A 144,179-nucleotide genomic window follows, 5' to 3' on the forward strand; every position below is an offset into this window, starting at 1 on the left:
AAAAAAATGCACTGACTTTTTTTACATTAGACAGACTTTTAATCAAGAATGTCTAACTCTCACTATTTTATTTTTCTCATTTTTCAAGATGGTAGAGAAGATGAATTTTAAAATGAATATATAAAGTCAGAAGCAAATTGTCTGGCACATAGTATGTGTTCCATAATGTAAATTTCTGCACTGTACCAATACCTCTTCATCAAAAAGTGTTAGTTTTATTTTTATTATTATTACCATTATTTTAAGTAAAAATGCCAACAACTCATTGCAAAGTAACAATAGGTGATTGATTCATTGAGAAAATTAATTTTATTTAAATCTACAACTCTACTGTATATATTTATTATAATAATCTGCATTAAACATATAATTACTACTGGGAGGGAAGCAATACGTTTCTCCATGGAGAGTACAAATTTTTAATGTAGGTAATCAATATTCTTGGAACATCCTCAAAAGAAAAGGCTAAAAGGAAAAGAAATCAAATAACCTACCACTGGCAGCATATGCTGCTGTATACTTAAAAGAATCTTATGTTGAATCTGGCAGTCTCTATGTCATTTACCAGATAAATCTCTTTACCAGACCTCTCAGGTCAGGTAAAATGCACACCAGACACATTTAAGCCAGACTGCTTCAGTGGAGGAAACACTGTTGGTGGTCACAGACACCAAAGATCCAGGTATAGGAAATTCTGCATTAGGCAGTCTCCAATTTATTTCTCCCCTACAGCACCCTCCTCACTCTGCCCCCGTCTTTTGAATTCATGGCTAACATTTTGGATTGCAGACTGATTAGACTGTACCTATCCACTCATAAATTTTAAAATAACCACAGATTAAGTGTGTGTTTATAAGCTAGATGTGTTCTTACCTTTCAGACAGATGGCCATGAATTCAAATAATTTGCTTTGGGGAAATGTAAACATATTTTATCTGTTTGCATCCCAGTCAATGTGAAGCAGCACATACAGCTGGAGTCAGTGCCTACATTGCAAGCCATGAAATACCCTATGGTTCTTGTTAAAAGAAATTATTTCCAAGTATGTGCCATGTGGCTCATCCCCAAAAACCATTAGATGGTTGAAGTGATGTGCGAATAGAGGAGTTTGTATATATATAACAATACATACATGTACAAATAAAATCTTAAATGTGTATTAGAAATAAAAACATCCTAAAAAACTTTAAGAAGGAACAAAAAGAAGTATTAAGTGAAACATACATGAATGTCTCAACATTTTATCTTTAGTCCTGATTTTGTATCAAAATTTTTAATAATATAATTTATTTTTACAATTTACTTTCCAAAGCCAGTAAAGGATTTCTATATTATCCAACGTGACTTACTTCAAGCCAGTTATTTTTAAAATTTTGATGAATATTTCTTATAAGAGTAATATTAAGCATTCTCAGCTTAGTATTAATATCTATCTCTATACTTAAATGCATATCTCATCAATTTATATTTCTTTCCATTGGCATATAAATGTAAACAACTGATATAATAATATATTAAGTCATAAGACACTTTCCATTACATGAGACACATTAATGGCCACTAACGCATTTACTTATCTTCACAATTCTGTGAAATAATTGAAAACAGCCATCACCCTTTGCACTTCATAACCAATAATAACATACTTCTAGAGTTCTTAAGATGTTCTAAAAACTCTTTTAAGTATTTTAAAAATATTAAATATTTTAATCCTCATACAACCCCATAAGGTAGTATATTATCTTAGTTTTACGAATAGAAAAATTGAGGCACAGAGAATTGACATATTTTGTGCAAGTTCATGCAGAGAACAAACACAAGATCTGATGTTCAGATACAGGCAGTGTGGCTCCAAAGTTTGGGTCTGGAAATTATGTTATATTGTCTTTATAGGATAAAGTACAAAAACAATCAACAATGAAACAAACAAACACACAAAAAATGGTATTGAATAAACAGCTTAAACTCACAGCGCCAATTACTGATGTGTTTGGGGTTTTGTGCAATTCAACATTAGGGGTTTTTTTTTTTAATTAAAACAAATTTTGGGTTTAAATTCAGGTCCTATCATTTGAGAGCTGTGTGTATACTTGCGGAAGTTGCTTATTTCCTCCAATCTTATCCCCTATTTTCAAAATAAGGAGGACAATACCTATTTCATTAATTTCCATAATTAAATGTGTTAGCCTATGTAAAACACTTGGTACATAATAAATTGCCAAGAAATAATAGCTAAGTACACTCTTCTGGATTGGAAAAGCAGATTTAAGAAAATTTAATTGAGAATTAAAATATTTCACAGCAAGTCTTAATTTAGTTTTAGCTTTTTAACAAATAATATGCTTTCCCAATATATCTAAAGGTTCCAAGGTTGAATAAGTCCACAAATGTAGTGATATTGTTAGATATAATCACCTATATATAGTCACAATATTTTCACCATTAATAATTAAACACAGACTGGGAGGCAGAGCAAGATGGTGGAAGACAAAACTCCACCAATTATTCCCCCTGCAAGGACCCCAAGTTAGTAACTATCTACACAGATAAAACTCCTTCATAAGAACCAAAAATCAGGTGAGCATTCATGGTACCTTGTTTTAGCTTCATATTGCTGACAAAGATACTGAAGAGATAGAAAAAACTGTTCTGAATCGCTGACACCACCTTTCCATTACCCTGGCAGCAGATGGATTGTGCTGAGAGCATCTCTGAGCACTGGGAGAAGGAGAACACAGCAACTGTGAGGCATTGAACTCAGTGCTGTCCTGCTACAGCAGAAAGGAAACCAGAACCAAACTCAGCTGACTCTACCCACAGATGGGGCATTTAAACCAGCCATAGCCAGGGAGAATCACTGATCCAGCTGTCTGAAATTGAGTGACCACAATCCTTGCCACCAAGGGCCAAAGTGCTCTTGGTCTCTAAGTAAACTTGAAGGGCAGTCCAAGCCATAAGGACTACAACCCCTAGGCAAATCCTAGTGGTGAACTAGGCCCAGGGACAGTGGACTGGAGGGGCATGTGACATACTGAGACACCAGCCAGGGCAGCCAGGGAAGTACTAGCATCATGCCTCCCAGCTCATGGCTCCAAAAGAGACCCCTTCCTTTGGCTTGAGGAAAGGGAAGAGTGAGGAGGACTTTGTCTTGCATTTTGGATACCAACTCAGCCATAGCAGAATAGGGCACTGGTCAAAGTTGTGAAGCCTCTGTTTCAGGGCCTGGCTTCCAGATGACATTTCTAGACACACCCTGGAACAGAAGGAAAGCTGCTGTCTTGAAGGAAAGGACCCAGTCCTGCTGGTATTCATCACCTGCTAACTGAAGAGCACTTGAGCCCTGAATAACCAGCAGCGATACCCAGGTACTACATTGAGGGCCTTGGGAAGCTTCTGAGATTTGCTGGCTTCAGGTGAGACTCAGAACATTACCACCTATGGTGTCTACATGTCAAAACTCCTTCTGCCTGAGAAAAGCATAGAGAAAATTAAAGGGACTTTGTCTTGTACCTTAAGTACCAACACTGCCACAGGGGGCTAGAGCACCAAGTGGGCTCTTTGGGTTACTGATTTTAGGATTTGACTCTTGGACAGCATTTCTGGACCTGGCCTAGGCCAGAGGGAAGCCCACTGCCAGGGTGAGTCCCAGGCTGTGCAGCATTCACCACAAGCTGATTTAAGAGATCTTGGGCCTTAAAGAGACATCGATGGTATCCAGGCAGTGCCCTCCCTAGCCAGAGGTGGCAGTGGCTAGAGGGTGAGGATCCTCTGCCTTTGGAAAGGGAAAGAAAGAGTGGGAAGGACTGAGTCTTGTGGTATGAGTGTCAGCTCAGCCACAGCACAATAGAATACCAGGTAGGTTTCTAAGGTTTTTGACTCTAGTTCCTGAATCCCAGATGGAACTTATGAACCCATCCAGGGCCTGAGGACCTCATCGCCCTAAAGGCAGAAACACAGTGGCTTTGTCACCTGCTGATTGTAGAGCCGCAGGGTCTTGAGCAAACAAAGGCAGTAGCCAGGGAGTGTTTACAGCAGGCCTTGGGCAAGACCCAGCACTGTGCTGGTTTCAGGTCTTCTGACCCAAGGCATTCATAGTGGTGGTGGCACAAGGGTGCTTGTGTTACTCCAACCCCAGGTTTAGGTGGCCCAGAAAGGAGTCATACACAGATTCTGTATGTTTGGGAGAAAGTAAAGGAAGAGAACAAAAGAACTCTTCTGGATGTTGTCCAAGACCATCAAGGTGGTACCTCTATGGGTCTGCAAGAACCACAGCATCACTTGGCTTGGGGTACCCCATAAAACAGAAACAGCTTATATCACAACAACCAAGTCCTTGCAAATGTCTGGAAAGCCATCCCGAAAAGGACAGCTACAAAAAGCCCCCAAAATAAAGACTACAATAAGTATCTAACTCTTTAATGCCCAGACACTGAATAACATTTATAAGGATCAACACCATCCAGGAAAACATGACCTCACCAAATGAACAAAATAATCATGCTGCTATAAAGACACATGCACACGTATGTTTATTGTGGCATTATTCACAATAGCAAAGACTTGGAACCAACCCAAATGTCCAACAATGATAGACTGGATTCAGAAAATGTGGCACATATACACCATGGAATACTATGCAGCCATAAAAAATGATGAGTTCGTGTCCTTTGTAGGGACATGGATGAAATTGGAAATCATCATTCTCAGTAAACTATCACAAGAACAAAAAACCAAACACGGCATATTCTCACTCATAGGTGGGAATTGAACAATGAGATCACATGGACACAGGAAGGGGAATATCACACTCTGGGGACTGTGGTGGGGTGGGGGGAGGGGGGAGGAATAGCATTGGGAGATATACCTAATGCTAGATGACACATTAGTGGGTGCAGCGCACCAGCATGGCACATGTATACATATGTAACTAACATGCACAATGTGCACATGTACCCTAAAACTTAAAGTATAATAAAAAAAAATAAATAAATAAAAAATAAAAAAATAAAACAAGAGGACCAAGAAAAAAAAAAAAAGAAAGAAACCAAGGACCAATCCTGGAGAAACAGAGATATGTGACCTTTCAGATAGGGAATTCAAAATAGCTATGTTGAAGAAACTCAGAGAAATTCAAGATAAGACAGAGAAGGAGTTTAGAATTCTGTCAGATACATTTAACAAAGAGATTGAAATAACTTAAAAGAATTAAGCAAAAATTCTGGAGCTGAAAAATGTAACTGGCATACTAAAGAAAATGCATCAGAGTCATTTAATAGCAGAATGGACCAAACAGAAGACAGAATTAGTGAGCTTGAAGATAGGCTATTTAAAAATATGCAGTCAGAGAAGACAAAAGAAAAAAGAATATAAAGCAATGAAGCACACCTACAAGAACTAGAAAATAGCTTTAAAGGGGCAAATCTAAGAGTTGTTGGCGTTAAAAAGGATATAGACAAGGAAATAGGAGTAGAAAGTTTATTCAAAGTGTTAATAACAAAGAACATTACAAAACTAGAGAAAAATATCAATATCCAAGTACAAGAAGGTTATAGAACAACAAGCAGATTTAACCGAAAGAAAACTACCTCAAGGCATTTTATAATCAGACTCCCAAAGGTCAAGGATAAAGAATAGATCCTAAAAGCAGCAGGAGAAAATAAACAAATATCATACAATGAAGCTCTAATACATCTGGCATCAGACTTTTCAGTGGATACCTTATGGGCCAGGAGAAAGTGGCATGACACATATAAAATGCTGAAAGAAAAAAAAAAAAAGACTTTTACCCTAGAATAGAATATCCAGCAAAAATATCCCTCACACATGAAAGAGAAATGAAGACTTCCAGGCAAACAAAAGCTGAGGGACTTCAGTATCAGGCATGTCCTACAAGAAATGCTAAAGGGGTACTTAGAAAGCAAATAAAATTAATGAACAATAAATACTCACCTGAAGGTACAAAACTTACTAGTAATAGCAACTACATAGAAAAACACAGGCTATTATAACACTGTAACTGTGGTGTTTAAACTGCTCTGATCTTAAGTAGGATGGCTAAACAATAAACAAATAAAAATAATAACTACAACTTTTCAAGACATAGTACAAAGAGATATGAATAGATAAGATAAAAAGTTAAAAAGCGAGGGTAGTGAGGGGATAAAATCACCCCCCTGCCCCCATGGGAAGAGCCAAAAAATATTTGACTGATAGCCCTAGTGATTTACCATAAAAGTTCTTAAGTTAAACAATCACATTCTTATCATGGTCACATTTTACCACTATTTTCATTCATAAGTTATTTTTTTACATGGATGTGATCTTTAAACCTAGCTAAAATGTCACTATACTGAATGATATTATTTGGAAACTTATGATTATTTTCATAGATTTAAGGTTTTATTTTTAAATAATACTGCATCTGTGTTTATCTTTTATTTCCAATGATCATGTTCACTTTATTTCTTTAATCTTTATTTTAGGTTTGGGGGTACATGTGTAGGTTTGTTACATAGGTAAGCATGTGTCATGGGGGTCTGTTGTACAGATTATTTCATCACCCACGTATTAAGCTCAGTACCCAATAGTTCCTCCCCTTCCTCCTACCCTTCACCCTCAAGTAGACCACAGGGTCTGTTGTTTCCTTCATTGTGGTTATAATTTCTTATTATTTAGTTCTCACTTATAAGTGAGAACATGTAATATTTGATTTTCTCTTCCTGACTTAGTTTGCTAAGGATGATAGCCTCCAGCGCAATCCATATTCCTACAAAAGACATGATCTCATTCTTTTTTAGTATTCCATGGTGCATATATACTACATTTTCTTTATCCAGCCTGTCACTGATGGGCATTTAGATTGATTCCATGTCTTTGTTATAGTGAATAGTGCTGCAATGAATATTTTTATGCACGTGCCTTTATGGTAAAATGATTTATATTTCTCTGAGTATATACCTAGTAATGGGATTGCTGAGCCAAATGGTATTTCTGCTTTTAGCTCTGAGCGATCACAATACTGTTTTCCACAATGGTTGAATTAATTTGCACTCCCATCAACAGTGAATAAATGTTCTCTTTTCTCCACAGCCTTGCCAGCATCTGTTATTTTCTGACTTTTTAAGAATAGCCATTCTGACTGGTGCGAGATGGTATCTCATTGTGGTTTTGATTTTCATTTCTCTAATAATCAGTGTTGTTGAATTTTTTATCATATGCTTGGTGGCCACATGTATGTCTTCAAAGGGAGTTTTTATTAATTTTATTTTTGCTTGTTTGTTTATGAAAATAGTGTTATATTGTTATCAGGCTAAAATAATAAATTAAAAGAATATTTGCAGGCCTCATGGTGACCTCAAATAAAAAAAATACAATGGATACACAAAAAATGAAAAGCAAGAAACTAAATTATATCACCAGAAAATATCATCTTCACTAGAGGAAGACAAGAATAAAAGAAAGAAGCAAGAGAATACCACAAAACAACCAGAAAACAAATAACAAAATATCAAGAATAAGTTCTTACTCATCCATAATAACACTGAACGTGAATGAACTACACTCACCAATCAAAAGACATAGACTGGCTGAAAGAATGGAACAACAAGAACCACTGATCTGTTGCCTACAAGAAACACGCTTCACATATGAAGACCCATATAGACTGAAAATAAAGGGATGGAAAAAGATACTCCATGCCAATAGAAACCAAAAAAGAGGAATAATAGCCATGCTTATATCAGACAAAATAGGTTTCAAGAAAAAAAAATTATAAGAGGAGATAAAGGTCGCTATATAGTAATAAAGGTGCCAATTCAGAAAGAGGATATAAGAATTTTAAATATATATGCACCCAATATGGGAGCACCCAGATATATAAAGAAAATATTATTAGAGTTAAAGAGAGAACCCCAATACAATAACAGTTGGAGACTTCAACATCCCACTTTCATCATTGGACAGATATTTCAGACAGAAAATCAACAAAGAAATATCAGACTTAATCTGCACTATAGACCAAATGGATCTAATGGATATGTGTAGATCATTCCATCCAAAAGCTGCAGAATACACATTATTTCCCTCAGCACGTGGATCATTCTCAAAAATGGAACATATGTTGGATCACAAAACAAGTCTTAAAACATTCAAAAAATTGAAACAGTTTCAAGCATCTTCTGTGACCACAATGGAATAAAACTAGAAAGTAATAACAAGAGGAATCTTGGAAACTATACAAATACCTAAAAATAAACAATATACTCCTGATGACCAGGGGTCAGTGAAGAAATTAAGAGGAAAATTGAAAAACTTCTTGAAACAAATGGTAATGGAAACACAGCATACCAAAACCTATAAGATACAGCAAAGGCAGTATTAAGAAGGAAGTTTATAGCTATAAGTGGCCTACATCAAAAAAGGAAAAACTTCAAATAAACAATTAGAAAAGCAAGAATAAACTAAACCCACAATTTTTAGAAGAAAGTAAATAATAAAGATCAGAGCAGAAATAAATGAAATTGAAATAAAAAAATACAAAAGGTCAAAGGAAAAAAATGTGTTTTTTTTTTATTTTTTGTAAAGTTAAACAAAATTGACAAATCTGTAGCCAGGCTAAGAAGAAAAGAGAGAAGATCCAAATAAATAAAGCTAGAAATGGAAAAATAGACAAGTGTTACTACAGAAATTCAAAAAAATCATTAATGCCTACTCTAAGAAACTATATGCCAATAAATTTAAAGTCTAGAAGAAATTGATAAATTCCTAGATACATAAAACATACCAAGATTGAATCACAAAGAAATCGAAAACCTAAACAGGCCAATTAAAAGTAACAAGATCAAAGACATAATAAAAAGTCTCTGGTAAAGAAAAGCCTGGAATCTGATGGCTTCACTGCTGAATTTTACCAGACATTTAAAGAAGAACTAATATCAAGCCTACTCAATCCATTCCAAAATATACAGAAGGGGAAAATACTTCCAAACTCATTCTACAAGGCCAGTATTACCCTGATACCAAAAGCAGACAAAGACACACTAAAAAAAAAGAAAACTATAGGCCAACATCTCTGAAGAGCTTTCATGCAGAAATCCTTAACAAAATACTAGCAAACGGAATTCAACAATACATTAGAAAGATCATTCATCATGACCAACTGGGATTTATTCCTAGAATGCAAGGATGGTTCAACATATACAAATCAATTAATGTGATACATCATATTAAAGAATGAAGAATAAACACCATATAATCATTTCAATTGATGCTAAGAAAGCATTTGATAAAATTTAACATCCCTTCAAGTTTAAAAAAAAAAACCCTCAAAAACTGGGTATAGAAGGAACAAATCTCAACATAATAAAAACCATATATGAAAGACCCACAGCTAGTATCATATTGAATGAAGAAAAACTGAAAGCCTTTCTGCTACGATCTGGAAAACTACAAGGATGCCCACTGTCACCACTCTTTTTCAAGATAGTACTGGAAGTACTATCTAGAGCAATCAGGTAAAAGAAAGATATAAATTGGAAAAGAAGAAATCAAATTATTCTTGTTTGCCGAAGCTATAACCTCATATTTAAAAAAAAAAAAAAAACAAAAAAAACTCAAGCCTCCAGAAGAAAACTATTAGAACTGCCAGGCATTGTGGCTCACGCCTGTAATCCCAGCATTTTTGGAGGTTAAGGCAGGCAGATCACGAGGTCAGGAATTCAAGATCAGCCTGATCAACATGGTGAAACCCCATCTCTACTAAAACTACAAAAATTAGCCAGGTGATGTGGCACATGCCTGTAATCCCTGCTACTCAAGAGGCTGAGGCAGGAGAATTGCTTGAATATGGGAGGCGGAGGTTGCAGTGAGCCAAGATCATGCCACTGCACTCCAGCCTGGGCAACAGAGTGCAACTATGTCTCAGAAAAAAAAAAAAGAAAGAAAGAAAACTATTAGAGCTAATAAACAAATTCACTAAGGTTACAGGATAAAAAAAACATCAAAATAAAAAATCAGTAGCATTTCCATATGCCAATGGTGAACAAGAAAAAACGAAATTTTAAAAGTAATCCCATTTATGATAGCCACACATAAAATTAAATACCTAGGAATTAAGTTAACCAAATTAGTGAAAGATCTCTCTAATGAAAACTGTAATATATTGATGAAAGAAATTGAAGAGAACACAAAAAAATGGAAAAACATTTCATATTCATGGATTTGAAGAATCAATATTATTAAAATATTCATTCTACCCCAAGCAATATACAGATTAAACACAATACCTATCAAAATATCAATGATATTCTTCACAGAAATACAAAACACCACCCTAAAATTTATGTGGAATCACACAAGACCCAGAATAGCCAAAGCTATTCTAAGCAAACATAACAAAACTGGAAGAATCACATTACCTGACTTACACTATAAAGTTATACTATACTCCACTATGTTATCCTACATACACTATATTTATTCTATACAGATCTATAGTATACTATACTATAGAGCTAGAGTATCCAAAACATCATGGTACTGGCATAAGATTACACTATAGAACTATAGTATCCAAAACATTATGATACTAGCATAAAAACAGACACATAGACCAATGGAACAGAACAAAGAACCCAGAAACAAATACACACAACTACAGTAAATTCATTTTTGACAAAATGCCAAGAACATACACTGGGGAAAAAAGAGTCTCTTCAAAAAATCGTGCTGGGAAAACTGAATATCCATGTGCAAAAGAATGAAACGAGAACACTATCTCTGGCCATATACAAAAATTAAATCAAAATGGATTAAAGACTTAAATCTAAGACCTCAAACTATAAAACTTCTAGAAGAAAACATTGGGGTAAATCTCCAGAACATCTGTATGGGTAAAGATTTCTTAAACAATACCCCACAAACACAGGCAACCAAATCAAAAATAGACAAATAGGGCTTCATCAAGTTAAAAAGATTCTGCACAGCAAAGAATACAATCAACAAAGGGAAGTGGCAATCCACAGAATGAGAGAAAATATTTGCAAACTACCTCTCTGACAAGTGATTAATAACGAGAATATATAAGGAACTCAAACAACTCTATAGGAAAAAAATTCATAATCTGATGAAAAATGGGCAAAATTTTGAATAGACATTTCTCAAAAGAAGACAAATGGCAAACATGCATAGGAAAAGGCGTTCAACATCATTGATCATCAGAGAAATGCAAATCAAAACTATAATGAGATATCATCTCACCGCAGTTAAAACAGCTTATATCCAAAAGACAGGCAATATCAAACGCTGGCGAGGATGTGGAGAAAAAGGAACCCTTGTACACTGTTGGTGGGAACGTAAATTAGTACAACTACTGCGGAGAACAATTTGGAGGTTCCTCAGAAAACTAAAAATTGAGTTACCATATGATCCAGCAATCCCACTGCTAGGTATACCCCAAAGAAAGGAAATCAGTATATGGAAGAGATACCTGCACTCCTATGTTTGTTGCAGCACTGTTTACAATTGCTAAAATTTGGAAGTAACCTAAGTGTCCAGAAAAAGTTTAATGGATAAAGAAACTGTGGTACATTTAGACATTGAAGTGCTATTCAGCCATTAAAAACAATGAGATCCAATCATTTGCAACAACATGGATGGAACTGGTAATCATTGCATTAAGTGAAATAAACCAGGAACAGAAAGACAAACATTGCATGTTTTCACTTATTTGTGGGATTTAAAAAATCAAAACAATTGAATTCATGGACATAGAGAGTAGAGGGATGGTTACCTGAGGCTGGGAAGAGTAGAAGGATGGTTACCAAAGGCTGGGGGTTAGGAAGGAGGTGGAGATGTTTAATGGGTACAAAAAAATAGAAAGAATAAATAAGACACATTATTTGATAGCACAATAGGATCACTATAGTCAATAATAACTTAATTGTATATTTTAAAATAACTTAAGGAATGTAATTGGATGTTTTTTTGCAACTGAAAGGATAAATGCTTGAGGGGATAGACACCTCATTCTCCATGATGTGTGTATTTCACATTGCATGCCTGTATTGAAACATTTCACATGCTTCATAAATATATACACCTACTATGTACCCACAAAGATTTTTTAAAAATACAAAATTTTTTTAAAATAATTCAAATCATCTCTCATTTGTATACAACACATATTCACATTTTCCTGAAATGTCACTGGTTTTCCTATTAAAGATATGAACATTCTAATTATTTTTAAAAAGCATATGTAAAAACAAATTTTACATTACAAAATGTGAACATTTATGATTGCATGTATAATGCTTCATAGCCTTTAGCTCACATTCCACATTCTTGAATGTGAATTGGAGGTGGAAGTTTTAAATTATACATAGAGAATTGAGACATAATTAACTTGGCCCCACTTTTCCTGACTTGTATTTGGTTTACCTTCCCAATAGAGTCATCTTCATATTTTTCCTTCTTGGAAATGGTGTCATGGGAAAGAAGAAAATCAAAATACCATTGCTCAGAGGGTATAAAAATGCTTTTTCATTTCTTTTTACCAGGATCATTAAACATGTCTTTTTCTCCATCTGTACTATTCCAAAGACAAATGTGATATGTCAACAACAAAACTAAAATATAGGTTGATCTTATTGCAACAGCTTTTATAATTTTCTACTTACTTCCATTAGTTATTTTATATGATTATTTCTTGAACAATCATATTGGTTTACGATTCCCAGTCCAATTTTCAGGTTCAGCATTTATGAAGCCTATTAGCATTTGTCTAGCACTTCTTATAAATTTAGCTGTAATAGAAATAGAAGTACAAACCATGAATTCTGTACTCCAGATTTTATAATATAGTTGGAAATATAACAACAATGCACATTAAACACTCATCAACAAAGCAATGCAATGTGCACATAATTTTTATAATAAAAGGGTTCAGAGAAGAGTAACAATGTAGTTAGTGATAATAAAATAACTACTAGCCTTTATTGTTTACTATTTGCCACATGCTTAATATGTTCTATCTCACCTAATACTTTCAACAACCATAAGTGGGTATGATTAGCAGCCTCATTTCATAATTTAAACAACTGAGTGAGAAACGCTAAGTAGTTGCCCATGATTACACAGATATTAAGTGGTGCAGTTAGGACTGCAAGTCAGGCAGGGGGACTCCAGAGTTAACATGGGAAGTTCCAATGCTGACTCTGTAGCTGCTTCATGACCAGATGACAGGACTAAGAAAATAGAAGAGAATAGGCTTTGTAATGCAGTAAAGGAAGGTAGGAAAAAGTATAGCAGAAGACAGGAGAAAGAAGGAAGAGTTTGGAAGTCTTGAAAATATAAAATATTTTTAAAATGGAATAATGGGACAAAACCCAGAAAACCAAACAGAGGCCATTTTATTTCATGAAGCTTTAGGAGATTTTGTGGAAATAAATCATTTAACAAAATAAATACTAAACAGGAGTCATTTTGGAAGGTAGTTAAAAATGTACCCAAAAGGAAAGAACTCAGGATTAGGAAAGCCTTGTGGGAGATGCTTTCAGGAATATGTGGGATGCAATTTAGAGCTGAACTTGCATAATGACTGTGGAAATAAGATGGGAGGGAAGCAAGAGCTCTTTGGAATAAAGTCAAGAATTTTTATAAACATCTGTTTATGACATAGCTTGGGCAACCACCTTCACCTCAATTCAAAATGTAATGATCTGTTTCTCATCTCCCCCAACCCACACTGATTTTCCTTCCAAAACCCCTTACCTCAGTCAATGGAGTGATTAAGAAGTTTTTTCATTGGCTCGTATATACAATCAGGGAGACCATGTCTTCTTAAACTTATTTAAAATAATCTCTCCATGTCCATAACTTTTCCTCCTTGAGCCCTTCAATGCCTTTGAAGAGCAATAATTGCAGTAATAATCCTGTATTATTTTCCTTTCCTTTCCAAATTTATAATCAACTTTTGAACTATTCCTAAATATATCCACATAAATATTACATTTACAATTTCATTTGTGTTCATTTATATCCAACAGTTCATCCATCTACCACTGGCATCCATAGAACTTCATCAAAAGTGTTCAATTCTTATACTTAAAACTGCAATAATGTGAATGGGGCCACAATTTGTCATATATGAGGCACTATGTTGAATCAGAAAGACAGATTTAGTTTAGTTAGTAAGCATTAAGCTGTGTACAATAGGAGATACACAAATGATAGAAAAGTTGGCCTTCAAAGGTTTTAAGATCTAAAGCATTATATATAACGCAAATATATTATATATATGTATATGTGTACCCATATATGTGTATATATACTTCCAAATGACCATAATAAATAGAAGTGCAAAAGCAGCAGACTGAAACAGTAGTAATACTTCAAGGTTGAGAAAAAATCAAACTCTTTAGGAAATAGAAATCTTTATGGCGAAAAGAGCATTTGGGTGGACTTTAAATCACAGGTAAGAGTTACACACTGAAATGAGGAAAGATATATAGTGGGATTTCAGGGTCATATTCAGGATGTTTGTACACTGTGTAGGAAATGCAAGGAGGAAAGATGTAAAAGAGTAATAGCTAGCATTTTATAAGATACATTCTATGTCCAAGACATCTTGTAAAGCACTCCACTTGAAATATCTCAAGGACTGGTTTACTATCTTAGTGAGGCAATTCCTATTATTAATCATAATTTACAACTAAGGAAACTGGGATTAGACAAGTAAAAGCAAGTGCTAAATCACTGAAGCGGGCTCTGCCAATGTCTCACTCACATAATCTCTGCTTACTTGGAGGAAGCCAAGATAATTCCCATACTCATGGAAATCTTTCCGTGTTTCTCTGCATTAGGCTGCTTTCTGGCTATAAAAGGTGCTTGGCTCACGCTGGAGCAATGCTCAATCCATCAGGGACAAGTGCTGGCACAATTCTGGGGCATATTCCTACACAGGTCTCCAGTGGGATTAAACTCCAGTTACCCACAAGTATAACCCACCTATTATCACACCCATTATGACTTTCTTCCCTCCTGTGTTTCATTCTCCCACTCCCTTCCATTGCTTCCTGGATTTACCTTCCAAAGCAACTTCCTCAGATACTGACTTCAGGCTCTGCTTTTAGCGTAGCTCCTCTTAAGTCATTTGGCATATGGAATGTGCCCAGAGGTCATAGCCTGAGAATAGAATTCTGGAATTGGACTACTTATCAGTCATTTATCAATGAGTATTATCATGCCAGTGGTATGCAGGATTCAAATACTTCTGGTATCACAATAATGTTTAGATTGTCACCTATGGTGGATTGGACTGATACACAGAGACATGCAATGTTTTATGCAAGAGCATAAGCTCTTGAATATTATTGAGGAGAAGTAATTATAGTAATTGTGGAGTTGTTTGGCTTGTGTTAAGTCCTGTAGAAACGATTAACAGAGAAAGAGAAAGAGAAACTCAGGTCAGCTAACTTCTATTCAAGACACTCTGTGAAAACTAGAGAGTCTCCATGGCAGCATTTAAAGATGTTATTATCTCATAATCAGAGGGCAGACTGGGCTGAAACTCTGGGGTAAGACTGATGCGAACAGTGAAAGATATACAAAGAAAAATTAATTCACAGTCTCAGTAAGCTATTATGTTAAAATCAGAGACCATGTAGGGAAAGAGAGACCCTGAGAGCTGGGATGGTACCATTTGAATGAATGTGCGTGAACAACTTGATTCCCCAGATTCCCCTGTCCTTTGCTAATGGAGAACAGCTTCCCATTTCCTTAAACAGGGCAGAACAATCACATATGACATTTGTCCTCATTAATATCTGCCACTACCTCCCCTTATTTCTTCTAGAGTCAGAAGAAATAAGGGGAGGTAGTGGCAGATACTAATTTCTCCGCATGAGCAGATAAAAGAGGTGTTATCCTGTTTGGGTGAAGAAGTGACTTCTGAAAGAGTTGCAGAAGGCTGCGAATATATACCAGCAGTAACTAGAAATGCATATGTGGAGATGAAATGTTAGAGTGCTGGGTCAGGTAAGGGACAGAAGTTAAGGTCAGAGAGGGAACAGTTTATTGACATGGTGGCATTTTGTCATGAATCCGTACTTAACATCATGACAAAGATGCCTGAACTTAGTACCTTTAAGGAAATATTTATTTCACTTTGTAGACGACTTAGAGTTAATGAGAGAGCAATGCTGAAATGCCTTGGCAAAATATTAAAGAAGAATACAGAAGGTTCACAAAGATAGTTCTATAATAGATTAATAATATAAGGCTAGATAGCCACCAGCTGTTTATGTTTCCCAAGAGAATACAGAAGCCAATCCCTTCCCTAAAATGTTGAGAAAGGGGGCAATGAAATCATTGAGAAGCTCAGTGGTAGCTGTCTACTGCAGTCCAACATAAATGGTAGGAGGTATTGTTGCTGATCTGGAGTTCCTATTCTGAATAGGGATGCTATGATTTTGAAAAATGAGAAGGCAAATGGTAGCATTTAATCACCAGCAGCAAAGTTTTATGATTGCCATAATGAACAGCAAGGCAAAAATGGGAATTAGGAAACTGATCTTTCGCATCCCTGGCAATGGTCATGATATTCACAAAGCTAGATGATGTTAATGCTTGGCTAACATAATAAAAAGTAATTGAGATCTGGAAAGCAGAAGAGTGAAATCAGCCACAGTTATAAAAAACCATTGTCCCTCATTCACTTTACTAAACTAAGCCAGTTCTCAGATCCAGAGGTTATATTGAAGTGGAGATCAGGGCCACTTGAGGGAGAACTCTGCAATTCTATAACAGGAGTATGAAATATATATTTTCCCTATCCTTTCACCAAAGCTCCCCTGACATTTACCTTAGTAACGGTACACTGGAGTAAAAGGTATATACATATTTCAAGGGCTCTTAGACATATAATCTCAACTGACATTTAATGCCAAGGGTGCCAAAACACCATTATCTCCTCTTTGTTAGAGTAGGGATATTCAGTCAGATGATAAATGGAATCCTGAACCATATTTATCTTGCAGTGAATTCAGTGGGTCCACCAGACCCATAGCTCACATTGTGGTTAATTTCCATAGTTCCTCAGTGCATGATTGGTATTGACGTAATTGGTTGTAGATAGAACTCTCATATTGTTTCCATGATATGTTACAGTCATGATTTTTTTTGGTTTGTTTTTATTGAGACCAGGTCTTGCTCTGTCACCCAGGCTGGAGTGCAGTGGCAGGATCACTGCTCGTTGCAGCCTCAACATCCTGGGCTCCAAGCGATCCTCTCACTTCAGCCTCCCCAGTAGCTGGGACTACAGGCACACACCACCATGCCTGACTAATTTCCTTTGTATTTCTTGTAGAGACAGTGTTTTACCATGTTGCCCAGGCTAGTCTCAAACTCCTGGGCACAAGGGATCCTCCCACCTTGGCCTCCCAAATTGCTGGAATTACAAGGAAAAGCCACCACGCCCTGCCAGCCATAATGATTTAAAAGCCAAGTAAGAAAAACAGAAACTTCTCTCTCTCTCTCTCCCCCTCTCTGTCTCTCTCTCTCTTACAAACACACACACACACACTCCAGCTAGTAAACTAGAGGCACTGTATCTCACAGTGAAATGGCCAAGATTGGTGTCCCATTCAAAGACATAAGAGAAGTAGAGATGGTTCTCTATTTTATTTCCATTTAATTTTACCTCTATGAATCCTACAATATATACATGAATCACAGTGGATGATATCATACTATTATAGTGCTACCATTGTAAACTCAATCCAAGATATTGTGGTGAATATTTTTTATCAGATCTACGCAGACTCTGGCACTTCTTATATTGTTCTTGATACGGTAAATGCATTATTCCAAATCAATAAAGAGAATCAAAAGCAGTTCAATTTCCTGGGATGCAGAGTTTTGCACACTCACTGTGATGCCCCAGAACTATGTTAATGTTTTTGCTTTTCCTCATGATATAGTTCTTGATATATTTTGAATTTTCCTTTCTAATACACCAGTGAACATCTATTTTATCCAATATTTTAAAAACATTGGCTATCTCTGTATTTGTAAATTTCCATTTCCTGTTTCCCAGAAAAGGATTTGTCTTTCTAAGTATATTAGGGCCTGATATCATTTTGGTATATTTACTTAGCTGGGACAGTATGTAAATATACCGGTTAACTAATTAAAAACCCCTAGAATATTAGCATCTCATTTTTCCTTAGAATTTAAAAGCCCTATGACTTACACAGTTCTGACTTTTCATGCTTATTTAGATAATTGTTTGTTTACCCAAAACTTATATTATCTCTTTTCCCTGAGTTGACCCCTAAAGCCATTTTCTGTTTCATCTTTTCTAGCTCTCTGCTTCGTTATCTACATCAGCTGTCAAGAACTGTCTACTGGCCTGAATCACATGCTCTATTTCCCATTCCTTTATTTCTTAGAGTCCAAATCACCTCTACTCCACACTATCTAGATCATTCTTAAAGTATGGTCTATGGACTCATAGCATAGGTATCATCTCGTAGTAGACATGCAGAATCTCAGGCCCTGTCCTAGACCTACTGAATCAGAATCTACATTTTAAACAAAATTAATTTTTGTTTAAACAAACTAGTTGATATTTGTCTACTAATGTTTAAGAAGCACTTACCTAATCTATCAATTGAATAGTGGGTAATGTGCCAATAATCAGCAGACAGAGATGCTTCTGGGTATGGATGTGGTGGATACATAGAAAACTTTTAAGTGCATGAACCTGGGGCATGCTACCTGTGTTCACCAGCTTCCAATCTAGCAAATTTCTGTTCATTTGCTGCCAGAAGATTTCTGCCCCATGGCAATTAACAAAATGTTGAGCAATTCTCAGCTTCTTATTGCTCAGAAGCTATAATCAGATGAAAGCACTGTCTCCTTGAGAGCCTGCTAATGGTTTTAAAGCTCCCTTGAATCATTAAGAATGTGGCCATTATTAGCCTAAATAACTAATAATCTTCTCAGAAGTCTTCACCAAGAGAATTATCCCAGAATTGAGTCCTTTAGATATTAGTTTTGGGTGGGTACTGCCTTTCTTACTTAATTAACCTTAAAGCAAAGAAGATAGTGCATACATTCTATTTATATAGAGAGCGTTCAAGTGTCATATTTTTAGTGAATTATTCTCTGCTTTTACTATGTAAAAGAGAATTCACCATCTATCTTATCTTTTCAAATTTTCTTCATAAAAATAATACTTATGGGCATTATATTACTTTTTTTTTTCATTTATTTTGTCGCCAATAACAGAGTTCATGCCACATGAGGGCAATAAATTGGTTTAGTTCACCGTTATGCTCTATTTTCTAAAGAAATGTGTGACACATTATTTGCACTTAATATATTACTTTTTGCCATTACTTTTAATGGCATAAGCTGTGATTACTTTTGCACCAAACTAATATAAATGTTAGAATTAAGAAACAATATCATTCAGCTTCCAAAGTTTAGAAGGAAGGAATCAGAAGCTTAACATTCTCCCTCGCATGAATAGTCCTCAGTCCGAACAGTAGTTTAGATAAAGATGATTCTTATCTCAAGAACTCTGTAAGGCTTTGTCTGGGCTTATAGGGATTATCTAGGGCAGTATCAGGTAGGTGTAATTGTTAGATGGTAAACCTATACTGTGGTACTATTCTTCAAAGCACTTGGTGTGTTTTCCCTCTTTTACATTCACTGAATTTCTCCACTTACGTTTTAACAGACTCCATTCTTCTATATCTGCAGGGGGCCATATATCATGCAAAAATTACAGTAAAAATGTTTAACTATTAATTGTTACATTAATACTCTAGGTAAAATTTTAAAATGATGTATATATTAAAGTAGTTACTTTCTATCCTAGCCTCAAAAGAAAAAAAAAGAGGCTATTGAAGGCAGAGAAAGAAACAAATCTGGAAGACAAGAGCAATACAAGATCAGTATATAAATTGTTGACTGATGTTGACTGCGGTTCACTTGGCAGTCATAAGCAGGACAACTAGGTGCTGTCTTAGAGTCCATGTGGCTCCCAGGCAATGATGTAATTTAAAGAATGATGTTTCAGTAAGTTTTTCCAAAGCATAGCTGCATATTCATGAGTTTGTTTTCTGTTACTCTATCATTTTAAGTTCTGAACCTGTTCATGTCTGCCTTCCTTAAGTTTATGAATATTTGAGCCAGGTTTACAAACGGTAAACTATCTCTTTATATGTATTTTTTATTTTATGCTTTCAAAACTAATTAACCAGCACCTGCAAAATTGTACTTATATTTATTCTAGTCAAAAGATTCCCATAAGATAAGATTAATTATAACCAACATCTGTTTACAAGGTATCTTCTTGAGCACTCAAATGCAGACATATAAAATCAGTTGACCAGAACTTTTGTCAAACATATAGTGCTATTCATTCAGCCAAAAAAATGACTTTGACATGTTAAACAATATTATCAATAAATGAATTTAATTCATAATGCACATTTTTTTTTAGATGGAGTTTCACTCTTGTTGCCCAGGCTGGAGTGCAATGGCGTGATCTAGGCTCACTACAACCTCTGCCTCCAGGATTCAAGGGATTCTCCTGCCTCAGCCTCCCAAGTGGCTGCGATTACAGGCGTGCGCCACCACACCTGGGTAATCTTTTTGTATTTTTCGTAGAGACAGTTTTCACCATGTTGGTCAGGCTGGTCTTGAACTCCTGACCTTATGTAATCCACCTGCCTCGGCCTCCCAAAGTGCTGGGATTACAGGCATGAGCCACCACGCCTGGCCAGTAATGCACATTTTAACACAGGCAATTATAGGGATCAATGTACTCATTTTAAACACTTAAAAATTCAGATTTATCAGCATTTAAAAGTTAATTCAGTGGTTAAGAATTTGTCCTTAGACCCGTCAGAATACAAAATGGTTTTCATTGTACCATTGCCCACACTCAAATCTTCTTGCGTATTGTCTCACTTCCCAAAACAATTTAAAAATAGTTTAATGTGTTTCAAATATGTAAGATGTTGCCTTATCTAGTACAACAAGTTCTTTCTCGCTATCAGTTCGACTAGTTAATTCATCTAGTTAACCCTTTAATGCCCTTGAACATAACTGAAAACAAAGACTTTGCCTTTTGTTTAGGAAAGAATTTCAAAGTCTTGGGTTTCTATTCAAACCAATATAATACATGAATTAGAATACAGGGTAGACAAAACTGTTGAGAAAAAAAATCACTCCCAAATCAAAATTCTCCATAAAGTTGGCTTTATTTTTTATGCAAAATTATAATCATAATCTCTTTATTCTCTAATAATTCTTGAGCGGAAAAGATTATGTCTGTCTCTTTGGAGTTGAAACAAAACCACATTTCAAAATCAGAAGTATTTAGTATGGTTTGATGAAATAAAGTTCAATGAGACTTCGGAAATTAACTTATTGAGACTGTTGGGCAATTAGAAGCTTCAGTGTTTTTTATATTCGTTTTCTTCTTTCACCTTAAGGTCATAGTAAATACTATAGCAATTTATAATCATTTTGACATTTCTTGGAGATACCAGATATTAAAGAAAAATCTATATAGCTATTTGAGTAGTTATTCCAATATTGGTTATAATAGCCAGAACAAATACCATTGTGTCAAGAACTTTACCATCTAATATGGTTTCAACTCATCTTAGGATCCGTAAAGAATTTGAACACTTTCACTTCCATGGAATATTGGTAGTTTATTTCTTTCTTGGCAGATTTATCCAAAATATACTAAAATAAGTTCGGATGATCATAGAAAATTCTTTCTGTATGTTTAGAAATTTTATATAAGCACTAGATCAAGCACATTTTTCAACATCATGATATCAGTAAGTAAGATGGGTGATGAGAGGCAATTGCCTGAAAAGTTCTAGGGCTAAGCACCCTGCCTACATATCAAATACATTTCCACACAGTTAAGAAAAAAGGTATGTGTGGACTACATTAACTTTCAAACATGACTGAAAACGAGGCATGAGGAATCAAAAGGAAAAAAAGGGGATGGAACCATTCAGAGTTCTATAACCGTAAAGGGTAATGTTAACTAGATGGCATATTCACTGCTACACAATGGTGAAGGATACTTAAGATAAGATCCAGCAAACATCAATGCTTACTTTAATGAGGCACTGCAGCTTTTTACCACAAACGCTAAAAAATATAGTTATTTAAGTGTCTTCATTCAAGCTGATACTTTAAGATTCAAATAAAATTCAAATACAATCTCCATTGGTGTAGGTTTAGATTCTAAGATCTGCCCACATAAAACATCTTGTATCATTTTTAAAACTTTTTTGATTAAAATTCATTAAAAGATACTGCAGGTATATTAATAGCCCATCATTTTACTGTTACTCATAGTAATTGATTCACTTATAATTTATTTTTGTCTTTTTAAACTGCTTATCATAAAATGTAGACATCATTTTGTGTCTGCAATATTTAAAAAGATTTGAATGTTTTTTCTTTAAATATATTACTAAAATACTCTCTAGTATGAAAAGTATTCTTGCAAACCAAAATATAAACAAATAACTCAGCTGTACTTTTTATATTATGTAGACTATGAACTATACTTAATGACGTGAAATGAGGAACATTATGTATTTAATTAAAACCATTTGCAAAAAAATGAGGCATTAGAATCTACTGTAGTGTCTATAACTTATATCACATTTTCAGTAAACATTTAACAAATAATTTCTTATAAATTTTCTGAAATATCTTTAAAAAAACATTTACATAAACATAGAAAGCTCTGCAAATAATACTGTCTCTAGAGTTTAAAACATACACCAGCATATTAGTGTTGCCAAATCCAGAGAAAATTATGTTTTTTTGACCCTTGTTTGACAGGTTTTAATTAAACATACAAACATGTTTTGTTTTTATTTATCCAGAAAAGACTAACTCACTTCTGATATTGGGTCTCAAGTCAAATGAATTCAAAAGTGTAATGTGCTATTTTCACTGCCAGGAATCATATAATTCAAGCATGTAAAATAAAGCAGTGTTGTAGTCAATATCAAAATAAGTCTACTCAAAACTCCCCGAAAAGAGCCATTTGCCAAAGCAGTTTCTGCTATAAACGATCCATCAATGCCAGGAAATAGAAAGGAAAACATGATTTTTCTCTTGAGAAGACTTCATCGGGAAAAGTCTGTTCAACGTTTTTGTGCATTGTCTTTTGAAAATGCATTCTACTTTTTGCCTTACTTTCCCAGCATTACAGATGCCCTGTTAATAACACTAATGATTTCATGCTGAAATTTTAAAAGTAGAAAGAATCTGAAAAACAATAATGTTGTATTTTTTCCTTCAGTGAGTTAATTTATGAACTACAGATGTCCTAAAATATTAGTTAAGATGAATAATATTGTTTTCATCACTTTCTCTCAGATAAGTCAGTAATTCCCTCTCAAACATTTCTGAGGATTGGTCTTCCAGGTAGTTTATGCCTGTAGTCATCTACAGTGTAAGCATCTCCACTCTTCAAAGTTGTTGGCCAATCTTCTTAAAACTGTTTCTTCCATTGTTTAATTCTTGTCATGATTAGAAAATCAATTTTTCTAAAATATTTTAGTGTGTGTTCTAACATAGCACTGGAGCATTAGAAAGTCTGATTATACTGTTCAAGGCAACAACTCCTAAAAGTATTTGGAACTTTTTTGGAATTTTTTTCAAAATTCTCTTCATAGATGTTCCCATTAAAGTGAAAAGGAGACTGTTTCTTCAGTTATTTTTTTATCTATAAAGGTTTCCAGCTCCTTTGCAACTCTGTCCACTCTCTTGTAATTAATCTAGTTTGCAATTGTGATAATCAGAAATTAAAATATTTCTCTTGGCAGAGTCTGACAAGAAAACAGTGTGGTTGCGATGGTTTGAATTTGTCCCCTCCAAAAATTCATATGTGAACTTTAAATGGCCAGTATGATGGTATTAATAGGTGAGGCCTATTGGGAAGTGTTAAGTCATGAGGAGTCTGACCTCATAAATGGGATTAAGTGCCTTTATAAAAGGGTTTTGATGGAGGGAATTGGACCCTTTATTTCACTTCCACCCCTTCAGCCTTCGGCCTTGTTAGGATGCAGCATTCCTCTCCTCCAGAAGACACAGCCACGGGTGTCATCTTGCAGGAGAGACTGGCCTCTCATCAGACACCAAATGTTCTGTCACCTTGATCTTGGACTCCCAGCCTCCAGAGCTGTGAGAAATATATTTCTATTGTTGATAAACTGCCCAGTCCATGGTATTCTGTTACAGCAGCACAAACGGGCTAAGACAATGGTTGAAATATGTCTTTCTTTATTTGAAAGCATACTTCTTTCTTATAAAGTGTACTATAGTTCTATTCCACTGTGTTTGAAATTAAGAATAAGAATATATCATCGTTGATATTAAATATCATCTCAACATTCACAATGCCTAGTAATTTTAAGTGTAAATCTGTTGGTGGTCATTGGTGATCTCAGCCTTTTGTATCACACCATATTAGATAAGTATGTTACAATTGTTGAAGAACAGACAGATTGTCATGTTTGAATGTAGGCTTCCCTGAACAATAGCAGCTTATAACATGTGCATATGCTGACTAATTTCAAGGAAAGTCACATAAACAGAAATTAGTGAAGACAGTAGTAGGGGAAAATGAGATGTTTACTGCTGGTTTAAAAATGATAAAATATTTCAATAAAAGCATCAACAAGGACACTTTTACCTATATCATTTCCAAATTCACAACAACTACTCACATGATTTTTTTTTCCTAAACTATGAAACTAATTATAAGACAGTATCCAAGTAAGCAACATGGGCAGTTTAACAATTAAAGCTTATCTTAGTGGTAATTTTCAGAAAGATTTTTGTCTAAAGCTCTTCAACTTTATCTGAACTATGTATACTTTCCTTAAATATGTAAAACATTAAGCTTTTATTTGTATTTCTCATCAAAATATAGCAACTAAAAAAGAAACAAATAATACATTTAAAAACATTTTATATGGCTTTTAGTTTTTACTTCCTTACAAATTATAAATATGTCTACAACTAACCAATTAGAAAATGATAGCAATGATAATTTCTAAGTGGTCAAATAAACTAATTTTACCATATTATTTATAAAATATATATTTTAATCTTTTTACTACAGTAAAATTTTATTATTTATGGTGTAAGAATGTTTTTAAGCTATTTTCAAAATATATCAAATAACTACTTTGATCTAAATTTTTCAGCTGTCCTTTTTTCTTCTTTATTAATATCATTGGTACAGAATCTTCAAAAAATTAATGGTAACTCAGTAGCTTTATTTACATTGTAACTGCTTATACATTAAAGTAAAATCAAAAAGTTAGATAATTCATATCTTAATCATTTAATACAACATTATAGATGAACTATTCAAAGTAATAATTGCCATCATTCTTCATTGCTAGTTTAAATTTGAATCTTACATTCTTTTAAGAAAGAAAATCTGTTTCTTTTTTCCCATCATAGGTAGAAATGGTCTAATTTCTACACTAACTTTCCTTGGATCTTCCATAAAAAGAATGACTGGTAGCTATATCTGTTAATCATTTAAAATTATTTTAAAAATTGTATTTTATACACCATTCTGTTTTAATGGTCCATAGCTACATGTGGGATGTATGAAAACCAGTCAACAGCTAATAGTGCATGTGTATCTCAGAAAATCAAAGCGAGTTACTTCCCTAAGTTGGCCAACAGGGAGAATCTATAAGCATTTAAATAGTACATAATATTCCATCGAGTATGATAAGGTTGAGCAAATAAGTAAAGAATAGTTTCACTAAATTCCTTTTAGGCGTATTGCAGTGGTTGAGCCATGTTAATTTCTAAAATATAACAGATAAGGGAAATAACAAGTCTTCATTCCAAAGAGTTCCAAAGAGTTAAAATGTACCATTTTTCTTGGTTAAATCTCCAGATGTGTAAATCAAGACAAAATTATAGTCCTATAAATAAAAATGAAACACCAAAATTATCATTATATGCACAAAAACACATGAATTATAATAAAATTTGTGCTATTTTAAAAAGCACTTTAAAGGCAATGTTGGACTGTGCCTGACACTAAAAAAAATCTATATTTTGAATCACAACCAACTTTATGCTATTAGAAATAAGTGTCCTCCAAACCAATGGAAACTGGCATTCTTGTCTGAACAGAAACCATCTGGAAAAAAAATTCTCATTTTATAATCATTTCAGTATATGCATGATGACATTTAAAAACATCTGGTTTTAATGATGTCCAGAGGACATTCCAGAATGGTGGAGTCTAGATGAGGAGATATGTAAAAAAGCACTTCTTAGTAATTGTAATAAGTAGAATGCATAAAAGGGATAAATTCAGGCTAAAGAAAATGGGAACTGTTATTTTAGGGGTTCTTTGGTAAATGAATCACAAAATAAATATAAATGCCTAAATTATATATTGCCTGATGAGTAATTACTTGACTGATCTGAAATCAAAGTCACAGTTGATTTTTAGCCAAGATTCTTGACAGGCTGAAATAAATGGAACCAATTCAAACCATTCTGGCTCAGCATAATTGAGAATCAGTCTCCAGAACAATAGTCTGCTAATCTACTATCACATGGGAGAAAAAGTAAACTTGGTTTCGGCTCCAATGACCTTAGGATTTTCAATTTTTTTAAGTCCTAATTTAGATAAGATCAATATCTCAAACTTTTACCAGTTTACATAAAACAGTTATTAGGTAATATAATAATTACCATGTAAGAATAATGAATTTAATTTATAATTAATTTATACTGGAACATAAGCCATAAGGGATTATATCAATTATATTCAGATTTGGTTATGAATGTCTACTAGTATTTACATGTTTCAAAAATTGTTACACAGGCTTGAAAAATCATTTCAGAATGTAGAACTGGTGGAAAGATTTTACTACCAAGCATATAGAATTCTTAGCTTTCCACCTTCTAGAAAAGGAAAGGTATCTAAAGTTTGATTTTCATGGATAATTTGATGTAGTTGGTGTCCTCAAAGTTGCTTTTCTTTTTATTTGAGGGCCACTACATAGCACTACCTATGAAGGGGGTCATGTCTTTTTATTACTTAGATATAAGATAATATTGTCTTCTCTTTTATATAAACTATATATTTATTTGAATAAGTTGGCAAAAATTGGAAGATCCTTTCCTTAAAACATAACAAAACTTTAATTACATATACTTGTTGACTATATGAAGAGAGTACAGATTGAGCTGCCACAAGAAACAGTTCAAAGTATATTTTTAATCTGATGTTGTTAGGGGAGATGGGTGAAGGAGCTGGTGGTGAGAGTTTTGAAAAATCAGCTCCTTGGGATGCTGAATGTGGCTGTGTATTGAATAAAAGTTATAAACAACAGCAAAAAAGTATTTGAGGGGAACTTCCCAATGATTGGTTCTTTAACTGAGACATATATTATTACTTATTATGTGCCAAGTACTATGTGCTTTACACATGCTAACTTTTCTGAATTTCATAACCACTCTGAGTCTGGTATTATTTCTACTTTACAGATGAAGAAGTGAGGAAAGAACAATCAGGTGACCTGATGAAATTTATGGAGCTAATAAATTGCAAAGCTAATACACTGTTCTTCATTTGGTGTTGACCAAGACTATTTTGAAACTGAAATCTACTCAGTGTTTTGGAGACACATTGATGAAGTCCAGATTTATTACATATGCTACTTTGGTCACCACCAACTTCTTGGAGTCAGTGTAATAATAAGCTCTAAGATTTATTCCAGAAAGTTATAAGAAATCTGATTGCATTAGATGCAAAAAGTAAAAATGGCTGTCTGAGTTATTACACCATCTTAACACAGAAGCCATGGCATTGAAAAGAGAGAGACTGTCTTTACAAACACTTTGAATAACTCGTAACTGTGAATGTGAAATTCTAGGGAGTTTCTGAGTTTGAGAAACTCAAATACACTCTTTAATATCTGACTCTGCTATAGTTTTCTCAACCATAAAAACACAATAATCTCTCAAGTTTCTAACAGACCATTCCTAGATTTCTTCCATCTATGTCAGAATTAGAAGCTCACATCTAGCTTTTAAAATTTTAATTTAATTGAAATTTCTATAATTATATTCTGTGGTAAGCAGGGTCTCTGGGTGAAGACAAAGTTTGAAACAGTTTCCTTTTGCACATAAACACATCGTACATATGATGCATATTTGTATATACATATATGAATGCTCAGGTATATATATATGTATATATATGTGTGTGTGTATATATATGTATATATATGTGTATATATATATGAGAAAGTAGAAAGTATGGTTTCTTTATTAACCAAATTCATAATTCATCTGAGAGACAAAAATAAGCCTATTGAGTAATTATTAGAGCAAAAAAAAATCAGTTATCAGTAATGTTAAAGGTGTTTAATTACATTTTCCCCCCAATCATTTTCTCAGTAAAGTTTTATTCAGAAACTAAATATGCCAAAGATATAAAACATAGCTTCTGTGGATGAAATGAATGTGGCGAGGCAAGGTTCTTCCACATGAACAATGCCATACCCCAACATAGTGGAGAGCAGAGCCATGAATGGAAGAAAGAATGAAAACCATTGTTAGAGATTCAGCTCAAGGACTGTAAAGTAACAGAAAGATCCTCTGGTATAAGATATGTTAGGCAAACTTTATAATGATGAGTTTTAATAAAAGCTTTAAAATTATTCAGAATTTCAGTTTACTTATTTATTCATTTATTCATATGTTTTTCACATTTGGACCAAAGAATTAAGATACTCAGTGCAAGGTATTCAATCTGGAAATTGTTTATAATTTCCAAGCTCAAGGCAAAAATGTCAAACCTCTCTTTCTTTTTGAAATTAACATTTCACAAGTTAATCCATTCTGTCGTATTCGAGAAAGCATAGTAAAGGTACCTAAGAAGCAATATTTTTATATAAATCAAAAATATTCTTTTTTTTCAAAAATAGGTTATGTGCATTTCTTATGAGGAAAGAGCTAAAAAAATAAAAAAACTATCAGGAGCAAAATTATACCAGTATATTCCATCTTTAAAACAAAAGCACTGTTTGGACAGATATTTAATAATATTACATGGTTTAAATTGAAAGCTGGTAAAAATAACATAAATTATTATCATAAATTAAAATCATTTAATGTCATTAAAGTGCGATGGAAAAACTTAATCTTTGCAATTTGACATATTTCTTCTAACAATACAACTTTATTTACAATAAAGATGTTACTCATTTCTTTGGGAGTACATCTTAGAGTAACTACATTGTAAAAAATAAAATTATGATGCTATACATAAATGAAACCAACATTTTTATACAAGCTATTTGTTTTATTTTTTAAAAAGAGAAGTAGTAAGTAGTATATATTGAGCATTGATTACATAGTTGTTTATATTACTACTTTTTAAGGAAGTACTGGTAATTAGTAACTGAATATTATGAAAGATCTATGCATTCTGCTAAGTCTGGTGCCAAGTTTGATTCGTAGCTATACACTGACTTAATATTTCAAAAATCAGTTTGAGTAACTGAGCCCTGGAGAGATTAAGAAACTTGTCCAGATTTACAAAATCATAAATGACAAAACTGACTTTACAAGCCTAGATCTCTCTTCCATCTGTTTTCAAAGAATCCACAATTCTGTATCCTGAGCCCTTAAAGAGTAATTTTAGAGAACTTGAAACTACTAAATTCCACTGAATATAAATAATAAATAAACAATAATTTCTTTATAATATTCATCTACTCCCTGCTAATTGAAGAATGATTAAAAACAAAGCAGTCATAACTCTTTACATCAATCCAAATGTTCCCATTCAGATGGGTATGTACAAAGTGAAATGAAATAGAAATAATTATAATGCAAAAATCAAAGATTCAAATTTATGAATTGTTTAAACATTTTGGGCAATTGTTAACTGTGCTCACTAAATGTATAACTATTCAAGTCTTTTTTTCCACCTGGTTAGTTTATATTTCTGTAATACTTACATTTTCCTTTTCTTTCTCATACTATTTATCTTTAAATTCTCATGAAAATTCCATGAAATACTTCATTATTATTCTCATTTTAAGATATTCCAGGGAGGTTAATTTATTTGGCCAGCAGCACACACAGACCAAACAACAGGACAAGGAAGCAAACAGCCTTTGGATTTATACCCTCTCGACCAAGCTGGCTGGACTGTTCTACCTTTGTGCTGTGCAGGGAGGTTATAAGTTTGCAGGTGTTCTTTTCACCATTTTTATTTAAAAATTATGTTTACCTTCAAACACATATTTACATTTTAAATAAAACATTTGTATTAATTTTAAATTATCTATCCAACTCAGTAAGTAATTTCAGAATTTCATTAGGAATAAAGATAAAAAAACTGTTTGATTTTATTTTAAAAAGTAAATATTTGACTTATAGAATTTTTCACTCAGCAATAATTCAATTTAACTGTGTATATACTGAGTAATAGTAAGAAATTTTTATAGTCATAATCACAAACAGTGTCATTAACACAATGCTCATATGCAAAATGTTCATTAATATTTGTATTTATACAGGAAAAACACCCACATTGGTATCAGTTGAGAAAACACTGTTATGACTCAGAATCACAAAAATGTAAAAGTCTATACATATAAAACCTGCCATTAACTTTATTGTCCATCTGTCTGTAGTCTGCAATTCATACTGATGATAATGGAAAATCTTAATATTTCAGTCATGTATTTGTTATGTAACAAAGTGGCTCCCTGAGTAATTTAAAGAAGAAAAGTTTATTTCTCTCTGATAGTCAATATATTCAGCCTAAATGGTGCGATAACTCTACACCAATAGATGATTAAGGGGCACCAGCTTCTTCCATTTTATGGCAACATCTCAAAAGGTCTCATTTTTTTAAATGGTCAAATTTCTATCACTGTATTTCTACCAGGATCTATGCTCCAAAGGGCAGGAAGAAAAAAGATTGTGGCTGAACATGCGTGTAGTATTGAAACTTAGATCCAAAAAACAGTAGATAACACTTCTGCTCATATTCTGTAGGTAAGAATAGCACATGGTTATTTCTAGTTGCAAGGGTATATGGCTGCTGGCTAATGGTTTGACCTGTGTAACTAGTAGTCTGCCATAGTCATATCTTTGATCATTCATCTGTATTCATTCTTCCTCCCATACGTAGATACAATGACTCTATCTCCAAGGAAGACAACCCAATACTACATCCAGAGAATATCTCTGGCTCAAGGTCTGGAATCTGTCCTGATTAATTCCAGATGAGTGAGGCTCCTTATGAATTAGTGACTTCCTAACTAAAATATATGTTATCTGATTCCTCCCTCCCCTAACATCTCTCTCTCTCTCTCTCTCTCTCTCTCTCTAATAAATGCATATTCAGCAACAGGAGAGGATCATCATAACAAAATCTTTCATTCAGAAATGGAAATAATGAGAAGTACCAAGTGGCCATGGGTTCATAAGAATAATAGAATCCCACAGGGCTGAAATTCCAGACACCTCCCTTGAACTGACAGTGAAGAATTTTCTTGATTTGAGCCTGGTGTTCTCTGGGAAGAATTGCCTTCACTGTTACAAGAAGGAAGGGCAATATATCATTGTGTCTTTAGCCTTGAAATTGAGGACAAGAGAAAGTACATAAACATGGAGGTGTGGAAAGTCCCTCTATGAAGGGATACTTAGGGAGACCATATAATTTGTTATAGAATAGAGATACATTTGAGACTGAAATGTGATACTCAAAATAATTAACAGCTTTTTACCTGAATGTTAGGCGCATTAGCCAGGATTTTTCCTAGACAACTTATAATGCATGTTCATTCTCTTTCAACCTAGAAAAAGTTGCAGCCATGGGAGAAGGCCTGTCTAGTGAGACCTGTGGCCATAGTTAGAGACCTCCTTCCATGGAGGAAGGAAGATTATGAAGGTTGGGAATAAATACTTCAGTCCATGGTCCTCTTTTTTATTCAGTCCTCTTTTTGCCAGTGCCTTCCATTTCTTCTCTAGTGTTGTAGTCTCTATCTGTGCGGCGGGTGAGGTATTGGGGAATTAACTAACACATATTTCCTACTAAAATATATATACACTTTCATCCACTATGTATTCATTGAACAAATATAGCACCTATATAGCTTCATCAACGTGTTTTTGGGCAGAAACTCTCTAGTGTTGTAAACTCCCCAGTTCACAGTAATTTCCACATGGGGCTCTTCATTTATTTTAATCACCTGCTTATTAGTCACTATTAGCATCCTTAAGCATATGATATTGTGACACAGATAGTGAAGGAAAGAATAATTTGGCAGAAAAGAATGTTCAACATAGAAAGGTAGAGAAATAATGGTTATTGTAATAAAATCTGGTGGTGTTTATTCAGCAAATTCTAGGAAAGAGTCATCTAATCAGCGACTTCACTCACTTAGTCCATTCGACAAGTATATTCTTAATATAGAAATAGGTGCATTAGATCAACTTAGCCTAAAGCCAGTAAACACTTGAATTATATAATTCATATTGCCCTATATTCATATGTAATATAATTATGTATGTAATTATAAGTTGTATAGTTGCCCTCAAATTATATAACTTATATTGCCCTGTATGAAATCACCAAGGAACTTAGTTCCTATATAAATCACTTCACTTGTCAAATGGATAAAATCGTCTAGTCCAGCACTGTCGGTAGAAACATAATGTAAGCCATATGTGTGATTTTACATTGTCTATGTACAATATTTAATAAAAGGAAAGAAAACAGGTATAATTAATGACTCATTTATATCATCTCAATCTATATAACAGTATTTTAATTTATAATAAAAATTAATAATATATTTGCATTTTTCTGGTACTAAATATCTGAAATTCAATGTCTATTTTTTACCTGTAAGTTTGCTATAACACATCTGACTTTGTAGTAGATGCATTTTAAGTGCTCGGTAGGCACATTTAGCTAGTGGCTATTGTATGAGATCAATAGACTTAGTCTACTTGAAACTTGTGTATATCATTGTAAATTTCAAACTGTGTATCTGTCAAAATCTTGCACATTTAGTTGTTGTTAGTTTTTCTTAGTCTATTGTAACATGTATCTCACATAATATGAACATTCTTGGTCTGTTAAACTAACAACAAGATCCTATTACCCAATAACTCCTTCTATAGATCGGCCTGAACTACCAGTTTATTGCTAATAAGCTACTTCACTCCTATCAGCAATTAGATCTGGAGATACTTTTCTTTTGGAATATTCTCTGATATTATACTTGACCTTTATTTTGTTCATTTGAGGTCATTAATCAAAGAATAACAAAACTGCTGACCATTTTCTCCAAATCCTACAAAAAAATATTCTGGGATCTTTTTTAAAGAGTCTTTCTTTGCCATGATATGTCTTTAAAAGGGTTATGAATTTGTTCCAGCTGTCTCTTTGACCATCATAGTTTGTTATGAAAGTTCAAGACAGATGTTTCACTCTCACCTGTCATTGGTCAAAAGCATTGCCCAGAGGTATTTTTCACTGCTTTCCTTATTTAACATTACCATGAAAGGGAAAAAGGCACCTGTTCACCAGCCTTCTTCCTGTCTTGAGTACTTTATGTCACTGATTCTCAAAAAACAACAATAAAAAAATACAGCCTGTTAAAAGTACATGGCAATATCTAAATTCTTCTGGTGAATAGCTGCATTTTATATGCTGAAATTGTCATTCATCTTGCATTATTTACTGCTTGTATAAATGGACTAGTTTCCAAGATGCTGTTGAAGCTTAAGCAATAGCAACAACAAAAAAAGTTCTATTAGGAAAAAGCCTTCTGGCAATGCTTGCTGCACAGGCCATTGCTTCCCACCATCAGTAAACTGTGGAGTTCACTAAAAGTAATTTAGACTAATGGTTTGCTGAAAGGCAATCCAAATAATGTGCCATTATAGAATAATGAAAACTGCCTTTATTTCTTGATTAGTCACTGGAAGATATCTTGCAGAGATGTTGGAAAGAACCTGTAAACACTTTTCAGGTCTTCCTCAAATAGGCAGCCTGTTGTCTTGAGTGAGGTAGCTAGGTTTCTGTATGAAAGAAAAGGCTTTGCTATCTAGTGAGAACTGCCATGCAGTAGGGATCACCAGATCTGTATTCCAAATAGATTTATAGTTCCCACTTTAAGGACTATGTTAATTATTAATGATAATTCAAGCAAACAGATATATAAATGCAAATGCCAAATACAGTGAGATATGACATTATAATAAATATAAACCTAGATTATCTAAAGCTATAAAAATTAATGGAGAAACAAACACAAATATCATGATATAAATAAAAAAACTCATACTGAATTATTCTAGAAATCTGTGGAAGATTTTACTTTTACTTACAATAAATCATATAATTAAATTATTTACTTAATTCTAATGAATTGAGTCATACAGAGTAAATCTATTTATTTGTCCCTTTACACTATTGTAAAAAGATCACTTTCATGATTTAAACATGATCAGCTGTTTATGCAAGCAATGATAAATAATTTTGATACAATCTGTGCCACCTAATAAAAAAAGTTATTGAAAGTGGTCTCATCTACATAATATAAAATATAATTGAATCAAATTTAGTGTCAATAATAATATATATTCAATTAGAGAAAACTCAATCATTTGTTATGTGGAATATAGACAAAATTATGCCATCAGGCTGATATCATGCTGACATGTTTTTTCTATCATAAAAATGAAACCTATCAAGTCCATTGCTGGTGGCTTGATAATTAATAGCTTCTGCCCTTCAACTGTATCCTTTTTTTCCCAGCTTTACTGAGAAACTGACAAATAAAATTGACAATTGCAAATTATAAATAAAAATTATATATATTAAAAGTGTACAATGAGATGTTTTAATATTTATGTACTCTGTGAAATGATTGGCACTATCAAGCTAATGAGCATCTTCATCACATCACATAATTATCTTCTTTTGCATGTGTGGTATGTATCCTTAAAATTACTCTCAGCAAATTTCAAATATGCAATACATTATTATTAATTATTATCACCATGCTATACATTAGGTCTTCAGACTTATTCATATAATAAATACGAGTTTTTAACCATTGACCAACATCTCTCCATTTCCCCCAACCCTGGTAATCACCCTCCTACTCTATGTTCTGTAAGTTCAACTTTTTTATATTCCACATATGAGTGAGATAATACAATATTTAAATTTCTGTTTCTGGCTTATTTCCTTTTGCAAAATGTCATTCAGTTTCATCCATGTTGTTGCAAATGGCAATATTTCCTTCTTTTGTAAGGTTGAATAATATTCCATTGTGTAGATATACCGCATATTCTTTCTCCTTTTACCCACTGATGGACTCTTAGGTTGATTCTATGTATTAGCTATCATGAATAATGCTGCAATGAACATGAGTGTGCAGTCATCTCTTTGAAATCTGTCTTTCAATTCTTAAGGATATATACGCCGAAGTGAAATTGCTGGTTCATATGGCAGTTCTATTTTTAACTTTTTGAAGAACCTCCATACCGTTGTCTATATGCTTGTGATAGTAGCAGGAGATTGACAAATGCCTAGGCAGATAGGGGTGGGTCCCCAGTGAAACCCTGCCTTCAAGCCAAAAACAACCTGATGTCTGAAAGACTGGATAGCTGGTTCCAGATGAAAGCTGCTACCCAGAGTGAGAGCTTCTGTTCCTGTTTGCCTGCCCTTTCCTGATTGATTCTTTCTGAATAATGCTTTTTAACCAATCAAATGTTGCCTTTTCACGGTCAGGCTTGGTGGCTCACGCCTGTAATCCAAGCACTTTGGGAGGCTGAGGTGGTTAGATCATGAGGTCAGGAGTGTGAGACCAGCCTGGCCAACATGGTGAAACCCCGTCTCTACTAAAAATACAAAAATTAGCTGGGTATGGAGGCACTTGCCTGTAATCCCAGCTACTGGGGAGGCTGAAGCAGGAGAATTACTTGAACCCAGGAGGTGGAGGTTGCAGTGAGCTGAGATCGTGCCATTGCACTCCAGCCGGGAAAACAGGGCAAGACTCCGTCTCAAAAACAAAAAAAAACAAAAAAAAACAAACCAAACCAAACAAAAAAATATTGCCTTTTTCGATACTACCTAAGGCCTGCCCTTCTCCCATCCTGTGCCTATAAAAGCTCCAGACTCAGCCACAATGAAGAGATACGCGACTTTGGGTGAAAGACCATCTTCCTGTCCCCTCTCCACTGAGAGCTGTTTTGTCACTCAATAAAATTCTCTGTCCTCATCACCCATCAATTGTCAGCATGACCTCATTCTTCTTGGATGTGGGAAAAGATATTCTTGAGTTCGGGCACACAGAAGGCTATAATACTGTGACTTTCTGCCCTCCATCATTGTAAGGCAGCTGCCCCAAGTGATGGGAAGCAGCAGCAGGGCTGAGCCGGCCACAGAGCTGTAGCCCAGAGTCGGGGAAGGGGCTGATTAAGCTGTTAACATGCTGCTGTCTGTTGGGCTGTGGGCAGATGGACTAAAAGAGCCAATTAGCACATTGTAACACCCCTTCTGGGGCTTTGAGGTCATGGACACTCTTGACTGGGGACCACCACATTTCCCTCAGGGTGACATGATTGGAGCCTGCATAGAGCCTGCCCCTGCCAGCATTTGGAATGGTAGCTGAACTCCACATTCACTCACTCACACACCGCCTCCTGCCAAGGGCTGAGTGCTCAGTCACTGTGGCCATGGGATTTGTACCAGAGCACAAGCCAGATGCGGCCCAGTGGGCCGAGTAGGCAGGGTGCCTCCTGCTGTGAGCCTGGAAAAAGAGCCAAGAAAAATCCTGTGTCAGCTGTACCAATTTATATTCCCACCAACAATTCATAAGGGTTTCTTTTTTCCTCCATATCTTCACCAACACTTTTTATGTTTTCAGTTTTTGATAATAGTGATCCTAACAGGTATGAGGTGATACCTCATTTTGATTTTGATTTGAGTTTTCCTGATGATTAGTGATGTTGAGCAGATTTTCAAATATATATTGCCTATCTGCATGTCTTCTTTGGAAAAATGTCTATCCACAGCCTTTGCCCATTATTCCTTAACATTACTAGTTTGTTTGTTTATTTTTGCTACTGCTTTATATGAGTTCCTTGTGTAGTTTGAATACTAATCCCTTATTAAATTTGTGATTTTCAAACATCTTCTCCAATTCTGTGAGTTTCCTTTTCATTATGTTGACTTATTTTCCTTTTTTAGTTGCTGTGCAGAAACTGTTTAGTTTGGTATAGTCTCATTGTTTAATTTGCTTTTGTTGCCTTTACTTTGGGTACCTGATATAGTTTGGATGTTTGTCCCCTCCAAATCTCATGTTGAAAATATACCCCCTGATGTTGGAAGTGGGGCCTAGTGGAAGGCTTCTGGGTTACAGGGGAGGATCTCTCATGAATGGCTTGGTTCTGTCTTAATAATAATGAATGAGTTTTTGTGAGCTCTGGTTATTTAAAAGTGTGTGGCACATCCCTCCTCTCTCTCTTGCACCTGCTATTGCCATATAAGATGCCTGCTCCCCCTTCACCTTCTGCCATGATTGTAATTTTCCTGAGGCCCTCATGAGAATCAGATGGTGGCACCACACTTCCTGCATAGCCTGCAGAACAGTGAGCCAAAATAAACTTTTCAATAAGTTACTTAGTCTCAGGTATTTCTTTACAGAAATGCAAACATAGCCTCACATAGAAAATTCATACAAGGAGTATGGGACAACACTGTCTCACTCCTGGTATGAAGGTGCTGAAGGATGTGGAAGCATCTTTGGAACTTGGTAATAGGCAGAGGTTGGCAGAGTTTGGAAGGCTCTGAAGAAGACAGGAAGATAAGGGAAATTTTGGAATTTCTTAGAGATGTGTTAAACAGTTGTGAGCAAAATATTGGTAGAAATACGAACAGCGAACATCAGACTGATAAAGTCTCAGATGGAAATGAGGAAGTTATTGGGAACTGGAGTGAGGGTCACCCTTGTTAAGCCCTAGAAAAAAAATTTGGCTGCATTGTTTTCATGTCCTAGGGATCTGTGGATATCTGAACTTAAGGGTGATGACAGGGTATCTGGGGAAGAGATTTCTAAGCAGCAAAGTGTTCAAAAAGTGACCTGGCTGCTTCTAACAACCTATGATCAGCTATGGGACTTAAAGCTGGAACTTAAAAGAGAAGCAGTGTAAAAATTTGGAAAATTTGCCACCTGACCATCTGGCAGAGAGAGAAGCCAAGCAGGCTGCAGAGGAATGACTTGCAAGCCAGATTAGCGTGGCTAAAAGGAAATCAATTGCTAAAATTCAAGAAAATAGGAAAAAGGCCTCAAAGCCATTTTAGAGATCTTTAAGATAGCCCATCGCATCACAGGCCCAGAGAATTAGGGGAAAATAACTCTTTTTTGGGCCAGGCCCAGGGCCCCACTGACCTGCACAACCTTAGGGACTGTTCCCTGCATCCCAGCTGCTCCAGCTTCAGGCTCAGTTCAAAGGATCCCAGATACTGCTTGACCCACTCTTGGAGAGTACAAACCACCATGATCCTTGGTGGTGTCCAGGTGGTGTTAAGTTTGCAGGGGCATGGAATGCAAGAGTGAAGGAGGCTTGGCAGCTTCCCCTTAGATTTCAGAGGGTGTACGAGAAAGCCTGGGTACCTAGACAGAGACTGCTGCAGGGGCAGAACCATCACAGAGAATTTCTACTAGGCTAGTGTGGAGGGAAAATGTGGGATTGGAGCCCCCACACAGAATCCCCACCAGGGCACTGCCTAGTGGAGCTGTGGAAATGGGGCCACCATCCTCCAGACTTGAGAATGATAGGTCCACTGGTAGCTTGCCTCCAGCATGAAGAAGCCACAGGAACTCAATTCCAACCCATGAGAGTAGCTGCAAGAGCTGAACCTTGCAAAGCCACAGTGTTGGAGCTGCCCAAGGGCATGGGAGCCTACTGCTTGCACCAGAGTGCCTTGCAGGTGGAACATGGAGTCAAAGGAGAATATTTTGGAGCTTTAAGATTTAGTGACTGCCCTGCTGGGTTTTGGACTTGTGTGGGGCCTACTGCCCCTTTCTTTTGTCCAACTTTTCCCCTTTGGAGCAGTAATGTTTACCAAATGTCTGCATATCTATTTTATCTTGGGAATAAATAACTTGTTTTGATTTCACAGACTCATGGTTAGAAGGAGATGAGTCTGAGATGAGACCTAGGATTTGGGACTTGATGCTGAAATAAATACTTTGGGGGACTATTAGCAGGGTATGATTATATTTTTCAATGTGAGAAGGACATAAGATTTGAGTGGCAACTCCCACTTCTCTCTTGCTCCTGGGCTCACCATATGAGATGCTTGCTCCCCCTTCATCATCCACCATAATTGTAAGCTTCGTTAGAAGCAGAGGCTGGTACCACACTTCCTGTATAGCTTACAGAACCAAGAGCCAAATTAAACCTCTTTTCTTTGTAAATTACCCAGTCGCAGGTATTTCTGTATAGCAATGCAAAAATAGCCTAATACAGTATCAGATCCAAAAAATCATCACCAAGACCACTGTCATAGAACTTTTCTCCTATGTTTTCTTCTAGAAGATTTACAGTTCCAGGTCTTACAATTAAGTCTTTGAAACAATTTTTAGTTTTTTGTTATTGTGTAAGAAGATCCAATTTCATTATATTTGTTTGTAAAAATTCAGTTTTCCCATCACCATTTATTGAAAAGATCTTCCTTTCATCCTTGTGTATTCTTGTCACATTACCAAAGATTACTTAATTATATATGCCTGGGTTAATTTCTGGGCTTTCTATTCTGCTCCCTTTGTTTTTTATCTCTGCTTTTATGCCAGTACAATATCATTTGATGACTGTATTTTTGTAATATAATTTGGATAGGAGGCTTCTAACTTTGTTCTTCTTTCTCAAAATTGCTTAACTATTCAGTCTTGTGGTTCTTCAATAATTTTACGATTGTACTTACTCTTTTTTCTTTCTAGGAACTGCAATTAGAAACAATTAAGTCTCACATAACTAGAGGTGCTGTTTACAGATTGGGTTGACTGAGGGAATGCTCTTAGGCTGAATCTGGGTTTTCTTTATTTTCCAAGGTGAGAAAAGTTTTACTCAAGTCCTGCATTGGGGAAGGGGATGCTAACCACAATTTATCTCCCCAGTCTGAGAGGTCTTTTTACTATCTCAGATGTAGCAGTCTGGACCTACTTATGGCCCCAGACACTGTTTCTCTCACTCACTTCTCTTCGTAAATAATATAGAGAAAAAAATTCTTCCTTTTCAATTGTATAGCTTTTCCAAAAAGAATACATAATAAAAAGATTGGAGTCTCTAGAGACAAAGTTTCATCAATTTATCATGTATTCATCTTTGCTATATTCACAAAAGAACTTTTTTTTTTTTTTTGAGACTGAGTCTCGCTCTGTCGCACAGGCTGGAGTGCAGTGGCAGCGATCTTGGCTCACTGCAACCTCCACCTCCCAAGTTCATGCCATTCTCCTGCCTCATCCTCCTGAGTAGCTGGGACTACAGGCACCCACCACCAAGCCCGGCTAATTTTTTGTATTTTTAGTAGAGACGGGGTTTCATCATGTTAGCCAGGGTGGTCTTGATCTCCTAACCTCGTGGTCCACCCACCTTGGCCTCCCAAGGTGCTGGGAAGGAACTTTCATGTGATATGAATCAAGTGGGATGTGTACCAGAACCAGAGCAGATGTCTCATACTGACTTTGAAATTGTTTTTGTACCATCCATGGTATTATTTTTTTCATTGATTCTTCATGGTTTCCACTAGATCGTCTCTATTTTCCCTCAATGTTTATATATTTCATGCAGTTAGATTTTATTTTAGCTTATTAAATTAAGAAGACTTTTTCAGCATTTTACTGTGAAAGTTTTCAAACGGAAAAGTTTTTAAAATTTTGCATTGACTGCCCAAATATCTATCACCAAGATTGTACAATTAGCATTTTAACTATTTTAGATTTATCACACATCTTTGCATCTATTCATTTGGCACTAGATATTTAACTTTGCCTTTTAAAAATTTAATATTAATAAATTTAATATGAATTTTTCTAAATTTGCTATAAGTTTCATTTTATATTTTGTCATTATTTATTTTCTATCTATTTCTAGGAGCATATTATTTTAATTTTTTATATCTGGCTTTAGAAGGTATACTGATTATAGCTCCTATTCCCCAAAATTATAAACAATATACTGAAAACTAATAATTCCACATTTATTTTTGTTAGTTAATAAATAATAACTTTTTAGTATAAAAGAGGAGAAAATTTGAACACCTATATTTCCATCTACCTCTGTTTGCCATCTTAACTTTAAATATACCTTGCTCTGGGTTGTAACATTTCTAAATTATTTTAATATTTCTCTCAATTATTTATTCTTAGGTTTTATTAGTGGAATTTGGTACTTACCACTATTTTTTTAACCTTTGCTTCTTTCTCTGTTATGGAGTTCTTCATTTTGATTCATCTCATCTTTGGCTGAATATTTTTGCCTATAGTTTGCCTTTTTGTTGTAATAGTTTTTCCAAGACTAATTTGTTGAGCTGTGATCTATGAATTCTTACATGAGAACATAAAACCCTTAGATCATATTTCTTTTTTTCTAGAACTTTACAGACATCATTATACTTTCTTTTGTCAGGGAATGATGCTCTGGATAATCTGAAGTCAGCCTGATTCCCTCTGTGTTAGGTGTCTCTTTACATCAACTGGAGATCTTTGTTGTTGTTTTCTTTAAGTTCGTAATATTTATCAAGGTAAAATGTATGAGAAGTAATTATTAGTAATTTTCCTAGTACACATTGTACATTGTGATTTAAATATTCCATTCTTTATTTAAGAAAACCATTATTGTAAATATTTTTCTTCAACACTGTTCTTTGGTGTAGAAATGCTAACTATACAGAATAGACCTCTTTTGACTTTTATATGTATCACTTTTATGCATTATTCCTCTGTTGTTTTCTATTTCATTAAATGTGACTTTACTTATCTGTGCCTAACTCAATTTTCAGCGAAATTTATTTTACTCCTTTTTCCTTCTAATGTGACATTAATTTTTGAAATGATTTAATTTTACTGTAAATTTTTTCCAAGTTCTTCTTACTCACTTTGTATTCCCTTTTGTGAAGAGTAATTATCTCTTCTTTCATTTATCATTAGTTATTTTTTAGTTTCTTTAAAATAATTTGTATATTGCTGTTGAGACTATGGGGAAGTATTTTTTAAAAAATTACAAGTGCAATTCATCTAATTGAAAAGCTTCATCTGTTTTTGGTTTATGTTTTATCCTATCTCTTTTCACACTCTAAGACTTCAAGGGAACTGTGAGGGGTTTTTTTTACTTTTACTACTTTTCTCTTAATTGAAATAATTTTAAAAGAGCCAGCTGATACTAAAGAGGAGAGTGAGGGTAAGCTAGGGAGGAAAATTTGGGCAGCAGATTACACGTTTATTATCTCTGTGTCCACCTGCACACGTTGCATTACCCTTTAAAGTTCAGCTCACATTTAGACAGTGCATGATTTGAAGGCAAGAGGTCATCATTTATCTTGTTGCAGTCCCAAGTTTTAAAACAGTGTCATTAATTGTACTTTACCTAAATTGGTCACATTGACAACCTGGCTCTCAAATCTCATTTTTGAATTCCAGACCCACAAAACCATTGATCCCTGGCCAGTAATTTCATTTTTTGGTGCATTCCTGTCTTTCCTTTAAACCTAGCTTGCCATAAATGTAAACGCTGTCATTGATCTTTTTATCTCATTGTGAGAATATCAGTAAGAAAATCATGATAAGTATAAATGTCCCTAAGTGAACATAACTACAACAGATTAGAACATAGTACAATCAATATATTAAAGGAAAAAAGACTGGTAATAAATATACCGATATGATACCAATAGTCATCAATAAGTTGAGAGATTACAGATATTTATATTTTGTTAATAATCATATTTTATAATTTTTGTGCATATTTGTAGTTTTATTAGTTATATAATAATCAAAATAAAACACATTTATTTTAAAAGTTCCTGAGAAATGAATGTCTCTTTCCTTTTTAAATTGCTTGAAAAAGATTTCATATGAATTTTCATTATTATCATTATGACAATTAGTGGACAAGTTTTTTGTCCTTTTTATATATTATCAGTACAAACTCTATTTAATTTCTATTTTCTCAGTCACTTTACCTCCTTGGTTAGATTCATTGCTCCTTTAAAAATTTTTCCATTTTTTTCCCCTTAATCTTTCTAGGTATAGCTAGCAATACTATACATGTAATCAATTTGGAAATAAATGGTGGTGGTTTTATTTTTGTGCCATTTTAAAATATACTTCAAAGTGGAGTTTATCATTAGTTGTATAATACTGTTTTGAAAATAAGATGTTCAGGATTATGTTTTATGTCTAAACCATTCAAAATAAATTACACACACAAGTTAAATATTCTATTTTATTAAAAGCTGTGGCTAACTTTGGTATTTATAACTCAAATGTAAGAAATGTCATTTAATTATTTGAAAATATTAAATACCAAGCCCTCTTGAGTTTTCTTAGTGAATTATATGATATTTTGCTGACCTTTTATTTGGTGGATAAGATCATAAATCAAAGTTTTTGCACATGGGCCATATTTAAAGTATTGGCATGGGGTGTGGTTGCCTGAAGTGGCTGTCTTCTTAGTCCCTATTTACAATTTTTCACCAGCTTTTAGTAGAAAACAAAAGTTTATAAATTCAGAGTCTTTGCTTTTTGGAATATTTGCAAATGGAAATGATTATAAGTGATCATTTGAAAAGTTAGACTATCAAATCAGCAGCTGTAAAAAATAATTTATCAAAGAAAGTCTGAAATAAAAATTAAAATGTGAGGCAAAATTAGAAAGTAAAATTGAACATATAAACCAAATAAAAACATATACCTAGAGTTTTCATGTGTTTATAGCATAAACACTCAAATTAAAGATGTGAAAAAAATTATACATGAAACTACTCTTTATAATACTATAATTAAGGATACATGTCATTATTAATTCACCCAAACTTATAGATTGTACAACACCAGGAGTGAATCCTAGTGTAAACAGTAGACTATGGGTTATAATGAGGTGTCAAAGTAGGTTGTTCATGAATGGTAACAAATGTACTACCTTTGTGGTAGATGTTGATAATGGTGAATAATAGGGGAGGCTCTGCATGTTAGGGGAGGAAGTATATGGGAAATCTTTGTACCATCTGCTCAATTTTGTTGGAAACATAAAACTGCTTTAAAAAGTCTGTGAAAATTATATGTAATAAAATTTACTATAGTATTTACTACAGTAAGAAAAGTATATGTAATGAAATTTACTGTAGTATTTATTACAGTGAAAATTTTATGTAATTAAATTTACTGTAGCATTTACTACACTGCTTCTAAATTCATGTGAAAATACATCAAGTACAAAAGGGTTATTATATTGTATCAGTCTGTTCTCATGCTGTTATAAAGAACTACTTGAGACTGGGTAATATATAAAGAAAAGAGGTTTAATTGACTCACAGTTCTACAGGCTGTACAGGAAGTATTGCTAGGAGGCCTCAGGAAATCTACAATCATGGCAAAAGGTGAAGAGCAAGCACATCTTACCATGGTGAAGCAGGAAAGAGAGTGAGCAAATGTGGAGATTCTACACACTTTTAAACAACCAGTTCTCAAGAGAACTCACTCATTATCATGAGAACAGCAAAAGGGAAATCTGCCCCCATGATCCAGTCACCTCTCACCAGGCTCCTCCTTCAACACTGGGAATTACAAATTGACATAAGATTTTAGTGAGGACAAAAACCAAATCATATCATTCTGCCCCCAGCCCCTCCAAATCTCATGTTCTTCTCACATTTCAAAACATAATCATACCATTCTAACAGTCCTCCAAATTCTTAACTCATTCAGTATTAACTCCAAAGTACAAGTCCAAAATCTCATCTGGGACAAGACAAGTCTCTTCCACCTATGACCCTGTAAAATAAAAACAAGTGAGTTAGCTCCAAGATACAATGGGGTACAGGCATTGGGTAAATGCTGTCATTCCAAAAGAGAGAAACTGGCCAAAACAAAGTGGCTACAGGCCCCATGCAAGTCTAAAACACAGCAGGGCAGTTGTTAAATGTTGAAACTCCAAAATAATTTTCTTTGACTCCATGTCTCACATCCAGAGCATGCTGATGCAAGAGGTGGGCTCCCAAGGCCTTGGGTAGCTCCACCCCTGTAACTCTTCAGGGTACAGCCCCAGTGGCTGCTTTCATGGTCTGGCATTGAGCGTACTGTTTCTCCAGGTGCACAATGCAAGCTGTTGGTGGATATACCATTCTGGGGTCTGGAGTATGGTGACCCTCTTCTCATAACTCCACCAGGCAGTGTTCCAATGGGGTTTCTGTGTGGGGGCTCCAACCCCAGATTTCCCTGCCACATTGTCCTAGTAAATGTTCTCCATGAGGGCTCTGCCACTGCATCAGACTTCTGCCTGGACATCCAGGCATTTCCATACATCCTCTGAAATCTAGGCAGAGGCTCCCAAGCCTCAACTCTTGCCCTCTGCACAACCTCAGGCCCAACATCACATGGAAGCCACTAAGGCTTGTGGCTTGCACCCTCTGAAGCAAGGCCCTTAGCTGTACCTTGGACCCTTTTAAACCTGGCTGGAGCTGGAGTGTCTGGGACTGAGAGTTCCATGTTCTGAGGCTGTGCAGAGCATTAGGGTCAGGGCCAGGCCCACAAAACCATTTTTCTTTCCTAGGCTTCCAGACCTGTAATGGGAGAGGCTGCTTCAAAAGTCTCTGACATGCCCTGGATGCATTTTTCCCATTGTTTTGGCTACTAACATTCGGCTCTTCTTTACTTATGCAGATTTCTGCAGCCTTCAATTCCTCCCAAGAAAGTGGGTTTTTCTTTTCTACTACATGGCTGGGCTGCAAATATTATAAAATTTTATGCTGTGCTTTCCTTTTAAATATGAGTTCAAATTTCAGACCATCTTTTTTCCAAACACACATGAGTGTATGTGTTTAGAAGCAGCCAGGCCAATTTGAATGCTTTACTGCGTAGAAATTTCTTCCACCAGGTACCTTAAATCATCTTTCTCAAGTTCAAAGTTCCACAGTTATCTAGTGCAGGGGCACAATGCAACCAGTCTCTTTGCTAAAGCATAGCAAGCCTGAGCTTTACTCCAGTTCCCAATAAGTTCCTCATCTCCATCTGAGACCACATCAATCTGGCTTCTCTGTCCATATCACTATCAGCATTTTGGTTGAAACCCTTCAACACACCTCTAGGAAGTTCCAAACCTTTCCTGACCTTCCTGCCTTCTTCTGAGCCCCCCAAACTGTTCCAACCTTAGCCAGTTACCCGGTTCCGAAGCTGCTTTCACATTTTCAAGTATCTTTATGGCAAAGCTCCCTTACTTATTAGTTCATTTTTGCACTGCTATAAAAAAACCTCCTGAGACTGGGTAATTTATGAAGAAAAGAGGTTTAATTGACTCACAGTTCCACAGGCTGTAGAGGAAGTATGTCTGGGAGAAAACTTATAATTATGGTGGAAGGTGAAGGGGAAGCAAGGACCTCTTACCATGGTGAAGCAGGAGAGAGAGAGAGAGAGCAAAGGGGGAGGTGCTGCACACTTTTAAACAACCACATCTTGGAGAACACACTCACTTTCACAAGAACAGCAAGGGGGAAATCTACCCACATGATCTAATCACCTTTCACTAGCCCCCTCCTCCAACACTAGAAATTAAAATTTGACATGAGAGTTAGGTGGAGACACAGAGCTAAACCATATTATATGTGAAGTCAAAGTTTCCTTGCATCATCAATTTTGACTCTTCTCCAAAGCCCTTAAGGCTTCTACTGCTTTAAACCTTAGTTTTCCCTTATCACTCTATACAAATATGCTTATCTTTCATGGCTCAACAAATTTGTTTATGTTTAGGCAGTGATTTGAATAAAAATGATGTATGCTATACAGTTTTGTTCATTATTGTGGGTTTTCTGATTTTCAATTATTTCTTTCAAATTTATTTTTATCGTACTTAATGTGATCCCTCCTAATGGTTAGCTCTTCTTTCCACATTCCTTTATCATAACGTACCAGAGGTCTATAAGAGTGCAACAAAATAATAATTATGTAGGCACTATTGTGATCACCTGACAACCAATAGTGTATTGCCTTGACTCTCACAGGCAACATTTTGATAAGATATTAAAAATACCCATCACCTATTTGTTATTTGACATATCTTTTACATAACATTCACTCAACCTTAAAAATTTTGTTCATTTCAAAACTCAATATAATTCCACTTCTTGGAACTTCTATAAGCCTGTGGATTAAAACAAATGCTTCTCCTTTATAATTCCACGTCTTAGAACTTTTATAATTCTGTGGATTAAAACAAGTGATTCTCCTTTATGTGTATACTGTGCCCTATCCTCACCTCTGTCACAATGAGTGTGGTTCAGAATATAAATTCACACTTCCAACTTAATTTAATTTTCAAGAAACTGTAAGTTTCTCATATAGTTAAGGACTAGACAAGGTGCTAAATATTAAGTGTGGATGAAATGAATATTTTTTGTAATTTCTAAGATATATTAGTAAATGGTGTTTTATAGATCAAATTTTTATATGGAAATTCTTTTGAATAAAATAAAACATTGATACTTGTATTTGAAAAATACTAATTTTAATTCTACTACTGTTTCTGATTGTTAGACATCCAGTTATCATATATAAAGGTTTAGTAGTGTTCATAAAAGGTTTAAATAGTGTTAATAAAGACAAGTAAAAATTAGATACTTATGCCAATAATTTTTCATAAAGATGAAAACAAAAAATATTGATATTTATTTTTAAAATAAAAGGTCAGATGTATGATCCTTCATACCTACAGTCTTAAAGGGATTATTCATAAACCTGAATTGATAATAAATGGTTGTTCTTTACAGGTTTCTATGAATGTCTGTCATGTAAGTAACGATGCAGATGGCTATTCAGTAAAAGTTATCCAGTAACACTTTTTTAGATCCTTTCATTTTTATCTGAATTACTGACAGTATTCTGTTGATGCTTTTCTTAGAATCTGATAAGATATTGCATTTCTGAGACAATCCTCAGTACGTAATGAAAATCAGGATAATTATAATGACATGTCTGTTACTATTAGAAATCATCAAGACTTCAGATCTACAGATATTCCAGATATGAAGAAGAAAAAAAGAAAGTAAGAAAAATGTATGAATATATTTGTATTCTGTAAAAATGCAGGTGTTATCTGTTGCCAAATCTGACATCACTAGATGTGGCTGAAGGTACCTAGAATCATGTTTTGTTTCCTGCATTCTCAGACAGTTAGATATGGCTTTAAACAACTTCGAAAATTTTCGGAGTAGTAGAAGCAAGGATTGTGATTGTTTTATGTTTATGTTGTATATTCCATAGAAAAATATCTTTTGTATAAATATTCTTTATGAGTTTTTAGTGATTTTAAAAGTGAGCAGGGTATATTTACAATCAAGAGATAATTTGAAAGTTCTGGAATTTTCCTCATCTTTTAACCTAATTGACAGTTTTATATCAATCCTGTTTTGTAAAATATTGCCATCTTTAGAAGGAGACATATGTATGAAAACATATTCAGCTTCCCTGAAAAGACATTAACTTAATCTAAGGGGATCCTAAACAAGTTCAAACAATGAGTATTCTGCTCCATCATATCTGAATTTTCTTTAATCAGAAATTATAATAATAAGGAAGAGCTGTCTGTTAAATATGAAAAGCATTGTGATTGACTACTTGATAGTTACAAAATGATTCTGATTTTATATACAGCCGAAATTTTAAAATTTTAAAAATTCTTATGAGGGGTCACTCATAAATTCTTATGAGTAGAAATTTATGTAGGATTTATGGGATATCAAGTGACATGTAATCTTTACTATTGGCTTGGATAATAAGGATGTAAAAAGAAATGTTATGAACTAACAAAGATCTGAAAAAGCAAGGTTCTATAAGTAGACATATTTGCATGAGTAGAAATTTTATAATATTTAAAAATTTCCGTTGATTTTTCTCCAGGAACAAATTAATTACATATATTCCTTAGAGATTCATAAATGTCTAAATCAATTAACTTAGTCTAACCATCTATTTATACATTCATAAGAAACATGGAAAAATTATAAAATATAATTTTATTGATCTCATAATCTAGTAATTATTTTGGAAATCTTCATATACATATCTAATATGTATTTTTTAATTGAGATATTTTTATTATAGTAGATACATTATTATTTGTGATATAGCAGAAATATTACAGAATTTGGTATCCTAAAACTTTTTCCAGTCCCAGCCATCAAATAATCACTTATTCATTGTGTTCCTTGACCTTAATTGGTCCTTCAGCCTAAAGCAATAACTTTTAGTAAATGGTCATAATATTCAGAAGAATGTTTTGCATTGATACAAGCCTCAATTAAATGCAAATGAATTAAGCGCACTGTATTCATGCAGGTGGAGAGTGTGTATCTTCAGTAATTGTATAGTTAACAGAGAAGAACACTTCAAAACACTTCTTGGAAGAATTCTTGACTATTTTTGGTGAAGTTTTATGTGTGTGCATGGGTATGAGTGTGTCGGAAATTTTCCTCAGATTGGTTGATGATCATTGCATAGAGAAATCAAAGAGAAATTATCATCTATTACAGAAAATGGCTAATTGTATTTTAAACTGTATTCTCATATTTGAACTCTTCATAGAGAACATTTTTGACATTAGTAACTACGTCATCACATAGGTCATTTTAAAATTAAGACTTAGTGAGATATCATGGGGAGTGCCTGAGTTATTATTAAATATTCTCCAAGGAAACAGTATAAAGGGGAAGCATATATTTACTATATTTTTTATTTATAGGAGAAAACTGTTTCCTCCCTTTTCAAGTCATTGCTTTCTTCATTATTTTTACTACATACAGCAGAAAAGTCATGCTGTGTATAGTTTTCTGACATCTAAACACATAATTTATGCGAACATAAAAAATAATTTTCTTCCTTTTTACTGATGGGTACAAGAGAAGGTTCATAGTAACATTTTCTTCTTTGGAGTTTACTTCATCTCCTAAGCTCCATTTACAGTGTTTTAACAAGTGAATTATCTAGTCACAGGTTTAGTGCACCACAACAGATGAAGTTAAAAGATGTATGAAATGTTCACAAGTATTTCTTTGTTTGCAGGTACAATAGAGAAGATGAAACAAATTTAAATGAGTTTCAAAGACTTTATGTACTTTCAGTTATATTTTTATCTTGCTTTTTCAGATATTTGTTACTTCATCACAACCTTTCTTTTTACACCCTTATTATCCAGTACAGTAGTAATTATTACAAGTCACTCGATGTCCTATAAATCCTACATAAAAGTATTGAATTAGGAAACAAAATTTGACTTGGAAGTAAATGACTCATCTAACTTAAATGTGTGAAGTTAACCATTTATGAGTGGTAATATTCAATTATTTTCTTTCTTTAAAGTCAGTTTACATTCATTAACGAAGACTTGAAAGGGTACAAAAAGGCTTAGGTAGACAGCGAAACAGGAACTTCAACTTATTTCTCGTTTCCCTTTAATAGGGATTATTTTAGTATTTGAATGTAATTGACTTCTTCCAGCTTTCATGTTTCTGGTCTGGTTGGGGTATTGCTTATGGTTGTCACATCTCCTACTGTGGCTTTAAAAGTGATTTGAAAAGTCTGTTGTTTAAACCTCTCAGGCAGATGTTACTTTTACCACCACAGTTAAGCATGGCTCCTGTGTGTTTGACTTTCAAAATCCCTGCTAAGACCCTTGCTGAGATCAGAAATGGTTTGTTTATTAAATCTATATCTTTACATTGTGTGTGGGGTCTAAAAAGAAATACCAGCTTTGTGACAGAATCCTAAGGGAATACACACTTACTTAATCTTTCATCCAACACCACTTTCCAGCAACAAAGATGTACGTCTAGAGTTATAAAAGGAGCAAGTAGTATTTTGGCTTTCATCAGTATCAAGTTGGTTTACACACTGTCAGAAATTTCCACATAGACTCTATTTTATGTATGAGGTTAGAATATCACAAATGCCAATTTTTGTTGAATATGTTTGGTAAAGTCTATTTTCTATTGAGTTTTATTATAAATACTTTTCATACCTCATATATGTGAAACAGTCTATCATTAATTTATGACTACATATTTAATTTTAACCCTGATTTCAGTATAATTTAATGATGGTTATTTGATGTTATTAAGATATTGATTTACATGCTTTGATCATAGTAAAATTATTCAATTACTTGGCACTGAATACAGAGACAATAAAAATCAAATTCCATGATATAATTCCACAGCCTGCTGTAAAATATATTGTGACCAATGGAATCAAGATGTAGGGAATGCTAGTTACATAAATAACTTATTTTCATTAATTGCTGGTAATAAAGATGTCATCCCTTAATTGATATTTACTTCAAAAATGTAGACAAGACATTCTTATTAGAATAAATATAAGGAGAAACAAGTAAAAAATCTGAAAAAAAACTTTAATCACACAAAATTTCATCTCTTAAAGATAATCACATTTTATTTTTTGGTACTCATCATGTTTCTCTTTAATGAAGTAAACTGATTTTTAAAATTAATATAGCTTTTATTTCAATTTATTAGCTATCAAAATCAAGTACTGTATCAAATTGATAATTGGCCTGATTGATTAATGCAATTAATGCATAATGTTTTCACCAATTGAACTGCCCAAAAGCACCTTAGTTCTAAGCTACTGTACTAGATTTTAGCAAGAATGTTTACATTGTTAATTAATTTTATCATTTGTAAAATGACTATGGTAACATTTTTATCTAGAGTCCTTATTTGTGATACATAAATGTTTGATGTATATATATATATTGCTTGAAACCAAGACTTTCTTTTTTTAAAAGTAATAGAGTATTGTTCACAGAGTAACCGTTTTTGTTTTTTGGGTTTTTTTTTTTTTTTTTTTTTTTTTGAGACATGGTTTTTTCCTGTAACCCAGGCTGGAGTGCAGTGGTGCCATCAAGGCCTGCTGCAGCCTCGAACTCTCAAGTCTCAAGCAATCCTCCCATCTCAGCCTCCCGAGTAGCTGAGACCACAGGTGTGTGACAGCATACCCAGCTAATTTTTTTTTAAATTCTTTGTAGAGAAAGTGCCCAGGCTGGTCTCGAATTCCAGGGCTTAAGTGATCCTTCCACCTCAGCCTCCCAAAGTGTTAGGATTAATAGGCGTGAGCCAATGTACCTGACCCACAGAGTAATCTTCTACTCTACATTGCATTTGTAAACTACAAACAAAAATCAATAATTTATTTTTCATGCTATATTACTTTCTATTCGCAGAGGGAAATCACCACAAAATTGTCTTCTTTACTTAAATAAATGGTATTCTGCCCCCAAGAACAATATGAAGATTTGTTCTTTATAAACTGCTTAACCTTCCAGTTGTAGTGTTGTGGACCTTTAATCCAGTATGACTGACATCCTTAAAAGAGAGGAGAGACACAGAGCGGGGCATGTGAAGATGGGCAGAGATTGGAATTATTCTGTCACAAATCAACAAATGTTTGAGGCTACCAGAAGCTGGAAGAGGCATGGATGGATTCTCTCCTAGAAGCTTTGGAGAGTATATGGCCCTGCCAACACCTTGATTTCAGACTCTAGACACCAGAAATGTGAGAGATATATTCCTGTTGCTTTACGCCACCTTATGGCAGTCCTAGGAAACCAACACAAATGCTTAATTTAGAAAAAAAAAAAGTTGCCTGGGAGCAGTGACTCACACCTGTAATCCCAGCACTTTGGGAGGCCAAGGTAGGAGGATTACTTGAGGTCAGGAGTTCGAGACCAACCTGGGCCACAAAGTGAGATCCCATATCTACAAAAATTTTAAAAACATAGCCAGGTATGGTGGTGTGCACCTGTGGTCCCAGCTACATGAGAGGCTGAGGCAGGAAGCTCTTCTGAGCCTAGGAGATGGAGGCTGCAGTGACCCATGTTTATATCACTTAACTCCAGCTAAGGCAACAGAGCAAGACACTGTCACAAAAACAAACAAACAAAATGTTTAAAATAAATTATTGAAGATTGAAGATTTCAACTTAAGAAACCAGAAAAAAGAGGCAACTCATGTAACAACCATGAAAAATAACAAAAATATGAGAAGATATTTTTCCACAAAGAAACTTTAGGCCTATATGATCTACTTGTGAATTTTATTAAGCATGTAAATAATAACACATTGTAGCATGTACTTATAAAGTGAGTAAAATTCTAATATTAAATCTGATACAGAAATTAAAGAAAACAATTACAGCAATAGCCCTAATGAACATATTCACAGAAATCATTTACAAAATGTTAGTGAATCAAATGCAGCAATATGTAAAATGGAACATAATTATCTTGCCAAAATGAGGCTTATCCCACTAATACAAGACTGTCAACATTTAAAAATGTATCAATGGTGTTTCACCGTATTAACAAAATAAAGAGAAAATTCACATATAATCACTTCAATAGATGTAATTCAACACCCGTTCCATAATAAAACACTCAGTAACTATGAATATGGCATACACTGTCCACAATCAGAAAGATGGGTGTGAAAATCTATGGGGAACATCAATCATATTGGTATAATATTAATAGTTTTCTCTTTAATTTGGGGGAAAATCATGATCACCTGCTCTTCCCATTTCTATTTAACATTGTTTGGAAGTCCTAGCCCAAAAAAAATAAAATAAAATAAATCAAGAAATATGAAAAATAAATAAAAACTAGAGAAAATAAAATTAAAATTAAAAACGTAAAAGTTAGGAAGAAATATGTAAAATGACTATTTACAGACACATGGTTTTTTACATAGAAAATTCTAAAATATCTACAGCTATAGAATTAATGATTCAAGTTTTCAACATTGAAGATGCGCTACATTATGTGAAATCAGGGAAATGCAAATTAAAATAACAAGGAGATACCACTGCACTATATTATTTATTTTTTCTATTGATCTATTTAACTTATTATCATGCCAACATAGTGATGTTTACCTTAGGTGTGTAGTTTATGGAAAGCCTTGAAGTGAGGCCTCGAGCAGCCAAAATCTGGAACACGGACCACAGCAACATTGGTGATGATATGGAGCATCAGGATCTCATGCACTACTGAGGAGAACGCAAAATGGTACAGCCACTTTGGAAGACAGATTGGCAGCTTTTTACAAAATTAAACATGCCGTTACCATAAGATCCATCAAATGCACTCCTTGGTTTTTAATGAAATAAAATGAAAACTTATGTCCACACAACAAACCTAAACATAGATGTTTAAAGCAGTTTTATTTGTAATTACCCAAATTAAAAGCAACAAGATGTCCTTCAGTAGGTGAACAGATAAACTATGAAGCATTCAGATAATGGAATATTATTCAGTGCTAAAAATAAATGACCTATCAAGTTATGGAAACCACAGAGGCAACTTACATTTCTAATACTAAGTGAAAGAAGCCAATCTAAATAGGCGATACACTGTATGATCCCAAATATATGAAATTCTGGGAAAAAAAATCAATAGAGACATTAAAACTGTCAGGCTAAGGGTTGGAAGGTGGAGGATGAATAGGCAAAGTACGAAGAGTCTGTGGGGTGTGAAAATACTTTGTATGATGCAATAATGATGGATAAGTCATTATACATTGTCCAAACCCACAGAACGTCCAACAAACACCAGGAGTGAATGCTCATGTGAACCACGGACTTTCAGTGATAATGATGTGTCGTGTAGGTTAACCAATGGTAAAAATGTACGACTCTGGTGACACATTTCACCCCATCCCCTTGGGAGATGCTGATAATGAGAAAGGCTACGCATGTGCATGTGTGTGGGGAGGAAATACAGGGGAAATCTCTGTACCTTCCTCTTAATTTTGCTGTTTATCTGAAACTGCTCTAAATATTTTTAATAATAATTTTAAAAATCAGCAAGTTTGCAAGATTTGTCATCTTATATAACATTCAATTACACTTAAATATGACAGTAAAAATATTGAAAAATGGAATTTAAAAATCCAATTACCAATAGCATCCAAAAATAAATGGCAAAAATTCATCTAGCAAATAATTTGAAACACCTTCCTGTACACTGAAAACTATAAGAGATTACCAAAAAAAGGTAATGAATACTTTAATAAATGGATAAATAAATGTATTCCCATGTTAGAAAACTCAATTTTGTTAAAATTTTCAATTTTGTTAGTAGAATTTTTATGGAAAATCACAAGTTTTTCTGCAATTCATTCTAACATATGTATGGAAATGTACAAGATCTACAATAGTCAAACAATCTTGAAAATTAAAACAATTTGGAGGACTTAAAATATCTCACTTCCAGCCAGGCACAGTGGCTCATGCCTTTAATCTCAGCACTTTGGGAGGCTGAGGCGGGTGGATCACTTGAGTGCAGGAGTTCGAGACCAGCCTCGCCAACATGGTGAAACACTGTCTCCACTAAAAATATGGAAATTAGCCAGGCGTGGCTGCACACACCTGTAATCACAGCTACTCGGGAGGCTGGGACAGGAAAATCCCTTGAACCCAGGAGGCAGAGGTTGCTGTGAGCCTAGATAGAGACACTGTACTCCAGCCTGGGCAAAGAGTGAGACTGGGCAAATAGCGACAACAACAAAAAACTCACTTCAAGGCTTTCCATAAACTACACACCTAAGGTAAATATCACTGTGTTGGCATGATAATAAGCTAAATAGATCAATAGAAAAAATAAAGAATTCAGAAACAGACCCAGATTGACAAGGTATATTGACTTTTGACAGAGGCTTCAAAGCAATTAAACAAAATAAGTCTTTTCAAGAAATTACACCAAAACAACTGTGTATCTAATTACTAAAAAATGAACTTCTTCTCATACCTGACAACGAAAATAAACCAATATTTTGTGATGGTTCACAAAACTATACATAAAAGGATTGATAAAATTTCTGGAAGAAAATGAGTACATTTTTATATTTTGAGAGGAGGCAAATATTTTAAAGAGAACACATAAATTAATAACCATCCAAGAAAAATGTATGGTCAATGAAGCTTTGTCAAATGACAATGCTAAGAAAATTATTAAGCTAACCAATTAGACCAGGAGAAAATAGCTGAGAAAAGATTCATATATTGATCAAACACACACACATACACACACACAAGTATACAATTAATAATTAAAATACAGACATCCCAATAAAGAAATAAGCCAGGAACAGAATGTTAAGGATTGCATGTTGTCACTTATGTGTGGAAGCTAAAATAAGTTGATCTTATAGAAGTACGAAGTAGAACAGAAAATACTAGAAGCTGGAAAGAGTAGCAGGAAGCAAGGTTGGAGGCAGATAGGAAAAGATTTATTAAAAGATAGGAAATTACAGCTAAATACAATGAATATACTCCAGTGTTTTATACCAATATAGGATTACTATTGTTAACAATAATATATTATTAATACATAAATATATGTAATATATAGTTTAATAGCTTTTAACAGAAAGGGTATATTGAATGTTCTCGACACAAAAATATAATAAGGTTGAGATGACAGGTATGCTAATTATACCCATCTAATCACTATGCATTACATGTATTGAAACATCACTATGCATCCCACAAATCTGTAATGATTATATTGCATCAGTTTAAAAAAAAATTTAAAAATGAAATAGTCATTTCAAGTAGAAATATTTTTGAATGATCAATTAGTATATTAAAAATTGCTCAATATCACTAGTCATCATGGAAGTACATATTAAAATCACAGGAATGTGCCGCTACACCTCCACTAGAATGGTAAAACTAAAATGATTCCTAAGACCAAATGGTAGTGAGAATGCTATAGTAACTTGTTGATGGGGCGTAACATGATACAATCGCTTTCTGGTAAAAGAGAAAAACATTCTCAGATGAACAGTAATTTAGAGAATTTTGTTGTCAGTAGACTTCCCATGCAAGAAATAAAATGATTTTTCATAAAGAAGAAAAACAGTATAGGTTAGAAACTGGGATTTACATAACAAAATGAGCCTTAGAGAAGAATAAATGAAGGCAAAATAAAATATTTTATTATTCTTGAGACAGATAATATTTTGTTCAAAATAATAGCAGCAATACATTCAGTAATTATAGCTTATGAATAAATAAAATAAAAGACAACAATGTTAAAAAGGATGGGTAGAAGTAACTGGGGATACTTTATTATGTGTCACTTGTACTACTTGTGGAGTGGTATAGTGTTATTTGAAAGAGAACTTGGGATCAGACGTAAGTATATAGTGTAAACTCAAGGGAACAACTAAAAAAATCTTTTAAGTGAAATACATTAAAATTTCAATGGGAAAAATTACTAAAAGTGGGTAGAAATATAAAAGAAGTAATGAATAAACAAATGACAAAGAGGGGGAGTCATATCTTACAGATGTGCTCAATAGAATAACGTAGCTATAAAATCATTAATGGATTCTAAATCTAATTTCTGAGAGATCAATTAGAAACAAGATATTTATAATGTCTCAAGGTATCTCCATAAAAATAAAATGTTAATTACAAAGAAAAAAATAACTTTATGGTGGAGAAATATGTTAGACATCATGACAATAAAATTTAAATAAGTTAACATCTGCTATTTGGCCAAATTGACACCACATATTTTCTGGTAATGATAGACTAAAAATAACAATATATCAAGTATGTCATATTTCAGACTGATTATAAATAAATTATAATTTCAGACAAACCCAAGTTGAGGAATATTCAAAAAAATAAATAACATGCACCCTTCAAATATGTCAAGGTAGAAAAAGGAAAGAAAGCAGAAAGAAGGAAGAGAGGGGAGGGGAGGGAAGGGGAGGGGAGGGGAGGGAAACGAGAAACCATTCTAAACTGGAAAAGGTAATGCAAAGTAGGATCTTGAATTGGATCTTGGAACTGCAGGAAACAACTATACAAGTTATTATAAAAATACCTATTTGTACAGTTAATGAAATATGAATTTCCATTGTAGATTAGGTAAAATCATTGTGTCAATGTAAAATTTTCTGATTTTCATAGTGGTATAATTGAAATATATAAAACAATGTCCTATTTCTAAGGAAATACACATAAAGGATTTAAGGGGTAAATAGGTGGAATGTCTTCAACTTGCTGTCAAAATATTTATACATGTGTATACATGTGTATACATGTATACATAAAACTCATACATATGTGTGTGTGTGTATATATATATACATGAAAAGAGAACAATGTGTTGGGCAAATGTAAACATTTGGTCAATCTAGGTAATGTGTTTATGGGAGTTCTTTGAATTCTTACACAACTTTTCTGTAAATTAGAAGATGGGTAAAAATTAAATGCTAAAACAAAAATTAAACTATGTTCTTATTTTTTTAATGTGGAAATATCAAGTTATACTGTTATTATTGATGTGAATAACTTTACTTATTACAAGAAAATGCAAAGCATATTAAGAATATAAAGAACTTTATTTTTCTAGAGAAAAAATAAATCTCCAGTTTCCAAATTTATCACTGATTTAACAGGTCTCCCAGTAGAAGACCCTATTATTATGGAATGAAAATGATGTGTTTTTTTAATTAAAAAAAAAAAGAGAGAAACAGAGAGAGCTAGACTAATTATCTGCCTTACCAATATAAACCTCCCAAAAATTCAGAAATGGTTTTGTTGACACAATTTTCAGCTAAAAATGAACTCATAAAGACTGAGAACATTAGCCACATCAATACAGTTTATAAATTATTTTGAAGCCAGAAATTTAATCCAAGTGTTTCTGACTCCAAAATCTATGCTCTACTCACCCAAAAGAATAAATTTTAGGCCAGGCATGGTGGCTCACACCTATAATCCCAGCACCCTGGGAGGCTGAGGCAGGCGGATCACCTGAGGTCAGGAATTTGAGACCAGCCTGACCAACATGGTGAAACCCCATCTCTAGTAAACATACAGAATTAGCTAGGTGTGGTGGCATGTGCCTGTAATCCCAGCTACTCGGGAGGCTGAGAATCGCTTAAACCTGGGGGGTGGAGGTTGCAGTGAGTGGAGATTGTGCCATTGCACTCCAGCCTGGGCAACAAGAGCAAAACTCTGTCTCGAAAAAAAAAAAAAAATGAAATTTTTAAACCAATTTTTAATTGGTATATTGATTTAAATAACATTTGTAAGTTTTATTTATTTGAATACACATTCTATGCCCATATTTTTTTCTCTAAAGTCAAAAGGTATAAAAATGTTTACAATGAAAAGTACATCTTATCTTTATCCTGGTCCATATTTCTTACCAATTTATGTCCCCAGTGATAATGTAATTATATGTAAACATACATACATACATCACTTTTATTTATTTACATAAAAGATAAATCACATAGTTGTTAATCTTATTTAATTTTTACTTAACCACATATCTTAACATGTATTTCAGTAGTGTATCTTATAATTTTTTATTAATACGTATTATAGACTACGTCTTAAAATAGCAGGTCTGTCCATTTTCGTTGTTCCCCATCTTTGAAATCGAACAATACTATAATCAATATCCTCATATTCACATGTATTTATATGTGTAGACCCATGAGTAGTTTCATAAAATATGTTCTACAATTGAAATTTCTTGTTCAAAATAGATTTGCCTTTATAAGTCTGATATTTTCAAAGGCCTGCTAAAGACAATACATTGACAATATCCAAAAATTAAATTTGAGGTAGGGTTTTACCACCACTGAAAACAAAATATTATTAAGCTTATTTTGATGAATTGATATGAATTTTTAATGTAGTTTTAATTTGCTATTATTTTAATTTCATAAGTAATGCTAATTTTATTTTATGAATTTAGGAGCTAACATTTCTGTTTTGTTTCAGGAGAATCTTCAGTCATGCCTTTCGCTCATTTTGCATTTTGCTGTTACTTTCTTATTTTCAAACTTTGTCTTTTAACTATGTTTTAAATATATTTTCCTATACCCATTTTATGATTTTCTTACTAGATTTATACCTGGTCATTTTTGCCTTTCTTTATGTTGTTTTTAATAGCAATAGGCTTAACAATTGCACCTTGAGTCAAATTGCATAGCTTTTTTAAACTTCAGTTCATGCTGTTGTACTTGAGTGTGGCATTTGGAAAAGACCCAAATCTCTCAATAGCCATATAAGGCAGATTAGAAGTAAGGAAATTTAGGTTTAGATGGAAGACTCAGTAGCAATGTACACAAAAGGTTCACTGCAGGAAAGTTTTTGTTTTGTTTTGTTTTAATGTAGCTTACTCCCATAACTAAGAATTAGTTGTGTGTTAAGGATTCAGCCAAAACGTTTGAGATCCTGAATACAGTTCTAGATTATTAGGCAGCAAGGGTTATAGGAGTTATTAAGAAATTATTTTAGGCAGATAGAGAGAAAAAAGGGTCCTTGGGAACTTTTCGTTTTTTTTTGAAGCAGCTCCAGAAACATTTCCTGTCTAGCAGGAAAGCCCCAGCTCTTAGAGCTGAGCTGGCAACCCTTGATATGCAAATGCCAGCCATTAGAAACTGGGTCCACCCAAACATGCGGATTCCCACCCTCCTCCTCTTGCCCTTGACCTCACTTGTGACTGGCAACATGGCCACCCCCACATATCCCCAAGTGTTTAGAGCATCATGGCTCCCTGCATTTGCATATTAAAAGACTAGGGTGGGAGGGGCGGGTTATGTGAATGACATGTCTGGTCAAACCAGTCCCCTGAGCCCTATGCAAATCAGACACCACCTCCTCCAGCCTCCTCATATAAGCAGCCACTTTTCCACTGCACACAGGGTTTCCTCCCTCAACTTTGGAGCCCAGCTCTCTCTGTACAGGGGAGCTTCTTCCTTCTTACTTGCCTATTAAATTCTCCGCTGCTTAAAACCATTCCACGTGTGTCCATGTTGTTTTATCCAATTTGATGCTAGACGAAGAACCCTGGCGTTCCTCCACTCATTGGAGCCGTATCACAAGGGGCATGAATTAAAGTGGCAGTGTTTAAGAAGAAGGCTTATCTAATGGGCTTTCACACAGTATCGTGAAAAGAGATCAAATAAACAGTCCTGAGTCAGCATTTGCACGGACACCAATCACTACATTACTAGGCAGTGGTTATGGATCTGGTTGAATGGTCCAGCAACAGACAGAAACCTGAGAAATCTCAGGTTGTTGTACTTGTTCTATACCCACACCCAAAGCAAGACTAATATTAAAATAAAAATAACAGTTTAGGCTCCCTTCCCCCACAAAAAGATTATATTAAAACCCCCAAAATGAGAGATTGGAGGCAAAGTAAGTGAAAACTATTAGCATAATTATTTTCTGTGGCATGTATTATACTGGCTTGAAAACTGGGACAGGCTAGCACCTGTTGGTCACTGAATCGAGATCTGAGAAACTAGGAAAAGCAGATGGAGGAGAAATAAACATATAGAACTACAGCTCAGTCTCTGTTACCTCATGTACTGGGGCTTCCCTAGGGGCCATTCTCTCCTAGGAACTACATATGCCTGCTTTGAAAATATTCAACTCTGCTTCAGTAGTCTCCACTATGATGACTTTGATTATGGCTCCAAAGGCAATCATGAAGGTTGTTTTGCTTGCATTTAATGGAGATTCCTGTTTAATAGATTAGGATTCTGGCATAAAGACAAAGAGAAAGAGAGAGAAACATATATATAATATATATTATATATCATATATTATATATTTAATATATGATATATAACATATCATATATATTATATGTAAAATATATGATATATAAAATATATACTATATATATATATATATACTATTGTGATGTTTAATATTAAGTGTCAACTTGTTTGGATTGAAGAATGTCAAGTATTGCTCTTGGGTCTGGCAATGAGGGTGTTGCCAAAGGAGAGTAACATTTGAGTCAGTGGACTGGGAGAGGCAGACCCACCCTCAGTGTTCAGTGTGGGTGTGGACCATCTAATAGCTGCCAGCGCGGCTAGAATAAAACAGGCAGAAGGAGGTGAGAGAAGCTGACCTTCTGAGTCTTCTGGCCTTGATCCTTCTCCCATGCTGGATGCTTCCTGCCCTTGAACATCAGACTCCAAGTTTCTCAGCTTTTGGACTCTTGGACTTACAACAGTGGTTCTTGGGCCTTTGGTCACAGACTGAAGGCTGCAGTGTCAGCTTCCCTACTTTTGAGGTTTTAGGACTTGCACTGAGCCACTACTGGCTTCCTTGCTCCTCAGCTTGCAGATGGCATATTGTGGGACTTCACCTTGTGATCGTGTAAGTCAATTCTCCTTAATAAACTCCCCTTCATATATACGTGGGTCCAATTAGTTCTGTTCCTCTAGAGAACCTTGACTAATACAAAAATATATAATATATATATATATAAAATATATATCTCTAAATTTCAAAATATGACCTCATTTAAACTTTTTTTTAATTTACAAAGATAACAAATTTCTCCACACAGAAGTAAATTGCATAGCTTATGCTATGTTTTCCAGCTTTCTATGGAAATTAGGTATTTTATTAATACCTAATTCTGACCTTCATGAATGAAGCCATCTGCATAACGCCCTTGAGAGGCCAATAGTAATAAGGGAGAATAATTTCAACAATATTCTAAACAAAGAACATAATTAATCCATTTAATAAGTATTTATTGATTGTCTATGATTGATTGTCTATCATTGATTGTACTCATCTGGATTCCAAAGATGCAGCATTAAAGAGCCAAATCTTCGACCCCATGAAGATACATTGTGGTTGGAGTACACATATAATAACATTTCAATAGTTTAAGTATATTATATGTAGGTTACTATGGAGACGAGGTTGGTCAAAGAAGGACTTGGGGGAAATTGATATTTTAATAAAATCTGAAGGAGGGGAAGGAGTCAGCCTGCAACTAATGAGTCTGTCCAATAGGGAGCCTCCAAAATTTTCTCCAGCAGTTTCATCACACCTCTGTTCTGATTGACTGATGCCCACGAATTACCAGTTGTTAAATATTTTGGATACTGTTCCTAAACAGAAATCTAGTGTTTTCCGAGAAAACATCACCCTCTCCTTTATTTTTCTAGGTATAGCAACCCTTCCCTCAGAATCCTAAATCCACCTTTCTGAGTCCAAAAATGATGGCCTAGGATTCATGGGCTGCCAAAAACTGCCAATCACAGGCCTTTCTAAGGCTGCCAATCAAAGGCCTTTCCAAGGCTGCCAATCATAGGCCTTCCCAAGGCACTTTTTTCTAACTTTTATTTTAGGTTCAGAGATACATGTGGAGGTTTGTTATGTTGGTAAATTGTGTGCCACAGGGGTTTGGTGTACAGATTCTTTTGTCACTCAGGTAAAAAACATAGTTGCTGATAGGTAGTTTTTTCCTTCTCACTCTCCTCTCAAACTCCACCCTGAAGTAAGCCCCAGTGGCCTACTTGAGGTGGGGACACAGCCAAAACCATAGCACTCTGTAATATGAATGAGAGTTTTCTTCAGTGTATAGAAGAAAATGTATTAACATATATATATATTTATTTAAATTATTACTTAAAGCCATTCAGCTGACAAGTGACAGAACGAGGACCATAACCCAAATATTATCTCAGCGTTATATTTCCTCTACCTAACTGGACACAAGTGTATTATATGTAAGAGTCTTGTAAACTGGCTACCTGTCTGTTTTGTTTGGTTTTAAAGTTGCTGTTTATTATTTGGCTACTCTTTCAGTAACTATCTTTGAGCAATAGGAGTAGAAAAGATTAGTTAAGAAAAGTTTAGTTAAGGGTCTGTTGTTTCAAGGAAAAGAAACTAAAACCACCCAGTTGTAGAATTTATTGACAGGACACTGAGAGTTTCACAGGAAAGATACTTGTGACTTTGGTGATACAGAACAAGGATTGAATGTGTTATCAGGATGGGAGGTGGCTATTCTGCATCTGTTCTTCTTGACTTACTATTGGAAGAAATACTGCCTCTCTTTTCTACTTGACTTTCTAATTCAGGAATTTGATGTCTCTGTTGGTTCATAGTCTCTGTTTCTCCTTAACTTTATTAGGCTTATTATGGTGCAGTTTCTGGCCTTGGCTCTAAATGAAACTTCAGTTCCAGAGGTTTCAGTATATGCCTCTTGAGTTGAACTGCTATAAAAGATGGGTCTGCTTCTTAGCTGGCAAATTAGTTGCCCATGTTTAAGTCAAATATATACTCTGGCCTAATTTGACATGGCCAGAAGCAAGAGTCCAATAATAGAAATACGAGTGTCCCAGCAGATGTACTAGAAATAACTTGATTTTTCAGAGGCAGTTATGTAAGCGATTATGAAATTTTGTTAGAGTTGCAGAAAATTTACTTTAGACTTTCATTTTCCATAAGAGAATACATTTCTACTTGCTATCTTCTCTTCACTTTTGCCTCAGTTGATATAGTCAATATGTCAAGATTTCCAGATGAAGGGGCTCAGGAAATATTTGGTAAATGTGTTCTTCTGGATAAGGTCAAACTATTTTGCACCCAAGGAATTTCTAATAAAATCAATAGTGAGAATAAAATTTTATGGAAACAAAAACATGTGAACCATGACTGACAAAATTATGTGAGGTGTGACTGACAAAAACATTAGGAATTCTTGGGAGCAAAATCAGCAATGTCTGAGCAAAACTACTATGACTATAGTAAATTTAAAAGTGTAGATCTGTCAGGATTCACTACCTATTTGTAATTATTATGAATTTTGAGACTGACTTTGTATTTATTCCCTTAACATTTTATTTTGAAACAATTAGACTTATGGCAATATCAGCACAAAGAATTCCTGTGTAAATTTCATGGCTCAGATTTCACAAATGTGAGGAACTTTCCACACAGAGTATACATATAAAGTATGTATATATGAAGTTATATATATATATAATTATATTTAATGGTTCAGAAAATTCTATATACATGTGTATGTGTATGCATATATGTGTGTATACATATATTACATATGTATGTGTATATATACACATATGTAAACTTTTCTGAAACTTTCGACAATAAGTTTCAAACATATGCCTTATGCCTTTCTAAATAACTTTCTTATACAAACACAGTATAATGATAAAAATCAGAAAGTCACCACTGATATAATAAAAATTACCTAACCTATAGCTCTTATCCAAATTTTCATGATCTCTCCTACAATATCTTTTATGTGGTCTAGGATTAAATCCAGTAGCACATGTTATATTTAGCTGTCAGATCTTTTTGATATCCTTTAATTTGAAATAGGTCTTTAGTCTTTCTTTGTCTTTCATAAACTTAATGCTTATGAAGGATACACAATGTCTCTCAGTTTGGCTTTGTATCATATTTTCTCATGGTTACATTCAGCATTTGTATTTTGATGATAATATCATAGAAGTGATTTTGTATTCTTCTCAGTATAACCTATCAGGAGGTACATGATGTTCATTTGTCCCTTTCCTAGATATATTAAATAAGTCACTTGGTAATAGTGGCACTGCAAGATTTCGCTATTGTAAAGTAACTGTATTTCTTTTGCAATAAATATATTGTTGGCCGCTGCTTTGAGACTTTGTAAAGGTCCTGTTTTTCATCAAGCATTCGTCACCTAATATTAAACATCCAATAATAAGAATCCATTATTGTGATGGTCACCAACAGTAATGATGCTAATTTTAGTAGATAAAGTGCTTTAAATGTTCTATACTAATCCTATAACCGGGGTAGAATAAATATTTTTAAACTTAAAATAATCAATTCAGCATTTTGTTCTAAGCAATTTGCCATTCTGCTTTCTCAGTGATGCATACTGCCTTAGTAAACTGCAAGTGAGTTTTTTCAAGGGAGGCATTAAAATGATTAAAGGTAATGAAATTCTTAGCTACAGTGTTTTTTGCATATTCTAGAATCTTAAAGATCAATGCATTTGGCATTTTTCTTTATACTTCATTTTGTGATTCTTGTTTGTTTGGTTCGGTTTGCTTTAGTTTTATTTTTTCTTTGGTGGGGGGTTGTTGTTTACTGCTTTCTTTTTTCCCCTTATAGTTCTTTCTCTTCTTAAGTGACAATTATAGTGCTAGATTTTATCTACTCACTCAAATATGTCACACCAAGCAATGCTATAGCAACCAGTTCTAAATATAGCAGAGACTTGTTTACTTTAACTATTCATTTTCCCCTGAAAAACATGCGGCTTTTGCATTTCTGAGCCTAAGTCTCATCCTTGTGTTTGGTCTAACATCATCTTCATGTGGGTTCCTTTGTCTCATCTATAGGTACAGATGAGAACATAATTTAAACAAGCCTCCTGAGTTATTATTTGATATTAATCTGACAATCTTTTGGTATAGAGCAAAACAATCTGTTTTTCTTGAATCACATTTTCCCTGATTCAAAGGCAGTAAACTCTTAAACTCATTATGTCTTTTGAGTCTTTATATTTCTTTTGTCAGTAATATGGCACCATCTTTAAAGATAGATGTAAGTAACATTTTAAGACCAAGATATGGCAACATGTATTTTAAAAAATATTGACCTAATTTGAGAATAAATATGATGTCTTAGAGAGATGTGTACTATCTGATTCTATCGTTGCAAATTTTCTAAGCCTATCCCTAGGGCACCACAACCCCTGTTTGAAAAGGTCAGGTACAGGGTATTCAGCATGTTCACCAACCTGCTCAGGTCAGCATATTTCTGGTGCGTTTGGGCTTGGTGTGCAGCAGCCAGGGGGTATTTCCATCTTGCTGGGGCTCTGAAGGGGGTCAAGACTGGAAACACACAGAAAATAGTGACAATTGGGTTAAGCAGGTAAGAGCTTACACACTGATGTATTGGACATTTTAGATATGCTTATTTGTAATTTTCACTGGAAAAATAAGAACTATGACTGGCTTATCCTCACTTTGTATGAATAAACAGTTATTTGTTTATTTAGGAAATAAAGCACAAGCAAAGTCAATTGTCAATTATGAATTTTGAGACTCACTTTGTATTTATTCTTTCAACATTTTATTTTGAGATAATTAGACTTATGGCAATATCAGCACAAAGAATTCCTGTGTAAATTTCATGGCTCGGATTCCACAAATGTGAGGAACTTTCCACACAGAGTATACATATAAAATATGTATATATGAAGTTTTATATATATATATAATTATATTTAATGGTTCAGAGAATTCTATATACGTGTGTATGTGTATGCATACGTGTGTATATGTATGTTACATACATGTGTATGTATATATACACATATGTAAAATTTTCTGAAACTTTTGACATAAGTTCCCTTGGTGTTCTTTGTATTAATCCACAGGGAACTATTAATAAAACCAAACCAAACAGAATAAACAAAAAAAAAACCTGTGTATCAAGTTGAGAATGTAATGGATTTATTGGTGTTCTTACTTGGCATAACAAAAGCCTATTATTCCTTATTAAGGCATTCAGTGTACTTTTAAAATCTAACTGGTCCATTAAAATTTGGAATGACTGGGCTAAGTAACATAGGCGCTCGAGCTGAAGGAGCTTCTTGAAAATAGACTATTTGTGAGCTAAATGTAGAGATTTCATTGACTTAAATCTTCTGAGTACAATGAGAAAATATGCATCTTGGGAAAAGAAATGGAAACATGCCAGTACCTGTTCTACCATGGCAGACTCAAGCAGATTTCTATTTCTCTGGTTTTGTTTCCTTGCCAATAAACAGACTCTTACTGTTTAGAAAATCACATATTTAAAATGCTGAAAGACTAGGAAATCTCTTGAGACTGATATTAAAATGTAAAATATTTTATCTACTGTCATCAAATCCTAAGAACATACATGATCAACACCCAAAGAGACACTGAAGGCCATTTACTTCCACCCCTCGGGTGGATATTCAGTTTCGTGCTGCATTACCACATATACTATTCTCCCGCTGCATTTATGTGTCCTTTTATTAGCATACTGTTTGCACATCTAAATCAGAATTATATTTTAAAGTGTCTAAACAGGCTTTTGTAGTATAACAGTTTTTCTCTGTGCTATTATACAGGAATATTTTGTATTTGTTTTCATTTCACCAGAAGGCCATCAGAATATCTACTTTGTACTGGTTGGAAAAAACAAAAGGTTACTAGCCCTTCTTGAATAAGCTAGTATCACCATATTCTTGTCCTAACTGCTTTCCACCTGCTCTTTATGAGTCTGCACACGTAGATCCCTAGACAAAACAAAGAGAAGAATTAATTCCTAGAACATCGATACTGTGATTATTAGTATAATTCCACTTAAACTCTCAGGATGCATTATTTGAATTGACATTGCTTGAAAATATGGTACAGAGAAGGAAAGAAGAATAAAACCAATATCCAGACTACAAAATTTTATCCTGGTAATGGATATTCTGTATCCATATACCTGCATACAGATACCCTGTATATTCTAATAACTATAAGATTCTAGAAAGAGCTTTATGAAATCCCTCACAATGAGGAAGGGCATCATTTGAAATCTGAAGGAGACTGATAATAAATAGCAAATTGGTCTAGGATGCATTATAAGATATGATAATTAATAATGACTTTCTATCTGTAATGTCTTAAGAAAATCTTTAGCAACCATGACTGACTTCCAGTACTTTTAAATATTTCTCAATCTACTAACTTTGACAGGGCATTAGTCTGCTGACCGTGTACAGTAAATAATCGAAAGCATGGAATGTATCATTGGAGGATCTACTGTTGATGAAATCATCGTGATTTTTATAGCCTAGCTCACTTTTACAAGCAAAGTGCTGCGAGGGTCAAAGCCCTGTTTCATGTCATACGGCAACAGAACAGAGCTGAACACCCACCGTGAGACACCGAGGTGGCCAGCTGGCATGGTGGCGGCTCTAAAATATTATTTTGCCCACCCACACAGTGTGTTTTAAGCCGGTAAATAAAGAACATACAGTAGTTTTAGAAAATTACCAACTATAAACAATTCATTAGATAAAATATTTATAATTAATAAAAAGAAAGGAGACAACACATGAAGTTTAAATATAATTGAAAAATGAACCCTTTCTGAATGTTATGAACAAGCCAGGAAAAAGAAAAAGTTCTAAAATGCTATACGAGACAATACAGTCTACTATTTCAAGTTTCAGCCAAGAAACTACAGATCAGAACTAAATTTAACTACTAGTTTCAGTCATAATATTAACATGTAACACACTGTAGAATATATCCAGTACTCTTCTTGGCATTCTAAAAAAACAAGTACTCTATGAAGTAGAACAGAGTGTATATTAAATGTTCTGATGTGGAACACTTATGTCATGTTCCAGTTTCAGAACCTAACAAAAAATCTAACATTCTGATAAATGAAAACTAGTAGACTAATTAGGATGACTTAAATAGGACCTCTGTAAGAGACAGTCATTGTTAAAGCAAAATTTTAATTCCACTTATGAAAGAACTTTATTTTCTAAATTGCTGGATAAATACACTAGAAAATTTTTTAGTCCATTATAATAAAGCAATTAAATTTTTGAAAAATATTCGAATGAAAATAATGAATATGGATTGAAAGAAAAATTGCATTGGATTATATCAAGGGTGTGTCAAATTTTCTCATACAGAGACTGCATGTTTACCTTGAATAAAATGTCTAGGTAATTTCAAAGATAACATGGTAAAAAATGCTTTTCTTTTGTTTTGCTTTTTACATAAAGAACTCTAATCTTTTACAACTTTAAGTCCCATTTGTTCTAGGGCTCTTTTTCAGCAATCTGTTTATTTTTCATTTGTGGGATATTTCATATGTATCGCTGCATGATATTTTTCCTGATTTACTTTGTAAACTATCTGCAGTTTTTTTTCAAATAAGCTAGAAACTGTTATTCCTGTTGGATGCATGTGAGTACTAAGATAAAAGATAATCAGAGAAAATATTATTTTAAAATGGGCCAGATTGTGCTGCAAGAATAAACTGTTATTGACTCATTTAGCCTTCCGTTTTGAGGTTTTGTAGATATCCATAAGGACCCAATGTAATCTGACAGTTTTTAAAATTGTTCTTCATTATAAATTTTTTTCTCTATAGCCTTCTTTCAACCAGCCCTTTTTAGGTTACTAGTTATAACGAGTACAGGAGGGTTACAAAAAAAAAAAAAAAAGGTAAAGCAAGCGTGTCTTCCATTATCACATTGTAACTATACTTAGGATGTTATTAAATTTTCTTTTTATAAAATTCCCTTGTAAACACTTTGAAAATGCCCCTTTTTCCCAGAAGTAGCCTAGACTTCTGGACTCTCACTTTTAAGGTACAATGGTTGGAACTTGCCTGTGGCTGTAGTGAAAGACAAAGGAGAAAGTGAAATGGAATTCCAGATGATGTGACTCCAGAAAGGAAGAAATAGATTGAAATTAGCTATGCTTGTGGGAGAAAGCATTGTCTGCAGAGAATCTTCTGAGAATTTCTTGTCCTCATAAGCAAGAGGATAAGAAAGTGGCTCTTAGAAAATTTTTCTGAGGAAAGGTTCACAGGGAACAGAAGATTTTGTGGTGTCCTACTTAAGGATTTAAAGAAAAAAATCTTTATACAAAATTTGGATTGATAAAGGTGAAACAGAAGGACTGAGATAATGACGAAGTATAGAAGAGTTAATGACTACAACCAGCTGAGCTGAAATGTTCGCATTATATAGAAGAAAAACCGAATTCTACAGAGCTGAGAGGAAATCTGAAAGTGAGGAATCGAATAAGACTGGGCAAGTTTGTGTAGGGTAGACCCAGCATGGTTGTGCTGAATGAGAACTCAGAAAATAATATTGGGACATTTGAATTTTAATCCAGACTTTTAGTTACCTAAAAATAATCTTGGAAAATTTACATCACTGGACTAAGATATCATCATTTGGAACTCTTATTATACATGAAAAGATAAATGCTAAGGCATCTGCAGAGGCCAGAGTGCTAACCATTGCACCATAGAACCCCTTTAGTAAGACTTTGTCCACCTCTACATTCAATGTCAATACAGTGGGGTACAGGAGAGGATGCCTATGTGAATAGCACCAGCTTCACAGTATTGCTGTGAATAATTGTGTATTTTGTATATACTTCCCATTTTTAAATCACCCCAACAAAGTACATCATATATTGACTGGCTTTAAACTATATTGTTTTAAAGCCCTTCTACTATCCTAGTGGAAACAAAGAGCACATTTTTTAAAAACTGCATAGCATTTGGAGCTGGGCTTTTTTCCCTTTTTTTTGTGATACATATCCTTAAGTGGTTTAAAACAATCATTAGTTCTGATTTATGCCTTGTATATATAGAGAGTAAACTATTCTCTCACTGTGGTAGTTTCCAAGATACCATTTTATAAATGACAAAGTATCTAGTTAACAAAAGAAACTGAAGTCATTAATAAGGAAAACTGCTTTTCTAGAAATCCAAACATCTGAGCAACCAAGCTCTGAATAGAAATAAGCAATTTAATATTTTATGATAAGACAAATATGTCACTGTGACACCACTGGAGGTACATATGTTGAACTTCATCTTTCCCCTGGCAGCAGAAATTGCCTACAGAGGGAATCCATCAGTCTGGGGTGTAGACTGGGAAGGAGGGTTGGGATGACAGAAAGAATGTTCTCTCCCACTTAGAGGGTAGGAGTTAGGAATGAATTCCATAGCCACTATAGAAATATTCTGTGGCTAAATAAAAGTTAGAATCATTTGCAATCTATGTTTTTGGAATCCTTCCAGCAGGGTCTCTCCATAGGGTAACCTTGCAGGACATTCCCCCCAAGAAAGAATAACCTTAAAGTATACAGGTGGCTTCACATAGGTGTCTTTATATTATTGTAAATAAGCTAATCAAAATCCTAGAGACACCTAAAATGTCCACAAAAATTAATTTAGGGAAGTCATCTCCTTCACGTACTTCCTGCCAGCTTCCAACAATCATGTTGAACTCAAGAGGTAAATATGTTGTTAAACAGATTTAAGAGATATGTGCAGAAATAAAATGAAGCTGGTATATGTATAATGTATAAAGCAATGCATCAGACACCAAATAACAATAAGAACATTGATTTTGGAATACGTTGATTATGTGAGATACTGCAATTATGACAGTATATTGCTCATTTGGTAAACTGGTTGAAATGATAGGATAATAATTCATCTATTTGATAATTTGCTTTTTCTAAATAATTTATATTTTTCCACAATAATAAGTGGAAATTTCTAATAGTGAAAGCCACATGATGTTAAAGAAATACTTAACAAATACTTGTAAAAAGCTCACACAATTTATTATAATTCTGTTCTTCTTTGTATCTGTTCCTTATAGGTGTTTAAATCTAAATTTAGAAAATGCATGTAGAAAAGTAGACAGTTTTTATCATATTCTCCTGTTTTAGATGTAGTTGGTTTTCCCTTCTGGTATGACATTGTAGCTATGCAAGCACGTTGGATTAAAAGAGGTAGCTGTAGGAAATAAAAATTTAGACCTTCAAACAAGAAGAAAACAATTAACTATTCTATTTGACAGTTTATTTTCAGAAATTTAAGCCCATGGGGTTTTTAATTATAATAGTTTGCAAGGAAGAAAAATTTACTGAACAAATAAGAGACAACCAAAATGCTTTATAATTTTTGAGACAACTTCAAATAATTTATGCAAATGAAGGTACTTGAATAATGATTTTTCAAACTGAAAATCATTTTACAAAACCATCACATGATATATTTCTATTGTTTTGTACTGATGAGTCTTTCAGAATTGCCAGAAAATAAAACTTCTAGGAATTACGGTAGCAGTGATATTTCTATTATTAGTGGTTACCATAAAATTTTCAAATAGTAGAATGCAATACAACACTAAAGTAAAATTAGCTTCTTGTTATAAACTTATGTACTCATGGAAGAAACTCACAAGAGACTATACAATACTCACACTCAACTTTCATTAGAATTTGGATAATATAGAGAACAAAAATGGGTACTTTACATTTCATTATTTATTATTCTACATATAGTCTAAGTAATAATGATCTGGAGTGCATATATCTAAGCATTCTGCATTAACATTAGAAGGCCAGATCTTTAGGCTTTATGCCCCCAACTTGCTCAGTCCACTGATAAGAATGTGAGCTGCTCTAGGAAGGGAGTATCTGTAAGGCAGTGGCTCACTGCAGCGGAGGTACACCCTGAAGCTCCTGACATAAATAGGCTGTCTGCTGATTGTCCTACCTGACATTAAGAAGAAGGTCTTTCCTTGAACTGGGTTCCATATGGTGGATCTAACATGTCTATAACTAGGATAGTAACACTGGAGAGGGTAGGGAAGTGGTCAGAATGTGGATATGTTTTGAAGGTAGAGCTGAGGGAATTTTCTGATCTTTAGCCATAAAGATGTGCAACTAGAAACAGTAGTTGACAGAAAATGTCCTCTTTTTTTTTTTAACCAGAATAAATGGGTGAATGGTGAACCATTTTTCTGAAGTGAAAAGAGTGAATTTGAAGGGTGGGGAACAGAAAAATTTTGTTTGGGCGTTAAGTTTGAGCTATACAATATTTCTGAGTAGATATCAAGTATAGAGTTAGATGTGTATGGTTAGTGGGGATATTAGGGCTGTAAAATTAAATTTGGAAATCTTTGCACTCGAAGAACTGGACAGAAGTGACAAGATAAAACAAGAAAGGTAAGGATGGAAACAATATTTAGAGTTAATCCAGTAATTAGATATTGAAATGTTGAAATGTTGGATCCACAAAGGATGCTAACCAAAATTTCCAGTGAGATGACAGAGAACAAGAGAGAGAACCAACTGAAGAAGATGTTTCAAGTTTTAGAGACAGAGATCAAGATATTTTCCAAATCTCTGAATCTGAATATTTTCATGTTATGATGGAAAAACTCCCTTTATTAAAAAGGAACACAGCTGACTTTTGAATAGTGCAATGTTGTTGAAGTAAGACGTTTTCTGTAGAAAAACAAATGACTAAGCAATAGCATTGACTTTCATAAAGTTGTATTTAACTATAAAGATGTTTTTTGAAGTGAAATAGAAATTAACTTTGACAAAAAAGGAGAAAGAGTTTAATATGCTTAATTTTAATGGTTGCCCAGAAAAACATTCCAAATCCAGTCAAAAATGTTTTCTCCTAAATACACAAAAGCTGTGCTCTCTGCATAAGTTTCTGCGTCGTCAGTAGCTAATTTTACACAGGTCTTTGCTTAGGAAGGAATTTTTTGGATTGGTATAACTAAAACATATTGTTAGCTTAGATTTCTCTTGTGCTTTCCTTTTGTTGTGTAACCGCATATGTAAAACTGAGTCTCAAAGCAAACTTGTAGACACAAATTATATTTTAAATAATAAATTGTTTTTACAGTTTATGTAAAAAATAAAAATGAACATGAAATTCATTTGAGATGTCAAGATAATTTAAGCTTTTGTTGCAAACATATTAAATAATTTACCCATTCAGTACCTGGGCAAATGTTGTAATGCAGTTCTATCACACCAATAATCAATGTTGTTTTATATATACTGAAAGTATAACAGCAGTTTACATTTGGAACAAAAATTTTAAATGTGGAACTAATACGTGATAAAAGAATAATAAGAAAATTTGTTTATGTAGAAAAAATACCCACCTGTATATTTCTTCTGTGCCCATTGGTTTATTTTCCTTTAATGAAGGATCTTCAAGGATAGAATTAAAGTTTTTATCATTCACTCTTCCATGCTGATATGTGGATTTAATATTTCTGAAGTTTATTTTTCAAATTCTCATATAAAATTAGATTTTTAAATTCTTGCTCTTCCAGTAATATATTTATTGAAAAGAAGTCCTCGTTATGAAGAACCGTGTTAAATGTTAATTACTATATGACCACATGTGCCCTGGAAAATATTTGTGAATTAAAATATTTGTTTAAGTAAACCAAAATTATATTTGGGTATATTCACTCAAACCAATGTTTGTTTCTGGTAGAAATACTTGCTTAACTTTCAATTTGTTAAAGGTTGTTTCAACCATTGTATTGTTTATGTCTAAGACATTCAGGATGATATGAAATTTTTGTAATTTGCAAAGACAGGATTGCAAGTTAAAACATAGCTTACCCATGAAATAAGCAGGTATTTCCAATGATTAAAATTTACTTTAAATTGGGTAAATGGTGAGACTCTGCCATAATTGAATAAGTTTCAAATATTCAATTGTACAAAATGTAGGGTAGTGGTATTACAAGGTTAACAAAAACCAATACTTTTTTAGTTGTTTTTTTAGTTACTATGTTGTAAAGGGAAAGGGGAAAATACGTTGTTTATTTGTTTTTATCTATCAGACCAAGCAGAAAGAGGACTGATCATTATAAAGAAAGTACACCCCTTATACTGAACTCAGAATTACTCACATGATCAGGAGACAGTCACTTCTTAATGCTTTTTTCTATCTCCCCCATCACTACCAAGAAGAAATTAGCTTTCACTTGCCCTGCCTCTTTTTGAGAACTTGAACTGGCCAGAATATTGGCACTATTTACCAATACCACATAACCTGTATTTTGGTACTGTGAGAGTTTTACTGTAATTTGAAATATCATCTACTCAATAAATTTTTATTCGTGGGTACATTCATCAACTTGTTTATTGTCAAAGGTAATTTAGTTTATCTAATCGAATAGTTGGTTATAATATTGCCTTCCTCATAGCCTTCCAGAGCATTTGTTTAATTAACAAGAACAGATGTAGAAGGGCTATTCCACATCTTAACTCTAAGAATAGTCATTCCAAAAAGAATTAAATGGAGTGGTTGCAGTTCTCTAAGAAAAATGCTAAACACCTTTTGTGTGTTTTTCAGTCATTTGTGGGCTTTATAAAACTGTATGTTTTGCTCAAAAGTAAATTTTATTTATAAAATTTTCTTTAAATGTGAGAGCTCTATCTCAACCCACAATTTATTTCTACATTTACATTTTCTTCAATATCTACCAGGGTTTGTGGTAGCTCATAAAGATACAAATATGAATAATTTACAGTTTTGTGCCTAAGCCATTGCAGTGAAAAACAAGTAAAGAAAAACCATAATATGTGTGATAAAAGCTATAAAGGAATACTCAAGAGGTTCAATAATACCACAAAGAAGCAAGCAGATTTGAAGGCCAAACATTCCTAAATATAGTGTTTTGAAAGAGTATGGAAAACTTAAAAGCTAAGAAGTAATAAAGTAGATTATAAATGTAGCATTCTTTTTTTAAGTTACATTCATACTAGAGCAGAAATTCTTTTCAAAGACTGGCAAAAGAGAATCCTTACCACCCTTACTGAAAAGAGATTAAGGAAGAGAGAGAAAGTTATCATGAGTAAAAAATATTCCAGTTAGTTATCTCTAATATAGGGCTCTAGAATTCTTATACTAGGGATCCAAAAGACATAAAACCTGAAACCCCATAATGAAAAGATGATTATATTTCATATATGCCTCCCTTAGGGAAGAAAAACTGTTATTTAAAATGAGGTTAGCCAGCAAATACAATTGTTCAATTTCAGCATGGGGTTGGATCCCAGGCACAGCTTTACAGCCATATTAGCAAGCATTAGTTTTCATGTGTTTTTATACTAAATCTTTTTAACATTACTTTTGAGAGATAAAAATAAAGATTATCAGAGTTCTTTTAATGCCTTTATCCACCATCACTATAACCAATTCCAAGATGAAAATACAAAAGAGACTTGACAATAAATAGCACTTTAGTGCTCTGGGGTATTATACCCCCAGCAGCTCCATTTTTTGTTACGGTAATTCTACTAGCCTCTAGCACTTAACACACTAAACAGAAGTGAATACAAGAGTGTCCAAAGGACTGAGACTATTGATAATTCCAATCTATTCAGGATTTTCTTATGTCTCAATGTTCAATTTGGAGACTTTTTTATTCAAGGGAAAAATCTTAAGTATTCAACATGCTCTTTTTAAACCATTTTGAACACAATATTACTGCATTATCTACATATGCTCTTGTTTCAAATCTATATTCTTTGCCTAAAAATATTTAATTATTATTCTATTTTATTTTTTTCCATTTAAATTATCCAATTGTACTATATACCATACAAATTCTCCTAATACAATTATAGTAAAGACTGCTGATAAAGATTTAAATTACTAATCGGATAGTTATTGGTTTTCTTGGAAGTTTGCTTCCTTATAATACTTAACACTTTATAATTCCTTCCTACAATTATCTTACCAGTTAGCGTGTAATTAACACCCTCTCCTGGTGCTTCTACCTTCTTAACTACCCTTTTTCATTGTGTTTTATAATTTCCCTTCTCTGCTCACCTTGTAAATATTAGTGTTCCCTGTGGTGTTTTGCTTTGCCTTGTAATTATATCTATGCTCTCATTTTGTCTGCTCCCATATTTTCAATATATTTCAGTATGTCAGCCTATCATCCCTATAATTCAACAGATTTCTCTCCTAAAATCTTACATTGCCATATAACTCAACTGATATTTAAATAAAATATTTTATAGCATAAGTTCGAAAAATGCTTTCTCCATTTTCCAATTTGATTTTCGAAATCGGTTGTCTATGTCTTATTGCCACTCATTAATTGAAATATGTTCTGAAGATATAAAATTAGGAAGCACTGAAGGAAAGAAATCTGGGTCCCAAAAGTATGTACTCTACCCCAGCCAAATGTCACCCATTTTAACCATCAGTCAATAACTGAGTTGTCAAACAATTTTTTTTGGTAGTTATTAACTTTAAGAAATATTGTTGCTTCTTTTATTGCATATTTGAAATACCAGACCAAGGTAAACTATGTATGTTTATTTCCTGGCAATTATAAAGGAGAGACTTAAAAAGTGAAAGATGGGTCGGGCGTAGTGGCTCACGCTTGTAATCCCAGAACTTTGGGAGGCTGAGGCAGGCGGTTCGCGAGGTCAGGATATCAAGACCAGCCTGGCTAACACGGTGAAACCCCGTCTCTACTAAAAATACAAAAAATTAGCTGGACCTGGTGGCGGGCGCCTGTAGTCCCAGCTACTCAGGAGGCTGAGGCAGGAGAATAGCATGAACCCGGGAGGCAAAGCCTGCAGTGAGCCGAGATCTCACCACTGCACTCCAGCCTGGGGGACAGAGTGAGACTCTGTCTCAAAAAAAAAAAAACAAAAAAAAAAGTGAAAGATGGTTTCATTTTTCCTAATGAATGCTTTCTGAACTATCACAAGGAGAAATGAAGTTAATTTATATATCAATATAGTTTATAAGTTGATATTGATGTAAGTTTTCCTTAACATAAGTATCTTTCAATGGGAATTAGCAAAGAACAAATCAGACATTAAAATCTTTTAGAATGATTTAATTTTATGGTATATTGGACATATTCTTCATAAGCAGATAGACTGTCATTGATCAGTGAAGATCATCCTTTGAACATACAGGAGGTGGTTACTTATTGAAAATTATTGAATGCATTAACCCAGAGAAATGTCATTGAAATGTAATTGCTTTTGAAACAGTAGAAGACAGAGATCTCTTACAAAGGAAGTGGGGACATTTTGAACTTCATTATTTTCTGCTGTATTCTTAATTGAACTTTCCCAGAATAAACTTTCAGATTCCTTTTAAGATGTTAATCATTTGGTTACAGATTCTTCTATCAAAAAATATTTTTTTGTGTGTGTTTCTGACTTTAATTAAGCCCTCTGGGTCAATATTGGAAAATGTATTCTTATGTAGTTTTACCTAGGAAAGAGCATAACCTAATTTCAGTTTATTTATTAAAACCGGTTTGTTCCAAGGGCGCTTTATCTATGATACTGATAGTGATATATACCATGTATATTATTGTTCTTCTATCTTCGCTCCTTCAGAGTAGATATTCAGAAATGAGTTTCTAGTTATATTTCAGCATGTAGTTGTGGAATGAGAATGAGAGAGACATATGAAATGTGAACACCGTGAAACAGGGTAAAACAATAAAGTACCATTTAATTTAGATATCCACTGTGAAAAGACGTATTGTTTCATTTTTTATAGTTATTACAAATTTAGAATAAATGTAATAAGTTACATAGTTGATGCTTACGGCTTATAATTTAAAAATAGATATAACTTTTATAGTCTAAAATGCAATAAAGATCACATAAAAATCTCATTGAGCAGGACACCAGAAAAGAGTGTTCTCCTGCTCTTTTGTCTGTCTATTCCTTTAAATATTGCTAAAGTTTATTATAATAATACCTTAAAGAGACATTCAGCAAAATCCAGAAAGAAGTAAAGAAGTTTACACGAAAGGACTCTCAGATCAGTCACACTCCAGTTAAGAGGTATCAATTACGCCAATTATTTTAACAAAGAGAACCTAACATAAAAAATATGTAAGTAGCTAGTAAAAATGGAAACATTATAAAAGAGAAAATAAGGAACCACGTTGGAAGTAACTGTTGGAAGCATATGTCACCCCTAGAACTTGGAGAACGAAAGGAAGAGGCTGGGAACACTAAAGCTTTAAAGTCTGGAGAAGGGGGCCCTGTCCTGGTAAATGGAACTCTAGCCTCCCAGAGTAATTTTGACTAGCAGGAATACCTCAGAGCTCGAGAGAGGGTGCCCTAAGGGGCTAGGACTCAGACTTTGGAGGAGGGAATGCTGGCTGGCTCGTGCCAGTGTCATTGAGAGGTCACCAGTGCAAGTACTGAAAAAACTCCAGATTGTTGTAACTGAAATGAATCACCACTGCTGATCTGAAGAAGCAAAGCCGTGCACCACTGAATGGAAAAGGAAGTCAGAGAGCAGAGAGAGGAATAATTTCAGCCCCCCATTCTCTTTTTAACTCTCTGTATTAGTAGATCCTAAGAGGAATCCAACTAACAATGGATTGTGGTTTACAGAGTCCCAGCTCCAGGATCATAAATCATTTTGTAGAAAGATGGGTTAAAAATGAATAAAAGTAGCTTAATAACTAATGTACACAACTAATCATAATTGATTCACAATTGAATCTTAAAGATGGCAATGTTTTGGAGGTGAATTTTAAAATCATAACATCAAATTTAATCAGCAAGTTTCGCTGATTTGTTTCAAATCCCAAAAGTGACAAAACATAGTGAGATTTAGAGAAACTTTAAGGAAGTTCCTGATTTCTCCTCTTAAATAACTCCTTGTGAGAGATAGGACAAAACTGAACATTACGGGGAGAAAGGAAAATATGAGCAAAACTATAAAAAATAGAACAATACTCATTCATACCTATCTCCATACAGAGTATAAAAATTACTTCTATGAACAAGGTAACCAAATGAATTACCAAAAGGATAGCTTTGCAATCTGACCATCAGAAAAAGAAAAAAGTCAGACTTCTCAAGAATTATATATACAAGGTATGTTTATGGTCCCAAGGAGAGTACCTTCTTGTTAAAATTGCTTATAAAGAGAAAAGTTATGTTATATAGAATAAGAACCAATTATTTATTTTGCCCACAACTCCCTAAAATTACTAGTTCTTATTTTCTGTATTTATCCAGAATATATTTGGTTTTTAACTTTTAAATCACATGCTAGAAAAGCAGTCACATTTGCTCATTAGCTATCAAAATGTCTTTTATACTTTTCACTTCTTATGTTTTTGGAAATAAACTCTCCCAGAAATTTTTACGAAAAATCATGGTTCTTAATTTTGAATGGAAGGAAACTAAATGAGAGAGAAAATGAGAATTGCTGCAGAGGAAATTGTTTTCAGTGCTTATCTTTGTGCTAAAAGGGGACTGATTATACTATACTCATCTCTAATGGCTAGTAAAAATTTAAACATAAATAACTGTTTCTAGTTTGTCCTGTTATAGCTAAAATAAAAGAGTGCATTCCCTAAGTGTGGATGCACCTCAATTTATCTCTTCTTGATATATATAATTATGAGAAATTCATTAAAATATCAAAGATACATATTATTTATATCAATTTTATTGCTCAGTATCATAAATCTGGAAAAAAATAAATTATTTTAGCAAAAGCTTTTAAAAAGTGGCTAACTTTTTTGTGTACCTTCTACATATCCTGAGCTATTGTATGAATTGCAGAAAAATTGGAAAAGAAATAGATATAATTCCATGCCCTCATGCAGCTTATATTCTAGTGAAGAGCAATAGTCAAAAAGCAGGTACAGTATGTGACATAATAATAAATTGCATGGTGAGAAATAAAACAGGAAAGAAGTATAGGATCTGTTAGCAGATGGAGAGGTTATTATAATCTAGAATTATGAAGGAAACCTCACTGAAAGAGTGCCTTAGAATACAGATAATAAGGGGAAAAATGATAGTGAACATTGATTATTTGGGCAACACCATTCAAGATAGTGAGAGGTAAGTGCAAAAAACCCCAAGACAGCAGCAAACCTGGATGTTCAAGTAACTGCAAGAAGACTAATGTAACAAAATTAGCAAGGGTAGAAGAAGTAAAACAAGAGATTATGTAAGTAAGGGAAAACAGAAGATATAGGACCTTGTAGAGACTTGCCTTGCTACTGTAGTTCAAGTGAGTTATAGCAACGGCAGCGTTAATGCTGGCACTAAAACTGAACTTCTTTACATTTTTTCACAACTTACTTTCTTAAATTTATTTTATCAATTATGATATCTGCAAACATAGCAATTTTGCAAGGGAGACAAATCAAAGAGCCCATCACAGCTATTCTGAGTTTAACTTGTAACAAAGAAGAATAGCTTACGTTAAACAGTTTTTAAGTTAAGCAGAATCGAAATCTTCATGCATAGGCTGATCCAATGGTACACAGGAATAGATCATAGAAAATATCAGTTAACTATAATCTATGCATCAAATAAAATACTATATTTTTCTCTCTTGATTACGTCACATACCTGCATTTTCCCTTCTCTAAAAGTTATTTTGTAAAAGTGGTAAGCAAATTTTACCCATGTCAATTTTCAGTAAAAGGGAAGAATCATCAGTAACAATAGTCTTAAAGCTTGGATGAGTAACTTACATGAAAAAGCAACATTTGCTCACTTATACTTTTGAAGCATATGCTATATAAATTAATTATTGAATAAATAAATATGGAAGAAGAGACAAATCTTTACAGATAAATATTTAACAGAGATAATTTTAAACTTTTCTTAAAGTACATAGAAAAAAATTTGAATAAGCAGAAATACATAAAATATTCATGAATAGAACAGTATTGTTAATACTTTATTTGAAAATTAATCTAGATATTAAGTACAAAAGCAGGAAACTGTTTACTTGGACATTTTGAGGAATGCTGAATCTTAAATAAGAACAGTTCACAGATATGTAAAATGTAGAAAAGCAGAGTAAAGAGGAGAAATTGACCTCTCATTTATGAAAATGTAACATTTATTATAACAGGACAGAAAACACAATAATTGAAACAAAAACAGCCCATGGAAGAGGCCCAGATTTATATGAAAATATGTCAATATTAATATGAAATGACAAATTAATGATGAAAAGATACACTGAAAACTAAGACTTAGCTCAACTGGCTTACTCAATAGAAAAAAATTAAAATATTTCTTAATACAACATACAGATTAGAAATCATGCTAGATTAAAAGCGTAAGTATTAAAAGTGAAGTGTTATGGTAAACCTTCTTAAATCAGTGATTTAAGATCACTGTGAAATGTGAAAAAGTACATTAAAAAGTGTTCAACATCATTAGCCATTAGAGAAATGCAAATATTAAGCCATGATGAGGTATTACTGTACACCTTCTAGAATAAACTTTAACAATGACAACACCACCTGGCTGTCAAGGACATGGAGAAAATATATCAATCTTACATTGCTGGTTGGTATGTGAAATTGTACAGTCATTCTGGATAAAAGCTTGCTAGTTTCTTATAGGACTAAACATGTAAATATCGTATAACTCAACAATTGCACTCTTGGGCAGTAGCTTTATTTGTAATAATCCAAACTGGAAATAACCTAAATGCTCTTCAGTGGATGAATAGTTCAATAAATTGTGGTACATCCCTATTATGGAATAATACCCAGCAATAAATAGGAATAAACTATTCATACATGTGGCAAATTGCATGAATCTCTTAACCATTATGCTGAGTGAAAAAACACAATCCTACAAAGTTACATACAGTATGATTCCACTAATATAACATTCATTTTTTATGTTGTTGGTGGTGAATATTTGGGTTGTTTCTGTCTTTTGGCTACTGTGACTAATACTGCTATGAACATTGATATACACATATTTTTTTGAGTCCTGTCTTTCAAATGCTTTGGGTATATATCTAGAAGTGGAATTTCTCGATTTTATAGTAACATCATGTTTAACTTTTTGTTTTGCTTTTATTAGCATTTTGATACATAATAATTATACATATTTATGGAGTACTGAGTGATATTTCAATATAGGTATACAATGGGTAATGATGAAATTGAGAGTATTAGCATATCCATCACCTCAAACATTTATAATTTCTTTGCACTGGGAACATTCAAAATCTGTGCTTCTAGCCATTTGAAAATGTACAATAAATTGTTATTAAATACAGTCACCCTATAGTGCAATAAAACACCAGAATTTCATGTATTTCCTATGTGAATAAAATAAAATACAATAAAAATGGGAGTGAAAATATTTTAACTGTTTGATATACTGATTTTCTTTCCTCTTGATTACTAATTTACATACCCACCAACAATGTATAAGGCTTTCCCTTTCTCTGCATCCACATCAGCATTTGTTATTTTTCATCATTTTAATAATAACCATTCTAACTGGAGTGAGAAGATACCTCATGGTTTTGATTTGAATTTCTCTCAGAATTAGTGATGTTGAGCATTTCTTCATAGACCTGTTGTCCACTTCTAAGTCTTTTTGAGAAATATCTGTTCAGATACTTTGCCCACTTTTTAATTTGATTATTTGCTTTTTGCTGTTTAGCTCTTTGAGTTCCTTGTGTATTCTGCATATTAGTCCTTTGTTGCATGAATAAATTGCAAATATTTTCTCCTACTTTATAGGTTGTCTCTTCACTCTGTTGATTTTTTCCCTTGCTGTGCAGAAGCTCTTAAGTTTGATATAATCTCTCTCATTCGTGTATTTTTGTTTTGTTGCTTGTACTGAGGTCTTCTCTATAAAATATTTGCCCAGATCAGTATCCTGAAGCATTTCCCCTATGATTTTTTTGGTAGTTTCAAATCTTACATTTACATCTTCAATCCATTTGATTTGATTTTTGTACATGGTGATAGATAGGGGTCTAGTTTCATTTGTATCCACATGGTTATTTGTTTTTTTCAGCACTATTTGTTGAAGATACTGTTTCTTTCTCAATGAAAGTTCTTGGCACCATTGTTGAAATTAGTTGGCTACAATACACACAAACATGTAAATTTATTTCTGAGTTTCCTATTTCATTTCATTGTCTACATGTCTGTTTTTAGGCCTGTAGCATGCTGTTTTGGTTACTATAGCTCTACAGCATAATTTTGAAGTCAGGTTATGTGATGACTCTTTGTTATTTTTGCTCAAGATTTCTTTGACTATCTGGGATCTTTACCATTACCATATGAATTTTAAGATTTTTTTCTTTTCTAAAAAGTTTCAACCTTTATTTTAAATTCAAGGATACATGTGTAGGGTACGCAGGTTTGTTACATAGGTAAATGTGTGCCATGGTGGTTTGCTACACAGATCATCCTATCACCCAGGTATTAAGCCCAGCATCTATTCTTCATGATCTTCTCCCTCCTCTCAACCCTCACCAAATCCTGCAGTTGAAAAATTTAATGAATGAAATAAAAAATACAATAGAGAGTTTCAACAACAGACTTGATCAAGCAGAAGAAAGAAGCTGTGAACTTGAAGATAGACCATTTGAAATTACCCACTGAGAGAAAGGATAAAATTGTATGAAGAAAGCCGACAAGTTTTATGAGACAACACAAACAACTATGCTTATTATGAGCATTACAGAAGAAGAAGATAAGGGAAAAGGCATAAAATGCATTTAATAAGATAATAGCTAAAAGCTTTCCAAGTCTGAGGCAAGATATTGAATTCCAGATGCAGTAATTGCAAAAGTTTCCAAATATATTTTACTCAGAAAGGTCCAACTCAAGGAACATTATAGTGAAATTGTCAGAAGTCAAAGATAAAGAGAAAATAACAAGAAGAAAATGCCCAGTCTCAAATAAGGGAATCCTCACTAGACTTATAGCGCATGTCTCTGCTGAATTCTTACAGGCCAGTAGAGAATGGGATGACATATTCAATGTACTAAAAATAAAAATTAGCCAAGAATACCATACTCAGCAAAACTTCAGTAATGAAGTCTTTTAGAAATGAGCAAGGAATACATTCTTTTCCATATAAGCAAAAGCTGAGGGAATTCATCTATGTAGCATTCTTAAAATGAGAAAATTACAGAAATGGAAAAAGACTAGTGGCTCCAGGGGTTAAGATTGTGGAAATGGGTGCAGCACTAAAAGGGCAACAGAATGGATCCTTCTGATGATGAAACTCTTTTGTAGATACAATGTTTTTACGTCAATATTCTGGTGGTTATTTTTAGTTATGCAAGATGTTATTGTCAAGTGAAACTAGATTACTTTGTATTATTTCTTTTTCTTTCTTTTTTTTTTTGTTTGAGACAGGATCTCACTTTATCACCCTGGCTGAAGTACACTGGCATGATCATAGCTAAATGAAGCTTTAACCTTCTGTTCTCAAGTGATCCTTTTGCCTCAGCCTAGGAGTGGCTAGGACTACACGTGCATAACTCCACTCCTGGCTAGTTTTTAAAGATTTCTGTAGAGATAGGATCTTCTATGTTGCCCAGGCTGGTCTTAAACTCCTGGCCTCAAGTGATCCTTCTGTGTCAGCCTCCCAATGTGCTGGGATTACAGACATGAGCCACTATGTCCAGTTTGATTATTTCTTTTCTTTTTTTTTTTTTTGAGACGGGGTCTCGTTCTGTTGCCCAGGCTGGAGTGCAGTTGTGCGATCTCGGTTCACTGAAACCTCCACCTCCCAGGTTCAAGCAATTCTCATGCCTCAGCCTCCTGAGTGGCTGGGATTACAGATGCGTGCCACCACGCTGGCAATTTTTTTGTATTTTTAGTAGAGACAGGGTTTCACCGTGTTAGCCAGAATGGTCTTGATCTCCTAACCTTGTGATCTACCCGCCACGGCCTCCCAAAGTGCTGGGATTACAGGCATGAGCCACTGTGCCCGGCCTGTATTATTTCTTAATATGACAGATGAATCTACAATCATCTCAAAAAGAGTTAAACTAAGAAATAAGCATATTTTTAAATATGACCATTGTAGATGTTAAGATTCAGCTGACATTATAAGATTCTTAACACTCTCTTAATCTGACAAAAGTTAATATATTTTACAAAAATCATTGTAATATATGGAAATAAGTAATCTATAGGTACATAAGCAGAATATTAACAGACAGTTCATAGAATACAATATTCAAAGGGGTAACAAGTATGTGGAGAGATAAGCAACTTTACTGGGAATCAGGTACAAGAACATAATAAAACTACCTACCAGGTCTGAAAATATTAAAAATGTAAACTTCAGTAAGAGTTTAGAGATGTGCAGAAACAAAATATCTGATGGATTTGTATTTTATAGGCAAGCATATTAGTACAGGCTTCCTAGAGAGCACTCTTAGAGTGCTTGGTCAAATTTAACATATACACATACATGTACCCATACCCATACACATCACAAACACGCACACTCACAGAACCTATGATCTTGCAATTCTTCTTCTTTGTACATAGCCCAGTATAATTCACACACTATTCCATTAGAAGACATATATACAGATGTTAATTTCCATGCATTCTGGGGTAAGGAAAAATTCAGGATAACTTGTAGGTCTGTTAATGCAGACATAGGTAAAACAATATGATGATATACAGTAAAGAATATTATGCAGCCATTGGAAGCATCAAACAAGATGTAGACACAGAAATGCAGACAAATTTTAATATTATGGAAAGAAAATGTTGCCACTAACAAGAAAAGTTTTCTGAATTTTTACAGAACGTATTTCTACAAATATACATGACCTAATCAGTGCTATGTATTTACAAGGACACATGTAATTATAAGGATATATATATATATAACATATTGAAAGCTTGCCAATGTGTGGAGAGGGGTTAAAGTAAATAAATAATAAAATAATATTATTAAAATATTAAAATTTTATATGATATACTAGGGCATTTTTTCTGGTTTTTTCCTCCTACCCTAATAATAATGAGCAGAGTCAAACTCCAAAAACAAAAAGGTCTTAATTACCTGGTATTCTAAAGAGACCTGCCAGTAACTGAGGCCAGTTATCTCTCTCAGGGCTTATTAAATATTAAGAAGTGACTGAACCAGCTGGACTACCTCCAATCATCACCCTGGCAACAACTTATCCCTCAATTCACAGTTCCTAAAATATTAAAAAAAAAAAAAACAAAAACAGATCCTCTGCCTAATACAGGCTGTAGTAACTCTTTCATGATTCACCCCACCATGTGATGAGACATTTCCACCCCATAAGCCATGTGCCTAATGAAAATCCCAAAATAATCACTTGTTGAGCTCGAAAGAGCTGAAGTATCTATACCACAAAATCTATAGGATTTATTTTTTACATGGCAGATTAGATCCAGAGGCAGAGATAGAGTGGAGACCCAGGGACAACTTTGGACCAGTCAGTCTGAATTTGCCAGGGTATCTTGGAGAAATGACTATGCATTTCTCAAATCGACACGCTGCATGAAGATTGGGGCTGAGCCACACATTTGTTCATGTGAAGTCCAGAATTGTGCAATGCGTGATCATATGGATCAAAGTGCCTTAAACATTATTCTGATCCTTCTTTTGTTGGAAGAGCCTTCATTGTGACAATTTCCTCGAAAGACGATAAGTATAACATCAAGTTGTCTAGTTGTCAAGTTTCTAAAAAGATACACTCACAATTTAAAACAGACTACCGAACAGGGGGGCTACCGTGGGATATCATTTCTGTTTTGCCATTGTGTTTCAAAAGTGATAGATACTTTTTAGTAATTTATAGAAAAAAAGGAAATGAAAACTTCCAGAAATTTAGGATTATGTAAGTTAGAAATCAAGGATACATCTTGGGCACCCTACTTTCTTTTACTTAGCTTATTTGATCACAATACCCTATTTATCTTATGGATTATTTATTGTTTTGAAACTGTCCATTTCTAATAATATCAACTTTCATCATCTTAAACTAAGCTGGCATCATCTCTAAACCTCATCTATGTAATTGTCTCTAGACTTCCATAATTCATCCTGACTCCAATCAGTTTATTACACTGAAGCTAGGGTGGTTATTTAAAAATACAATTCTAGTCATATTGCTATCCCAGTGCTACCCTCCATCTTCTAACTGAAAACATTTCACAAGTTTTATGTTGTGTACAAGTCAGGAGGTTGGACTAAAAATCAATAAAAAAGCTTCATCTGGCCTACAAGTCCCTGCATTTACTGCCTCCTCCTAAAATGGTCACTAACACAACATGTTGATCAAATTTAAGTTTCTTAGATATATTGGAAAGGTACCTCCTGAACAAGAGATCCAAGGGGAGATACCACCTTGACAGTCTTAGTAGTATTTCAGAAGAAAAAAGCTAGGGGACAATATTTATCGAGTTTTTAAATCTAAACTCAAATGGTGTAAGGACAGTATTTCAAGTTAGGAAAATTACTAGCATTGGGCACATTTTGTATCATAATAAAAGCTTAGCATTTAGAGACCCAGGTTAGAAGTGAATTTTGTTAAGTAAATTGTTGTTTGATAAATGCACTGGTTGTCCAAGATATCAATGGATTCTTCTGATCAATGAACTATTTTCCCAGAGGAGCAACTGATTATTCAGATAGATCGACATGTAGGAACTTCACAAAAGAACCAGAGATGGTATCTATTGGTTTACAGACTAATTTCCAAGGCAAGAATTCCTTTAAACCACTAGAAAAATCTGTTGAGTCACTGATTCATATAGTTGTCTCTGGTGGCTTCAATTCTTAGTCCTTAATAATTAAACTACCTGGATGAGGAAGGTCTCAGTTCTCATTCTTCAGCTTGAGGCTTATACTAACTCTTCTCTGTCTCCTCTAGCCATAGTCCCTTGTATCAGGGACTTGTAACAGGGATTTAAATATACTTTGGTCCTTCTTTCAGCAAAGTTTTCGAATATGCATTTTCCTCCACATGGAATGCTCTTAACGTAGTTTACTCCTATTTCTTTTTCACAGCGCTGTCATGACTTCCTAGAAGTCTTTCCTGACACCTCTGCCTAGGCGAAATCACCTTATGCTGTGCTTTCATAGTTCCATCAATTTCTTATTTGTAGCACTTGTTACAGTTGTAATTGTATTTTGTTGCTTGATTATTTGATGAAGAGGCACCTCCTCCACCAGACTAAATTTTAAGAGGTAAGGTTCCCAGCAGTTTGGGAGGCCGAGGCAGGCAGATCACGAGGTCAGGAGATTGAGACCATCCTGGCTAACACAGTAAAACCCCGCTTCTACTAAAAATACAAAAATTAGCGGGGCGTGGTGGCGGGTGCCTGTAGTCCCAGCTATTGGGGAGGCTGAGACAGGAGAATGGCTTGAACCTGGGAGGCGGAGCTTGCAGTGAGCTGAGATCGCGCACCACTGCACTCCAGCAGCCTGGGCAACAGAGCGAGACTCCGTCTCCGCCCCCCACCCCAAAAAAAAGAGGTAAGGTTCTATATTGCTCTGGCTCACTCTTAGACTCTCATTTTCTACTACAGCATCAGTCACATATTAGATACCCAAATATTTGGATGGAGAGATCAATGGAAAACAACTCCCTACCTAAACAATGTATCTGATTTTATTTGCTACAAAAAATAATATACAGAATATTTTCCCAACAAGCATGCCAGAGACTCAGTATCACATAATTTAAATATTTAAACAATATGACCCTTTTTAAAAAATCTAAAATTTCGGAATTAGGCATTATAATTTATGAAATATGTTAACCAAAGTGATTCATGGCAATTAGGATTATTCAAAGCACTTTAATACATGAGAAAAAAATTTTCAAAACAGCAAAACTTTTTCACTTTTTATTTTACAGTATTTTCTCAGAAGATATTATGTAACCAAACTTAAATATAGAAATTTGAGTTTTAACATCTGTGAACAATAAGAAAATGCTTTATTCATTATAATCATAGATGATGGGATTATTAAACATAAAACTAATATTTTAAATTAATGTATTTTTTCATATTTTTTCCTCAAATTAATTTTAGTTTTATGTCACAGGGGAAATGATCGATTGAGCATACATACACATTCTCTCACACACAGAGTTATGAGGGAAAATGAAAAAATAAATAATTTTAAAACAAGCCATTTACTTTTTTTTCTATCTCCACAGGCTATAGACTAAACTTAAGTGAATTGAAATTAAATAACATTTATTAAGCATCTACACAGGCCTCTCACTGGAAGGTAGTATGGGATAGAAATAGAGAATAAAATGGGTAAATTCCCTTTCTTGTTTCTAAACTAGAGGAGATAGATAAATAAGAAACTGAATTAAATATATTTATATGAGTCCAAATGGTAAAATAATATAATACATTTGGAGATTAGCATAACTGACATGCCAATGAAGTAGACAGATTTACAAAAGATTTGGATATCAAGGAAAACTTAAAAATAGATGAAGAAACACAATAGGGGACTTTATAATAACAGAGCTTAAAGAGATACTATAACACATTCGGTTATATTCACTTAAGCATTTTCTTTCTAGGTCAACTTGTTTGAATGTAGTCTCCTGAGAAGAATAATTCACTGTCAAGTCATACCGTACTGTTTATATGAATGTGCTGATTGTGAAGACTTAATTTGTGTAATTAAAGGAGCGGAACAAAAAAATAAGGATACATCAAAATTGCATTGATATGATGAAATGGCAAGAATGAATCTCATAATTAGGAGACCAGAAGCATCAGAGACCCAAGCACCAAAATTGGAAAACATTTTTTCACAGGGCCCTGTCATTTCTGCATATCTTGTGATAAGAGGTACTAAGGGCACTTTGTTGTAGATTATCTTTCCAAAGATATTTATAAAAGGAACAAGTTTGAACAACGTCTCCTTCTAGAGCAAAAGATAGGCATGCTTTCTTCCCATTATAAAAATGCAGATTCTTTTAACTCAAGGTTCCTTTTGTTTAATTTCAACCACACTGCATGTGCTAGCATCCATCTAGTCTATTCTGCACCATCCCATGGGATGGAGGGGTAAAGGAAACTGATGCAAATTTGTGCATGTTCATGTTGCTTGCTGTACACTGACACAGAAATCGTCTACCTTATAGTAGTATCCACAGAGCTTGTTAGATGTCAACTTAGGTAACATCTCAAACCTTTCATACTTCTGCACAGTTTTGGGAATGAAGATGGGATGCTGACAGAAATACAGCTTTCTGAAAAGAAAACATAAGGGCGTGGTAGGCCAATTAACCTAATTTGAAGGAACACCATCAGAATAAATAGCAAATGTGTTGAACAAACTGTATGGTAAATTGGGCAAAATAGTCCTCTTCTTTATTGCCTGTTGATGAGAAGAAAACAGGACAGTAGTTAGAAGATGAGTACTTGAAATAGTTTCAGAGACAAGTTCCTGAACAATATCCTTATTGTTTACTATCCTTTAGGCGGAGAATTTCTTAAAGAACTGGTGGTCAGCCTTGTTCCATTTGATTGCAACAACTAGTGCTAAGATATGTCCTCTTTCAGACAATAGTTAGAAAAGCATGTGCCTAAGCTGAATGAGAACAAAAAAAAAATTCACCAGTATGATGGGCCACTTTGAGTACTTTCTTTCTCTTGGAAGTTGAGGGAATATGGCACGTATTGCTTGTTAAAAGAAAATGGCAAAACTTGGATTGTCTTAGAGCTTAACTCTCCTGGAGCTATTATGCCAACCTCAGCTCTGTTGAAAGTCATCATGTTATAACCATGATGTTATCACACCTCTGTTATCAGGGACAATGTTTCAATACTTAAAATTCAGTTCACCGAGTAAAGTTTCTAGGAACTATGTCGACAGATTCACAATGCTGAACTCCTCTGGCATTCAATGAAATTTACAATTTATTTGGATGGCTGCCTGGCCAAAAAAAAAGGGTTAGCACCTTATTGGAGTCTTTAGATATTGAAGATAGTACATGGCAAATTTATGCATTCTTTTTGATCTTTTATATTGGCTGTCCTACAAAGAAGCATTCTTTCAGGGGTGCCTAAACTAATATACTCTTTTGGAAATTGTCCATCCAGTTGTGGCACGTTCTTTATCTTTGTGGTGCCCTAACAAAAATGACCATTTTGGGCTATAAGTCTCTGTGATTGATAATCTTGCTGACTAGAGTCTGAGCAAAGAGAGGCAGCTTCCCTACCCAAAGGTACTCCCTAGGATATTTGGACTTAATGCTTTGCTGACATGGCTCTCACATATACTCCTTTTGAAGACAACCATCAGATTGCTATGAGGCTCTCATCAAAACTGAATGCCTAACCAAGGGATCTGGCGACCGTCTTGCCAGATATTCCCATGTCGCAGTATGCACAATTGTACTAAATAACAAGGTAGAAAGAACCCAATAAGCCTTATTTGCCTATTGGAAATGATATATTCAAATAAATAATAAAATCATCTTAGCCCTAATAGCATTTTGGCATTACATGAAAAAGTTGCAGTAATCTTCCACTCTGCCACCTGGAGCAAAGCTTCTGGCTCATTAGGACCCTCGATCCACCAAGGCACCCATAATGCCTGGGCTTGATTCAGTGATGATTCAGCTAAACTAAAAGCCATTATTGTCATTGGACTAGTGAGGTGTTCAGAACTGAACTAAGTATAATCAAAAGCAAACATGGTCACTATGCTTACTGAGCAGAACTAAAAGCCATTCTCACAGCTCTGGCCAATCCCTTGATGGTCCTTTACATATTTTACTGACTCTTGGTCTGTTGCCAGTGCCCTAGGTGTTTCATCTGCCACTTTAAAAACTTTGGACTGGCAGGTTAGACACTCTTTTTGGAATTATTTAACTATGGAAACAAATATTGGCTGCTTATCAAAACATCTAGGTAACTTGAGAAGATACTCAGAGTAAGAGCCAGTTCTATGATAAGTCAAACAGAAAATAAGATGTTGCTCAAGGATATACTGCCCAGATTATTACCATTACTGTCAGAAACCATCATTATAGTGAATATGCAACATATTCTGGATTACATCTGTTTACAGTGTGAAGGACTCCATATATTTCTTTTGCTTTTGACCTCAGAGTCTTTTGTCTTCTACCAAGATCCATGGAACTTTAGCAGACTAACTTGTTCACTTGTAATTTGTGTAAAATTTCAGACCCTTCACAATTCTTGATGCTTATAGTTAAACATTTTAAAACTTGGGATTTAGGAGGTATAATACTTTTCATATGTAATATTTGAATTGTGGAATGTGTGTATATGAATGTTCATGTGCATATGAATATCTCCATTTCTCAGTTAATAAAATATATTTATAAAATTTCATCGTGTGTATGAAAATGGGAGGTTTTAGACGATTTTGAAGAATGGTTTTCCAGATATGCTTTGTAGAGACAATGGCAATTGAAGTGTTAACCTGAGTATTTTTCCAAGTAAAACTCCTACAGGAACAAATGCTGCATCTTTAAAATTATAATTATTTTAAAACCAAAATATTTCAACTACTCAATATTTATATCAGCAACAAATAGGGATAGGTTAAAAGTTGTGTTATTATAATATAGAGAACACTATGTTATTGCTATCTTTTACTTTTCAGACATGTATTTGTAGAAATGATCAATTTATTAGTTTTATTATGCACTAAATTCATTTTTTAATGAAAGAAACTCACCCAAAATACTGTAAGTAAATTAGTGAAAATAAAATATTGAATTCCAAGAATGAATGGTAGGATTTGAAAAGCAAATATTTAAATTATTATCAAGAACATGAAGCATTTTCCCCACAGTTGTATTTCTTTTTCCATGAGGAACTAGGTTTATTAGATCTATTGCCATGCAAGCTAATGCATTACATTCCACCAGAACAAATGATAACTGTGGGCTGGTTTTCATTGCCACAGAAAGCAGATATAAATTTCAAAGTTAGTTCTTTTGGATTGGCTCCTACATATACAGTACCAACTGAAAAATCCCCTCATCATTAAAAATGGGAAGATAAACATTCCCTGCACATTTGGTAGAGTTTTTTTTTTTTTTTTAATCAGTAAATACAGTCACGGATAAGAGAATAAGGGTTTTACAGACACAAATACTGTTTTTTTCCTAGCAGAGGATATGAACCACCCAACACAACCATCCATTCCGAGATTCAATGTCAGACAAACCGTTGCCAGTAAAGTCTTACCTAACAGAGTTTTATGAGAAAAAACTATCCTTTGACTTTTTTGTTAAATGTTTGGAAATCATTTTCTATTTTGGCCTCTTTACTCTCCCAGGAGCTGGTTACATAGAAAAGTATGTTCTCACATTGAGTGGTTCTAGCATTGCTAATTGAAAATTGTTTTTGCCATTATTTTGGTGCCTTGTTACTGCATTTTAGCAACCACCATATAAATTTGGACAACATAATAAAATTCCTTCTAGAAAAAGGACATGTCTGATATACTACAACTCTATTTCAACTTTGTATGAGAGAGTAGCAAAGTAGTGATTCAGTGCATAGCTCTCTGAAGTATATACTATTTTGTTTTCTGTGTATATCCAATATACCATGTGAAATGGCAAAATTATCTCTTTGTTTCTCATTCATTTAATAGAAACTTTTTTCACATGGGAGAATTTAAAGGCCTTACTGACACAAAGTCATTTTCAGGAAACCTTACAAAATTCCCAGTTATTATACCAAGTTCATGACCTACTCTACCTACTGTTAACCAAATGGCCATCACACCTTAAATAAGTTAATATTTGTAGATGTGTAGTTTAAATATGACTGAATATGCTGTGTTCCTTAGGGAAGTAATAGAAAAGTTTGGAAACACTGGACTGTCAAAACTTGATTATTTGGACTCTGTTTTTTATGCCCTTCACACACTGGAATGCAAGCTGCCTGAGGGCTGACTTTTCTCTACTAATTTAACTGAATTTCCAAATTTCCTAGAATTTCACATACAGTGTAGTAGATATACACGTATACAAGCACCTATACTTCGGAGTTCCCAAAGTATTAATCAGAATTATAATTGTTTTTCCCATTGCAATTCATTCCTAATATAGGTGAAGTAAATATTGACAAGGTAGGATGGTTACTATTTTGAGATATCAGAGTTCTGCTGAAAGAAATTGACATTTAAAAACCAATATTGATTCCCTCTTAATTTCAGAGGTATTAGAGTTATTAGTGAGGAATATTATTATGATATGTATACAATAAAACTCTTAACTTTTGTTGTCTAAAGAATGTAATCTTAATTCAATAAGCTTTATAAATTTTATAAATGGAACTTCTCTCCTAGAATATTTGCAGAGTCAGTTTTGAGCTTCACAAAATAATCAGTGGAGATTCAGCGTTAAGTAAAGAAAAAGTAAGTGAAACTAAAACCCATATAATAAATTAAGACCTTCTTGAACTTAAAATAATTGTTTTTTTCTCTTGAATATCCAAATACCTGTAATTATGTTTTTATAATTATTATTTTCTAAATCACTACATATTAATTCTTTTGAGTTTAAAGGGTCCAAAGAACACAGCTTTTTTTTTAGTTCTATATAAATTGTTGACATATAAAATAATGAGGTAGATGGAAGTTAAAACATCATCTTTATTTGAGATGAAATATGGTGTTAGATGTGTCTTTGTGGAAGAGTGAGCTTTCTTATAATTAGAATAACTACATTATTTAGCATCTAAACCAGAACACTTTTAAGAGAAAAAAAAGCAGCAATGTTAATAATTTCATTGTGAAAATAAGTGTAAACCAGGACTGTCCTAACAAACAGGGGCATTTATTTCCACTATTTGTAATAAACCACAGGTTTGATCAACCTCTCTTCCCTGTACCAGCCTGTGCTGAATGATCCCAGGCTTCTCCTTTGGAAGCAAACCATTTTGAATTCAAACTGGAAAGTAGAGAAGAACACGTATTTCAGTAGGCAGATTTGCTACCAAGAAGTAAAGGGAAGAATTGAGCCAAGCTCAAGTGATTAGTTTGTTCTCCCCAAATTTAACGCCAAGCCTTTAATGTTGGAAGAAGCTGACGGTGAGGGACAGCAAAAGGTCAAGGGTTTCATACCACTGGACATCTCTTTATATGGAAAAAATACATCAGAGTCAGAGATGTTTATTCGCTACCGCTCAAAGCTTGCACCAGTTTCTAAGCACAGTCTTACAATTGGGACATGGACATTCAGTTATTCAGATAATGTATGTTTTAGCAGAAAAGCAAAGTTAGTATAAGTTCTTAGCTCTTGTGTTTTCAAAGACTAACCTAGAAAGAAACAGTATAAAGTTTACGCCATAATTATTTTTAAATACATAGCCAGTTAGAGACTCTTTGTATAGCCCAGTGGCCACAAATTAGAAAGGTGGAATACTAACGTAACAAGATGGTTAGATGTTGATCTACGAACATGAGAAACTCAAGAAACATGTATAGAGTGTGATCCTGGTGTGAGAGTGAGAGATTAGACTAGGAGAGAAGAATGTTAAACCCCAGATAGGCTTATGTACATGAGGGCAGATAAGACTGTGTCTTACTTCTCAAATGAGGGATGGTGAATCCCTGTGCCCAGTATTTAAAATAAAAATAATGCATGATAAGTCTATGTTATGCATAATATAGGACTTAAAGTGGTATATATCTTTTTTTCTTTAAACTGCAATAATATATCACAGGGACCCAGTGGAGTTTATGTTTGGGAATAATGAGGTAAGGACAGTAGTGAGGAGACTGGATCAGAATGCAGATTAAGGTTCCATAGCCTTCTGTTGCTTCCCAAAATGCCAATATATTACATTAGTCCTTAGAACTTACAGCAATCTCAAAGAGGTGACAAACTACAAACTACTGAGACAACCTTTCTGGCTTTCAGAAAAAAAAAATAGGGTAAGGGAGAAATAGAGCCATAAAAACACAAATTTATATTCATAGATAGATGTATATTTATTGTATGAAAATTGTTAATGTTTTGGATGCTAGACACCTTTTGAACACTCTTCCTATGTTTGGATAATGCATTTGTTCAATTTTTATAATTCATACCAAGGAGAAGTTCAAGATTACAGTGTTGGCAGGGTTTGTTCCTTCTGAGCATTGTGAGGAAGAATCTGTTCCATGCCTCTCCTCTAGTTCCTGGTGGTTTAATAGCAGTCTTCAGGTTTCCTTGGCTTATAGACGCATCATCATTATCTTCGCCTTTGTCTACATATGGCGATCTCCTTGTGTGCTTTTCCAAATAAAGGCACTTTCTGTGTTATTGGGGGTTAGGACTTCAATACATGAAGTTGGGACACAACCCAATCCATAACACTAGTACACTGATATGTGTTGCACTGTCCATGTTACAAAGGCCGAAAAATTGACATTTCTGCTAATGATTCCCTGTGATGAAGTTGAGATATCGTTGGCAGTATAGTTTATGGACTTAATTCTGGGAGACTGTACATATACTCAGGCTTACTTAAATTATACTTTTCTTGTTACACTAGAATCCACCTTATATACTTATAAATATGCAAGTAAACATGACCAAAGATGCAAACATGCACACACACACACACACACACACACACACACCCCAATTCAACTTTGACATTTTTGAATGCAAATATCCAAATATAGCTTAAGTTTGTTTCCTTTCAATGTATCAGCTAAAGGAGTACTACATACTTTGTAGGGTTTCAATAAATATTTCTTGAATGAAAAAGTAAATATTTAGAATGTTGTGTTAGAATTAGTCAATACCTAAATAATCCTAAAAAATGTATTCACTAGCTGAGATCTGTAATTCGAGGACCAAGCCATTTTCTTAGACACATCTTTCTTTAAGATTTCCTTCACTTATGCAACCAATGAACTTTCCTTTTAGGAAGTTATAAACATGAAGATAATGTCATCTTTGTGCCCATATTCCTGCTTGCTCTCATCTGTTTTCACAGAGTAATGAACCTTTTCAGGTTACTTTAATAGTTCAATTTACCCAAATGAATCATTCCATATTTCAATTCTGCTTTTGGTTTATTTAAATTTGGGTAAAATCCTGGTTGATTTTGCCTGTTATTATACATGTTTAGTTTCAACCATTGTCAACTCAGTTTAACAACTGGTTTATTGATAGTTGTTCCACTTCTATTTAAAGATTGATTTGCAGTATCAGTCCAAGAAACATTTTTTCAGTTATATTAAACCACGTATGATGATTACATAAAACATCTGTTTATGTAATCATCATATATCATTTAGTTCAAATGTATTATAACAAGTGTGACCTTTACTCCAGTTCCCAATAAGTCTGGAAAATTTTCAGCCCGACCATGTGGTAGAAAAAAACAAAACAAAACATTTTCTTGGGAGGAATTCAAAGCTGCCAAAATATGCATAAGTAAAGAAGAGCCAAACGTTGTTAATAGACAAAACAATGGGGAAAATGTCTGCAGGACATGTCAGAGACCTTTGAAGCTGCCCCTCCTATTACAGGCCTAAAAGCCTAGCAAAGAAAAATGGTTTCATGGGCCAGGCCCAGGGCCCCACTGCTCTGTGCAGCCTCAGGACATGGTACCCTGTGTCCCAGCCACTCCAGCTCCAGTCATGCCTATGGTTCCAAGGCACAGATCCGGCCCTTGCTTCAGAGGATGCAAACACAAGTGTTGGTGGGTTCCACATGGCATTGGGCCTATGGTTGTGGAGAGGACAAGAGTTGAGGCTTGGGTGCCTCTAGAGGAGGACAAGCAATAATCCAGGACAAGTATATGCATACGTTTATGTATGTGTCTGTATATGTGGATGTATATGTACATGTGTATGTGAATCTGTATGTGTGGGTATATTGCATATCATTTTTTTTCTAGAGGAGGACAAGCAATAATCCTGGCTCTTTCTGGAAGCAGCTTCCTTGATTGGCTCTTATTTACTTGTTTATTTATTTATTTATTTATTTTCATATTTCTGAAGAGAATGATGTCCCTGAGTGGTCCTGGAGGTTCCTAAATAAAAAGGGTTTGGATAAAGTTAAAATAGTTTGTGTGAAAAAGTGTCAGGAATGTTGTCTTTTAAGTCAGGAATCCTGGGGGTAAATGCAAAGCAGAATTGAGTAAGGCAGGTATGTGTGAATGAAAGATTCTGGGTGTGGTCCAGAGTAGAGTGTGGTCCAGAGGATGTGTGGAAATGCCTGGATGTTTCTATGTATCCTCTGAATGTATACATTCAGAAGTCTGCTGCAGTGACACAGCCCTCATGGAGAACTTTTGCTAGGACAATTTGGAGGGGAAATGTAGGGTTGGAGCCCCCACAGAGAGGCCCCACTGGAGCACTGCCTAGTGGAGCTATGAGAAGAGGGCCACCATTCTCTAGACCCCAGAATGGTAGATCCACCAAGTAGCTTGCATCATGCACCTGGACAAGCCATAAGCACTCAATGCCAGCCTGTGAAAGCAGTCACGGGGGCTGCACCCTAAAGAGCCAGAGGGGTGGAGCTACCTAAGGTCTTGGAAGCCCACCTCTTGCATTAGCACACCCCAGATGTGAGACATGGAGTCAAATGAGATTATTTTGTTGTTTTAAGATTTAAAGTATTATAATTCCAAACCTGCTGGGTTTGGGAATTGTATGGGGTCTGTAGCCCCTGTCTTTTGTCTTTTGTCTGATTTCTGTCTTGTGGAAAGGGAATATTTACCCAATAATTATACCCCCAATGTATCTTGGAAGTTGCTAACTTGATTTTGATTTTACAGGCTCATAGGCCGAAAGGACTTGCCTTGTCTCAGTTGAGACTTTGGACTGTGGAATTTTGAGTTAATACTGAAATGAGTTAAGACTTGGGGGACTGCTGAAAAGGGATGATTGTGTTTTGCAATGTGAATAGGTTATAAGATTTGGGATGGGCCAGGGGGCAGAATAATATAGTTTGGATTTGTGTCCCCACCCAAATTTCATGTTGAATTGTAATCTCCAATTTTTGAGGAAGGTCCTGGTGGGAGGTGATTGGATCATGGGGATGACTTTCCTCCTTGCTGTTCCCATGATAGTGAGTGAGTTCGAATGAGTTCTGGTTTTTAACAATGTGTAGTACCCCCCACCTTTTCTCTTTATCCTGCTCTGGCCATGTGAGATGAGACGGCTTCCCCATCACCTTTTGCCATGATGGTAAGTTTCCTGAGGCTTTCCCAGCCACGCTTCCTATACACTTTGTGGAACCATGAGCCAATTAAACCTCCTTTATTTATAAATTACCCAGTCTCAGTTATTTCTTTATAGCAGTGTGAAAACGAACTAGTACTGGTACCAACATTCAAACCATAGCAATGACCCAGAGGCAAATCTAGCAAAAATAAAAATAAATAAAATAATCCATTGCTATGTTTGTAATAAATCAAAAATGAATGCTTTAGGGTTGAACAGATCTTCATCAATTTTAGCATGTATCTGACATTGGAGAGCTTGTTAGAAAACAAGTTATTGGGTATCACTTCCAGAGTTTCTGAATGGTTCTGGGGAAGGGCTGAGAATTTGTATTTCTAATAAGTCTCTAGATAATAATGGTGATGACTGGTCTGGAGATCACATTTTGACATTCATTGAGATAGAATAATTATTTTGCCTCTGTCCCCAGCACTGCCTTACATATTCATGTTAACTTTTTGATCACTAATGCATTTGAATTATCTTTTCATTATATATATAAACATTATAGAGAAAAATACATAGGATTTGTAATAATCATTTTAGGAGAAAGACCTCCAATGCAAACAAGGACAGTATCTGAGAAGTTGTTGGTTAGTCTGAAGAGAGAAAAGTTGTTTTGGATGAGAGTAGGATTCTATTTTTCATTTCTGAACTAGAGATCAAGACTTGGTCTGAACTAAGTTTCAACACAACAGACAGCAAAGGAGGCAGGAAAGAACAATATTATAGTATTGCTTGGGAACTTTACTACCCCCACTCAGAGTACCCATCTGAAGTTGGCCTTCCTTGTGTGAAACAATACCAGACAGAAATGACAGGAAAAAATCAAATTCTAAGTCTATAAAAGCTGGTGAGATGAATTAATCTGTGGTTTAGACTTCAGCTACCTTCAGAGAAGGGAATCTGCATGTAAACACATCTGTGTCTAGATTTTATATTTTAGTTTTTCTTCATTTTCCTTTTCTTAGTAAACTTGCTTTGGAATGTTGGTCCACTCTAAGCCAAGACATCTGAGGCAGGGAAGTTCCTTTAGAAACTAACTGTGGTACCAGCCATAAAATTCATCTGCCAAGAGGAAAGGAGATTTGGTAAAGCTGTGGTGTTTCATTCTGATAAATCTTAGGAACCTGGACAATTATGGCCATCTATAATAACTTTTCTTCTCCATATGGCAACTTATAGTGAAAATAATCTAGAAAAATCACTAAACATCTTATTTTTCAGAGGCAGGTTCACAGTATGTCAGATAGTAACATTACCATATAGATCCTTGTAAAATATTACAAACAATAAAATCTGTCTATTCTCCATAACAAATATTGCCAAGGTTACAGAATTAACTATGATTCAATGTCTCAGATATCAGATGCAAGAATGACTATTCTAGACGTCATTTGATATACATACACAGAAGAGGAGAAAAGAAGTATTTAACAATTGCTAAAATAATATCATGGCCTTTTTAAAACTTGAGATAATTTGAAGGAGAAAATGCTTCTTCAGAAATAAATTAATTCATCATTTGTAGAAGTGTTTTCTACAAAAAGACTCTGGTAAAAGGGCAAAAAAGAAAAGAAAGATAGCTTTGTTAAATGTCAGTGATATGTATCTGTTATTCTTCTGCTTTGCAGACTAATCAACAGAAAACCATTTGCTTTAGAAACAGAGTTGCTATTAGCTCTATATAGAAATTAATGCACTGTAGGGAATTTCTATTGCAAAAAAAAAAAAAGTGTTCTCAAGAATTTGGAGTCATCTGAGCCACCCAGATTGAGTGTTTTCTGGCACCTAAGGTGTTATGATTGCTATGGTTGTGTCACATGATGCTATTTTCTCTAGCAAATGTAGATTTTAAATGCCGTAAAGAACTTTGCTCAACTGATTCGGCTACAAGCCAAGGCATTTCCCCAGCTCAGCTTGTTGAGGACAGCATCTGCCATTAAAAATAAATAGATAAAAAGATTAATGTATTTCTACAATCTAAAAGTTAATTTGAAAAAAATAAAAGCCAGTTGTAGCCACATAATAATATTAAGGGCTGTGAAAGAATACCTCACAATTAGCAAAACCGATACTATCATTTTCCATTATAATTTTGTCATTAGAGTGAGATTTGCTGTATAGGAGAGTAAAGGGAAGTAAATCATTTATTCCTTATATTCTACCTACTTCTTCCTGAAATAGTATGAGGGGGTAGAGAGCTAGTAGAATTAAAAAAGGAGAGGATATGGAATGAGTTTTTAATTTACTGACTAGTAAAATCAAAGCTCTTCAAGGAATAATGTTTCCTAGTTATCTGTATATCAGTTGCATGCAGGAGTTAGAGGCAGTGGGGCTATAGATAAGCAACATTTAAAAAATGCAGATAGATAGATTTTATATATGCATGGATGTTAATACTTTGTGAATACATAGATATAGTTATAAAGAGATATAGATCAATTTTTTTCCAAATGGGTGTATATATTTTTTGTTCTTGGAATGCTGACCATAGGAGAATTAGAGAAATTCTAGAGGTAAAAGTAGAATAAAAAAGATATTTGTTATAATACTTATCTTTCTTTGTGCACTAAAAGATTAGGGAAGTGTTTTTGAAAGTATCTTATTTATCTGACTTCGTGATTCTCAGAATTCCACAATAGATAATTCAGTATTAAAATACATGCTGACCAACTTCAAAGTAGAAAAATAGAAGCATAGGCTTGTATATAATTTTAGGTTATTCTATGTTTCTGACTAGTCAGAAATAATTTCTAGTTAGAACAATGCATGGTTTACACCATCTTCATAAAATACAATTTTGTGTTAGAGCATAATGTTCTAACTAATTTCTTAGCACTGATGGTTTACATTACAACCCTGACGATTGCATATAAGGTCATTTAGCATGACAGACTTTACACTGTAACAGAGAGGAGCCCTGAGTTCCTTGACTGTAAGCATTAGTGTTAAACACTTTAGGGGAAGATGTATGCTGTCTACTTTAGTTGGCCAATCTAAGGTGAAACCCTTGGAATCAGCCCAACTTGGTTTGTATGCTTTAGTGAAATGCTTTAGATAAGTTGTTCAGCTCTGAAGCTGTTTCTTCACACAAAAAGTCATGGTTTGTTATAACTCTTAGACTTAGGAAGCAATTCCTGTGGCTTCTCAGAAGGCTGATCTTTCAAACTTTATATTTGGAATAACTGAGCATCTCTGACAGCTGTGCATTACTGGAAGGGAACTGTTAAAGATATGAAGATCACAGCTGTGCTTATTTTGGAAGACCCACAGTTCACAGTCAATTGTTGTGCTTAGATTAAAATGCATAGCTGATATTTCCAAATGTACAATGATGGACCAGCACTGGCTATCTTAAGAGCACATTGGCATCTATGAAATGAAATAATTGAAGAGAATAATCAAAATTAAAGTGTACCTATGCTTAAACAAGCTATTATATTGCCGCAGGGATCCAAGTCCTAGTTGTTAACCTCATCAATTGATTTGAAGGCAAAATACTTTCTCTATTTTTTTCTTTTTATCTTTCCCATTTATTAATGTAAAACAAAACAGAAAAAAAAAACAAATGGAAAAAGATAATTTGGGGGCCACATATAAATTATACTTCTTTAATTTCAGAAAATGTTATTTTGTTTTATGCAAAATTGTGATTTTTAAAATTAGGCTCATATTTTAAAAATAGAAATATTAAATAAACACTTATTTTTTCAATGAGATATGTTAGTGAAAAGCTTAAACCTTGAGGCCATTACTATTTTGTGTTAAATATAAATGATCTCAGTGGAGGCAAGATGGCCGAATAGGAACAGCTCCAGTCTAGAGTTCCCAGCGTGAGCGACGCTGAAGACGGGTGATTTCTGCATTTCCAACTGAGGTACCGGGCTCATCTCACTGGGGAATGTTGGAAAGTGGGTGCAGAACAGTGGGTGCAGTGCACCCAGCATGAGCTGAAGCAGGGCGAGGCATCGCCTCACCCAGGAAGCTCAAGGGGTCAGGGAATTCCCTTTCCTAGTCAAAGAAAGGGGTGACAGACGGCACCTGGAAAATCGGATCACTCCCACCTTAATACTGCACTTTTCAACAATCTTAGCAAACGGCACACCAGGAGATTATATCCTGTGCCTGGCTCGGAGGGTCCTATGCCCAAGGAGCCTTGCTCATTGCTAACACAGCAGTCTGAGATCAAACTGCAAGGTGGCAGCGAGGCTGGGGGAGGGGTGCCTGCCATTGCCGAGGCTTGAGTAGGTAAACAAAGAGGCCAGGAAGCTCGAACTGGGTGGAGCCCACCGCAGCTCAAGGAGGCCTGCCTGCCTCTGTAGACTCCACCTCTATGGGCAGGGAATAGCCAAACAAAAGGCAGCAAAATCCTCTGCAGACTTAAATGTCTCTGTCTGACAGCTTTGAAGAGAGTAGTGGTTCTCCCAGCATGCAGCTGGAGATCTGAGAACTGACAGACTGCCTCCTCAAGTGGGTCCCTGACCCCCGAGTAGCCTAACTGGGAGGCACCGCCCTGTAGGGGCAGACTGACACCTCACACAGCCGGGTACTCCTCTGAGACAAAACTTCCAGAGGAATGATCAGGCAGCAACAATTGCTGCTCACCAATATCCGCTGTTCTACAGCCTCCACTGCTGATACCCAGGCAAACAGGGTCTGGAGTGGACCTCCAGCAAACTCCAACACACCTGCAGCTGAGGGTCCTGACTGTTGGAAGGAAAACTAACAAACAGAAAGGACATCCACACCAAAACCCCATCTGTATGTCACCATCATCAAAGACCAAAGGTAGATAAAACCATGAAGATGGGGAAAAAACAGAGCAGAAAAACTGGAAACTCTAAAAATCAGAGCGCCTCTCCTCCTTCAAAGGAATGCAGCTCCTCACCAGCAACGGAATAAAGCTGGATGGAGAATGACTTTGACAAGTTGAGAGAAGAAGCCTTCAGATGATCAAACTACTCCGAGCTAAAGGAGGAAGTTCGAACCCATGGCAAAGAAGCTAAAAACCTTGAAAAAAAAAATAGACAAATGGCTAACTAGAATACCCAATGCAAAGAAGTCCTTAAAGGACCTGATGCAGCTGAAAACCAAGGCATGAGAACTATGTGATGAATGCACAAGCCTCAGTAGCCGATTCCATCAACTGGAAGAAAGGGTATCAGTGATGGAAGATCAAATGAATGAAATGAAGCAAGAAGAGAAGTTTAGAGAAAAAAGAATAAAAAGAAATGAACCAAAGCCTCCAAGAAATATGGGACTCCCCGTCTCTACTAAAAATACAAAAAAGTAGCTGGGTGTGGTGGCGGGCGCCTGTAGTCCCAGCAACTCGGGAGGCTGAGGCAGGAGAATGGCATGAACCTGGGAGGTGGAGCTTGCCGTGAGCTGAGATCACACCACTGCACTCCAGCCTGGGTGAGCGACAGAGCAAGACTCTGTCTCAAAAAAAAAAAAAAAAAAAAGAAATATGGGACTATGTGAAAAGAACAAATCTACGTCTGATTGGTGTACCTGAAAGTGACAGGGAGAATGGAACCAACTTGGAAAACACTCTGCAGGATATTATCCAGGAGAACTTCCCCAACCTGACAAGGCAGGCCAACATTCAAATTCAGGAAATACAGAGAACACCACAAAGATACTCCTCGAGAAGAGCAATTCCAAGACACATAATTGTCAGATTCACCAAAGTCGAAATGAAGGAAAAAATGTTAAGGGCAGCCAGAGAGAAAGGTCGGGTTACCAACAAAGGGAAGCCCATCAGACTAACAGCTGATCTCTCAGCAGAAACTCTACAAGCCAGAAGAGAGTGGGGGTCAATATTCAACACTCTTAAAGAAAAGAATTTTCAGCCCAGAATTTCATATCCAGCCAAACTAAGCTTATGAAGGAGAAATAAAATCCTTTACAGACAAGCAAATGCTGAGAGATTTTGTCACCGCCAGACCTGGCCTAAAGGAGCTCCTGAAGGAAGCACTAAACATGGAAAGGAACAACAGGTACCAGCCACTGCAAAAACATGCCAAATAGTAAAGACCATCAAGGCTAGGAAAAAACTTCATCAACTAACGAGCAAAATAACCAGCTAACATCTTAATCTTAATGACAGGATCAAATTCACACATAACAATATTAACCTTAAATATAAATGGGCTAAATGCTCCAATTAAAAGACACAGACTGGCAAATTGGATAAAGAGTCAAGACCCATCAGTGTGCTGTATTCAGGAAACCCATCTCACGTTCAGAGACACACATAGGCTCAAAATAAAGGGATGGAGGAAGATCCACCAAGCAAATGGAAAACAAAAAAAGTCAGGGGTTGCAACCCTAGTCTCTGATAAAACAGACTTTAAACCAATAAAGATCAAAAGAGACAAAGAAGGCCATTACATAATGGTAAAGGGATAAATTCAACAAGAAGAGCTAACTATCCTAAATATATATGCACCCAATACAGGAGCACCAAGATTCATAAAGCAAGTCCTTAAAGACCTACAAAGAAACTTAGACTCCCACACAATAATAATGGGAGACTTTAACACACCACTGTCAACATTAGACAGATCAATGAGACAGAAAGTTAACAAGGATATCCAAGAATTGAACTTAGCTCTGCAACAAGTGGACCTAATAGACATCTACAGAACTCTCCACCCCAAATCAACAGAATATACATTCTTCTCAGCACCACACCACACCTATTCCAAAATTGACCACATAGTTGGAAGTAAAGCACTCCTCAGCAAATGTAAAAGAACAGAAATTATAACAAACTGTCTCTCAGACCACAGTGCAATCAAACTAGAACTCAGGATTAAGAAACTCACTCAAAACTGTTCAAATACATGGAAACCGAACAACCTGCTCCTGAATGACTACTGGGTACAGAACAAAATGAAGGCAGAAATAAAGGTGTTCTTTGAAACCAATGAGAACAAAGACACAACATACCAGAATCTCTGGCACACATTCAAAGCAGTGTGTAGAGGGAAATTTATAGCACTAAATGCCCACAAGAGAAAGCAGGAAAGATCCAAAATTGAAGCCCTAACATCACAATTAAAAGAACTAGAGAAGCAAGAGCAAACACTTTCAAAAGCTAGCAGAAGGCAAGAAATAACTAAGATCAGAGCAGAACCGAAGGAAATAGAGACAGAAAAACCCTTCAAAAAATCAATGAATCCAGGAGCTGCTTTTTTGAAAATACCAACAAAATTGATGGCCCACTAGCAAGACTAGTAGGGAAGAAAAGAGACAAGAATCAAATAGATGCAATAAAAAATGATAAAGGGGATATCACCACCGATCCCACAGAAATACAAACCACCATCAGAGAATACTATAAACACCTCTACGCAAATAAACTAGAAAATCTAGAAGAAATGGGTAAATTCCTTGACACATACACCCTCCCAAGACTAAACCAGGAAGAATTTGAATCTCTGAATAGAACAATAACAGGATCTGAAATTGAGGCAATAATTAATAGCATACCAACCAAAAAAAGTCCAGGACCAGATGGATTCATGGCCGAATTCTACCAAAGGTACAAGGAAGAGCTGGTACTATTCCTTCTGAAACTATTCCAATCAATAGAAAAAGAGGGAATCCTCCCTAACTCATTTTATGAGGCCAGCATCATCCTGATACCAAAGCCTGGCAGAGACACAACAAAAAAAGAGAATTTTAGACCAATATCCCTGATGAACATCAATGCAAAAATCCTCAATAAAATACTGGCAAACTGAATCCAGCAGCACATCAAAAAGCTTATCCACCATGATCAAGTGGGCTTCATCGCTGGGATGCAAGGCTGGTTCAACATATGCAAATCAATAAATGTAATCCAGCATATAAATAGAACCAATGACAAAAAACCACATGATTATCTCAATAGATGAAGAAAAGGCCTTTGACAAAATTCAACAACCCTTCATGCTAAAAACTCTCAATAAATTAGGTATTGATGGGACGTATCTCAAAATAATAGGAGCTATTTATGACAAACCCACAGCCAATATCATACTGAATGGGCAAAAACTGGAAGCATTCCCTTTGGAAACTGGCACAAGACAGGGATGCCCTCTCTCACCACTCCTATTCAACATAGTGTTGGAAGTTCTGGTCAGGGCAATCAGGCAGGAGAAGGAAATAAAGGGTATTCAATTAGGAAAAGAGGAAGTTAAATTGTCCCTATTTGCAGATGCCATGATTGTATATCTAGAAAACCCCATCATCTCAGCCCAAAATCTCCTTAAGCTGATAGGCAACTTCAGCAAAGTCTCAGGATACAAAATCAATGTACAAAAATCACAAGCATTCTTATACACCAGTAACAGACAAACAGAGAGCCAAATCATGAGTGAACTCCCATTCACAATTGCTTCAAAGAGAATAAAATACCTAGGAATCCAACTTACAAGGGATGTGAAGGACGTCTTCAAGGAGAACTACAAACCACTGCTCAATGAAATAAAAGAGGATACAACAAATGGAAGAACATTCCATGCTCATGGGTAGGAAGAATCAATATCGTGAAAATGGCCATACTGCCCAAGGTAATTTATAGATTCAATGCCATCCCAATCAAGCTACCAATGACTTTCTTCACAGAATTGGAAAAAACTTCTTAAAGTTCATATGGAACCAAAAAAGACCCCACATTACCAAGTCAATCCTAAGCCAAAAGAACAAACTGGAGGCATCACACTACCTGACTTCAAACTATGCTACAAGGCTACAGTAACCAAAACAGCATGGTACCAAAAGAGAGATACAGACCAATGGAACAGAACAGAGCCCTCAGAAATAATGCCACATATCTACAACCATCTGATCTTTGACAAACCTGACAAAAACAAGAAATGGGGAAATGATTCCCTATTTAATAAATGGTGCTGGGAAAACTGGCTAGCTATATGTAGAAAGCTGAAATTGGATCCCTTCCTTACATTTTATACAAAAATTAATTCAAGTTGGATTAAAGACTTAAATGTTAGACCTGAAACCATAAAAACCCTAGAAGAAAACTTAGGCAATACCATTCAGGACATAGGCATGGGCAAGGACTTCATGTCTAAAACACCAAAAGCAATGGCAACAAAAGCCAAAATTGACAAATGGGATCTAATAAAACTAAAGAGCTTTTGCACAGCAAAAGAAACTACCATCAGAGTGAACAGGCAACCTACAGAATGGGAGAAAATTTTTGCAATCTATTCATCTGACAAAGGGCTAATATCCAGAATCTACAATGAACTCAAACAAATTTACAAGAAAAAAACAACCCCATCAAAAAGTGGGTGAAGGATATGAACAGACACTTCTCAAAAGAAGACATTTATGCAGCCAAAAGATACATGAAAAAATGCTCATCATCACTGGCCATCAGGGAAATGCAAATCAAAACCACAATGAGATACCATCTCACACCAGTTAAAATGGCAATCATTAAAAAGTCAGGAAACAACAGATGCTGGAGAAGATGTGGAGAAATAGGAACAGTTTTACACTGTTGGTGGGACTGTAAACTAGTTCCACCATTGTGGAAGTCAGTGTGGTGATTCCTCAGGGATCTAGAACTAGAAATACCATTTGACCCAGCAATCCCATTACTGGGTATATACCCAAAGGATTATAAATAATTCTATTATAAAGACAAATGCACATGTATGTTTATTGCAGCACTATTCACAATAGCAAAGACTTGGAACCAACCCAAATGTCCAACAATGATAGGCTGGATCAAGAAAACGTGGCACATATACACCATGGAATACTATGCAGCCATAAAAAATGATGAGCTCATGTCCTTTGTAGGGACATGGATGAAGCTGGAAACCATCATTCTCAGCAAACTATCGCAAGGACAAAAAAACCAAACACTGCATGTTCTCACTCATAGGTGGGAATTGAACAATGAGAACACATGGACACAGGAAGGGGAACATCACACACCAGGGCCTGTTGTGGGGTCGGGGGAAGGGGGAGGGATAGCACTAGGAGATATACCTAATGTTAAATGATGAGTTAATGGGTGTAGCACAACATGGCACATGTATACATATTTAACTAACCTGCACGTTGTGCACCTGTACCCTAAAACTTAAAGTATAATAAAAAAAGCAAAAAAAAATATATATATATATAAATGATCACATACTTCTAGCTCCCTATATGTAATTTTTATATTATTTTCAGAGAAAATGCTTAATAAAATAAAGCATAGTTTGAAAGATTTGCTTTTAGGTGGCTTCATTCCCTATCAGCAACCTGTAATATTTATAGCTTAATGAATACCCTAGACTTACTATTCTCTTAAATAGTTTGAGGAGTGAGGATATAAGCAAAGGAACAATTTATGTATTGCTCCCTAATATGTCCTTTTTCTACTGCTTCATGAAACCCAGAGCTATGAAAAACATTATTTAAAAATGAGAAGATCAATATGGAGTTTTTCACAATCAACGCAAAAACTCAAAGAATAAAATGAACAGAACAAGAGTTCAGAAAAAAGAAAGTCTTGGTGAATATTTAAAAATAATTGTAATATGGGTTAAAACTATGTTTTTAGCAAGACAGGAAATATAAACTAGAAACTGTAGTTTTAAGACATTTATAAAAAATATAATATTTTCATATTACTTATTTTTGATGATCCAGGCTATTTAGGCTAATCATTACTGATACATTTCTTAAATAAAACTGCTTGGGGCTAGCTTCCCAGAAAGTGTACACTCCAAAATTATTTTGTAAATGTGTGTGTGGGGAAGCTCCAGTTCACCAAATAATAGGGTAGGTGGTAATATCTGTGAAGAAAGGAAGGGAGTAAAAAAGGAAGAAAGGAAGGGAGGAAGCAAGGAAGGAAGGAAGGAACGAAGGGAGGGAGGGAGGGAAGGAAGGAAGGAAGGAGCAAGAAAAATAAAACTTCATGAAGATTACTTCTGCTTGTAAGTTGCTTTAAGATAAATTTTAAAAAGGGTCCTATATTTTTTAACATTCACTAGAATCTAAAATATATTTTGCTGAATACTGCTCTCTTGATTTTAAAAAACAAAATAAAGAGTTTAATGGACTATATAATGCATCTGTTTCTGATTATTTTGCACTTAAATCATTAAAATCTTGCTTTCTTAGTCTCTATTTGTTATGCAAAATCATTTCCCACAATTTCAATAATCATTTTAACTGCATTTTTTTTCTTAAACACAGGCCTATTTTCCAAGTACAAATAAATTTGAACAAAAGATTTGATTTTTGTTAGAAACTTCTGCAGATGGGAATGTTGAAATATTGCTCACGTTATTATCCTGGTTTGGAATAAAATATGGATTAGGGCAAAAAAATAAAATGCTTGGTAAATAAATACATATTTAAACTTTGTTTACCATTCCATTCACAGATTTTGATGTCTGCCAGAACATAATATTGGCTTGAAAGACGGGTTATTGGTTAAGCTGAAGCCAAACAATTCAAGATTTAGGAAAACAATAACTGAACTTAGTTGAAAAACAAGTTATTGCAGACTCCACTTAAGTCCCATTGCTACTTAAGTCCCATTGTCTTTTTGCATGTCTGGACCACATGATGTAATGATGCTAAGCTGAACTGCAGTATTTCAGCCTTATGTCTGTTCCTTAAACCATCTTCAGTCATAGATAAGCACTATGACCAAGTGAATCTGCTAAATAGTTCAAATTATAGTTTAAATTGAAGCAGCTCAAATTAAAAACACTTTTCATTGTTATATCAGCTTATTATAACTTCATATCATCAGACTGACACGATCCACATACCAATATTTTGTGTTATCATATTTTAAAACACAGCTAATTTCACACACACACTTATTGGTAAAATGTAAGTATCGATACATATATAGACAATATCTATCTATTATACATCCGAGTGGTTAAAATGAAATATCATCTAGATACCACTGCATCTTTGACACACTTCTGTTCCAGCAATACAGAATTTCCAATTAATATGTTACATTGATATTATTTTCATCCATCAGAATGGCAAGCGATTTAACATTTTTTAACATTCTGTGCAGAGATGAAGGGAACGGCACTCGCATGCTCTTGGTGAATGTAATATTTGCTAACAATCTTTCCTGGGAAAAAATTATCAGTGTACATTAAGTTTTAATTTTGCACAGGAAGCTGTTTTACAGAAGTTATTTGATGATACAGATGTTTGCAGCAGCAGCTAGTAAGAGTACAGCAATGAACATGACTTACTTTTCTATCAATAAAAGAACAGCTATAAAATGATAGACCTGTAAAAGTGAATACAGTGCAGCCATGAAAAAGAAAGAGGAGAAATATATTGAATGCTAAAGAAAGATGTGCGTTATATGTTTAATTTGTAAGGCAAAAAAGATGAATAATTTTTACAAGACTGTTCTATTTTCCTATAAATAATAACAGCTAAATATATTTCTGCATATCAGTAAGAAATACACCTGGAAGAATAATCACCAAACTAAGACAGATGGTTGGAAAGTGGACATTGGGAGGGTTTGATTTCATGCTTTTTATATTTATGCTTCCATATTTTCAGAGTTATTTTCCCAAAAGAATAAATAAAACCCTGAAACAAAGAAAACAGTGTAAGATAATACTTCCTAATAAAGATATAGGGCTAGAAAATGCTGCTAACATCCAGTTTCTGAAACCAGCACTTATTCCCCTTGGTCAGCATTTTTTTCTTTTCCTGAACACTACTCTCCATCCAAAGTAAATATTTCTACTGTGCCACAAAACAAATTATTCAGCCTTAAAACTACAGAGCCTTTGCCATATAGTGCTTTTCACTAAGCCACGGCAGAACTCCATATCTAATTCAGAAAACGTTTATGTTTGACCAGTGGGAATGATGATAAATTGTTTATGTTACTCTGTCTTCTGGACAAATGTTTTCATTAAGCCTGAATGCTATTTAATGATTAAGACAGGATAGTTTGAGAAAAGCAACTATTGTTATTCAATCACTACATACAGAACACATTAAGATAGAGTCATGCCAAGGAAGGAAAAAATGGCAATGCTCTTTGCTCCTGGGCTCCAGTCCTACCCATTCTCCTACTGCACTAAGTGGGAGTGAATCATCTTTCTCACTGACAAGTGACTTTCTCCCTCTCTTGCAGGAATATCTGTGACACTCTGTTGTTGAGTGGTTTTTTTTAGTGTTTTGAATGTGTGTGTGTGTGTGTGTGTGTGTGTGTTAATACTACTATTTACAAGGAATTGCAAGGCTTAGATAGATGTCTAAGAAATATGTGATTTTTGCTTCCCCTATTATTGTCCTATCTCAAATTAATTTAAATAATTTAATTGCTGCAAACAATTCTATCAAGTCTATTTCTTGCATAGCTTCAACATTTTAAAGTACTCTAAAAATTTAAAATATTAAAAATTATGAAATAGACATATAATTGCATATTCTGCTTTTTAAATTAACATGTTTATATACAAACATGGCTGAATAATATTGAATAAAAAAATGTGTTATTATATACTTAATCACAACCAATCTAACATTTAATGTACTTTAATTTTGAATATTTTCTACAATGCTGTGAGAATATGTTTTTATACCTGGATTTTCCCAATTTTAAATTATTATCTTTGAAGTCATTCCTGAAAATAAAATTACTATGTTGAACCATATGACTTGAGATATACAGCTAAATTGTCTTAAATTTAGCCTTGCATATTTAGCAAAATATTAATGATATGCTCAATCAGGTCTTGAATATTTACATGAACAATAGGTCAAATAGTAATATTGAGTAGCCAGTCTTAATCAATTTGAATTTGTTTTATGTTTTCAGTAAGCCATATGTGTTTTTTTTTTTCATAATAGCTTTGAGTTCCTATTTACCTGGCTGATGAAAAATTCAGTTTAGTTTTATTTTAAGGACATTTCCTCTCTCTAGCTTTCTATAACTTTATACAGTCCAGTAATTCAGGGTAAGTATCTCTGGTCTTTAGTCTATTATGGTCTCCACTGAATTGCTCATTATCTACATCAACTTGACTCTTTCAGATTTGCTAAATTCAACTAGATGTTGAATTAAGTCGAGCCTCGCCATCTTCTGAAATGTTGGATTTAACTACATAACTGTATCAAGGATCCTCAAGACCTCCTTTAGATTTAATGATTCACTAGAAGGACTCACAGGAATCAGAAAACCATTATACTTACAGTCATAATTTATTACAGCAGAAAAGGATGCAAATTAAAATTAGCAGAAGTAAGTGGGCTAAGGGCAGAGTCCCTAGTGGGACCAGGCACAAGTTTCCACGTGTCTTCTCCTGGTAGAATCTTAAAGACAGTGCTTAATTCTACCAAAAATGATGTGTAATAATGCTTACAAAGTATTGTCGTTCCAGGAAGCTCACTTGAACCTTGGTGTCCAGGGATTTTTTTTTTTGAGATGGAGTTTCTCTCTTGTTGACCAGGCTGGAGTGCAATGTCTCGATCTCAGTTCACCGCAACCTAATCCCCGTGGTTCAAGAGATTCTCCTACCTCAGTCTCCCAAGTAGCTGGAATTACAGGCATGCACCACCATGCTTGGCTAATTTTTTGTATTTTTGGTAGAGAAGGGGTTTCTCCATGGTGGTCAGGCTGGTCTCGAACTCCGGACCTCAGGTGATCCGCCTCCCAAAATGCTGGGATTACAGGCGTGAGCCACTGTGCCTGGTCAGTGTTCAGGGATTTTACTGGGGGTTGTTAGGTAGGCACGACTAAATATCTGCTTGGCTGACCTTAGTCACTCAGCCTCCGGAACCTAAAAAGGACAAACTGATAAAATGCAGCCAAAGACCTCAGTAAAACAAAGACACTCTTATCAGGCAGCACAGTCTTAAAGGCTTAGAGGTTACCTTCCAGGAGCCCTTCAAGGGGCAAACCTTTTATTAAAAATGTGCAAAGTATGGACAACCCACCCATCCTGAGTTAATCCTGTACTGCAAAGTTACTCACTGTATTTGTTGCACTTGAGTTTTTCAGTGTGATGTTAATATTGAGTGTCAACTTGATTGGATTGAAGGATATTGATCCTGGGTGTGTCTTTGAGGGTGTTGCCAAAGGAGATAAACATTTGAGTCAGTGGGCTGGGAAAGGCAGACCCACACTTAATCTGGGTGGGCACAATCAAATCAGCTGCCAGCATGACTAGAATATAAGCAGGTGGAAAATGTGAAAAGAGAGACTGGCCTAGCCTCCCAGCCTACATCTTTCTCCCTTGCTGGATGCTTCCTGCTCTTGAACATCGCGCTCTAAGTTCTTTAGTTTTGGAACTCAGACTGGCTCTCCTTGCTCCTCCGCCTGCAGACGGCCTATTGTGGGACGTTGTGACCATGTGAGTTAATACTTAATAAACTCCCCTTTATATAGATCTAGCTATTCCACTAGTTCTGTGGAACCCTGACTAATACATTTAGTATAGAATTATCCTATATTTTCTTAGTGTATGGCTACGCCCAACTCTTTAAAAGACTCCAGAATTTGAAAAGCTAGAACTTTTCTTTGAAAATGTGACCCTCAGTGCAGGGTATCTGAGATCTTCAGAAACAAACAATCAAAATGACTTCCTTGTTCTCTTTTGGAGAATCAAGAAAAAATACCTTTCCTTCTTTTCAGATACATTTAGAAGAAAAAATATAATTCTTTATGTGGTTACTCTGTGACAGATGCAATATATTCTCAGAGTCATTTTTATTGTTTTAAAATGCCAAGTTATGAGGGTAATTTGTTGCACAGCAAGAGTGATCAAAAGTTAAATTTACACATACAATTTGTCTGTTATAAGGAAATCAGTTTATGATTGTGCTGGGTTTCTATTTGGATAGTCAAATTCTGCTATATAAACTAAAATGTAAGTTGTTCAGAAAATTTTAGATGTAATAAGCAACATTGAAATTATTTATACAACAAAGATACAATTACACATTTTCTACTCATAGATTCTTAGGCTGAGCTCCTTTTATTTAGGTATGTCACAAAGCAGTGATTATTTTGTTACTCAAAATATATGCAAATAAATTTGGATATACACATGTTCAGTAATATGATATTTTTAAATGATGTATATAATAACTAAATGCAATATAAAACATTTTCAAACATCATTTTATTCATCTGCTTATGCTCCTCACATCTATAGCTACTTTAGCACATTTGTTTATTATTTGCATGCCTGCCTAATCACTGTGAAGCTTAAAATAGTTGTGCTTTTTTAACATTAAGAATAAAAACTATATTTTTTTGAATGACTTCAGATTGATGGAATAATATTCCACACACTATGACTTCCCTCCTCATAAAACTGATGAGTGGTGCTCCAGAGGCTAAACCCCTACTGTGCACTAGATTCCAAATCCCCCACTCACAGAGAATGATGCTCCTGCAATTATATCCTTTCTCTCCTAGGCCAGAATTCATTATGTACTGAATTATTTTTGTTGATGTCACACATTCTGAAACATGTCCCATCTTACAGCAAACAAAGAAACAAAAACTCTCTCTAGACTCTTATTACCCTTTCCAGTTACTACTCTATGTCTCTGCTATTAGTTATGAAGTATAAAGGGCAAATTGACTTAAATGAGTTATTTACATGTTTTTCTTTACTTTCTTCCCTCATATTTTTCTTGTATCTCTTTGAAACAAGAGTTTATCCCACCTTCAATTAAAGTTCCTCTTCTCAATGTCTCCAGTGACTTCTATTTAAAAAAAAAAACCAACAGTTTATTTATTTATTTATTTATCATACAGACAGAGTCTCACTATGTTGCTCAAGCTGGTCTTGAACTCCTGGGCTCAAATGATCTTCCTGCCTCAGCCTCAAAAAGTGCTGGAGTTACAAGTGTGAGCCACCATGCCCTGTCTCTGGTGACTTTTAATAGCAAAAGCTAATGGTCAGTTATCTGTCTTTACATTATTGGCTCTCCTATAAGGAATTTACACTGTCCATTATTATCTGATTTTAACAAGTACATTTTATTTATTACTTTGGAAATGTATATATGTGTAGTGTAAGTATTCCTAAAGAAAGAAAAAGGATATGCATAAAATTACTTCTTAATCAAAACCGGTGTTCTTGAACCATAGAATTCCCTTTGCGTAGATAACCACAGCTAGTTTCTTACGTATTCTTCTACAGATGATGTTTACACACGTATACATCTATTCTAACTATACTTCTTCAAAAATTTCAATAAACTACACACAGTAATCTGCTTGTTTTTTCCTAAATATGTATCTTGGAAATCACACAGAGAACAATCTTTTATTTTAATGACTACATGGAATTCTATTTATGAATGTACCAATTATACTGCCTTCAATTAAACAATATTTACATTGTTTTCTATATTTCAATATTATAATCACAGCTGCAATAAAAACATCCTTGTATACCTATAGTTTTTTCACATGTGCAAGAACATAAGCAGGGTAAACTCCTAGAAGTAAAACTGTTGGGTCCAAGGGTGTATATACTTTTGATACGGTATGCAATTGTCTTTCATAGAGGTTTTAATTTATTATATCGCAACAGTGTATAACAACCTCTATTTTTTCAAAAGTTTTAATAATTTTATTGTTGTTTCAGAATTTTTGATCAAAAAATAAAATGCAATTACAGGTTTGTAAATAGATAATAAATTTACATAATAATCAAAACATTAATATATTAATAAAATATAACGTATTTACTAAGAAGTTTTGCTTTTATTCATGACCTATATTTTTGTTTCTTATAGATTAACTGAGTTTTTGTTTGCCTTCCCAGTAATTTTTAAGTTTATCCAAGAAAATTTTTATATAATTCTATCTGATAAACTACATTTATAAATACACAATTATTCACCTTACTCTTTATCATTTAACACTCTATCCTGCATGTCTTTTCATGTTAGAACTTAGAAACTTCTTTATTCATTTTTTACAGTATATTTTCTGTATTGTATTTTATCATGTAGATGCAGCATATTTATTTAACCAGTTCACCATTGAGGGGAATGTGGGTTATTTGTAATCTTTTACTATTATAAATAGTTGCATAATAATTAGCATTGCAAACATCATTTCAAACAAATAATTGCATATCTATAGAATAAATTACAGTGACAGTATTATATGGGATAAGTATACATATATTTATAATTTTGTTAGATAATGTTAAACTGTCTCCATAGAGGTTGTGTAATTCTGCTTTAACATCTGCAATGTATTTAGAAGTCTATTTTCCAACAACTCTTTAAAAGAACATATTAGAAGGCTTTTGAACTTTTTGCCAATCTGATAGTGGAGAAATTACAATTTCATGTAGATTTAATTTGTATTAATCTTATTAATGGTAATATGGAGTACCTTTTTCCATATATTTAAAAGATGTTTAATTTATTTTACTGTGAACTTTCTGTTCATTCATTTAGCCCATTTTCTATTTGTTTCTTAGTTCTTTTTTTCCTCTAAATTAATAGTAGCTCTTGCTATATTAGACAGCATGATATGAGTTGCAGTTATGCTTCTGTGTCTTGGTTTATATTTTGATTTTGCTTATGGCATATCTAACCTTTGCAATTTTTTTTTACCATAAAATAGTATCAGTCTTTCCTTGAGTAGGAGTTCTAGGGGTTTTTATAATATGGTCTAAGAACTTCCTAGCTCTAATACAGAAATATTTAAATTTAAAGAAACTTTTATATTCTTATAGCTTGATTTTCCCCATACTTAATTATTCCCAATTTTTTAGAATAATTTTTGAGTGAGATATCCTAAGTTATTACAACGTCATTTGTTTAAAAATCCAGACTTTCCACTATATACACAGAGGTGATGTGAATACAAAGGCAGGCATTGGGCTGATACTGCTACAAGCCAAGAAACACCAAAGATTGTTAGAAAACTACCAGAATCTAGGAGGAAGGCACAGAACGGATTCTTCCTCTCAGCATCAGAAGGCAGCAATTGTGCTAATGCTCGATCTCAGATTCTCAGAGCTGAGAGAATATATTTCAGTCGTTTAAGCCACCAAGTTCATGGTACTTTGTCGTAGTAGCCTTAACAAAGTAATGCATTTGGGGAAAGAGTGAAATGGATATGTGGTGGTCAGAAAAGCGGAGACTGTTAGTTGAATACTGTGATCATTTACTTCATATGCCAACTGGACTAGATTAAGAGATGCCCAGGTAGCTGGTAGGACATTATTTCTGGGTGTCTCTGTGAGGGTGTTTCCAGAAGAGGATACTGCCTGAATTGGTACACTGAGTAAAGAACATGTCTTCATCATTTTAAATGGGTATCATCCAGCCCCTGAGAATCTGAATAGAGCAAAAAGATGGAGGAAGGGTGAATTTGCTCCCTCTCCTTGAGCTAGGACATTCATCTTCTCCTGCTGTGGACGGCAGTGCTCCTAGTTCTTAGGCCTTTCAGACTCAGACTGGGACTTACACCTTTGGCTTAATTGGTTCTCAGGCCTTCAGGCTTAGACTGGAACTACCCCAGGAGAGCTCCTGGGCCTCCAGCTTGCAGACAACAGATCATGGGACTTCTCAGCCTCAATAATCACATAAGCCAATCTCTCCTAATAAATCTCTCTCTCTCTCTTTTAATTCCTTCTCCCTGTATACAGAGGAAGGCATGGATTTTTAAATAAATGAGGTTGTGATAACTTAATAGGCATTGGGAGAATATTTAACTCAAAAATTATTCTAAAAAATTGGGAATAACTAAGTATGGGAAAACATCAAAACGTAAGAATATCAAAGTTTCTTTTAATTTAAATAAATCTCTCTCTCTCTAAAGTGTGTGTGTGTATATATATTATATATGTAAAATGGAAATGTAGTATGTGCATATATATACAGGCATGTATGTACACACACATACACACACACACACACATATATACACACACACACATTTAGTTAACTAAATGTAGTCTACATTTAAATACATTTTCCAGACCACCTTATATTTAGGTGGGGCATGCATCTGAGTTCTGGCTTCTGCAATACAGATAGAAAGGATAAAACTACCAGTTCCACCAGTGGTGGTGTTATTTGAGGAGAAGAAAACACAGTACCGGGCCCTGACCATCCTTGCCCAAAATGGTTTGTTGGGCAGAGATTTTCTGCAGAGAAAGGCAAATTGAGAAGACCAGAGGCAACTGGCTCACAAAGTACCTTGCTCACAAAGCACCTTGCTCACAAAGCAGGGTTGTCTCCATGAGAAGTGGGCTGCTGTCCCAACTCAGAACAGTGACTCAGAGATTCCTCCCAGAGGAATTCCCTTTGGAGCATAAAGAGAGATTATAAGAACAAAAAGCTCCAAAGCTCCCCAAAAGAAAATGACTATATTTAGAACAGTTTGTAGAAAAACTAAAGCCTAAGGTTAATCTGGAAAATCCATGGAGATTTGCATGGTAAGCAATTAAATAGAGGTGCATAAAACCAAAATAGCAAGAAACTAAATCACCGCCCAACCAGTCTATCAGAGAGAACCAGGGCAAAAGGCAGCTAAGAAGAGAAGAGCCTTCCTGTAGTCAGAGCAAGTCTTGAAGATTGACCTAAAAAACTACCCCTGCAAAGGGCCCAAGGTTTAGTTGGATCAGACGAGGAATCAATTTACATCCCATAGTGCAGTAAAAAATAACAGCACAATCAACTGGCAACTAGTGGAGCTTAAGTGCTCTGTGTGATACAAACATAGGCAGAGAGCCTAACAGAGAGATGAGTGAGACAGTTAAAGATGGCCCTGCTAACATCACTGCCATCTCAGGATACCTGTAAACATGCCCAGGCCTGGATATGCCCTCTGACGGTTGACATCAGAAGTCTCACAGTACAGGGGAAAGATTATTAACACAGTCCAGCAAAGTCTCTAAACAAATAAGCATGCAAGCAAACAAACAAAATAACAATGATAGTAACAACCCCCGGAGAAGCTTAATTAATATCTAAACTTGATAAAACATATTATTGAAAGTCCAGTTTTCAACAAAAGTTTATAATGCATGAAAAGAAACAGGAAGGTGTGACCCATACACAGAAAAAAAATCAGTCAACAGAAACTTCCTATGAGAGGGCTCAGATGTTAAAATTAACAGACAAAAACTTAAAACAACCTTTACAAATATGTTCAAAGAAATAAAGGAGACCATGCTGAAAGAAGTAAAGAATGATATCATGGCAATGTCTCATAAAATAAATAATGTTTATAAATGAATAGAAATGACAAAGAAGAACTAGATGGTGTTGAGCGTTTTTCATGTTTGTTTGCCATTTGTGTATCTTCTTTTGAGACTTGTGTATTCATGTCTTTCCCACTTTTTGGTGGGATTATTTGTTTTTACCTTGCTGATTTATTTGAATTCCTTGTAGATTCTGGATATTAGTCCTTTGTCAGATGAATAGCTTGTGAATATTTTCTCCTATTCTGTGGGTTGCCTGTTTACTCTGCTGATTATTTCTTTTGCTGTTCAGAAGCTTTTTAGTTTAATTAAGTCCCATCTATTTATCTTTGTTTTGGTTGCATTTGCATTTGCGTTCTTGGTCATGAACTCTTGCTTAAGGCAATATCTAAAATAGTTTTTCCGATGTTACCTTCTAGAATTTGTATGGTTTCAGGTCTTAAATTTAAGTCTTTAATCTATCTTGAGTTAATTTTTGTTTAAGGTGAAAGATGAAGTTCCAGTTTCATTCTCCTACATGTGGTTAGCCAATTATCCCAGCACCATTTGTTGAATAGGGTGTCGTTGCCCCACTTTATGTTTTTGTTTGCTTTGTTGAAAATCAGCTGGCTGTAAGTATTTGGCTTTATTTCTGGGTTCTCTATTCTGTTCCATTGGTCTATGTGCCTATTTTTATACCAGCACCATGTAGAATAAAGTCATTATATGAATAAGATACTTGCACACATGTTTATAGCAGCACAATTGCAAAAATATGGAACCAGCCTAAATACCCATCAACCAACGAGTGGATAAAGAAAAAAATATATATATATATGTATGTGAAAAAATATATATTCACATACATATATATATGTATATATATACATACACACACACACACACACCACGGAATACTGCTCAGCCATGAAAGGAATGGAATAATGGCATTTGCAGCAACCTGGATGGAGTTGAAGAGCATTTTTCTAAGCGAAGTAACTCAGGAATGGAAAACCAAACATCATATGTTCTCACTTATAAGTGGGAGCTAAGCTAGTAGGATGCAAATTCATAAAAATGATATAATGGACTCTGGGGACTTGGGGGATTGGGTGGGAGGTGGGTGAGGGATAAAAGAGTACACACTGGGTACAGTGTACACTGCTCGGGTGATGGCTGCACCAAAGTCTCAGAAATCACCACTAAAGAACTTATCCATGTAACCAAACGCCACCCGCTCCCCAAAACTACTTTGAAATAATAATAAATAAATAAATTTAATTTAATAAAAGAACTAGAAGGAAATTCTGAAATTGAAAGGTACAATAACTGAAAGAAAACTTTCACTACAGGAGCACAACAGTAGACTTGAACAGGCGGAAGAAAGCTAGTAAACTTGAAAGTAAGTTCATAGCGATTATGCAACACAAATAACAAGAGAAAAATCATTAGGAAAAATATACAAAGCTTCAGATAAATGTGGAACATCAACATGCACCTTAGAGTACCAGAAGTGGAGGGGAGAGTGAGAAAAGGACAGAAATATATTTGAAGAAATAATGCCTGAAAACATACCATATTTGATGAAAAACACTAACCTACACATCCAAGAAACTCAAGGAACTCCAACTAGTATTTAGGCAAGAAAGACTCAAACCCAGACACATCTTGTTAAAAACAGTGAAAGAAAGAATGAAGAGAAAATTTTTAAAGTACCAAAAAAAGATACTCATAACAGAAAATAAAATTACAATAAAAGTAACTGATACTGCATTAAAAATAATGAAGGCCATTTATTGAAGAGACTGTCCTTTCCCAGTATACATTCCTGGCAACTTTGTTGAAAATGAGTTGACAGGGAAAACTATATATCCGTATGCAGATGAATGAAACTAGGCACCTATCTCTCACCATATACAAAAAATAAAAAATCAAAATAGATTGAAAACTTACATATAAGATCTGAAACTATAAAATTACTAGAAGAAAATATTGAGGAAACATTCCAGGACATTGATTTGGACACAGATTTCTCAAGTAAGACCTCAAAAGCACAGACAATCAAAGCAAAAATGGACAAATGGGATTACATAAAGGTAAAACTTCTTCTGCACAGCAATCAACCAAGTGAAGAGACAATACACAGAATGGGAGAAAAACTATCACTCTGACAAGTGATTAATAATCTGAATATATAAAAAGCTTAAACAACTGAATAGAAAAAACAAAAAACAAATAATCTGATTAAAAATGGGCAAAAGATCTGAATATACATTTCTCAAAAGAAGACATACAAATGCCCAACAAGTATGTAAAAAATTCTCAACATCACTAATCATCAGAGAAATGCAAATCCAAACTACAAGATATGAGCTCACTCCAGTTAAAACGTCTTTTATTTAAAAACAGGCAATAATAAATGCTGGTGAGGTTGTGAAGGAAGGGGAACCCTCATACACTGTTGGTGGGAATGTAAATTAGAACATGGAGCATTCTCCAGGATAGATTTTATGCTAGACCATAAAACAAGTTTCAATACATTTAAATGGATTGAAATAGTACAAAATATGTTCTCTAACCTCATTGAAATGAAAATAACAGAAACAAATTTAGGGTATTTCCAGATGGGTTTAAATTAAATAACCTACTAATAACCAATTAGTGAAGGAGAAATCACAAGAAATTAGAAATTTTTAGATTAATGAAAATAAACACACAATATACTCAAGCTTATGGATGCTGTTAAAGCAGTTCATGGAGGATTTCATGGCTGTTACTGCCTATATTAAATATATATAATCTTAAATAATAATATTACTTTCCACTTAAGACATTAGAAAAAAGAACAAATTAAACCTGAAACAAGCAGAAAGGAAGAAAGGATAATTATTAACAAGCAGAAAGGAAAAAAGGATAACTATATAAAGTGAAATTAAGAAAATGGGGAATAGATGATAGATAATATTAGCAAAACCAAAAGTTTAAATGTGGCCATCCAGTCATCCTAGCCCCAGTTGTTGAAAACACTATTCAATCTTTCCCCCATTGAATTATCTCAGCACTCTTGTCGAAAACTAATTGACTTTAATGAGAGGGCTTATTTTTGAACTTTTTATTTTATTCCATTGATCTGTATGTCTGTCTCTAGGCCAGTACCCCACTGTGTTGATTACAGTAGCTTGGACGACTGCATAAATGCAGGCAAAAGAGTAAATATGAACTCCTTTCTTATTCATTATACAAAAATGAACTCAAAATAAATCAAATCACCTAAATATGAGAGCTAAAGCTATAAAACTCTTAGAAGAAAATATAAGAACAAATTATGGCTTTGGGTTAGACAAAGCCTTCTTAGATGTGACACTAACAACACAGGGACAAAATAAAGCAAATAAATAAATCAATGAAAAAGAAAGGATAAATTAAAAGCTTTTATGCTACAAAGGTTACCATCAAGACAATGAAAAGAAAACTCACAGAATGAGAGAAAAGATTTATAAATTATATATCTTGACATGGGACTTCTCTCTAGAATATAGGAAAACTTTTAAAACTCAAAAATATAACTCAGTGATAGGCAAAATTTTGAATAGGCATTTCTTAAAAGAAGGTATACAAATAGTCATTAGGCACATAAAAATGCTCAATATTGTTAGCCATCAGAGAAATCTAAATCTGAACCATAATGTGATACCACTTACACCCACCAGTATGATTGTTATTAAAATGACAGACATGTTAGGGAGATGTGGAAAGTTTGGAGCCCTTACACATGAATGTTGGGAATGTAATTTGGTATAGCCACTTTGGACATGGTCTAGCCATTCCTCAAAGGTTTAAATTTGTAGTTACATTATGACCCAACAATTCCACTCTTACGTATAGAATAAAAAGAATTAAAACTACATCTCTACAAAAAGGCTTGTACAAAAAAAGTTCACAGCAGCATTACTTATAATAGTCCAAAAGTGGAAATGGCCAAAATGTCCATCAACTGATAAATAGAAAAATAAAATGATATATATCCATAAAATGGAATGTATTTTGACAATAGAAAGAAATAAGTTATTGATACATACTACAACGTGAATGAACCTTGAAAAAATTGTGCTGAAAGAAGCCACTCACAAGAGGTCATATACTGTATGATTTCATTTATTTAAAATGACCAGAATATGCAAATCTAAAAAGATAGAGAGTAGATTAGTGTTTGCCTAGGACTGGGAGTGTTGGGAGAGAAATAAGAATGAATGTTAATGGCTATAAGGATTTCTAGGGGGATAATGACTAAATTCTAAAATCGATTGCAGTGATGGTTGCACAACTCTGAGGATATAACAGAAGCATTGAATTTTACGCTTTAAATGTGTGAAATGTATGGTACATGAATATGTGAATCATATCTCAATAGAGATGTTACATTTTTTAAAAGGATAATCATAGACCTCAAGTGGCTCAGAGTCTATTGAGGAAATTTAATTTCTTTAGTTACCACCCAATAGATTGGCTCACAATAGTTTAGATAATCATACAAGAAATCTAATAAAAATATGTGACATGGTAATACATGATTTCTATTTCTGGCTTGTCAAGATTTGGATTGTAGAGTATAACAAGTCTTAAAGCCATTTATTACCTACTACATGACATTCATTCATGGAGGCCTGCCTGAACTTAGATCTTCATGGATGGCAAGAGGTCAGTTAAGTGTCTGCAGCCAAGTACTAATCCCTCATATATGCTTGCAATGCTGCTGGTGTTTGCCTGCCTTAGAGTGATCACAAGTCTTATTGAGTACTCTCATGTATTATAAGAGAATAAATAGCATTAGGTTTTAACAATAAAGATAAAGTTACCTTCTCTTTTTTCCAGATTTCCTGTGTAACATCGGAATTAAACTGTTGCAACATTCAGCACATTTTTATCCAGATAAATATTGAAAACATATTTAATGCAATATTGGAGGGATTATAGCATTCAGAAAAGGGAAAGTCTGACTAATGCAGCAGCTGCACTGCATTCCAGCACACTCAAGACATTGCCAGCATTTATTAGCCAGTCAAGTCTTTGACAATAAACAATCTACAGTCCAGGCTCATGCTCTCTAGTGGATAGTTGTTGGAACTTTGTTTTCATGACAGCATTAATAGCTCTTGTTTCTGTAGGTTGCCTATTGTTAACTGCTTAAGTCATATCAGAAAGATTTTAATGAAGCTTTAAATGTACTTTTAACTGCATTCTAGTAGATGGTATTTTTATGATAATGATCCACTTTGTAAAAAGTAAATAAATATATAATTAAAACAGGAATTCCAATAGAAAATAGGGTATCTATTAACCATAAAAATTGAGTTGGTTGTTTCTTAACCACTTTATTTCTAAAATCTTGTATCTAAAAATAAAACAAAAGACGACAGTTTTTTTTCTGTTTTCTTCTCAATGTAACGTCCCTTTTTATGTCTCTTGATAACATATAATCTCATGAGGTTATTAAAATCAGGGCAGATTGTCAGCAAGTTCATACTGGAAAGGCCACAGTGCTTGTAGAAATGGTTTCATTCCTAATTGGATCACTTTTCACTCTGCATTATCTGTTCCCAGGTCATATTAATTGTTCAATATTTTGAATAACATCTTTGGTTATAATAGATCATTAATGTAGCCAAAACCCATTTTTTGGTGGTTTAAATTGGAAGGTATCCAAATGACATTCTAAAGAAGTAATTAAAACCAAAAAAAATGTAGGCTACACAGGATGGAAAAGGATAACAATAACATATCACACATTCTTGGTCTAGTCTCATTTTGATAAATAACAAATATTTATGAAGTACTCAGCAAAGGCTGTGAATACAGTTTACGTTTGCAGAATGAGGTAAAGTGATGCAATAAATTGCTAAAAAATGCATATATATTACATATACATATTCTATATTTTGATCAAAGCAAGCAGCCCCACAAGTGAAAATATCAAAAAGAAATGAAAAACTTTCTAGATGTGTGTTCCATTGCATTATCCAGATCAGTAATAACATTGTCACCTTTATTTGTATTACAGCAAGTATGTTTGTATTGTCGATTGAATACTTCTCTAATACAATAAAATATATATTTAAATTTTTTTTTATCAAAGAGCTTTGGTGAATAGGTAGAAATATAATACTTGTAGTTTGTGTAAAAGTCTTATTAGTCATGTACAACTCTGTAGACATTTATTCAGTGGGGTCTTGAAAACTGTTAATACTGCACACTGTTTAACAACTAGTATTTGTAGAAAAAATTGCTTTTTTGAATACTTAATACTTATTTTTTGAGATTCAGACCAAATCCTTCATGTATAAAGAAGCTTTGATCCCTTTCTGTGAAGACTTCATCAGTCCTTCTTTTGTGCTTTATTATTTCTTATTAAAGCGGCTTAAAATTTGGTAACCCTTTTTTTAGATTTTCTTGTTTTATATAAAATATAAGCTAGTCGGGAAAAGGCAGGCATAAAAACTTAACATAGTGTATACTACTGACTAAGAGAAAAGCTGTATATGTAAAGAATACTACTCATTTCCTTGCATAATCATTTATTAACCCATGCTTTAAAAAATTGCTTTTAATTTAAATCAGTATAAGTTCAATAGCTGTACTATTGAATACTAAACCTACATCTTTTCAGTATTCTATAAATTAAATAATTTCAAAATAAAAATTTAAAAATTTTATAAAACAGAGGTTCATGTTTCAATATGAGTAACTCTTAAAAATGTAATGTTGATAATATACATTAACATTTTTTAAACATGAAAACTTGTGCATATATTGGTTTTTCAGTATATACGTCTAATAGGGAAGAAACATATAGAAATGGAACCAACTACTACTTTAGTTTAGAGTTGATCCACAGAGTTCTAAGGTCATGGCGACTATGTGGCTAAAAAGAGAAAAATTTGAAATTTGAATTTAGAAATATTTAGATCTACTCATGTTTTTCTCCTACCCCCTAAAGCTGGGACTGAACCGCTCATATCTCAGCAGAAGTTGGAGATTTACACCAGGGAAAGAACAGAACAAGGTGTCTCTGGACTTGAGTATAACAGGCAAATTGAGAATGCAATACAGAAAATGTGGGATTAAGTGAAAGTTTACCCTGCTGATACTCAAATCACCCCCCCTCCCCACAACCTCTTCCATACCAGTTCCCAAAATCAAGGTATCCAATATTATACTCTGTAATCAGGAGATTGAAAAAAATCTATGGAACGCTCGTTTAGCCAGCCAATTGAAGAGACTTACAGAAGCTGACATGATAGCAATCAAGCCAGTCAAGCCAGAGTACTGTAAAAATGTAACCAAAACTTATCAAACAGCAAGGGCCACAGTTCACATTTCTTATGTAGACAAAGTTTCAAATCAGATTTACATGCCCTAATTTTAAAGATAAGAAGACAGCCATAATAAAGATATATCTAGGGAGCCCTCCAATACGAAATAAACTGATCATAACAAATAAGCAAGAAAAAGAAAGAAACTTGAAGAAAAGACATTAGACAGGAAGAAATAATAACTATCATTAATATTCTCAGAGAGACAAAAGAAAGAAATATCTCTCTGTTAGAAGACCAATGTAATGAAAAAGAGATATTCAGGAAACAAAAAATAACTTGAAATGTAAACTATATAGCAGAAATGAAAATTTGATATATTAATTAGAAATTTAAATAATTCTTCCCCCAAATCAAGAAAAATACAAATTTATGGAAACATGGGAGAAAAGATCAGAAAATCAGAGGATCAGGTCTGGAGTCTCAACATCTGAATAAAAGGAGTTCCTGTAAGACAGAACAGAGGAAAAAGCGGTGAGAAAATTAAAAAAAAAATCAGTAAATTATTCCTGGAATAAGGAAATTAGTTTCTTCCGTGAATAGATTCATGAAATGCCTAGAACAATTGATGAAGATAGAGCTACATGTACATATTATACTAAAATTTCTACATATTGTATCAAGAACAGCATGATTTTCAGGGAGAAAAAAATAAAATAATTTTTCTTTAAGCAAAGAATCACAAATTACATTTGGAACTAGAAGATAATGGAGCCTTAAAATATCAAGAAAATCTGTTTGAACCTAATAGTCTATTCCTAAAAAAACTACCAACTAAATATGATTATAGATGCTTTGACGTGCAAAGTGTTGAAAAACTATTTACCTTTATGCAGTCATTCTCAAAAAGATACTGTGGATAGGCTTAAAAGAAAATTATGTAATTAACTAATTAAAGCTAGAGGAGTTTCAGATCTCCTAAGATCTAGAAAGCAAACAAACCAGATCAGAACAAGTGAGAAATCATGGGGAGATGTTTCCCTAAGAAGATGACATTTGTTGGGCATTTTATGCATATGAATATACTAACATTTAGAGAAAAACTTTATTTCTGGAGAAAAACTTAGAGAAAAACTAGAGATTAATATATTTAAAAAAAACTAAGCAAAGAAAAAAGACAATTAGTAACTCCAAGGGAAATAAGAAGTTGTTCAAGAAAAAAATAACAATATTCTATAAGGCTCAGATGTGAATAATATCTTGTCATGATAAGGTAAATGCAGACTATTGACCTAACCAGAACTGCAAGTACATTTAGTAATGGATAGAAAGGAAGTGTATTTTTTGGATGTGGTGAGAAAGGAAGTTAAATTCCTAAGATACAGAGATAAATAACAAATGCAACAAGTTACATAACTAAAAGTAATTGCCTCTGGGAAGCACTGAATGATAAGACTATTTTTGAAGAGGGGCTAAGAGACTAACATTTTTCCTGAAGAAAGGCTTGACACTTTAAGTGACATTTGAGTTTGAGAAAATTAAATATAATTTGGACAAAAAAATCATCATTTAAAAAAGAGATTGTATGAAATGAGAGAATAAAGTATAATACTGTCTTAAGAGAAGAAACAATATTCTTGCATGCGTAAAACATGTAGAGAACAACCATACTGACAGCAAAAGTAATTGGGAGTCACTGAGTGGTAGTTTCTATATGACCTATACAAGTGCATGTCTTCAGTCTTGTTTGTTCCTTAATTCCACTGAGACTGCTTGCAAATTGCTTGTAATTCTTTCTCAGTGCTCACCAGATGGAATACTTATCATGTATTCCATTCTTTTCTTTGATCTGCTAGAATACAGTTTACACTTAAATCTAATCCAATTTTATGCAGAAAACATCTAATGTTAAAGAAAATTACAAAATGCTAAAAGAACATTTACAGTACGATAAAATGTATGATTATAAACACTGGTACAATCACACCATACATAAAACCACTTTAACTTTTAACCAGATTATCATCTGAAAGGCAATGTACACACTCTGAGACCAGGGCCAATGATCAAATGTTTTAGATTAAAATGGAAGAGAGCCAGAGGAAAAAAAAAAAAAAAAAGGAAAAATTGCCCAGGAAACCAAAACCGGAAAGAGTGAACACAAAGAATAAACAGAACAAACCTAAAAATTATCAAGATGAATTTAATATAATGTTTTAAGAAAGTTATAATTTGAAATTAAGTACTATTCAATTTATTAAAAGTCAGAGTACTAAATGATAAATAAATTAATATATTCATTTTGGAACTTTCCTGCAGAAAGCATCAGATAAGAAGTGTATTACAGTGGCCTAAAGAATGACATCACAAATGAGTACATCCATCTTGCATGGATGGTGAAAGTACATCCATCTTGCCGTTGGTGAAACAACGACATATTTTGGCAGCACAAGCAAGTAAGGGAAAAGGAGTATGCATTTAAAATTTCTCCAAAACATTCTTGTTAAACCCAACCCATGATCTCAGATCATGTACAGCCCCGGGTTAAAAGGAACAAGAATCAGGTTAGACTCAGACTAAATTTGTGTCAAATTGATAGAAGTAAATATTATGAATGTTAATAGTCAACATGGTTGATTATAAATAAAATTATTTTCAAAAATGAACTATTGTGTTTCCCAAGGAAAATTTTATTAATAAAATGGAAATAGTTTTTTAAAGGTACTTAGTTTATTAGTCCAAAAATAATAATGAAACCCAAACTGCCAAACAACTTGCTTTATAAAGTAGAACAGTGATTCATTTTTGCATGTTTAGGGGTGTGTGTGTGTGTGTGTGTGTGTGTGTGTGTGTGTGTGTGTTTTAAGGTGTAGGGAGTAGCATTTTAATGTTTCTATAACTTCTTTTGTTCAAATAGAATTCTATTATAAAATGGAATTTATCTTAAGTTTAGATATTTAAAAAATACAATGGTATACTATATGTAACTGACTATAACCAAATAAAGGAATTTATTTTAGCTTAGGAGAGATTATCAAATACTTAGGAGCTTCATAAAGCTCAGGCACTGCAATCCATAACCAGGAATGGAGGCCTGATTCAGTCAATATGTTTACCCAAGAAACCTAGAGCATGAAGACAAGCCTGGACCTGAATAAATGCATTTTGTATTTATAAGATCATGATTGCTTTTATATTCTAAGACAAGCTTTTACCAAAACTATTCCCCTTTTTGGTTTGTGGCTAAAGTACTCTTGATATTATCCTCTCAAAGAACTGGAAGGATAGAAATTGTTTGAAATGGTATTCCCAGAGCATAAACTCTAAATTTCATAATCCCAGAGTGGTAAAAATGTCCACTGTTAAGTAAAACTTGGGGGGATAGAAAAAATGGGGTTTATTAAACTTTCCTGACCTGCATTGTTATTGTTCTTTGACATTGCTTTACCTGTGGCAACATTATGCTTTGTTTCCCTCTGTGTGTGCTTGTGTGTTTATGTTTGTATATGTGTTCTGTTTAAATCAAATGGATTAAAATTGTAGTATTGAGTTCAGTCAAAAACCTCAGTCACACCTTCCCTATTGCCAGCTTCACAACTATTTCAACAAACTTTTATATTCAACAATTGACCAATTTAGTCAATCAAATTTTTTATTCAGTCAAAAGTCTAAGCAAATTTATTTGATTAAAGTCGTTCTATGTGAATAATCAGATGACTGATCCCTTATGAATGAAGCATATTTGAAAATAGAAGAGAAAAGCATGGGGAAAAAAAGTCCAGAAATTTAGGAGTGCCTTTTACATATTTTTTAAGGTATAAACTTCAAAGCCAGGTAATCTGTGTTCTTTATCGGTCTAGAAAAAAATATTTGCTCTGTAGCTCTCTAATCTGTGAAATGGGATGGATAACATTTGTGAAAGTTTTTATCAAAGTGTGGCCTCCTAAAAGCCCATCTGTATCAGAATCACCTGAGATTTAGATAAAACACATATTCTTGGGCCTTACCTCTGATCCTGGTGATGAGTATAGGATCTGCATTATCAGCCCAGCAGATTTTACATACCCTAAAATTGAAGAGCCACTGACTGAACCTTCAGGGTTAGTGTGTAGATTAAGATTAGCAACCAAAGCATTTAAGGCCTTGGCAAACTGAGCTAGCTCTGAACCTGATTTAATAAAATAACAACAACAAAACACAATTCTAGATGCAATACTGCCCATGTTTTTTGTGATAAGGGAGAAGGAAGACTCCAGTTAGGGCTGCTGTAGCAGAGTGCAGCAGTCTACTGGGGTGGGACTGGAAAGAGCTCAGGATTTTATGTTCAGTCCGTTACTGCAAGAGCACCAGAGCTGTTGTAATGCCCAGCCCTGAATGTTTGTGGGATGAGCTCAAATGAACATAATTCTGAGGTTATCTAGTTTGGTTGAGTGAATTTGCAGTAGGGGAGATGAAGAACAGCGCTCAAGCACTCAATGACCCTCTCAAGGTCATTCCTCTCTGGATACTTATAGTTACATGAACACTGCCTTTATAATACTCTAAAATGTCTACTGTATGAAGTAGCACATTTAAGTTGATTAATCCACGAAAAAGGAAAAAAATAACAAAATCATAAATCAAAAGGGGATCCTACTCATTCTAAACAACAATAAATATATAAATTCTGCTTTTCCTTTTGCTGTATCTGCAATGCAGTACAAAATAATTGGATAAAAATTTTATCCTATTTATACATACATAATTAATTGAAAGCATATAATTGTAATATATATGCTAGTATATTAGGGTTCTTCAGAGGGACACAACCAATAGAGTATATGTTTATATAAAAGGGAGTTTATTAGTGATAATTGGCTTACATGATTACTAGGTGAAGTCTTGTGATAGGCCATCTGCAAGCTGGGGGAAGAGAGAAACTGATAGTGGCTCAGTCCAAGTTCAAAAGCCTCAAAACCAGGGAAGCCAACAGTGCAGCCCTCAGTCTGAGGCCAAAGGTCTGAGAGCCTCTGGGAGGCTACTGGTGCAAGTCTCAGAGTCCAAAGGCCAAAGAACCTGCAGTCTGATGTCCAAGAGCAGGAGCAGAGGAAGCAAGCATCTGATATGGGAAGAGAGAGAACCAGAAGACTGAGCAAGCTGCTAATCCCCCTCCTTCTGCCTGCTTTGTTCTAGCCATGCTGGCAGTCATTGGATGGTGCCCACCTACATCAAGGTTGGGTCTTCCTCTCCAAGTCCACTGACTCAAATATCAATCTCCTCTGGCAACACCCTTACAGACACACCCAGAAACAGTATTTCCCCAGGCATCTAGGCATCCTTTAATCCAGTCCAGCTGACACCTAACATTAACCATGATAAGTTGACCTCTTGTCCACTGAGCACCCATACACATGCCCTCAAATCATACTTAATCTCCAAGTAAAGACAATAACGAAGTCATAATTCCATCTAACATAATACAACTATCCTTTGTACAACTGAAAATGCAGTAATCCTTAACCTAAATAGTATATATAAAATTAAGAACACTTAAGTGCTGATATAAAGTCAATAAATCTTAGGTTACATGATAAAGAAATAAGAAATTTAAAAAAAACAAAGACTTTGCTTAATACAGTGGTATATATGCACAAATATATTCTTAACAAAATAAGGAGGAAATACTCATGACAAGTACAGTCCTCATGTCAGTAACTGGTCACGTGGTCATAGCTGGTATTGATAACTACCTTCTACTACTCATTTGCCTTCAGCAAGCATCTTGGTTGTTTTGTTATTTTTGTTTTTGTTTTGGTTTGTTTTACCTGACGGAGTGACCCAACCCTCAATTCCTGAAGGGTCTGGGCCATTTATATTCTGAGCCTGAATTGGGTTGTTGTAGTTTCCCATTGACTTTAATTACAGGGCCGGGTAATATTAAGGGAAGCCCTAAGGTATCTCCTGAATTCCAAACATATGATTCCTTACCTCCATTGTGGAGCAGTAGTCTGATTTCATTTTGAAATCAGGTCAATCAGTCCAGCCAACACTAACTCCATTCTTAGCCTGTTGACTTAGAGACATGAGTCCAAAGTGGCCACATGGCAATTTTAATTTCCAGTTCAATGGAGTCACTGTTGTGTCTCCTGGTGGCTGCATTCTTCCTTCTGGAACTCAGACCTCTAGGCCAGCAGAACATAACGTTGAGGGAACAGAAAGCAAAAATTTTGCTAATGGGTCACTAGAGGTGATGGTGAGTGATAAGTGATACCACTTCTACTTCCACCCTTTTGATTCCCGGATCTGTGAATCCTGGCAATGAGAGAAAATAGTGCCATATATTGGGTGCTGATTTGGAGCATATACAGTCATCTGGAGAACTTGGCCCCAGACCTGAAAACTGTTATCACCTAGTTGGTGTTGTAATTGTGACTTCGAAAGGCCATTCAATTGTTTTATCAAACCAGCTGCTTCAGGTTGACAGGGGACATGGTAAGACAAGTGAATGCCATGGGCATGAGCCCACTGCCGCACTTCCTTGGTTGTGAAGTGAGTTCTTTGGTCAGAAGCAACACTGTGTGGGATACCATGACAGTAGATAAGGCATTCTGTGAGTTCACAGATGGCAGTCTTGGAAAATGTAATGTGGGCAGGAAAGACAAATGCACATCTGGAGAAAATGTCTATTCCAGTAAGAACAAACCACTGCCCTTTCCATGATGGAAGAGGCCCAAAGTAATAAATCTTCCACCAGGTAGTTGGCTGATCACCATGAGGAATGGTGCCATATTGAGGCTCAGTGTTGTTTGCTGCTGACAGATTGGAAACTCAGCAATTGCTGTAGCCAAGTCAGCCTTGGTGAGTGGAAGTCCACTTTACCGACCCCATGCATAAGCTCCATCCCTGACACCATGGCCACTTTTTCATGAGTCCATTGAGTGATGACAAGGGTGGCTGGGGAAAGGGGCTGAGTGGTGTCCACAGAATGGGTCATCCTATCCACTTGATTATTAAAAATCTCCACTACTGAGGTCACCTTTGGTGAACATTCACAAGGAAGACAAATATACTTACATTCTTTAAACACTTAGACAGGTTCATCCACATAGCTCTTCCCTAAATTTGTCACTGATTTTCCAATCATGCTCCTTCCAAGTCCCTGACCATCCAGCCAGACCACTGGCTACCACCCATGAGTCAGTATATAATTGCACGTCTGGCTATATCTCCTTCCAAGCAAAGTGCACAACCAGGTACACTGCTTGCAGTTCTGCACACTGGAAAGATTTCCGTTTACTTCTGTCCTTCAGGGGTGTCCCAGAAATGGTCTGTAGTGCTGCAGCTGTCCACTTTGGGGAGGTGCCTGCCTATCATGCAGAACCATCTGTAAACCAGGCCCTAGTCTTCTCTTTTCCTGTCAAATGATGATAAGGAACTCCCCAAGAGGCCAGAGGTACAGGTTAGAATAGAGAAGGCAGGGCAGAAGGATTTGGGACTACGGGTATTTGGGCCACTTCCTCATATAACTTACTCTTGCCTTTAGGACACGCTCAAGATTGATAAGGTATATACCACTTTTAATTTGATGATGAAAGGCTGCTGTGCATGCCCAACTTTATGGCTAGATGGGTCAGAAAACACCCAGTTTTGATAGGCAGCTCAGGTCACATGGTAACTTGGTGACCCATAGCCAAACATTCAGTTTTCACCAAGGCCCAATAGCAGGCCAAGAGCTATCTCTCAAAAGAAGAGTAGCTACCTGCAGAAGATTGTCAGGCCTTGATTCAAAATCCTAAAGGTCTTCACTGTGATTAACCTATGGGGGCCTGGCAAAGGCTCCAATCAGCATTCCCATCTGGCACTGACACCTTAAACACTATTGGATCTGCTGGATCATATGAACCAAGTGGCAGGGCAGCTTGTACAGCAGCCTAGACCTGTTGCAGAGCCTTCTCTTGTTTTGGGCCCCATTCAAAACAAGCAGCTTTATGGATCACTGGATAAATGGTCTGGTGTAATACCTTCAAATGAAGATGTGTTGCCTTTAAAATCCAAATAGGCCCACTAGGCATTGTGCCTCTTTCTTGGTTGTAGGAGTGCCAGAAGCAAGAACTTATACTTCATCTTAGAAGAAATATCTAGACAGGCCCCGTACCACTGGACACCTAGAAATTTCACTGAGGTATAAGGCCTCTGAATTTAGTTCCGATTTATTTCCTACCCCTGACATTCAAATCTTGCACCAGTAAATCAAGAGTAGTTGCCACTTCTCTCTTACTAGGCCCAATCAGAATGTCATCAATGTAATGGAACAGTGTGATATATTATGAAAAGGAAAAGTGACAAAGATCTCTGTGAACAAGAGTATAACAAAAGAGTTGATATATGTCTGAGGTAAGACAGTGAAGGTATATTGCTGGCATTGCCAGCTGAAGGCAAATTGCTTCTGGTGGGCCTTATGGACAGGAATGGAGAAAAAGGCACTTGCCAGATCAATAGATGCATACCAGGTACCAGGAGATGTGTTCATTTGCTCAAGCAATGAAACCACATCTGGTACAGTGGCTGCAATTGGTGTCACCATTTGATTAACACTGTCATTTGTTAAGATCCTTCTGTCTTCTGAATAGGCCAAATAGGAGAGTTGAACAGGGATGTGGTGAGGATCACCACCCCTGCATCTTTCAAGTCCTTGATGCTGGCACTAATCTTTGCAACCCCTTCAGGGATGCAATATTGTTTTTTATTTACTATTTTCCTAGGTAGAGGAAGTTATAACAGCTTCAATTTGGCATATCCCATTATAATAGCCCTCACCCCATAGGTCAGGGAACTAATGTGGGGATTCTCCCAGTTGCTAAGTACGTCTATTCCAATTATGCATTCTGGCACAGAAGAAATGGCGGATGGGTTCAGGAACCTAATGGATCCACTGTAAGTCAGACCTGAGCTAAAACTCCATTAATTACCTGACCTCCATAAGCCCTCTACTCTAACCACCACAATGACATTTTAGGTCCCACGGAATGAATGTCAGTTCACAGACAGTGTCCAGTAGTCCCTGAAAGGTCTAATTATTTCCCTTTCACCAATGCACAGTTACACTAGTAAAAGGCTGGAGGTCCCTTGAGGAAGGACTGAAGACAGATTAACAGCAAAAACTTTTGGTAATATAGTGAAGCCCTTCCTCAAGAGGACTCAGCCTCCCCTTCATTCAAGGGGTTCTGGGTCTGTAAACTACCTCAAGTCTGGAAATTGATTGAGGGGTCATGATTCTCTGTTTTTGTAATTCCAGTTAGACTTCTGTTCACTTACTGGAAGTTTTCTGCTTATAGGGATCAAATAAGAATGTATGAGGCTTCCTGCCTATTTCACTTCTAGGAACACCATGATGAATTAGCCATTCCAGAGCTCTACACTAGTCAGAGTGTTTGAAATGCTTGTTTCCCGGTGCCGTAAAGAAACAGCACTTGAACATAAATTTAATTTACTCAGCAAGGCCATTTTTACTTCCTGCAGAAAGAGTACACTCGCCAGCAGTTTTGCCATGAGAGTACACCAAGCAAAGGGGACGGAGTCATTTATAACCTGATGCGTCCACCCTACTGCTGTGTCCAGTTTCCATTGGCTGGAATGGGACCTCACATTCTGTATTTAGTCCCGATTGCCTAGCAACTTAGAACTTTTTAAAAGAGGCAAAGGCAGAGGAGAAAAAAGGAAGGAGGAAGTAACTTGTGGAATGCTGAGAAAGGTAAAAACACCTTTAAATAAGGAAGAGGAACAGGCTATGGCCTAATGCTTGCTTGGACCAGTATAAGCATGCCAGGGCAAATATTCAGGCTAAATTGCAGGAGCTAAGAACGAAAGTACATTGATTTCTTTATCACGGCTAGCAGATATTGAAAAATGTTAGCATAGTTCTTTGAATAAATTTTGCTCCTAAGAGAAGTTACTACTTATTCCTAATTAAATGGAGGGGAAAGTCTTTGAAGAGGAACCTCTACTTTGCTTTTTACAAGAGTATTCTGATTGTTGCTTTGCCTCGGCTGTCCATTACAGTAATTGTGCCCACCTTACCTTTGATGTTTGAGTGCCTCCACTTGGCCTCTGTCACCTTAGGATCCAATTATTCTCATTGCATTTAGGTTTTCCAATTGAGTGACTGCAGTTCCCACTCTAAAATCAGGCATACAAGAGAGCACACAACTCTTCAAGGATACTGGTGCTCCCCTCACAAATGTATTTCACAAAGTATTGGTGAACGGTGTGTATTCTGAACCCTCCCAGTTGAGTTGAGTAGGTCTTTTAAGTGACAAATCCATTCTAGCATTCCAATCTCTCTAAGCCTTTGGAGGCCTTCCTCTACATTAAATCAAGGGAGATCAGTCCTTTCCAGCTTGCTCACAGTGGGCTATATTTTGATCCATGCTTCAATTAACCAAGTAAATGAACTACTGGGTCTTTTTCGATTCCTCATGTTGCAACATTAAATGCAGAATCTCTTCTTAGTGGTCCTTTATCACTAAATTCAGCCTGACCCAACTTTATGTTCCTACCTCCACTATCCCATACCCTTACTATCCTTTCCCATAGCTGTCTCCTGGATTTCTGCTTATATACATTAGAAAACTTAAGTAGTTCTTTGGGAGTGTAGTTACACCTTCTAGTGGGTCACACTCTGTACCTCACCTCTAGGGGCATGCCAGGACTTGAATCTAGTTACAGGTCTAGAAGCACAGTGGGGTCCTGGGGATGGGTCCTGAGGAGAATCAGTGTTGTTTTGCCTGGCAACTGCCTTAAGGAAGGCCATCATTGTTTCCTCAGGCAATGCAGGGTTAATCTCCTCAGACAAAGGCTGAAAGGCTCATACTACTGTGGGTAGGGGAGATTTTGCTACCAAGGAGGGGAGGTGGGGAGACCACTTCCTCTGGCAAAACAGGCTCATCAGAATTTAGGAACTCAGTGTCCCCCACTTCATCAGCGTCCTCCCACATGTTCTGATTCTAACTTACAGGGTTTTATTCTTTCCTAATCAATGCCCTCACTTTAACAGTAGACACCTCGTGAGGCTAAGAGTGCACCTTTTCTTGTAGGTTAGCCACTGGCATAATAAAAGCCTGTGTTTGATTTTCAGCAATTTCAGCCCTTTGTCTACTGAAGAGAAGATTTTCACCCAGGGCACACTTGGAAACTTTTAGGTTATGTATGTGCTTCTGGAGCCAGGAGCTAGAATCCCTGAACTCATCCCTTTTTTTCACCACTTTGTCCAGTAAACGTAGGAGCAATCAACCAACTTCATTATATTCTTTGGTTCTCCACAAATGTTCAAAGGTATCCTTTATAGAATAACTAAACTCCTTGTCTCTCGGGAATAGTGAATCAGCATATCAAATGCATTTATTTTTACTATTGGTGCTCTCCCTACTATTAGAAGTAGAGTTTTTAGCATTTTTAAGACTAATCACATTAGAGAAGCAACTTCAGAAACCCAAAACCAACTAAGGAAATTCATCCTTAAAATTCCGTTCGTTTAAAATCACTCCTGGTACCAAAACCTGTATGAGGGTTCTCCAGAGGGGCAGAACCAATAGGTTATATGCATATATACAAGGGATTTTATTAGGGCTAAGTGGCTCACATGATTACTAGGTGAAATCTCCTGATAGGCTGTCAGCAAGCTGGGAATAGCCTGTAGTGTGGTTCAGTCAAAGTCCAAAAGCCTCAAAACCAGGGAAGCCAACAGTGCAGCCCTCAGTCTGAGCCCAAAAGCCTGAGAGCCTCCTCCAGGCGGTTGCAGGTACAAGCCCTGGAGTCCAAAGTCCAAAGAACCTAGAGTCTGATGTCCAAGGGCAGGAACAGAGGAAGCAAGTGTCTGGCACAGGAAGAAGAGAGAATCAGAAAACTGAGCCAACTGTTTATCTCCCTTCTTTTGCCGGCTTTGTTCTAGCCCCACTGGCAACCGTTGGATGGAGACTGCCCACATTGAGGGTGGGTCTTCCTCTCCCAGTCCACTGACTCCTCTAGCAACACTCTCACAGACACACCCAGAAAAAATGGTTCACCAGCCGTTTAGGCATTCCTCAAATCCAGTCACGTTCACATCTTATATTAACTATCACAGATATCAAGGCTCATTTAAGAAAATGACCAAACTATACTATAAATATTCTACAAATTCCATAACTAAGTTTATTTTTAAAAGAAAGTTATAGGAATTAGCCTCAAAGCAGTGTTTTATCTTGTTTTGGGTTAAGCAAATTGGCTGGTAGAAATGCATTTTTCCCAGGTGTCTGAGAATAACAGCAACGTGGTCTCAAGTTTAAAATAATTATCTGTACAACTCCATGGATATTGTTAATAATTTATCTTTTTATTGTTCTCTAGATGCAAAATATAAATGTGTTCTAAGACTGTGAAAATCAATTAAAATTTATTATGCAGGAGAAATGTGTATGAGGTATAAAAATGATTAAAGGGAATATTTATGGGAGGGGTAATATGAAACGGCTCATCTCTTATTGTTCCCTACATAATACATACCTAGGGATTTATAAATGAGAATCAAATTACATGTTGGGGGTTAGGGAGCTCAGATAGCTCTCTATATACTGGTTCAACAAGAATTTCTTCAATAAGTTTATAGAAAACTTGGGCCACATTTGGGGAAAACAAATTCCATGTATATATTGGAGCTAAAACAATGAAAGCCTAGTTGTTTGAGCTTGGTTAGGTGTTCCCCTTCAGCTTACAGGTTTGTTGAATCCAAATTTCTGAATTTTAGATAGCTTTGGGGTGTGAAGTGTATGTATGACTTGTCCATATGTATACCATTTACATAAACAATTCTCTTATTCACTGTACAGAAGGAGAGGTATATCGTCCCTTTAGGCAAATCGGTTATATTTAATGGTTCAAGAACAATGAAAGGCAGATAATCTTTACCTAGAGGAATAAAGCCCTGATAGGGAAGAGTGAGTATGGCGTTTCTTACAGGACTACTGGAATTAAGTTTGGAAGGAAAATAAAGAGAGGTGAATGAGCCCCCATTCTTTGTGAAATAATTAAATAGAATTAATTTTAAAAGGTAATGCTAAAAAATGTTGAAAATTAAATCAGGAGAATTTCCAAGGAACTCAGTAAAAATAAGCTTATCAGAGGGGAGAAAAAAGTTAAAAAGAAAAACATAAGTAAATAACACACCTTATATTACTACATATTACTGTTAATGTGTAAAATAATGTATATTTATTTTTTCAGCATTATAAAGCTAGAAAAAAAGTTCTGGCAGCATAACTTACATACTAAGAGCTAAATAAGTCTTAGAATATTGCTATATTGAATCCTAACCTCGCCATAGAATAGTTATTTTGTAGGACTTACAGCTACATGGCTCATATATGCCAGCAATCAAAGGCTTATATTTACACTTGGTCAGTCTGTGAAATATTTTTGATAGGCCTATTTATGAGTTAGCACTGGTTATGATTTAGGTAGCCTACAACTCAGGTTTCATATTAGGTTTGACAATTTTTCCTTCATGTCACAAACTTTTCATGTTGAATGAAGCCTCATAAAATCATTGGCAGGGGGAGCATGTTCACAGACATGCACACACACACATACTCACACACACACAGCCATAAAACAAAGCAAAACAAAAAACAAGGTGCCTGCCTTGCTCTATTTCCCCGTGCTTTCTCCAAGAACACCAAAGGTGGTCTTTAGTATCTGTAGGCTAAAAGATTATGAAACTGTGCTCCATCTACCCTCCACATCAATTTCTCAATTATATAGAGCATGCTGCAAGTAAAAAGATTTTTTGAAGTATCTTTTTATTTCAAAAGGCATCCTGTTAATCACATACACTCAGCAGATCTTTAACTTGGCCAACTTAATGTTCTTAAAGTTCTTCCTAAACTTTATCTGTAATATTGTAGAGTTGACAACCACAGTGGTACTGTCACTAGGTAGGATCAAATTGCTATAGATGTTGACATATGATAATAGACTCTTAGGCAGTGAAGATACGTTAGGATACTTTCTCTCCCGTACCTCATTTTAGAGTTCAATAAACAGAGACAAAGAGAAGTGAACTGTCCATACAGCATGCAAGTAGCACCTCTAGTTCCTAATGTAGTCTAATGCCATTTTGCTTTTTTTAATTTTTGAAAAAATAAACACAATAATTATTACAAATAAGATGTATATAGGTACACTGAATAAAATTTTTACATTTTAAATACATTGAACTTGAAAAAAAATGGGCATATTTGGGTCCCAGGGAGGTCTCATAAATGGAATACTTTTGAGAGACTTGATTTTATTTAACAAAGACAGAAAAACATGCCTCATACACATTAAAAATCTAAAATGTATCATTTACCAGACACCTACTAAGTCAAGCATTATGGAAAACACTGGGAATAGAAAAACAAAAAAGTCAAAGGTTTGGTCTAGAGAATAGTGCACTCTCGTATGACAGTATGTTGTCTCTACAATGCACAGGTTATTAAAGGAGGACCATCACAAGAAAGAAAATGTTCAATAAGTATTTGACAGTTGGATTATTTTTATTAGCTAAATAAAATGGAGTTTTAAATTTAATACTTTGCATATTTTAACAATGAAATTAATTTTTATTGTCATAAATCTTGGGAGAATTCGTAACTAATACAACAGATTAAAAGTACTGTTTTCCTCACTGAGCTCTTTAAAGTTTGTAACATCTGAATCATTTTTTTGTCCTCTTACCAATGTTTTATTATACTTTTCCAAAAGGTTAAGTCATGACTTAGGTAAACATAAAGTGAATATCTTTCAATGATCTTTACTTAGCTCATTAATTGAGAAGTAAAATAAAAC

The 144,179-nt window shown here is 34.7% G+C and overlaps 1 long non-coding RNA gene across 5 annotated transcripts in view; it reads left to right on the forward strand.

Annotated features, from left to right (window-relative positions):
• The first annotated feature begins 139,005 nt into the window (after window positions 1-139,005).
• LINC02379 (long intergenic non-protein coding RNA 2379) overlaps window positions 139,006-144,179 on the forward strand; it is a 9,228-nt gene continuing 4,054 nt past the window's right edge. For 3 of the 5 annotated variants that reach the window (NR_183804.1, NR_183808.1, NR_183807.1), the window contains exon 1: window positions 139,006-139,068. This is a non-coding gene — a long non-coding RNA (long intergenic non-protein coding RNA 2379). Of the gene's footprint in view, window positions 139,069-142,180; window positions 142,349-144,179 lie in introns of all 5 variants that reach the window. The other 2 variants (NR_183805.1, NR_183806.1) reach the window with 2 other exon arrangements.

Source organism: Homo sapiens, chromosome 4 (genome assembly GCF_000001405.40).
Source record: "Homo sapiens chromosome 4, GRCh38.p14 Primary Assembly".
In the NCBI taxonomy this organism is placed as follows: Eukaryota; Metazoa; Chordata; class Mammalia; order Primates; family Hominidae; genus Homo; species Homo sapiens.